This window comes from Larimichthys crocea, chromosome VIII (assembly GCF_000972845.2).
Source record: "Larimichthys crocea isolate SSNF chromosome VIII, L_crocea_2.0, whole genome shotgun sequence".
Classification (NCBI taxonomy): domain Eukaryota; kingdom Metazoa; phylum Chordata; class Actinopteri; family Sciaenidae; genus Larimichthys; species Larimichthys crocea.
The window spans coordinates 15,569,579-15,713,757 of record NC_040018.1 but is presented as its reverse complement, the minus strand read 5'-3'; the positions used below and the strand labels follow the sequence as shown (position 1 = coordinate 15,713,757).

Here is a 144,179-nt window from a genome sequence, read left to right as displayed (position 1 = left end):
TAAACAATATTTCCAGCCAGCCCCTGCAGACCCCCAGCTCAATAACAGTTTGAGGCTGTGAGAGAAGTGAGTGGAGGTGGTTCAGACACCTCGGGGCCTTGGGGGCTGCTCTGGGCTCTCCCTGGAACCACAAACCAGCACAGGTCACACACAAGTTTGTTGCTTTTCGTTTTCTCCACAGCTCAGGGACAAAATGAAGCCTTAACCTCGTAATCTACCCAACGCGTCCCCCGGTAGCACTTCTGGATTTAGAGCTGGGAAATTACACTTCAGGCCTGAGAGGTGAGGAGGGAGAGATGTGATTTTGAGCATAGGCGATGAGAGATGGCAGTTTAGATCACAGAACCACAAGGCAAGGGCAAATTTTTCATCTCTATACTTCTAAACATGATATTCCTTATAGCATCAATAATTGAAGTGAGCAGCTACACGTTCAAATATAGTAGATAAAAACATCTATATTTATTTATATATGATGTTATCTTTGGTGGTTTTGGTTTTAGAGGTAAGAAGGGGTATAATGTGACAGCAGTCTCTCTGCCACCTGTCACTGTGCGGCTTTAGGGGAAACATTCTGTCCTACCTACTCCCCAGAGCCGGCTCAGGACATCCAGCCCACTCTGTCTGCTGCACAATCAGTCCTCTGTTCATGACTCAGGGTGGGTCCTGCTCCTTCCACCCGCATTACTGTGAAAACAACCCAATCTCAAACACACTCTCACTCTGGCATACCCATGTGTAAATACACACATACACACTTCTGGACCCACTTCTAAACCCATTGCCCACCGCGGTGCAGCAAGACCTATGGGAAACCTAACCCCGTTCCTGCCACTTACCATTATACTCCTGCCTGTCTGCTTCATTGAAAACACATGTATGTGTGTGTGTGTCTGTGTGCTTCATGCACAGATGCATGTAAATGTGGGTCTGCCAAGGTAATCCTACTGTAACTTTGGGTGTGACTGTGCATACAGACTTGAAATCCTGACAACATTGGCAGAATCCGCTACTCGTGCTATTTTATGCTCTCACTCCCAGCCTTGATCTTTGCCCAAAACTCAGACATATTAACATGTGCAACCGGTCTGAAGAATGTAACCCTGCCACAGTCTGAATATTTACCCCAGACTGTATTAATGTGGTAATTACACCCACAAGCTCCTCTTACACGTGCATGTCATTACATGAATGTGTCAGGTCAGTCTCATGTCTGAAGTGCTGGAGTCACTTTTACGTACAAGTCATGATGGCAATTGTTTTTTTATGACAGAAAACCAGCTAGCTAGAGCCAGTTGGCTGAAAAGCTGTGACAGTGATATGAAATGGTATACACTTCCTGTCTCCTAAGTGGGCGTCCCCGATCTCCAAAACTGCATTTGGAAGTGTTGTAAATGTCGTGTAGATGGATGGAAACAGATTGTGTTGTACCAGAGATGGTTCAGAAAGTTATTTAAATAGAGATATTCATGTTGCCAGACCTTGCAAGCTTGTGTTGGTGCTGAGACAGACAGGTCTCAAACAAAGTTAATTCTCTCCTGATGTATCTGCCTGAAAAACATCATTTTATTGTCAGAATGTTCAAAAGATATGTGGCTTGCAAAAAATGAGTCAAATATTGACTTCAGTGACTATAGGGCGAAAGAGTCGCTCATCGTCTGTGTTCAAAACTAGCTGTTGCTTCCTAAAGGTACAGGAAATGACTCTTCAGAGAGGCATCTCTTTATTACACACCAACAGTCTTTTAGTAGAAAATGCCAGCAGGTCTAGTTAACCCAAATCGCCACAGCTGTAGTGTTGCCGACCCGCAGCTCACTGGTTTTTCGGTTTAACGAGTTAACTGGCGACTTCCAGGCAAATAGCAATGTAGTGGTGAATGGTATGCCTTCGGCTAATAGTGGCCTTTAAACGGAAACAGCTTCAAAAAACCTTCTTCCTTCATGTTAACACTTTTCATCTCATCACTGTGACACTGTTTTTTCTCACACCAGGTACCAAATGTCATGCAAGTATGTGGCTCTTTCCAGTTATATCCGAATTAAACTGCAAGAGCCATCACGTCAACAGACAGATGAAGAGAGCAATGTTGGGTATATCATGTCTAAAAAGGGTTGTGGAGCAAGTTGTCTACAGAATAGAGAAAACTTCACTGTATAACTATACTCTGAGGTAGCCACATGATTCATCGTCCTACTTGCCAGCAATTTAACACCTCAGCCATGATATATGGCAAAAGGGACAAATCAAATGTGAACCCCCCCGTACTCCCGTTGTATGTGATGACACAAGGGGATCATCTTAATGTATAATGATGAAAATTTCCTGCCACTGTGACAAGGTAAAGTCTTTGCTTCAGCGCAACAGACCCATAAGCCAACATATGGTTCGGTGTATTGCAGCCGACATTGACATATTGCGAGTCACGTTGGAGTGGGGCTCACATCAAGAGGAGGCTCGTCCAAACCACTTACTCTATAGATCATCAGAGACAGAGAGCTCCCCTCAGTCTGTATGCGTTCCTAAAGTGGGCCCATTCAGTCAGAAATGAAAATAGAAAGAAAGCGTACTATGTCTTTGGAGCATTAGTGCATTTATGTGTGTGGTATGAAAGTCATACAGACACAAGGGTGGGCCGATACTTCTTACTTGGACCACACACATCCACACATATATACGTATCTACATGCGTACTAATATCCACACATGCATACATTTTAACACCCAGACAACACAAAATCACAACCACAGGCCAAGAAACACAGGCCTGCACTGTTGCCATATCCCCTTCTAGCGACAGAGAGAGCAAACGAGCCTCAACATTTTCCACGGCTGGGTGAACTAGTTAAACGTTCTCAGAAGTGATGTCTCTTTGATGAGCTGTGGTAAGTGATATAATAATCACACTGCCGTACATTTGCCAGAACACTTGCCCATATTGCCCCGACAGCTCAATGCCCTTAGGGGAGCCTCAGCCAAATAAACAGATCCCATTTCTAAAAGGCAGAGACTGGTAATGAGGAGTCATGCCCAGCCAGATCAGATCAACCGCTTCCCCACTCTCCATCACCACTCTCTCGCTTAAGTGTTCGTCCTGTTAACATTCCTCACTCACAACTGTGTTATCGTTGCTGCTGGAAGCAGGGGTGAAGTTTATACTGCCACCGACCAAGGCCGTCCATCTCTGACGAGAGCACACTGGAAGGCTTTGTGTCACTGGAGTGTTTCAAAAGGAGGGCTAGACCGACAGAAGGGTAGACAGACTGATAGACAGGGAAGTGAATATAGATTGGATAAGCTCTTACTGGCAAACACACACATACACACACACACACATGCACACACACACACACACACACACACACACACACACACACACACACACACTCACAATACCCCAATTGATCATTTCTGGCATCAATGTGTCAGATGCCCCATAACTCACTGTGAGACTACAACCATGAAAGGCAGTGATACACTGGCTTAATTTTAAGACAATAAAGTAGACGGCCAATTTTGTGGAAAAAAAAAATACTCCAACCTGTTTTTTCATTATAGTTTTGTTCGTTACAAGCCATTTTATCGACACCAATTTTGTCCCAACCGACACCACCCATACCTGCTGGAAGCAATATCTACTCTCATTGTCGCCCAAACTGAGAGATGGCTCTTTCTACCCTTTGCTGAGTATATCACACATTTCTACAGGATGTCTGTACAAGGATTACACAATACAATGATTTTGTCAATCTTTCACAGAACAGCTTTATTATCTCAACAGGTTGTATTTGCTTGGCTACAGAGGTGCTTGGTAAACATTACAAAACTATAGGCTAAAACATAGAATAAACAAGAACAGAGATTGCCCAAAAGATACACGCACACACAGTGACTCACAGGTGATTGACCTTTTGAAGACACTCTCATGGTTTAGTGCGCTGCTTGGACACAAGCCGGGGTCTGATCAGCCCCGGCTGGGTCGCCCAGGTGAGAGTGTCTGATGATCTAAGACCCGAAACACCCCATGACCCTGGGTTCATCACTGAGGATGTGTCCAAGCTGCACCAGCAAGGTGTTTGTTATAACAATCATCAAGTCACTTTTTACACTAATTTACTGTAATTTTTGAAAGGAGTACTTAGGCTAATTTTTGTAAGAGGGGTCCAGAAAACCAATTAAATTAACAATAAAACTATCACTTTCCGTGCTTGTGAGAGCTGATCACCACAAAAGACAAGTAGTCAAGACTTTTGTCTCTGCAGACACATAAAAAGCCTGAGAAGCAGGTTAAATGCATTTACATGCATTTTTAAACCCATGTGTGCAGGCTTATTCTTCCCTGCCTTTGTTGCCACAGTATGACATTTCCTACCATGTTATCAACAGTTGAATAGAGGTGAATTGTAGGCAGGAATGTGTACTGCATTATTATATAAGTTACTGGCAGTCACAAACTCACGATACTTTTACACAATCCAAAATATGATAAAAGACATCATTTGTGTAATCACAATGACTTTGTAGTACATCACAAATTAAGTTGTACAGTTTGATACTAAGGGCTAGTCCTGTCCTGCTATAAATTAGTCAAGAATGAAGTGCCACAAATGAGAACAAGTACAGGGGATGAGGATGGAGAAAAAAAACTACGCTAAAATACTTGTGTAGGCCTTTTGTACTAAAAAGAAGGAATACATACTACTATCATCATAGCTTGCTCTATATGGAACTGTGTGCTGGTTCATAGACTCAGAGGTTAAAGTGCGTGCATATGAGATGACCAAATAAATAAATATGACTTGGCCCATCAGTCTCAATATTGACATATCCACAAAATCCTCCACCCCCCTAGCTTTCTCTTTATTTCTCACCATTCTTATTTCCTGCCTGGTAATAAGCACCTGAATACATAAAAGATGTTGCTCAAGTCCTTCCTGTTTATATTAATGTTTTATTTAGTGTTTTGTATTATCATAATCAAAGTTCCAATAAAAATAACAAAGTAGAATAAAATATACATATCAAGTGACAGCCTAGTTCCGTAACCTGTCCCGCGCGGAATCTTGATGTTATGTTAACAAACAAATTAGCATTTAAATGAGTCCTGCATTTTATCCTTCAAGGTTATGTTGTTATGGATATTAAATTAGAGTGTGTGGATTTGCTAGTGTGCGCACTTGTGTTTGTGTGAGTCTGTGAGTGTGTGTGTATGCGCCTGTGTGTGGTCCATAAGCTGCCAACCGACAAGTTCCCCCAGAGAGGTGTTAGAGCAGGTTTGTTTAGGGTTGGTTTGGGAAAGTGGGGTGGAAATGTGCACGTTTCCAGTTGGTGTGTGTGGGGGTTTTGGTATGTACATGCTTGAGGGGAAGCAGTCCAGACTTTTTAGAACTGTAGAAGACTTAATATCCATTTCTCCTGACGGATATCATCATCATAGTTGGAAAAGTTCTTTTGAGATAATGTGCTTAATGTTTCTTTTCTCTACAATGAAATTGGCAGAAAACACACAGGTACAATGCTTTGTCCATGTGCTGCTCTGCTTTGGGTTGTTAAAATTTTGGCCAGGCTCCTAGAGCCGCAGATGAAAGTGTGTGGACTGTTATTACAGAGGTGCTACACAGTGACTGTTTAAACAGCAAACAGTGCTTAGATACACACTGCACCCGCCAGATGGCTCAACTGCCAGTTTATAAAGTAAATTCCAAAATACAGACTTTAAACCAGGTCTACTTTGCTATCACCACTGGGGAAGAATCAAGACTCTATAAAAAAAAACTTGCTATGAGTGATCAAGCTCTGAAACTGACATATCAGCACTTGTTGGGGTTGCAGTTGAAGTCAGGTGCGACAGCTCACTGTCTGATAAAATAACTTTTCACACTGAAACCGTACAGAGGCCCTGCAACAGTGACAATTACCTACAAGCTACAGAACCAGCTAATTAATTACCAATTGCGATTCAGTAAGAGACATAACTATGTTTTAGAAATCTGAAACATTAGGTTGAACTAGCGGCGCACATATTTAAATCTGCAGATGATATTGTGGTCCACACTTAATCTCTAAGGCAAACTAATCTCCCCTTTAATATAGTTGATTCACGAACCTGCTCAAAAACATGTTGTTTTTAATCTACCCCTCGCCGGCTCAGCAGCCATAATAAAATGTGGATTAACTTGTAAGCTGGGTGATATGTGGAGGTTTTTGGCTTTTTTTTTTTCTGATTCTTATGGCAGAGCGTCTCCTTCAGTCGGAACAGTAAATATGTATGCTAATATAGTAGCTCATAAAGTCTTTAAAACACCTCTCCATGATATTACAGGCAGAAAAGCTCACATATTCAAACACACACTCACACACACACACAGTCCAGATGCTCATACACACAAATACACACAGTGATGACTTTGCCTGAAGCAGTTTACATAGTATAAGCATCAAATATATTAAGCCTCTACCTGTTTTTGCATTAACTCATTCAGTCTCTTTCACTCTTTGAGGTAATGTCCAGTCTAAATGCATTTGAAAATTGCTCCAGGTGTTAACAAGGGAGACTTTCCAACCCATTAAATAGGACACTTGTTGAGGCATGCTAGAATAATATTTTCTGACTTTGTTTCCGTATTGATTTTACCCTTAGCTTATAATTAGACAGCTTTACTAAAATATTGCTTATTTTTCTTGAAGAAATACTAAAATTGGTGTTCCAGTTTGGATGGTATTGAGCTGCAGTTTATTCATTATGGTTTCCACAACTTTTTGCCGTGTTTTTGTTTTAACGTTGAGCCTACACCGGCGTCAAAATGAGATTTCAAAAGACATTTTAACATGAAAAGAAATACTCAAGTGCGTCAAATTGGAAGACAGAGAGCAAATATAAATATAAAGAGAGAAATATAAAAAGAGGGATGTGAGATGTATTTAGGATTCTAACAGTCCTAAGATGGCAACTTTCTGTTTACTTGTTGTAAAGTCATATGACTTCTAGGTGAGCTGTGTCATCTGCAAGGTTTGAAAGGTGTGAAAAACATTGTTTTGGTTTGTACAATTAAAAAAAAAAAATCTTTCTAGACCTTGGTGAAAAGATGGACACCCATTAGCAGGAATGTGAACTACCCCGTTTAATCCATAGGTGGGGTCCAGAGATTTGACATATCATGCACAGAGCTCCAATGATTAAGGCCATGTGGGCATGGATACAGTTGGGCCCACTCCTGCCTATTATTAGTGCCCTATCTGAAACTAGAGCTACTCTTCAGATCACCACTTGGACATTCCAAGACACACTGATCCATCACAGAGAACGTCAACCTGGAAGCACTCAGACCCCCAAGCTAACCATTTCCTGAAGCCCTACCTCCACCAATCGCCCAAGTCAGACATTTATTTATTTAGCACCGCTATCCTGTGCAGTTTGGGCCATTGCAAAAACTAATTTGGGAATTTATGGAGCCAGGTTTCAAACGTAAGGTCTATAGTGGAGTGTCTGATATGTTCTTGTGGGTTTGTGACAGGAAATAAAGATTTACAAACGGACTGGAATTTGTTTTAAGACATGCCAGTGTTAGGTGGGGTGTTGTTATTCCAAAGTCAGAAAATTCCACCTCCACCCCAGAAACACATATCCTGTAAGTCCACATTTGCACCACATATCAGAGCGGAGGCTCTGCCTAAAATAGTTTATATCCTCCTATTTGAAAAGATCTTACTAAATACACTTCAACTTAAAAAAAAAAACATACAACAGAAGCGTAGAACAAAAGCATGTATTTTACCTAATAAAATATTAATTCAAGGAAATGAAACCATGACCAATGTCAAGTGACCAGTCTGTTAAAAGTCAGTGTTTTCTGCGGTGAAGGAGGTTCCCATTTTGTCTACCTTCAGTGGATGATGTATGTTATTTGTTCCAGAGCACTTCTCAAACACAACACTACAGAAAGCTGTGGTTTATCGGCTGGTCAGCAGCTGCTCAGACCTTTCTTTCATTACTGAAACGCTCAAGACCTTTGTCAATGTATTGAGAGGAAAAAGGCAAACTGAGGAGAGTGTAGCTTGTTCTCCCTCCCACCCACAGCCCCTTTCGGCTTCCCCCTCCCTCCATCTCATTCTCACTCCCTCTCTCTCTCGTTCTCAAACACACATACACACACACACACGCGCACACACACACACACACACACACACACACACAAAAAGTACAAGGGACTTGAAAGACCTGTTTCAGGTGTTTGAACTCATCATTACCAACTCAAGCCTGGGGATCTGCTCAACCTGACAGCCTTGTTGATAGATTGTAATTGTATGGTCGCAATTGATTGACTGCGCCACACTCAATGTAATATGCATTTGTTGGAGGTTACAGGTAAAGGGGAAGGCAGTAATGACTTCCCTCCTTGTCCTTTGGCAAATGACCCTGTACAAACTCTGACGGACACTTTACCATATTGAAAGGGGAAAGGATACTTTTGCATTTCACTATGGATATTCTGCTTACCAGGCAAAAGAAGGTTCTGGTTTCCCTTTTAATCAAATTTCAATTATTCCAATGGAGGAGAGGAAATGCACTCGTTTTGTGGCGGTCTCTCTGTGTTCTTTAAAATCAGTATTTTCCTCCAGCAGCTCCAGGTAATTAATCATCCATACATGTTTTAAAACATCAGCGACTCTCCTCGCTCCGTTCTCTCAGTCAGTACTTTGCCTCTGTTGTCCCAATGTGTGAGTGATTACCACCAAACTAAATATATTACATATTCCAAAGTGTGAAAAATACACATATGGCGTGGTCTTTGAAACAGTGTTTTATTTGAAGCATAAGCGGAAAAGAAAAAAGGAGGCTGAATGGAGTGTGACTTCCAATGTACAGGTGCAGCTAACGAAGTTGTAGAAAAGGAAAGGGGAAATGTACAGTAGCAGGTTAACATTTTTCACTTTTTTAACAAGCCAAGAGTGAGAGAAAAAATACTTTTTTTTGCCAAAGCTGTGTGCATTAGCCATCAAACTGCTGGCTGGAAAATATCTTGGCTGTATTAAACCAATGATTTTTCATGGTATGGTACTTCTTGGTGGTAGTGGTATTTATTCTGACTTCAAAACAAATGTTAAATCATCATTGTTTTGAACAGGAGCCATTCTGTTTCGATTTTGCACAGGCTTGGCCCACTCACGTGCTCTACATGCTCGCTTGCCCACCCACTCCTTTGGAGCAGAGCACTGAAATTTGGCCAATCAGTATTGAACCAGCAATCCCTCTCAGCTGTATGAAGTCCACCGTACCCTATCCTAGACTATTCTGTTAACAAGTCAAGGTTGGCTCTCTGTATTCTCAGATGGTGCACTAACCCCGCTGCCTTGGTTTCACACTGTTGGTCATTTCCTGCCTGTGATGTTTGCTGCCAGTGTCAGGAAAATGGCACCAAGCTGAAGGTGGAAAATAAAGCGCTCTCTCAATGTTGGACAAACTAATACAGAGTTTCTATATCAGGAATTCAGCAAGATTTATTTCCTCTCTTCTTTTAACCGTTGTACCCACTACATATGATGATTGGGGAATTAGGTTCTTCTCAATATGATAGTCTTTCTCAGGATACAGTGTATATACTGTACCTAAAGGCCTAGACTGGCAGGGACTGACATGCATGTGTAATGTGCTCCTGAGTCCCTCTCCTATTCTGGCAGCAGGAAAATGTAGGCGATGGGGTGATTCGATTAAACTACATTTGCACGTCACAATAAGCAGGTTTCTATCCAAATGTAGCACAAAAAAAAAAGGAAAACGGTGAAGAAAATGAATGTGTGTTTCCATCCACTACTATTATGCAACTATTGAGTTGAGCACTTCAAGATACACAGACAATCACGCCAATTCTCCAGCTGGGTGCCATTAAACCATGGCATGAGAAGAGAGTGCAAAGACATGGCTTAATTAGAAGAGCACCTGTCAAAGCTCAAATAATTTGGAAAAAAAGTTTCCTCATTGGTCAATCTCAGCCAAGTGTACAAAACGTTTTGTGGCATTTCGCCATTTTTCCAAATTTGAATACCAGTGTCTCTGCTAAAGCTGGTAAGCTGGTGAATGCTACCAGAATAAACAGGAATGACTGCAAAATATAACTGCAATGAGAAGTTGATCCATTATTCACTCAAAAATAAAATGATTTGCAACTATTTTGATCATAGTTTGGCAAAAACACAAAATACTTAATGGTTATTCACTTAAATGTGACAATGTGCTGCTTTTTCTGATTTTACATTATACTGTATTGAATATTTATGGGTTACTAGTTTCTGGAGTGCTTGTCAAACAAGACATTTTATCATATCACCATGTGCTCTTCTGTTACTTCAGACAATGTGAAAGAATGTTTTGTGTCCATGTTTGCATGTGTCTGTACTGCCAACAATAACCATGCTTCCAGGCTGCTATGGTTTAAGCTGTGTCTCTAAGAGAGAGTTATATGTTGCACATGTTGCCTGCCAGTAAATAATATAAATAAATAAGTTGCCAACTCATGATAATTTTCCTTGAAAGGACAATAAATAATCTGTCAAAGTTATTAACAACATTTTAGATTGAGAAATGCATTGCTACATCGTGTACATAGCCTCACATAAATACATAGATACATTATACATCACAACATAACCACAAGAAGACATCAGATACAACATCCCATACGCATAGCACCTATACAATGACAGGTGGCTTGTTGAGTGATGATGTGGCAAAGGGGACAAAATGCCTGTCATAGCATCCCTGTTTCCAGGTCAGGGATCTGTATCTGCAACCATACAGCATGACTTATGAGTTCAGAGGGTACCTAGGGTGTGTCTAAAGGCTTTGCTGTTGAGGTCTGATTTTTTTTTTTTTCCTATTGGGTGCAAGAGGGAACAATCAAGGGGAATGCATTAAAGCATATATTTGTAGAGCAGCAGAAGAACGGATATTAATATTAATTAATTATTAATATTTGAAAGCTTCAAATAGACACCATGATCAGTGATCAGCCCCTAAAAGTTGTGTAATTATGGATCTAATACAGCACATTAAACAGATAAACAACTGTCAAATGTATTTATTTGGTGGAAAGAAAAAGAGACAAAAAATATTTTTTGCAATCAATTGGCAGGAATTGAATACAATATTGATTCATCATATGTTTTCATTAGTGTATAAGGTGGGTAGGTGGGTTGTCGTGGGCAGGTCTATACGTGCTGAATGTAACCACTGTGAAACAATCAGGAAATAACTTTTTATTTCTCTGATTAACAGCTTTATCAAGGCCGGTGCTCGCTCACTGTTATTGCTACTCTATGTCTCTCGACCAAAGCTTGCTCTCTGTCTCTGTCTCTCTCTCTAACCATCAGACACAAATCAAATGAAACTTCTTCGTGTCACTATTTTGTGGCATAAATTGCGAGTCAGACTCAGATTTAGAAGCTGGTACATGAAATAAACAAAGTCAGATAACACACACAGGTAGATTATCAGAGTTTAGTCTGTGAATCCACCTGGATAGTCTCTGCTTCAGAGACATTTCAGGCTTGTTATGGAATTTTCTATCCTTAGATTACACGAGGTCACGTGTGGGCCTTGAGGTCCTCTGCAGTATTAGTTGTTTGGCTTTAGTTCGGAACAGTAAGTGCCAGTCTATCTCAACGCCGAAAAGAACTATTGCTGCCTTCCTAGACATAATAGATAGCTGGCCGTTGACGGACCAATCCGCGTAAACAGACATCTGTGTCTCCAGACTAGAATATGTTGACAATAACACCTCCATGAGTAAAAACATTCTCTTTGACTAATTCTGGGCATACAGTATTTGTGGTGTACCGTATTTTCACGACCATAAGGCGCACCGTACGAAAAGGCGCAGTCTCAGTTATGTGTGCCATTACTGTATTTAACACACACATAGGGCGCACCGTACGAAAAGGCGCAGTCTACACACACATATGGCGCACCGCCTTACAACAACACACACACAAGCATACAAGTGTGCGTATTTAAAAATAGAGCGGGAGCAAAACTGAGTTTGATTGTGCTTTATTTAAGTCCTTATTACAAAGTACTAACATTTTTTAAGCACATTACCACAGCACACATTAGCACATTGCCAGTAATCGTCAATAATCAAACCCATCGAAGTCCTCATTCTCCGTTTCTGAGTTAAACAGCTGCGCTAAGTCAAATATGCCAGTTCCACTTTCTTCGCTGTCAGAGTCACTTTCCGTGCCGTGCGGCCCCTCGAAAATGATGCTGGCTTTTGCGAAAGCTCGAACAACAGTGCCAGTAGACACGTTAGTCCACGCATCTACAATCCATCCGCAAACTGTGGCGTAACTTGCCCGGCGCTGCCTGCCACTCTTTGTGAAACTGTGGTCTCCATCGGTCATCCATCGCTCCCACGCCGCTCGCAGCCTTACTTTGAACGGCCGGTTCACACCGATGTCCAGCGGTTGGAGTTCCTTTGTCAGACCTCCCGGAATAACAGCAAGTGCAGCGTTCATTTGTTTCACTTCTTTTTTCACATCGGCTGTGAGATGGGCACGTTGTTCTCAACACAGGTTTAACAACACACATAGGGCGCACTGCACTATAGGGCGCGCCGCACATTTTGAAAAAAATATAAGACGTTTATATGCGCCTTATGGTCGTGAAAATACGGTAATCTTGGGGTTTAAAGTCTATCCACCAGGATGAGTTGGGCAGACTGTGTAACTGACTCAGGCACTTCTGATGAACTTTGAGAGTGTCTCTAATTCTCCTTGGCCAAGCATCAATAAATAATACAGCATTTCATCATCAAGACATCAAAGTGTCCTGAACACTTTCTTCCCTCCTGTACTCACCATTGACCTTTGACTTCAGCAATTTCTCCACAACAAGGCTGTCTGTGGAGGTTTGACCAATCTGAGTGTCTGATTGGCTTGCGGAGCGTGACGTGAGGCTTCGTTTTTGGATCCGGATCATCTTCTCTCCTGCACGCCGGTGTGTTTTTTTGCAGCAACCCCTGCATTGCACTACCATTACTATTGCATACCTGTTTTTCCCAGAGCGCCTGATCCTGTGTGAATCTGCACTAAATCATACACACTGTACCTTTAAAAAATGGTTACTGGTGATGTCATAAACTTTAATTATACAAATTCTTTCTTCAATAAAAAATTTCAAGGAAAGTTAACTGTATCTGAAAATCACCTTCCATTATTTGCTGCTGTATATCAGCAAAAGGTAGAGTCAGTGTTTTAAAAGGGCCATCAGCCTGTTCCTACAGTTGCACACACACTACTAACATTCACCTTTTGTGTGGAATGCATGAAGGTGGACACACAGGTCAGTAAAAGTCATGGGATGAGAGGTTTACACCAGAGGTTACATTAAACCTCTTGAGGGCTCTCCAAAGCTATGTCACTTTCATAGGATAGAAACAGCCTCAACAGCAGATTGTATGACATGCACACACAGGTGCAGACACATGGCTCCCTCTCAGTGATACTCACATACTTTGCACACAAGTTCCTGAGTCTAACAATACCACCATAATTCTTTTGTTTCATCGAGCAAGGTTGTGAAGCAGTGGATCTAAATCAAGCTTCTAAAAGCTGCATATGAGTCTGAGATGTTTCCTGGGTTATCTGACAAAGACAAAGGACATAATGAGAGACAGATCAGTTTCACCTCCATCCACTTCTCCTCCCCCCCTTTGCTAAGTCTTCCCAGCTCTCTGCTCTGCCATTCTGAGATACAGGACCTACACTGAGGTCTATCTTAGTACACAACCGGATCATACCAGGCCAATCTTCCCCCTAGAAATAGAGGAGGGCCGGAAAAAGACTCCCGTTTGCTGACGTCACCTTATCGAGAGCAAGGGACACAGGGGAGAGGTAGCGAGTAGATTACCGGTCTCTAAAAATAAAATTGAAATATGGCTTCTGTTCTGCAACCTCCCTTATTCCACCTCTCTCTCTCGCTCTGTATGATTTTTTGTTGACTGTTCTTCCTCCATGTGCCCCATCTCCATAGCGTGATTCATGCAGAATAGCATAAATAAATGTGTGTTGACTTTATGATAAATTTTAGCAGTTGACCATGATCCTTATTTAATAATATACTTACATACACATATTATATAGGTGTGGCCTGGTTGCACATTATTGTTTTAAACCTCTGCCTCTTGGTCTATTTTACTGGTCTCAGAGGACAGTGGGCATTGAGTACTAATTGGTTCCAGAGCGAACCATAACGCGGACTCCACCAACGACTGTCCGCCTTCATCGTCACAGGACCGTAACGAGTGTTTTGCAAACAACACAGAGGGGCTGATAAGAGGCCAGGTGGGTAATTGATGTGGTTACTAAGTGGCTAATTTGCATTCTTTACGCATATCAAACTAAACAGAGGGAGAGATAGGAGTAAATTAGACAGGGTTGGAGGAAAATTACAGTCATAAATGCTAACATGAACTCAAAATTTTGCCTAAAGTGCCCAGAATTGTTGGAGAAGACTCATTAATAAAATACTTAAGGATTTTGACAGAGTTGAATGTAAGGGCAATATCATTTTTTCCCTGTCAATGGATTGACAAGTTTCACAAGATAAATAAAGTCAGTATTTCTGTTAAGCTTCAAAATTTTCTTCAAGGCAGGATGAGTAGGATTTCCCTAAAAAATTTAATTAAAAAAAATAACAATATATAGCCTCCTACAAAAATAAGAAGTAGAAATCCCTCTCACTCATCACTTACGACCAACTGGAAGTATATGGCACTGTCTGCAGCCCCTTTGTATGCATTTTCTTATTTTGCTGTGTAAGGCTGGGCATCACCCTCTGGGCAGTGGGTGTGTAGCCTTGAGCCAATAGTAGCGTGCAGCGCATGCGGGTGGGACTCTATAAAAGCGCATCATGACCAGGTGCCAGACTGTAAGCACGCATCCAAGAGGAACTCGAGCTGGAGTGCCAATTTTAAATGTTTGGTATACAAACGACAACGGACAAATCAGCTCATTTTCCCTTTAAGCTCAAAATCATTGCTGAGGCTGGGTTTGGTTTCTAAGTCTATTGGCTAAATGTGCATTGTAAAGAACAGCACATTACAGCATATTACACATTGATGCACATTTTTATATAGTGCGTTCTGTGGTTTCAATTGTATAAATTCTTAATTTCAAATGATAACAGGAATTCATAATGTTTCCAGTTATTACTGCTTAGTAAGAAGTCAAAGCAAACCATACTGAAAGCAAAAAACCACATACGTTTAGGGCAGGTTCATTTGTTTGTTGTATTTGGAGATTCTTCCCTATCTTAAGTAAGATAGGGCAAAAATATATTTCTGGAAGATTTCCATAAACTGATGATACAGCACACTGATTTTTTTTGAGAGTTAAATAAAGAATAGTCCATTAATGAGGCAAGATTATTGTTACAAAAGATAACAGCTGGAGTTATTCTCTCCCATGTAAGGACACACGGCAGCTGTGCTACTATCACACGATGCCTGACTGTCTGCTGGTGGAAATGATGAGCTGTTCTACAGTGACAACAGAAGGGATGATAACTGATGACATTTGGGTTAGTTATGGGGTAACTAGATATGATGAAGGCATCACTTAGACTTATTCTTGTAATGCTGTTGTTACAATGCACATTGTATTCATGCTAATTGGCCAAAAATATAGGGTATCAGGTGCTGTGGGAGTATCCTATAAACCTAATTTACAGATGCTATTACTATTATCTCACACAGCTCAGTGTAAACTGTGAACAAGAACAACTCTCTCAGGAATCCTGAAGCCTCTTTCCTGACAGGCGATAGGGGACCAAATTAATGGACTCTGCAAAACACGTGGGTGATTCAACAGGCATTTGGACATGTGGTTGAATGGTTTATGCTTCAAAAAAGTTGTGTGTGCGTGTGAATTTGGCTTGAGGCACTATTAAACATGTCTATTTTTTTTTTTAGGCTATCTTGTTTCACCAAAGACAGCTAAACATGTTGTGACATCCTAATCTATCAAACTCTCTGCTTTCCTGGGGAAATAAAGTTAATTTGTGACTATTTGCAGAATGCACCACAACAGTATGCTATTGATAACCAAGCTGGGTCCCACCTCTTGTTATATGTGCATTCTTTTCAACCTGTTCCCTGGCACAGCTCCGAGCTGTCTTGCTGTCCCTTTGGAGCACATCTGCTGCTTTAATGCTCCACCAGAGTTTATGGAGGTACAGCACAGGCCAGAGCTGCACCTGCAGACCCATCCAAACAAGAGGAACAGCACTTGTATTGTTAAAGAAACTCATGACGTAAATATCTGTTCTGTCTTAACTCTAAAAATCACATAATGTGGCACATAATTTTTACAAGTGGTGTTCAAGCTTAGGTACCGACAGTGGGACGGTACGGCGCTGAGAAGAGGGGTAAAATGGAAAGCGAGAGAAATCTGAACCACGAAAATGTGTCAATAAAAAAGAAGTGAAAAATAGGAGAGAGATAGAGAGGAAGCAGTCTCTTGCTGTCAATTCCTCTTCCAGTATAAAGAATCACTGAGGCCACCTGCACCAGATGCTGGCTAGGATCATTAGGCGGGTGGCTAAAGGAGAGGTGCTTACCCAAAGAGGAGAGCTGTGTACCAAGCCCACCTGCCCAGGGATAAGAATCTCCCTGGGACTCTTAAGCTGAAAGGAAGAGAGTGCTGAGCCTCTCTTAAACAGATGAAGCAAAATAAAACCAAGGCTATTTATCAGTGTAGCAGCCACTCGACTTGTCACTCCTCACCCTGCCTCCTCTCCATTCAGCCATTCATTCACGGCAGCGCTATCAGCCCCCACAAAGCAAATCAGATGCATGAATCAGGACGAGCAGTATGGCTGAAGTAAGCCAAAAATTACTCCTCCAGCTGGCCAAGAGGACAAATTAATATATAGAGGTGGGCACCACTTGAGAGTTGCCATTTGACTTTCACTGTACTTTAGATTATGTGGAGCCACACAAACTTTAAAAGCTATGCCTGGTTGTTGCTGTTTGTAAAGGGTATTCCCACTGTGGCAAACATTTGTCACTGAAGGCCTGACCAAACACTTTAGAACGACCTGGAGACCACACCAATTATCTAATTACTGCTGCTTCCTAAGAAAGTCCCTGGGTTTCACTCAGATCAAATGGACCATCAAACATCACAAATACTATCTCGAAAAACATCATTGTTTGGTCAACTGTAACCACTGGTGGTTCCCCCTGCCTATCCATGTCCATCTTTAAGCCTCATCCTTCCAACAGAGAGGTGATTTCTACGCTCCATTCATCATGTGAGGAGCCAACAGCTAAATCCCTGTCAGAGCTGAAAGAGTGATTCCTGCTGCTCCTGTGTATCACTGACGCCGCTCCCTTGTGGCAGATTTTCCAACACACTCACAAAGTGGGAGACAGATTATTTTCACCAGACTTGCCCTCTCCAGGGGGCAATCTGTCCGTGTTACAGCGGCGTTAGTCACAGGGATAAAGGTACTGTGCTCCACCGTCTGCAGAATTTTCCAAAGTGGTATTAAAGCAAAAGTAATTATGCATGATATGTTAAAGTAAATGAATGATCGCAGTGTGTACATGGAATTGCCTCCCTTCGTCACCGTTACCACTGTATCGTACTGAAAAGAGAAAATGGGGAAAAGTTAGAGACCAGCATAATGGGACATTTTGAAACAGACAAAATTGTCTCATTATGATGCATTATACAGACTCCTCAGAGCTGCAGCCTCAGAGGTTTGGTAATTTTGGACCCACACGTGTATTGTTTAATCAGCATTGTTATCATTACCACTCTTCGTCCTCCACTCCTCTGCAATAAAGTGCTGAAGCAGGTGAATTACACCGTGGAACTTCACGATACTCAAGTGCATCTGTCCATTGTTGCTAGTAGGCTGAATCCAAAGCACTAACCCCTCACTAACCTTTAATGATCAGCTAGAGCCCTTAAAAATAGATGTACCTTGCAATACAAGCTCTTCTGCGCGTGTTTGTTTTTTGAGGCATCATATAATGTGCTCTAATCCTGGCTATTGATACGTCTCCTTGCTTTTGTACAGCCATAATAAGGAACGGCGTCAGTGGTAGGCAAACCATTCAGTGCGATAGCCATGTCTAATGGGGCTATAATGCAGGGTTGAATGGCTCTATCTGCTGGGGAGAGACAGCCCTCTCAGCAGCCCCTCAGGCCATATCCTCAGGTCCATTTCAGAGGAAATTCTCAAGTGTTTCATAATTTCCATTCATAAATGGCTTGTTTTGATCACTGAGCTATAGCATTATGTCTTTTTAGCAGTTAGCTGGCTGTTGGACAAACCCAGATCGTCAGCTTTGTTCATCCTTAAAATGATTCCTGCTTATAATGGAAAACTAGACGGTTATTTTGTAATTTATATTATCTCGTCACTACTACAGTAAACCTAAGAGAGACAGTGATCATGGTAAGAGATAGAAAAACCCCTACTGTAAAACAACGTTGCATCCACAGTGCACTTCAAATCCAAACAGTCTAGATAAACGTGGGAAATGGCTCCTTTATTTCATTTTATTTTATTCCTTTATTCCTGTGCGCTGGTCTCTGAGGAGTGCTGGCATCGATTGCTGATTTAATGAAAGCGTCTGTTCCTCTCCCCCATTCCTCACTCCTCCTCCAGGTCACTCTGCTTAAAATGCCTCCGTTAATCAGATTTCTGTTAAAAGCCGTAAATAGAATCAGAGGTCTGGTGCCAAGACACACTCCCCTTTACTCTAGTCTTCAATTTGCCTCTCCCTTTTCTACGATTTTCTCATCTGGTGTAGTGTTTTCAGTGGCCTTCTCATGTACACGTGCAATGGGCAGCACCTCATAGTCAAACTTTTACAACAAAACTGTGAAATAACAAAAGACAGACACTTCATATGCATCTTCTTCTGTAGCGCAACACACTGCTGGTAATACAAACAATTACTCGATTAATTGACTCGTCATTCATTAGAAAATTAACCGACAACTTTTTTGACAACCTATTAATCAGAAAGTAACCTTTCAAGCTTAAACACTAGACACTGTTCCACGCTCTTAAATGTAAGGATTTGCCTCTTCTGTAGATATCTATGGGCTTTGGATTATTGGTCAAACAAATCAGTCAACTAGATGGCATGCCGATGGCAATGGTCAACAAATGTTGTTGCCCAACTTGAGACTGGTTTCATTCCAATCGTAAGAACTCTGCTCCATTTATTTTAGCACTTAGCACAGACTGCTGAGACTGCCTCCCAGTGCTTCACTACTTCTGGGATGTTATCCCGTTCTCTTCTCATAATACAAGTTCTCAGGTGTCTGATTAGTGGCTAAATATAAGATGGTGGAAGTGTTGGTGCCTTCCTATATATATATATATATATATTCAGCTCATGTTAACACAATCTCTACATGGAGTGGCATTAAAGATCAAATAGATAAAAGATAAAAACAACTTACCTAATGTACATGAAAGATTTAGACTAAAAACACTGTGGTGCCATTTTTTATTTGTTCATCATAGTTTACATGTGGAAATAATCACCAGAGGTCTGTCTTTACTTAAAAAATCTAAAAGAATGGCCTTATGACATGCCCATGTGGAAGAAATGAAAATCTTGTTATTACCACGCAATGTGTGTTTGGCCTGTGGAACTACCATGAAATGAAAAACAAACTGAGAAAGTACAAATAAAATGCCACATTGTCCTAACTAACAGTGAGGTCCTTGATTCTTTAAAATACCTACCTATGAAAGGGGATCAGAGTCCTGGTTGTGGTGGGTCCTGGGGTCTCCTTCACTAATCTGCCTTGCAGATATTTAAAAAGGATAAAACTACATTGAATCACATTGAAAAAATGCTGGTGTACTCTTTGGGTTGAACATTTTTAAGATGTTGCAATGACCATATGACATAGCTGTATAAAATAATGCCTCTTGTTATGTTTACAAGCAGGCAAAGCAACTCAACCTCTACCACTTGCTCCCTGGGGGTCTGTTTAACTCTCAGTGATTGTAAGAGTTTATGTCCATGTTAAGTTCCCCATTTATGAAATGTCTGTCAGCCCAAGGTCCTTAAGGGAATACACACATGTACAGAGTACTGCGTGAAAAAAACAAAACAATGTAATAATAGTTATATTACAAATCTACTGCTATAGATCACTAACAGGATGTACATGCTCAGCACTAAATATTTCCGTATCTGCACTGAACATTTGCAATTGCAAAGGGAGAAGGAGAAAGAGATAAAACAATGCTCATAGCACTATCCTTAGCTCAGCCCCTTCCTCACTGGGGATGCAGCCCAGCTGCTCATCCAGGTGCTTGTCATCTCCCACATGGACTACTGCAACTCCCACCCCGGCGTCTGCCATCAGACCTCTGCAGTTTGTCCAGAATGCTGATGCCCGCCTGGTTTTCAGCATCTCAAAGTTCCCCCACACTATTTTTCTGCACCACTAGCTCCATGTTCTGTACGCATCAGTTTCACAAAATGCATGTCGGTTTACGCCAGCTCTACTATAACGTAACCTTTACCTCCAACCTTATCACCTTACAGCGCATTTTCATCCTGAAGTTACGTTATTGACTTTCGTTTTTAAAGTTAGTTTTAGTTAGATAGTTAATAGTATTTACTCTGCATTCCTGAATAGTGTTTTTAGCATTTTGTGACCATTTTGGTAATTATCCCAGTGTGTCTAAAGGTTAGCCAGTCAGCTAGTCTAGCTGGTTGCTTAGATGGAGAAAAGGACAACGAAGTTTATGAGGATGTCGGTCAGCTCTAAAGAGTTTTGCTCATTCACTCATTGCTCTTCATCCTCCAGGGGGAGCTTTCACTACTATATAAAAATAGTTGGACACAGATTTTGAACCCTTTATCCAGCAATGAGGTCAGAGTTTTTGTGTACGTCAGTACGTCACATCAGGACACTTCAGTAATTACAAAAATGATCAAAAACATTATGTATGAATGAAACGTAAATACTATTAACATGTACAAGGCTAACTGTGAAAAGAGAAGTAGGATGAAAAAGCACTGAGGTCATAAGGTTTGATGTAAAGTTATCATTACGTGCAGTTTGTCACACTGCATTGTGCAGGGAGAGAGTATCAAGTTTAAGACTCTGGTGCTGACCTACAGGCCACTGAAAATAACCACTTCTTCCAACCTCCAAAGCCAAACCATTGCCATGCTCTGACTGTGTAAGACTGGCTGCCCCATCGCCCTCGGTCAAGGCTCCTCTCTGTTCTGGCCCTAAAGTGGTGGAATGAACTCCCCACTGAAATTAGGACAGCAGAGTCACTGCCAATCTTTTGCTGCAGGCTGAAAACCACCTTGGCAGACTGCACCTCAACACCCCACACTGTGACTTCCATTTCACATCTCACTTGTTTATATAAAATGTTTTAAAAAGGCACTTGCTATGTAATTTTTAAATCACACTTTTAGCTATTTATTTTTGATGACATCTCTCCATTTTGAGCCTGAATGCACTTATTGTATAAACGTGTCTGCCAAATGAATGTAATATTGTATAGTCCAAAGCTCATGTCAGAGAAATGGAGGCAAAACAGGCTGAACTTGCATCACCTCCTCAGATGAGAAGGCCAGGCTGCAGACTAACTTTTCCACTTGTAACCAACTTTCTCACTTGGTCACACAAGCACATATTTTTGCAGCACCCTTTTTACCGATACAATTCTGAGGTATCTGTACTTTATACTTCCACTCTGCTACATTTTAGAGAGAAATATTGTACTTTTTACTCCACTAAATGTATTTGGTACTGATAGTTTCTTTTCAGATTCAATAAAACAAAAATTAAGGTAACTCGAGATATAGCCATAGTTTCCATTTTGGTGCTGCATGAGTAGATTAGACATCGACTCGAATTGCAAAGCTTATCCGAATGCAAAGATCTGATTGGCTGAGCATCATGATTTTCAATGTAATTGTTCTGTGAGTTTTCTGGGGTGATAAACCAGTGCCATAAAGCCTGAAAAAGCTTCCAGGCGAAGAGAGATACACTCTGTAAGGTGAGGTTTCTCCTAAATTGGTTAACATACACAACCACATACAATTTAAACTCTCACACACTCACAGTCTGAAGCTCTGAAAGGTCCTCATGGGATTTACCATTATAATATTAGCAAGTTCCCAGCTTTGCCTTTAAAAGTTCAGCGTTGTGTTTTCATCATATGACGCTTAGCTCACTCTAGAACAAATTTTATTTATTTATTTATTTATTTATATTCTAAAATCATAAATCACAATTTGCCTGGGGGTGGCATACAATGTGTACAGTGTGCAACTCTGTCCTCAGACCCTCTATTTGGGAAACGAAAAGCTCCCCAATAACCCTTTTAACAGGTAAAAAAGGAACCTCTCTCCAGGAAAGGACAGACATGAAACAGTTACGTGTACAGAGCAGACACACTAAATCACGCTACATGCCATTTTAAGTTTGTGATACATGCAGATTATAAAATGGATGGAATGTGATAGGTGTGCACACCAATACCATTTATGTGTGGAAATGGTGTATGTTTTTGAGGATACAAATTATTTACATATCTGTAGGTGTTTCGTTGAGTCGCATTTTCAATTAAATGTAATGTGTACATTACGTTTGTGATATGATTTAATTAAGTAGATTATCAAAGAGGAAACACTCCTTGGGCTTACAAATCTTCATGAGTTATTGTATAAGCTAAAGGATTCTTTAAGACGAGACTTTTCTTTCCAGCAGATAAGCAGCACTTAGACTGCCACAAGGGCTAATCATCACATTGTTCCTGATGAATAGCCAGCCAAAATGATTATGCACTCTACAAAAACTCTTAATTAGCAAAATCTCTTCCTCAATCAAGTATCTAAATTACATTTGTACAGTTCAGTGATTACTGACCAAAAGGAGGATTCTTGAGCTGTAAAGAATACGCTGGCCCATAAATGGTCCCATCGAATGGGTGACCACTCACTGAATGAATCATGTCCTAATAATTAAATTGTATGGCATACAGAGAGTGTTAACTTTAGTGGATGCGCATTGAGCGGTTCTGACTTCTCAATAGGCTTTTAAAGAAATTAAGTGATGGGCTTGGACAATAATTTCTCTTTTCTGGGTCATTGATTGTTCTCTTTTTTGGCTCATCCAGGCCCACTTTGCTTCTCTACTTAAGATTTGCATTCAGGGACTCTTGTCTTATCCATATAGCCTCAGACAAGTCAAAGGAGTAGAGAAACATTTGAGGATTTATAGACAAGTTATTCACTCAACCGCTGTAATTGTTTATCAAAAATAATAGATAACTACAGTAAATTAAAATGTATAAATCGATTGGGAGATCAGGATTAATGAATTGGAGATGCTGATCATGAAAACTACTCAGTCACACACACTGCATTTGTTTACTAGCAGATCTTGACTTCTCCAATATAGCACCATGTGTACTAAGGTTCAGACCTTACCGCAGTAGCCTCAACCTGAGGACCATTGCTGCACGTCATCCTGTCTCTCTTCATAAGAGGTAAATAATCAAATGAGAAGGTGTGTCCAAACGTTTGACTGCTACTGTACATACCACAGCATTATGGTGGTTTGTTTGAATTTAAAGGACTTTTTAAGCACTTTGTTAAGGACTATTTCCGAGATTTTTTCACACTGCCTTAACAGCTGTTATAACAAAACCTTCAGTATAAGCCATGTATCTACCAAAAAAACGGGCTTCAGACAGCCCTAAAAATAGGTAGGTTTTTATGGGTACATTCTCCCATTTAGCACACTTTGCTAAACAAACTAAAAAAAGAATATCACAAGTGTAAACTGTCTTCATTATGTTCACCTGCTCACTTAATGACAGTGTTTCTAAGTAATATACATATATAACAACATAAAAGCAGGCACAGTTTTACTGAATGAACATCCGTTACAAGCATTTTATGTCTGAATACATTTACAGTCGCATCAATCAGGTTCACCGTGTTTAAATTCGGGTGATTTCACTCTTAATTTCAATGATATATCCCCTGTCATGAGTAGCACTTATATACTGCTAATGCCTGTGTTTAATCTTCAAAGTGTTAAACTGTTCCAAAGAATTGTCACTAGAAAACAACACTAGAAAGCTTAAAACACAATTGCCACAGGAATATACAAACCCTAATACCCTCTTCATAGAAGAAGGAAACAGAAACAAGCAGCTGTTATATCTAAAATGTTTAATTATGTAACCCAGTCAAAATAGCCTGGATGAATTTGCAGCTACAAGGACATTTGTTTAACACATTGAGACTGTCAAAACAGGAAAATTAGTCATATCACAGAGAGCTTTTTCCTTTTATTATGTGTTCATTTTTCTTTCCTTTTTTGACCTCAGAGGACTAACAATTTGCTGCAATCTGTTAGCATCCAGCTATTAATCTACTGGCTGCTGAACAGCCTGCAGGATTGTTGTGATTTAAGGGCTATAACAGCATCTTCTCTCTCCGTTCAAGCACCTGCATCCCATTTGTTTCAGTTTTTTCTAAGAAGTTTTAAGCAACCTGTCAGAATGTCATAATATTAGGCAATAATCAGTCAATTAGTGTCTCTTTTGCACCTAGCCTCTCTGCCCCTTCCCCTTGCCAGGTCTTTTGAAACTTTTGGAACAACCGTTGCCGCCTTTCTGTGACATTTTTTCGCCATCCAAAGGGGTTTGATATCATGCTTCTTCCTGATCAATAAATAGAACTGTAGGCTAGTGCCATTTATCACCTCCAAAACAGCCTACCTGCCTCCCCTGAAGAGTGATAGATCTCCCATTCAGTCTATAATCTAAAATTACTCATAAAGACTGATTAGGGCCAAATCAGAACCTTCCTCTTCTGAATCCTGTACATATCATCAAAAAAAAGGCTTCCTGGAGTCAAGCAGCCATATGATAGACGAGCATTTCTAAACACGAGGCCAGGGTATTGTGCGTGCCATGAAGCTTATTTTATAGGGTCCATGATAGATGTTGTTTAGAGCGATTTAAGCGGCCCTTATGCTGGTGTCAGCATCTGACCCCTCCGCAGTGATAAAGCTATCAGAAAGAGAGAGTAGAACCACAAGTGAAATATGGAGGGAGGGACACGTGTGCCAGATAAACTCCTGCATACTGGGCACCCACCCAGCTCTGGGAGGGGAAAGCCTTCAGTCTTATCTGCATAAAACTTGAGGAGTGGTGGTTGAGGATGGGAGGGGGGCAACTGCAGAAAGAGTGGTTTCAGTGAAATTGCCTGTGAAGTCCACTAACCGTTCAACTTCCAAAACTTGAATTTAATTCAAAAGCATTTTCCCCAGGAAGAATAAGTGCAAAGCGACTCCTCATTTAATCAATCAGAGGCAAGTTTAAGACATAATTTAGCTAAGTAATATAATTAATTAGCAGCTACACACTGCACAATGCAATAGTAGTAAATGTGTAGCGGCAAAAGACAAGCAATATCACTGGTAACAGATGCTTCTGCTTGTAGATGCCAGAATCAAACCTAGCTCCTCTTGACAAAGTGCTTTACAATCAAAAGGACAGTAAAACACAATGTTATAAAATATGATAGATAACACGATTACAGCTCAGAATAATAAAACAAGACAACAAGATCAAGGTACAATAATTAAAATGGGTCAACTGATAAAAGTTGGACATGGGCTTTAAATAAAAGTGAGTTTTTAAGAAGTGACAAAAAAAAAAAAAAAAAAAAAAAAGAAAGAAACTGACTTTTTATTCTGAGATGTTTTGGCTAAAGCTGAGAGGCCAAGACTGACGGCCCTTTTCGTCAGGTGTGGTATGAAATGGTGCCAAAGCATCAAACGTAAAAAGGAGCTTCACTCAGATGGATCAGATAGTTTGCTGAAAAAGCCAGAGAGCTTTACCTGAGGATCTTGGCTGCACTGTGTTCCATAACATGCAGTTATGGCTGTGCAATATGACGGTATATCATGACAATACAGAACAATATCTATTATTTTATATTATGTCCATCGTTCATTTTGTTGTGTTACAAATCACACTCTTTGGGCAAATCCTTTCCTTGATTTGAACATTGGTTTGATTTTATACGCGGCCACACATCACAGGCCGGCAGCAGGCAGCAGGGGCCTCCCTTCTGCCCCATGGACGTGGTTTGGGTATGAAAAGTCCAACATGGACCACAAAACTGTAATGTTACTTTCTAAATGATGCCGCAGACAGGTGCTCACAACAGGCTCAAACATCACTAACTTATTTTAACACTGGCGCAAGAATCATGTCAAACAGTATGAAGAGTCTTCACATGAGAGCCACAAAAGTATCATTGGGTATTCAAAACAAACCCCACACTCAGACATATCTTCCCAGGCTTTCAGACGTTGCTGCAAATAATGCTGTGAGTGTAAAATGTAATTTAAAAAAATAACCCTTTCCTTGTGATCATCTATTCAAGATAAGATATACTTTATTGTCCCAGAGGGGAATTTGACTCAGGCACTAGTACTAAACACAGCTGCAATCAACGTAAATACAATATGTAGCCCACAAAATGTAATTTTATTAATCTCACAAGTAAAGGATAATCAGGTAGTAATTATCAATAAAAAAAGACACGTTTGAAGAAAGAAAAATGAACCATGTCTAAATCCAAACTGTATTCCAACCAGCTTGAATCGAGTTAAGTGAGGACAGAGAACAAGGAATAGACGGCAGGTAAAGAAGGAAAAGTGCTGGAGCAAAAAATATTCTTCCCAGTAGAGGTTACTCTTTTAGGAAGGTATTACAAACCCAATGGGACATTAACCCCACCCCTCCCCTCGCTCCTCCAAGCTCTATAATACAGACGCTGCCCCAAATGAGTAGTTGGTGTTGTCATGTGAAATTGAGACCTATTGGTTGTAATCAGGAAATGCGACAGGCCTGTCCCCTCTAAGAGCAGGTCACCTCTACTCCCCCGCCCTCTTCCTGTTCTGGTCCGTTCAGCCTTCATGAGCCCCATGTTTTATTCCCCATTTCTGTCCACACACATTGGCCCTGTCATTTTTCACCCCGCTGACTGATTACTGGTTACACCGTTCAGGCAATCTCCACTTACAGCTCCTTGTCTTCCCTGGCTTTATGACATTATTACATGTCTTTATCACCACTATCAATACTCCTGGCCCCATAGTGAGATGTTTCAACACACAGTACAGACGAGGCATAAACATCGGAAGCTTAGCCCACAAATCTTCAACACACACTACATCCCAGTATAGTGTTATTTGGTCAGAGACCTGCAGCAATACAAGTTTAACTTAGTTAATTATCAATTAATCAGCATCATTACACTTCATTTATAAAGTAGTAGTTACTTAGACCTGCTCAGAACTCTGCTCAGCCTGGGATATCATTTTCTTTCTGTCTGGCTGCACAGACTTGACTGTGATAACAGAAGTTCAATAGTTTGACTAACCAAGCATGTGTGAAAATGAAATACAGTTTTAAATCAATGGAAACAAGGCAGTAGTTCCTATATCACCAAGTCTGATAGATTAAACAAGTGGGAGCGTTTAAATTAAGTTACATAAAGGGACAATGGAAAAAGAGGGTGAGACAATATAAAGTAGTATAAAAGAAAACATATCTCTATAAACTGTGCTTAATGGGTATTTTATTAATCCTTACCGTTCACTAACCACCATTATTCTTTTGAGGTCTCACTTTGTTGTCGCTGTACACTCTTCGGGTTAAGACCTTCAATGTTTGAGTCAAACTAGTTAAACCTAACTTTTACTCAGTGACGACAAAGATTTCAGAGCATAACATGGGGATGAAATGTGAGAATGTGATGGGAAAAAAAAGAGTTGAAATTAAAGTAAAATACTCTAAATTAAAAAAACTCAAACACCTTGCAATAAAAAAGGAGTGAAAGGCTGCAAAAGAGAAAGTAAAAGACATTCCCTCTAAAATAAAGATAGTTTTAAGTGGACATTATATTGTCTCAGTTATTTTATTTTTTACAATATAAATCATCACTATTACTGACATGTTTGGAGGATGTTTACAATGTGACATTTGTGGTTGTGGATTGTGGTGGTTGTGGACGAGAGGTGGTCGTCATACAGGTGTATTTTATGAACCCAACTTAGAAATGAAACATTTCTTGTTGTTAAAAATGTTCACTTTTAATATTTCTTTCAATTTAGTAACAATGCTAATGTTCTAATGTGTTGGTTGCTCAAATTAAGTGCTTATTACTGATGCAGCTGTATAAAGCAACCTGAAGTTAATGGTGCATTATTAGTTATTTTAGGTTAAATGGTGAACTGTTTTTTTGTTGTTGTTTTTTAAGTTTCCAGATGTAATTTGAGTTCACCTCAATAACAGGATGAGCATATTTGAGCTTATGCATAAACATCCTCAGTGTCCTGTTTGGGAATGAGAAAGACTCTGTGCACTTAGCATACGTCAGCAAGCAGAATAGTAAATGTGTGTATTAATAATTAAAAATATTAAACGAAGAATGAGAAACACTTATCTATGTTTTACAGTCATTTTTCTCAAATTGAACTCAAAGTACTTGTGTGTGTATTCTCTGTGTGTACCTATGTGTGCATTAGTGGCGGTGATTTGCGTGCAGTCATGCATGCCTGCCTCTGGGTGGGTGTGGGGATGTGTCTGTGTGTGTGTGTGTGTGTGTGTGTGTGTGTGTTTTGCGAACAAGCGCTTGAACACATACAGTAACTTGACTGAAATGGGGAATTTTAACATGAGGAAAGCATAATCTTAGTCTCACAACAGGGCGCCTCAATGTCAGAGGAGCAGTGCACTGGTGGCAATTACTATTGACATCACGCTAATTGTAGCTGAATAATTAATCCTTACTGTTCTGGAGTACAGGGACCTGAAAAGGTGAGCTAGATGTGGCAGAGTTGAACAATGTAGAACGGTGACTAATTGGATTTAGGATAATTGTGTTTATTGGACAATCACAATATTACCTATTCCAGTTTAGGTCATGTTTAAGGAGACACACTAGCCAGGATTAGACTGCTGAATACCAATTAATAACAATTAAGAGTATGAATTCAAATATCTACACACAATGCTCTTGAAGCTAAACAAATATACAGTACACAAGTACTGGATATGCAGCGCTGAATTCATCAAATGAAAACAATGTAGTCTGTATTAAGTGGATGAGCACGGTGAAACTCTCTGATTAAATTTGTAGCACTTGTCTGCCCTCTATTGAACACTATGCTTAAATCTCATTCCTCTCCCATGCATGCAGAACAAAATGGTATGTTTTACCTTGTAAGTTATGATGAATTTAGTGATTTTATAGAGAATAAAATCATGACAATCACAATTATTTAGGCCAAAAAAGACTGTAGAAGTCTGTAATATATTTAATATAAGTTTGTAAAATCCCTTTTCTCATACGGTTGCATAAACTGTGGTGACGACGACACAGAACATCAGGATGCTTTGAGTATGTGTATGTGTATGTGTATGTGAGTAAGTGCCGCCCAACAAGAAAAAGCTGTGTATGAGCAAGTAAACCATGACCTTTGACCTTCCTCAGGGCACAAAAAAATTATTTCAAGACCAAAGATATCAAAACTATTACATTGCATAAAATATAGCTTTTGATCAGGTTATAATTTTGATGTTGTTTAATTTCACTTCAGAATTAAAATAACTAATTTTAAATACAAAATAATCTGTATCTTGTATATCACATATTCCCACTGGACCTCTATGAGAAACTTAAGAGAGATGGTGACATGAAGGGTGACTAGACCTAATAGATAGAAAGAAACACATCCATTTTTATTTAGTATAAAGAGAACACAGTGTAAATGTAGTGTTCTGTTTGAGGAGGTTCTTTTGTGTAGTTAAAAAAAAATGTAATTGTGTTACATTCATAATTATTTTTTTGGCATGCTGCAGAAAAAAGTGGCAGATTCTGATATATTCAGAGGTTTTTTAATTGTGTCTTTCTGTCTGCTTACTGAACACAGGACGTGACAGCAGTGTAATGTGGTTTGAAATGACACATCTCTCATCATTTACCAGGACATCGTGCAACAAAATGTGAAAACGATGTCTGATGTGCGACAGCGGCAACAGGAGGTGATTCATTCTGCTTAACGCAGACATGTGATATAACCCTTGTAATCTATTGTTAATGGTCATGCATTATCTTCTTATCCAAAACAGTATAGCCTATTGATGTTGGTTTCATTATTAATGGAAAGTTGACTCACCAAGCATTTCCTGATGACTCAACATTGTACATACAAGGCTAACTGCGTACGTAAGTGACAAGTACAAATTTGCTTGTTCTTCACCACCAAAGAAACACGAGCAAGACTTAACATTGAAGCAGTGGAGTGAGAATAACCAGACCTTCTTTCAAATGTAACCCAACTGGAAGACTCGTGGGTTCACTCTATAGTAAGACAATGTGGCCATCTAGTGGGCAACACCTCAAAAACCTTCATGACCAGGCCACTTGGCTGCTGTAAATAATTTTCCCCAGCTCACCTGCAGTGAAACTGATTTTCCAATATTTATTCAGTGGTATTTTGTTTTTGAAATTGTTTATAATGTTTGCTTTCCAACTGAATGATGTTAAGTGCCTATATTTTGTACAGAGTTTGTGAAACAAACTTCTGGGCAACAGCAGTCTATTCCTCATTGAGATATCATGTTAATTCAATTTAATTTCTTTTTCATCTTGCTAAGTGATTACTGCATTGGGCTGAATTGCCCTGCAGATGGCCTCATCTGGGAAACGGCAAATTAAATGCTGCAAATGTGCTGATGTTAAAAACTTTAAAATCTAATTACAAAACTCCTGACAGTTATGATATGCGATATGATATCCATTATATATCTCTATGTCTTTGTTACTGAGTGAAGTCTCACATTTAGATGTGTGACTGAGATAACTGGCAATGACTTCCTTTAGCTAAACTGACACACCTATCCATCAAAACTATCTAAATTACATTTAAAAAGATACTAGAAGAGGGTGTAGGACAGGGGTGTCCAAACTCTTTTTAAAGAGGGCCAGATTTGACAATGTGAAGATGCTCGGGGACCAATACTAACATTTAAAAAATGAAAAAATACCAATAAAAGTTAGATTAAAATGTAACAATTTTATTTTCATTGTCACAATTATTATTATTATTATGTTTAATGAAAATGTCACCAAATCTAAGCCAGTCAGACGTGAACAAATCTAAAAAGCAGTTCTGCCTTTCTTTCACATCTGAAGTCAGATAACAAAGAATAAATTGTAAGGAATAAGCTAACCTCATGTTCATTTTAAACATGACTTATTATGAGTAATGCAAAGTCTGGTAACATTTAGGTTTAAAATGTATCATCTTGTTCTTGTCCTCAACAAAATGATTCAGAAAGAAACAACACCAGCAGTTATGTCCTTAGAGATTCAAATGCTTCATTGTTTCAACAAAAAAAAAAGCCAAATCTTCTTCCAGCCATACAGTATCTGACGATCCTAGCAGGCCATAAATAATAAATTATAAAAATGAAGCTTTGGGCCATTTGAAATCTGACCGCGGGCTGTGATTGGCCCCCAGGCCGTACTTTGGACATCCCTGGTGTAGGACTATAATTAAAAATAATAATTTAAAGAAAACAATTTAAGCTCATATAGGGATGGCATATTTTGACATGGATGAAATCAGACCTCTTTCATCAGTAACATCAGCAACAGTAAACTTTTCGCTTTGCACATGACTAAACAAATCAGTGTAATGTTTCCACCAGAGCTTAAATTTTATCTGTGCCACTCACTCCACCAATATTACACAGTAAATTGGGTTTATTACTTCATAATTCTGCAAGAGCAAATGAGCCCCCACAGTATTGTTCAGTGATTTTGTTTTTCGCTTAATAAAAAGGCCCAGGTCTATTTTTGAAGCCTGAATCAACAAAATAAACAGCTCGCTTGCTGTAGCATAAAGTTTAGCCATAGGTGTATCGCAGCATTATTGTTATATCAACAAAAGGACTCTCTTAGCACAACATATTTCACTTTAGAGCCAAGGGCAGAGTAGATCACTTGAATGTATATTCCCTAGTAAGTCCTACACTATCCTATATAGCTACCACTATTAACACTGTAACCTTCTGTAAACAGTGGCAGTGCAGGTAGTATGTCTCAAATAGCAAATTATTGTATGAAAAATATTTCAGATTAGCCTCTATTGATTTAAACAAGGGCTGCGTTACTATCATCAAACCATAAGTTAACATCTAAAAGAGATTCATTTCACTTTTGACAGGATTCAGATTACAGATGTCATGCCTGACATGTTCAAATTAAGAGTCGTTTGTATTTGCGCTCGGATTTTCACTCCTGTATGAATTTGACAAAGCTGTAGCTATGGATGCAGTGATTAACCGATTTCACAATTAAAATGGCACAGTTTTGTAATCGTGAAGGCTCAGCGACGCAGAGTGTTACTGTCAGTTACAATCAACAAAGTGGGAGTGAGTTAAGACTATGGCAAAAAAAAAAAACAGGTAAAGGAGCATTGTATAGTTTATTCAACCTAACGTTTGCAAAAACCCCATGTAATCCCCTCAGGGACATAACACCTGCATAAGAGATTTTTTTTTCTACTTTAATTTTTACTAAAACTGCTGATGTGATTTGATACACCCATAATGATGCGGAATTAATGAATGCATTGTCATTATGTAAGCTGGATTTTCCCTCAGACTACCATCAAAATCTATAATCATTACCTCAGTTTGGAGCAGTATTGGAGGAGTATTATAATCAAGGTTGACATATTAAAGTTCATGATCATATTAAGTGACTTTACACAGAACAGTATTATCAAAACAGTCTTGACAGAGTGCTGATGAATGCAAAATGAGTTAATTCGGTCCTGTCACTGTTGCTGATTGTGTCAGTAAATAGCGCGCAGTGACGGCTTTATTAAAACTTGCAACACAAATACTGTAGCTGAATCAAAAACAGCATACAATATATTTGAATTTATCAACGTCATCATTTGCACACAAAACACACAGTAAGTCTCTTTAATTTGACCAACAGCAAATTTGCACTTCATCCAGCTATCATATTTCAATAATCAGGCAGCATCACAAGCTAACACATTAAAATTATGAAACTATCAGAGCATTCTGGCACATTTCATATTCACTCGGCTTGAAGTTGTAATATATATATATATGCGCATATTCAAAATGTTTTGACAGACCCAACAGAAAACAGTGCCAAGAAGTCACACAAGTTAACGTATCGCTTGTTGTGACATTTTCTCTGGTTGTGTTTAACCTGAATCATACAGTAATTGACACCATAAGTAAGTGGAAGCTTAGGGCACTATCTAGAGGACAAACCGTGGTATAACATGTCAACCTGAACATAGGACGGGATTCATTCATAATAGTGTTTCAGGTGCATTTTCTTTTTCCCGACATGATTTTTAATCTTACATAATAAAACTAAAATGAGAAAATATTTCAAATTAGTTTTGACGTCTAATTAGGTAATAATATAGAACCTGCTGCCCTGTAATCATGTCAGTTCACATTATGCTCTGAGGGTGCATATTCCTAAACAAATTTACAATTACTGTCAATCAAATACCACAAATGACACATGGTGAAGCTGTCTGGACCCCGATAGTCTGAAGCCCTGGATGCAGAACTTGGTCCAGTTTGGCCTGTAGTAATCCAGCTTTGTAGATCATGTGTTAATAGTGTGCTATCTGTCTGGAGAGGATGTTTGTGTAGTATGCAGGGGATGTGTTGATGAGGGCTATTTTTTCTGCATTAGCGGTGAGATTGGGTCTAAATGATACAAAATATATTATTAATAAAGCCAGTATTTCTTTTAAGTTAATTATACGCTTAGATTTTGCTGACCCGCAGCTTTGCCAGACATCAACAGACACTCGCAGATACAAAATACTGCCCTTTCCTGTTTTAAAAGGTGATTAAAGTTTTAATGGTAATGGTGGCTCTGACAGCTATTTAATGCATTTGTTTTTCCTCATTAGGCTATTCTAGTTTCTGATTTACTTTCAGTTATCCTTTACACTCTTTTCTAAAAAAAAATATATACATATTCACACAATTGTATGAATTTCAAAATCAAAGCTCTTTGATTAAAAGTTTTGCCTGGATGTGTGGTTTCAGCAAATAAATAAAGTGTTTTTAGCAACAAAGGGAGTTGAAGCGTGAAAACGTTAATACAATGCACTGCAGCAGTAACACAGATTTAGTCAGTGACTTGAAGATCTCAGGATAAACAACGTGCAGGATTCAAAATGTCACACTCAAAAGCTTGTGTTTCAAAATTAACAAGGTTAAAATTATAAACTAATTCAACAACGGTTAAACAAAGTTTGAAAAATAAATATCTTTGAAAATTGATCTATAAGAGCTTGACACTGCAATTGCACTTTTCAATCTTGCAGCTATGAGGTGGCAGACTGAAGAAAATCTGCTTTCACAAACAACTATAGGTGAAGATGCACACACGAGGAACACACACAAACACATCTCCAGCTTCCCACAACACATAGAACACCAATAGCCAATATAAAATTCACACTGTCTGCCAAAAACACTAAAATCCAATGTCTAGTGTAGAAATAAAAATGAGATAGCTGCAAAGTATAAAGACAAAGCATAATCCAAGCACAGGTAAGACTCAAAACAGGATTTGTAAAATGTAATCAAGCTCCAAGTGACACAGCAACTTCCTCTATGTGCACCAGTGAATCAGTCCAAAGAAATAAATAAAAATGCCCTCCTGTCCATCCAAATCCACCAGACTGCACACTTAACATGATTATTTTGACAGTGGACTGGTAGCACAGCAGACACTTTGTGTCACAGCAGCACACACACACACACACACACACACACACACACACACACAGGCAGATCTGATAACAGTGACAGCTCAGGTCCAGCACGCACAGTAGCAGCATTGATACACCTGTGAGTTTATGACTTGCCAGCATGCAACGTCTCTGTTAGCAAAGTATCAACAACCCAAAACCTTTGCACTGCTCGTTCAACCAGCAACAAACATAAGAAACACCAGCAGTCTTACCTTGACCCAGGTGTGTGCTGTCCTTTTTGGCCTTGGCGCGCCTACGCAGACGTATTTACCTTCATAAGATGATTCAGTTCATGCAGACCACCTGTCCAAACTCAGCTGGGTCAACGTGGCGTGTCCAGCTCCAGAGTCAACAGCAGTTTTCGTCCTTTAAGTTGTCTTCAAAGTCTTCCTCGTGGTTATTGTATCTGTTTTTTTTCATTTGCCTTCACCACATGTTTGATCTGCGTCTCTACGCTCATTACTCAGCAGCGCCACCGTGTGCGCCGTCATTAAACATGTCGCATGATGGACTAGTTTTTTGTTTTGTTTTAGGGGTTTTTATAGCAGGAATCTTTAACAGAACAAGAGCAGTGGTTAATATTCATAATGGAAAGAGTTATTTTAGGTTTCCAGTGTCACATCAGTTTGCATGTTCTCCCAGGATGGGAGCTTGGGATATCTCCATGTACTCCAGCTTCCTCCCACAGTCCAAAGACATGCACTTTATAGGTTAACGGATGACTCTAAATTGCCAGTAGGTGTGAATATGAGTGTGGATGGCTGTTTGTCTCTATGTGCCCTGTGATGAGCTGTACCCCGCCTCTCGCCCTGAACCAGCTAGGATAGGCTCCAGCCCCACCTTGACCCTGTTGAAGATAAGCAGTTACAGATCATGGATGGATGAGACCCTCATCAAAATGCTATTACTTTCACCTGTGCTTTCAGATATGAAAAATGGCTGCCATGAAGATTGATTAAAAAGACTATAAGGCAACAAAAAAACACTGGGCCTTGTGTTATGTACCGATATAATTTTTTAACTAATATTTAGGTTAATTATAGATATACACACAAATGACATTTTCCATTTACTATGTAATGACTTTCACTAGGATGAATGGTTTAATGGTGGCTGGGAGGAGCTATAGTTACTGCATAGTGCCTTACATCATACTCTCAATCACGATAACTATCCATCCATCCATTATCTCTAACTGCTTATCCTTATCAGGGTCACAGTAGGGCTGGAGCCTTTCCCAGCTTACTTGGGGAGAGAGGCAAGGTACACCCTGGACAAGTCGCCAGCTCATCACAGGGCGCATAGAGACAAACAACCATTCACACAACAATTTAGAGCCTTGTCTTCTTCAGTGGACCCTTTTTACAGCAGACATTTTGACTTGTCAAAGCAGGACAAGCACAGGTGTAACTAATAACATTATCCATTCCATTAAGTGTTCCAGTAATGCTGCCTTGCACCAAATCATTTTTCAAAAGATGTCACTGTTGCAGACAAATTTCCAATTCCAGTCTGGAATCCTCGATGTTTTGCTCAGGCTGCGATGCACTCCCCCGATCGATCGTTTACTGTGAGGTGGTCATAAAACTGCGTTCGCAAAATTTTGATAAGTAAATATCACAAATGTACATGTCCAGCTATCCATATTTATGATTTGGTGTTTTCAAGTGTTGTGTTAACCATTTCTACGAGAAGAGCTCTAACTCAGTGACAGGACTGGGTTGTACTGCTGTTTTGACATAGTGGGCACAGTCACAACTGATACCTGGATAAACTTGTTTGCCATCAATATCTATTACAAAGAAAACACTGTAAAACTTTAAAAAAAAATCACAAATGACATTCATTCTGCCCATTATCTCTATGAGCTTATCAGGGTACACCCTGGACACATAACGAGTTATTCACAGGGCTGACAAAGAGACAGAAGATCATTCATGCTTACATTCACACCTATAGGCAGTTTGGGGTCACCAGGGTTTTGTCACGAGGAAACTAAAGAACCCAGAGCAAACACACAGGACCATTGCTTCTTCTGCTTTTGAACCCACAACCTTGTTTTTGTGCTAACTACTGCACAACTGTGCTGACATATATATATATATATATTTAAAGGCCATGCACATCCAAAGTACGTGCACAAAGGTGATTTCACAAGGACTATTATACCTTTATCCATAGGTATGTGTTTTCAGTTGAGAGAATGATTGTGCTGCACTGTCAAATGCTATTTCTTGTGCACTATGGGAAGATATGGCCTTGGGTACGAACAAACTAGGATAATCTGTGTGAGCGAGCATACCAAGAGAGCTTCCTCATCCCCATCAAACTGTAAAATGTTTGCTGTTCAGAACTGTATGAGTGTTATGCTGCTATAGAGGCACAGCTGTATGGCTATGGAGTCTGGCACAATGAATCACTGGACAAGTTCATTCTGCTCTGGTTTATTCTAGACATAGATGTGTTGTTGAGCAGAGAGGGCCAATGTATAGATTTTAATCACATCAGGCTTCTCCTACATCCTGCTCCTCTTCATCCAGCAGCTCGTTCAGATTGACTCTTCACAACACAATTCTGTCAAGCTTTGCATGATAGTTTATAACAACAGCAGTAGATCTGGCACTTGAAATTCATAGTGTTTTTATTAAAGAGATCCAAAACCTCTTCACAAGTGAAGCTATATTAACTGCAGCATCGGATTTCTTTTAACATTTTGTAGACTGACATGATCAGCAAGGTGACATGAAAATGCTGAGCATGCTTGATAGGGACAGGTCTTACTTAAAGGACAAGTGTGTAGGATTTAGTGGCATCTAGTGGCGAAGCTGTAGATTGCAACTAACTGAATACCACTTGCGTCACCATGGAAAGACTAAAAACTCCAAAAAGTCTAAAAGGGCCTCCAGTTTAACCAATATTAGTGAAATAGTTGGTGGTGTGTAATGTAGTGCTCCTCACAGAGGAGGTTACATAGGCCAAGAATAGGTGTAAGGTCCCCAGGGAAAGGGAATAACAAAGGTACCATTCACCCTATTACAAGTCATTATAGCATGAAAATCACTTTGAAGCTATTATTTTATGTTGTTTTGATGTGTCACTGTGACTACAAACAGAAACCAAACCAAAATCTTAGTCCCTTCCCTGCAGCTTGGGAATAGCACAAGTGGATTCACAATATTGTCATGATACAGCATTAAGAAATTGGAATTTAAATAAGACGTCTTCAGACAACTATGCAAATAACAGGTCTGCCAAAACCTGTAAAATCTTTGTTCTATGGCTTTCTTTCTATTTCATATTTGCACTGCATTATGTAACCACACTGTGTATTTTATGTTTGTAAAGCACTCTGTAAGCTGTCAGGTCTGCCTCTAACAAAACCTAGATTATGATAGGGATCACAATCAATCAATTATTAATAGAACTTTGGGCAGTGGATGGAGTAAACACCTGTATTTTCCTTCTGACTTTAAGCCTATATAAATAGCAATATATGTTTAACAGTGGATACATTTATAGAATCTATGTGGACATTTGATACATTTTAGACCCACGATCGAGAAACCTGAGGCTCGGTTGGATGGTTTGACTAGTTTATTAATGGGTTGAGCAGTATGCAGTCTCACAAACAACTGGCTATTGTTTGATGATGGTTTAGCCTTTGGGGTCAATGGCCAATGTTTCGGTGCTTCCACTGTAGCGGATATCTAGAAAATGGATATCCAGGCCAAGACTTCCTCTGCAGTCAAACTAGCAACTTAATACGTGAGAATGTCAAGAAAGACTAATCTCTATCAACAGATATCTCAGATATGATATGAATGTAGATAACTTTAAATAATAAGTCATCAGTAAATCATCATCAGACGATGGCTGATGGGTTTCAAGATTGCATTTCAACCAATGCATTCCACCGCTTTAGGCTCCACATGCACTATTGTAACCACCCCGCACCAACATAACTGGTCAATACCAAGAGTACAAACAGAAATCAAATGAAAATCTTAGCCCCTTGCCTGCAGATATCTCTTTATAGAGATTAAGCAGTATATTATGTATGTACTTTTACAGTTACATATAACTTCATATTGAAACCATGTTCTTTGGTAAGACACAGTAAAAGACATATTTTAGGCATAGTTTCCTGATTACTTAAACTAGTGGAGCTGGATAAGTTGGGATGGCAGCAGGCTCAAATTAAACTCCTTATACAGGCTAGAGTGGTCAGCCAGAGAAGTTTAGTTAAAGCAGATACAATGTACAGTTAAGACTGAGTAAAGTCATAGAGTATCTGCTCTCTGCGTGGGTGAGGGTCAGATTTAATGGCAGCTTAAAGTTAAGTAAGGTCAGGGCAACAGTCTGATACCCACTACAGGGCCTAATGATAGATCAAAACAACATTTAACATAAATATTGGGCTTTGATAGGAATGCTTGCTGAATGTATTGATAAATGACAAAATGTGGTGATGTTAATTTTGTTAAAGTGAAACAGAGGAATGCAATATTTGTGTAATATTTAGCTTATTAAAAAGCTTTCATTTATTTTGCAGTTAAACATTCAATATGTAACATTCAGAAATCCTTGTTAATAATGACACTCTTGACCATTAAATAAACTGAAGTCAGCATCCTGTTGCTAACCCTCATACTCTGTAGGTGCAAGTAAGCATCATCCTGGGCATCGGCCAAAAGGAACTGCAAAGCCAGCCAAGTTACCAGCCAGATCAGCCCCCGGATTGGATAAATTCACAGACTTTATCCACCCAAGACAGTATTTTGTAGCTAGCTAGCAATTAATCTGACTTAGCAAGAAACCTTATCCAGTTTAAACAACAATATTGAAATATATTTTACATGCTTTGTAGTAATGTTAGCTTTGACTTGGTGTTGGATTTTGTGTTGTAGGTGAGGGCCGATTGACTCTTACATATGTCACCTTTTAAAAGGGTAACTACTGCAATCTTTGTCATCTGAATCAAATGCCAATTAACAGATTTGTTCTCACATTGACAAAAACAAAGGAGTTTAAATGGTTGTTGATCAGTGATTAACATAAAGTCAGCTGTTGTGAACAGTTTTGCTTATGGCTGGACTGGATGCTGGATTCCAATATAGTTTTGACTGACAGCAGTCTGAAAGCACTGTAACATTGCATATTGTCTCTCCTATGACCCATTATTCTTGAGAATCATATTCCAAAAAGCAGAGTAAAGATGGTTTCAGTAATTCATTCACACATGCTACATGACCAGTCTTAATAAAATGTCAAGCTTTAAACATCAATATACCATAGCTGTTTATTGAGACTGTCGTATGTTTAAGCTCATACTTAGTGCTGGGTATGCAAGTTGAAAAGGGGAAAAGCCAGGAGCAGTGCTTGGATGAGTTAAAAAGGTAACAATAAGAGGGGAGGAACTGGTGTAGTTCATGTTTCTGAGTGGAAATGTGCAATATTACGCTCTAACTGTGCAGTGATGATAAAATCAACATTACATGCAAACAGCAAAGCAGACACACCCAAGAATGAGCTTTAGGTAACTGGACAGTTTGCACAGAAAACATAGACACTTTTTTACACTACCTGGAGAGAATGGTTTGCAACATGGGAGGTAAACCACAGGACTCCAGATGTCCTCTTCACCAGTTATGGTGGCAAGAGAATTTGAGAAGAGAACATGTGAGAAACAAGCAGCTGTAGCAGTACAAAGCAGCATTACATGACAGCAATGAGCACAGAGCTTGCAATGTGCTCTGTTTGAGGCCTTTAGTGGTGGTAGAGAAATTTAAAGGGAGGATATCAAAACAGAAATATTAGGGTTTATATGCAGTGAGGATGTTCCTTTCTTCAGATAGATCTTCCTTAAGAAGTAAGTTGTAAGCAAGGGACGTGGTTTTCCGTGTTTGTATTCTGCTTAAATGTCTGTTCTGTCACGCTCAGCCTTAACTTCCTGATCAAACCCACACAGCATTCGCTAGTGAATTTCAGTTGCATTTAAGCACCTACATTTTGCCCAATCATACAATAGATTTGTGGGTGTTTTTTTGTTTTTTTTCAAAGAAGAAGAAAAAAAAGTTGTAAGCAAGTGAAATATTCAATCATAAGGAGTACAGTGTACAAGAAGCTGGTCAATTTTGCAAAATTAGTACACACATGGCAACTTGATTCCTGTCTGTATTTATTTTTTATTTATTTATTTTATTTTATTTTATTTTTTACAAATAATTAGGTACTGGACATTCATCTTGTTGGTTGTTAACATATTGGGATATTTCAAAAACTCCTCATCAAATTCAAAACTGGTGAAAAATTAGCAAAGGGCATCAGAATACGTGATAAGTGCCGGGCTGTAGCTATTCATGAGGCACTTCATATTTAGGTATAAAACTGCATAATCAGTAGGTTGTTTTGGTCCATAATTGGATGAGCCCCACCAAAATTTTGTGAATTATTTTGGTAAATTCAAGGGTATGCTGTGGAAAGCAGAGTAGAATACAATATGTGTATGCTGCTGAATGCATTTCCTTTGTCATAAAATATAAGCCAATTTATTTGATATTTAAAATGTGGAATTGAAATGTTTCCTATTGCTGCAGGCTCAAGTGCCATTCTATCCTCCCAAGAAATACAACAGCTGCCAGTTGTCTCAGCAAATAAACAAAATCAATAATTGGTCATGTTCAAGTGCTAAGACCTCTTGTGGGCAAAGTAATTATTATTATTATTATCATAAAGTCCAATTTGACTAGAAATGTCCAGGAAACCCTGCAGACAATCAAATTAAGTATATTGTATACAATGAATTTCATTTGCATCAATTATTTATGAACATTTTCTTTTCAGATACACACTACCTCAAAGTCAAAGTTCTTTTAGTATAATAAACACCATATACCATACCACTTAATACAAGGTGAATGTTCAAAGTTAAAGTATTACGTTGCTTATTACTGTAATTAAATTTCAACATAATTTTAACAAAATAAATGATGTGAAATGACAGACAAGTAGCAATCACACCTGTCACAACAGAAACACTAATGGGAAATAACATATCTCTGAAACTACAGGAAAAGAAAGCATTCATTTCCCTTTTTCACAGATGCACTTTACCAGTGCAGTGCTGCCAACAGTAGATACAGGTGTCAACAAGAATCATACATGGGAAAATGCAGCATTTGGTCTCTATATTGTGAAACATAATCAAGGAAGCTTCTAACCAAAGTGTTCTTTTTTTTAAACACATATTAGTTTTTCCCAGTGAAGATGTCTGTAACTAACTGTCTCCTGATCGACAGATAACTGAAATCTATCCAGAAAACACTTCCTCACAGTGTGGTTTTAGATTGCTTAGAACTGCACAATCTTGCCTTTTGCAAGTATTAAAAAACATTTTTTTTAATGTTGTCAGTCCATTAAGGAAAGTCCTTTGTTCCTTTTTCCTCCCATTCAAGAACATTTCCCTCCTCAGCTTAATAAAACTCAAGTACTCATTTGCTTTCAGAGGAAGACTATGTGAAGTGTGCTGTAACAGATGCATCGCCAGCCACAAGAAATGGTGTCACAGGATCCCAGGAAACCTTTTGACATTCACACACACAGACAGACATTTTGACTTATCGCATTCCCTTGTCTCTGGCCTCTAATCCTATCCTTAACTAAATGTCCACAACCCCAACCTTTTCTTTAAACCTTAAACAAAACCAAACAGTGTTTTCAGCGAGTCTGATTCAGGTAAACTCTGTTATGTGATGTGATCTTTTGATAACACCTTGTGCATTTCAAGCTCCATCATCAGAGAAAGTTGGTAGTTATTTCCAGCATGACAGACAAGGCAAAGTTCTTGTTGGTAATGTTGATATTTTCTAAAACGTGGCATTAGGTTCAGCAACTCCAACAACTTACTTGTGGTAAAAGCCTAATACTCTGAGCAGTATTTCAATTTGCTCTAACCAATCACAATTCACAGAATAAGACAACAGCTGTGATATCAGCATGGCCTGTTCAGTGCTTTCAACAAAATATTAGGTGCTTCATTTTCCGTCAGCATTTGTTGTTAAAGTGATGGTAATTTTCCTAATAAAACAGCATGCTGAGATATTTTTACTTTGTATCACACACACAAGAGGGCAAGTTCTAAATCTAGGGTAGCCTGGAGAACGTGTGATTAGCCTACATAGCCTACATCTTCAGTTAAAATTTAAGTAGGTGGTAGTGACTAAAGGCAAGAATGACTGAAAGAAGGAAAATCAATGAAAACTAAGGATAACTGTTCAAGGCTTTCTACACTTTGTGCATATTTCAGACGATCTTGGCACGAACACATAAATAGTAAGTACTATGATTAAAATGGCACCTCCACCTGGAATTTACATTAAATGTCACAAATGAAGAACGTGTCAGCATTTCAACTTGAGCCCAATCATTTCAAAGTCACAAATATTCATTAAGTTATGATGATATGCTCGTTCGTGTGGTGCCTTCCCATATGCATATTTATCTGTGGAATACAACTGCGGTCATTTTGTGGTGATGAGCAGATTAGTGAGTGTCTTTGTTGTGAATGAGATCTTTTTATTTGATGCAACAGGAGGATTTTAAAATAAAAATCAGATAAATATATTTTTTTAATTGTGTACTTTTATATGCCAGTGCATTGTTTGTTTTACACTTCAACCATGTATATTCAAAATAATGATAATTATGAGGGGGGTAGGCCTGTATATGTGAACATCAATAAGCACAGTTTTGCAGCTTCCAGTAAGTCATTCATTCATTGTAAATAGTTCAAATCCATTTGTTGTGTATGTTTTCTAATGACTCCAAATGAAGGTCACATCAGGTCTTCCCTTGACACTTAAGTGGACAGGTATAGTGGGTCATACATGTGTCTCTGAACACAAGACATCTAGCATATCATCTCCCGTTGAGTAGTTGGATTGCAACAGAGCTCAGGAGGAGCAGGGCGCATGCAGACCATCAGGCTGTGCATTCTTTGCCGGGGACTAATTTTCAGTCCTCCACTTGGGTCTGGGTAAACAGCACCGCCCCGATGGTTGTTTGTTTTAAGTGTGGAGCGATCCATCGCAGAGCGCCGGGCTCGATTGACACTGTCTGCTGATCTGCTACTGCGGATTGCTCAGAATAACAAGGCTGCTCGCTAATTCCAGTCTATCGGAGCTTTCGCCGAAACGCCGAGAGTAGGGTCCAAAAAAAAAAGCCAACAAGGCAGGCAAGAACGCCGCGCCGCCGGAGTCCGCACCCCAGAATGGCTTCAGGAGACCTTTACGAGGTAGGATAGAAACCAGTCCAAGGAAAATGCTCTGTAATATTGACGAATAATGGAATTAGGAAGTAAAGGGGAGGGCGTCGCGTATGTAAAAAAGCGGTGTACTAAGCCCTTTAACAGGCGAAACTAGCCCTTCTCAAGCTTTGCGAAGACAATGTTGGTTAATTTCTGCTTCCACTTTATGTCGCTTCTGATATACTTTAACAGAATTGTTCACGAGTGTTGTATGTAGGCAAGATATCATTTACGGGCTCAACTCCTCAGTCTGTCGCCGAGTTGAAAGTCGTGGTAAAGTGACAGCAGCGCGGAGCGGACGGACATGGTGAATAGCTACAGACGGAGTGATGGTCCTGAAGGTGCGCATACATGCCAAAAGATATTTTGTCATCTTTTTTTTTTTTTACAGCGGTGTGGATGTTTTCTCTGGCTTGTTTTGGCACACACAAGATGATGAGTTTATTTTTTGACGAGCGGTGTAAACAAGTCTGCGTGAGCTTCTTTCATGGTTTCATCTGTGAAATTGTGACTCCCGACAGTGTTGGGCGTAAAAAAATAAAAAATTACAAAAAAAAAAAAGTTGGTGGGTGGGGGGGGACAGGAAGGTCACGTTGCCCTCATGCGCAACATCACTCTGGCACCGGTGCCAGAATTTGCATGAAGCCTGGTTTCTACATCAGTTTTACTGAATCAGGCACTTACTGTCATTAGGCTTTTCAGGACGAGGTGGTGACAGTGGAGAGAGACAAATGTCTGATGACTTCCAGGGACAAACAAATATAGCTTCTTTTTTCTTTTTTCTTTTTTAAAGGTCCATCTGAGAAGAAAGTTGGGTATCCTCTCATGAGTCATGAGTGTTCAAGTAGATAACATTATCTCCACGAACAATGCATGTGTCAAGCAGGATCTGTTCGAACAATATATATACATGAGGAGCAGTTGGTAATTGCCTTTTCAAAGACTTTTTTTACACCCAGTTACCAATATTCTTTTATTATTGCTGTGCCCTAGAAACACATCGTCATTGAGAGCATCCGTGGGCTCCATATTTGCTTACTTTTTCTGTCTATATATTACATAACTGTTTTTCTGCTTGATTAATGACGTTTCTTTCAATTGGGGAAAGCCTCTATGCAGGAAAACCTGTTTCTCTTTATGCTGCGTTCAAGTCATTTTGTTATGTAGCCAAATCACAAGTAACTGAGTGGGGGAAAAAAACGTTCACGTCAGCCCTTGATTTGTAATTCTGAGTGACGATGTATATGTATAATTATTGTGTCAGAAGTAGTAGTAGTGAGTAATATCATACTTTTGTTTTGAAGTTTGACTACTAGACTGAGAATGCTGTTTGTTCCACACAAGGCTGTTGGTTTGATGTGAACTCTGCCTCATGTGGCAGCCTGCACCAACAGGTTACTGGTTTATTGTGATTTATCATATGATGTGTTTTGGCAGGCATGGACCATCCAGAGTCGGTTGAGTCTTTGAGTTGTTTACCTACTAACATGACAACAGCTTTATGGGTGACAGACAAAATAAAGTTATAAAATAAAGAAATTGGTGTCTCCTATTGCTAGAGTTTATGGCAGGTCGTAATTTTCAGGACTCTTTGCATGTTGGAAGTTTGATGGTGATGGAGGAGATTGTCTGTGGTTGGTGTTGTGTTGTCTCAGAATTTGATGCCTCGGACTAGTATGACCGTTTGGGATTAAGTCATAGAGAAGTACTCATATGACTCTAGTAATATGCTCATTACTTTGTTTTTCAGATAAAACAAAATCAAGATGACTCTAAACACATTTATACAGGAAGGGATTCACTCATTTCACATGAATTGGGCCAACCTCAAGAGCTGAGAATAATGAGCCTGAGCCTGAATATCTTTTTTGATGAAGTAGAACATCTTGACATCTCTTTCTAAAAGGACATTGTGAAACTTTGGTTTTTGTTATTGGCCATCTTTCAGTCTGTAGAGATAGAAAATCCATCTTTTGGAAAGGAGATGTTAGGAGTTAAGGAGATGGAGCCCAGGCTAAAAGGCTTTGGTTAGAGCAAGCAGTGACCTCTTGGGCTGCACGAGAATTCAGTACTATTTTGGTACACCGTGAAGTGATAAAGAATAAAATATTTGGCCTGTAATGATCCGTCTGAATTCAATATTCAGTCTGTAAGCACAACAGGTGGTGTTTGGCGCTCTGTTGGGGCAATGAGTTCTGTTGAATAAATATGATGACCTCAGACCATCTGAGAAGTAACATGTGAAAGTACTTTTTTGCTAGATCATGGATAATGGTCAGGCTCTCTGCTGACTTTGTAAAAGTTCAGCAGAAGCACCACAATTGAACGTTAAAAAAAATCCCAATTCAACCTCATAGTTGAGAAAACCACAACAACAACCCATTGCTTTATTTACTAAGCCTGTTCAACACAAGGCCGCACAAATTAGATGAACAAAATTATCTCCAGAGAGCTTAACTTCAGTTTAATAAATGTATGTATTGTAAAAGTGTTCTCATTCTCTTCAGTATTTTTTATTTATTTGTTTAAACCCAACATCTAACTCTATTAGAGGAACTTATCCCAAAGTCAGGGGCAGTGCTAGGATTTTTCTCTGTTAGGGGCCATACTTTACACAGCCGAGCCTAGTGTTATGCAGAGGGGTTTCTACACCAGGAAACAATGTATTATGCATGTGAAAACCACAGAACCTACCTAACAGCAAATCTCATTCTTGTCAAGACAAACAGAGATGGCTGGACAGAGATGGAAAGAGTAAGATGAGATAAACTTTAATTGATCAGTTGGGAAATATTCAGTTGTACTAGAATGTTATACTCAATATATTATTGGTTGTTATCTGGTGATATATGATGGTACACCACTTGGCTACAACTGCATTAAATGTTAATCCAAAAACATGAGCAGAAGACTGAGCCCTTGTGTTCAAACCCAACAATAAATTCCAAAATTTCATTTGTGTGGACAGATTTTGCAGGCTGTGTGGATACTACTGATTATCAGCTACAAATATACAACAGCCCTTTTCTGTATAACCTTACTAGAGTTCACCGGAAATGAGGACAAAACTCAGACAATTAAACACTGATGGCCAACAATAAATAAAAAGAGGGCACCCGAGCAGAGGCAACAAGAAATTACACTACAGAAATTAATGAATTAAATAACTGCCAATTTAACAGCAGAATAAAACGTCACTAAAGCAGACAACACAGAGATCTATGAACAATATAAAGTCACAGCAGCTGTAGCCACGAACACACAAAGGAAAAAGAGCTGCACAGTTTTTACACACTGTGTAACGTGCACACATACAATGCTTCATTGCTAGGCAACACAATGATTGTTGATGTAGTTGTCACCTGTCTGAATGCTGTCCTGTGAGCTTTGTGCAGCGTAAAGTCCACAATTATACTGAAAATGTAATTTCTTTGTTTGACCATTCTCAGTGTATAACCAGTCCTGGCAGCCTCTCTGTGCCACTGCGCACCTCGAAAAGTTTTCAAACATTTTGAGCTGAAAAAGGCTCAGCAGTCCCAACTGTGACAGAAATTGTCAGAAACAGCAAGCATCACACCTCACTGAAGGTAGAAGTTTACAGCTGGAGGATCCATCATGAGCATTTTGGCATTTAGCATTATGCCAAAACCACCTGTTGGCCATGCAACATCTTGGCTGACTTGGCAGAGTGGTGCATTAAATCAGCAATGGTAGTGGCGATTGAGTGGCAGATGCAACCTTTGTACTATTCACAAATGCCTGGCCCCTGGGTGAGACTGTACCTCTCAAACCACCTGCCGCTCACCCTTTGAACCTACACATTGACCGTGTATGTTTTCCAGCGTGCAGCTGAGTGCAGAGTGGACATGGAGCTCTCTGGAGATCTGCCCTTCTCCAGCTGCTGACTCACCAGCAGCTTCTTCTCTGCTGCAGCCACTGATTTATCACCTTTCTTTTACGCCTTTATCACACAGATAACATGACGTTTTTATCTGACTACTTTAAGGATTGGCATAATAAATTTGCACAGACATTCATGTTTCCCAGATGTCGAATCCTAATGAGGTTGGTGATCCCAGTGTTGCCAACTCTTGCTAGGTTTGTTCATTTTGAAGACACCCTTCACCAATACTTAAATGTGAACTCTTGTCTCTTGAAGAGAGTCACTAACATTTCTCAGTGAATGTGCACTCATGTGGCTGCAGCTCTCTGGACTGACTGTGTTCAGCGAGTGGGGGAGAGTTGAGGAGTACGTTCAACAACAATCATCAGCCAGGCACATGAATGAGCTGTGGATGTGTGTTCCTCATGACCAGTCACTGATCTTCATTGTTTGTCCAGGAAACTCTGTCTCCTTTGTCTATTAATCATTTTACTTTAGCATAAATGTTGTCCATCCATCCATTTTCTGTAACTGCTTATCCTCATCAGGGTCGCAGGGGGCTGGAGCATATCTTAGCTGACTTAGGGTGGGAGGAAGGGAGCATAAATGTTGTATTTCATTTAATTATTTATTATACGTTCTATATAATAGCATTCATAAACATTTAAACTACTTTATTTATATTAAGGACTGGTTAAGACCACAACTTAAGGGATATCACTAAATTGCCTGTGCATTGTTTGATTTATTTGTGATCATTACTGTGACCAGATGTAAAGCTTCCTAACTGTGACTTGACTCATTTCTAATTTGAAATTTTTGTTACCGTTAAAGGCTTCCAACCCTCACCCAAAGATCTGATCTTGATCTTGACTTGGTCCTCTTGGTTTTCCTTATATTCTTGTTTTGACTACAACACTGGTCCAAGCTGTACTTTGTTGGCATTGTGCAAATGTGCACTGTGGTTTTCGCTGAAGTCTGTGTTTTTGGCACCTGATTAACCAAGGCTTCGTTTAGACTCTAGGCAAATCAAATTTGTTTTTTAAATCAGATCTTTAACATAGACTGTCTGCACTGTTATTTTCAAGTGACCATATCGGATTTGTGTTTCTAGACATCACCAACCTATCTCCATGGGTTGCTGTACAACATAGGCACCTTTACGCATGGTTTGGTTGACTAAAAAGACACTTGTAAATCCGATTTGAGCATCCAGATCGACCAGACTGAGACATGCATCTGTAGAAATCCAATTGGAACCACATTTCAGACCACCCCCTAATGTGCCTTGGATCGGATTTGCAAAAATCACATTCCATATGCTTTTTTGCGGTCCTGACTTTCTGAAATAAATCTGCCAAAAGAGATTTAGGCTGGAAGTCTAAACAAGGCCCACAAGTGATTCTGCCCTCCAAGATGCGTTCTGAGCTCATAGGCACAGTTCAGCAGTGGGATTTCTCTGAGATCACTAAGCTCAGAAAAGCCATGATAATGTCATAAGGTGTGGCCTGTGGTCTGTCAGAGATGTCAAGATAGGTGCGTAACTTACACCTTGACATCACTTCTGCATGTGGTCATGGTCAGGTATAACTAAGGTCATTACTAACCCTAACCCAAAAATCATGTCAGTACATCACACAACTGTATTGCCATACCAGACAGTCCATTGTATCTTCTTTTAACTACGTCTTGGGTTGGAGGATGCTGAAATAGAATTTGAGCATATGCTATTCTATTCCAGCTCAATCTAAAGCGCGATGTGTTACTAAACCTCTCTGGTCTGTGTAAGCACCTTGGCCCTTCTATCTCCTCCACTTTCCTTCTCTTTTTCTTTGCATGCTCGTATGTAGTTGTGCGACATTGTCTCCCATTCATTTCAGTGACACCCCTACAGCTCACCCATCAAAGGCTGTTTATTCCCGTTAATGTTCTCACAACACCAGAGAAAATGACGAGCAGTTATTACCGCAGTTATTTTTTTCTATCTCTTTTAAAATTTTCCAAACACCCAACCTCCATTTCTGACTCTGTTATGTCTCCTCTGACTTACACTGAAGTGAATGGTAAAGAGACACACAATGCTTGATCTGGTGGAGTCTGATCGATTCAAGCACAGTATATACTGAACTTTTTTCATCTAGGACTGAATTTCTAGTTGATACCATGAGTTAATAGGAGTCTGACTGTACCTATGGCATAGGTTTCCATTTATAGCGCAGTAATAGTGTACAGATGAGTCACTGGCAATTATTTCCCAACTAATGAAGGGGTAAGTCAATACTAAAGAAAACATTGCAATAATAGTGTTGGTCTCAAGGTTTAGAATGGATTTCTGACTCAGGTCTGTGTTGTCATTATTATGTCTTCCTTGTTGTCTATTTCTGGAGCAACCATTGTTCAACAAACTTGTAACTAGGGCTGCAGTTATCAAATATTTTTGTAATCGACTATTCTGTCAAATATTCTATGGATTAATCGAGTAATCACATAAAATTATTATTCCTATCATTTTCGCTTTGCTGCGTTTGCTCATTTTTTTTAGTGTTTTCGGTCCCAGCGTCTGCTATTCTGTACAACACTGTCCACACACGTTACCAAAAGCCCGCTTCCGTCTTCTTCTGCTTTGCAGGAGACGCATAGCCTGTAACGTAAGCACGTTGTGTCACACTAAAAAGAATCCGTGCAAAACGTGAGCTTTAAATTTAATTAAACGAGGCTTCCCCTTGGGATTATTTAAGTATTTCTGATTCTGATTCTTTGAGGCAAAGGAAATTCCTCGATCATTTTTTGTAATCGAGTTACTCAAGGTACTCGAGGAATCATTGCAGCCCTACTTGTAACCATTACTGTATACATTTTCAGTATCTAGCAATGGTAGGAATTGCAGTTCGACTGCATGCATTATTAAGTGTGTAACTACACAACAGAGAATGCATTCAGGAGATGATTCTGTAACCCAACAGACATCACCTTGATTCAGGTAGGAGATGCATGGAAAGATTTCATATTATAGAGACATGTTATGACGATTCATAATATACCATGACCTTCCCCATCACTGTGTCCTAAAACCTGTGGGCGAACCCCAACAGATATTTCTTTGGAGGACACAATGCACACCATATTAGTCCAAAACAAATCAGTAATCATTGGTAGAAATGGTAAAATATTCCTTTGGCAGAGATTGTGGTGATCTTGGACAGCAAAGAAGAGAAGCTTTGATCATAGTATAATTGGGTACTGAAACCAAAGTGTGAACAAAAGAGAGAATAAAAATGATTGAACATTTTATTCCGGCCACTTGAGGTCTGCTCAATGAACAGTAAACAATACATTAACATATTATCACCTTTTATAAATGTGAAGGTATCAGCAAACAGTTGCTTATTTACACATCCCGCACATATGGAGCAACATTAGCATTTATTTGGAGCCATGTTTCTGGCCACCTGATGAGTTCAATATTTACTCTCCTTTTAGTTCCTTTTCAGTATTCACCAACTCATTTGGGAAATACCTGGCTCTACTTAATGCTGCTACGTTGCTAAATGCTCCACTGTGTTGACTAGTTAGTCACTAACTTTGTCTGTCGTGTGGTGCTGGACAGATCGAGGACAGCCAGCCTTTTTGCTGCCTGCTGTGGCTAGAAACAGCTATAAAGAGCGGTGAGACTGAACCAAAACAGTAAAGTTGCTGGCCGTAAAATAAAAATGGGCACTATCAGCCCATTTCATATTACACCTAACCAAACGGGTTTTAATTAAGTCCCCAGGTAAACTGTGAAGTGAAACTAAATGTGAACTACACTATGTATTATGACCCTTTGCATTGTAAAACTATATTGTACATGGTCTTGGTCAAAGTTTATACAGGATGTAGCAACACAAGATGCACTTTCACATTATGGAGTAAAGATCATCATCATCATTTTTTACTTGCCCTGTTCACGGCTACTGGAACTAAATGGTCTTTTACCTGCTGTAAACATTCAAATCCCACTGATATTAATCATTTGGCAGTATATCAAAGCATGATGAATACAGTATATTAAGTTGGAGTTGGTGAATCACACTGTGATACCCATGGTCATTGCATTGAGCTGAATGTCTTTAGGGGTTTTGGGTGTATTGTAGGTTGTTAGTGTAGCCTGGACGTTGTCATTTCACTTAACTGAAATGATGCAATTTTCTGGACTTGTTAGGCTGGTCTGTCTTGTTGGGGTGGGTGGCAGAAGAGTACATCCACACAAAGCTGATTCAGTTTGTAAATGTATCTCTCTTTCTCAATTTCAGCCCCCGTCCACTCTAAAGCACTGTTTGTGTCACCCCAAAATAGAGATGATACATCAGTGGTTATGGGGAAAACTGCTCATTGGGCATCTGGTCTGTGTAGTTAAGAAGACGACCTTTAGTCTAACCTTTTCTGTGATTGTCCAGTTTAAATGTTAGATGAACTTGCTTGTTATCACAACCTGTATTTATGCTGATTTTGTCAGCTGAAGCCTGGGTCCCCTTTGAATAATGTTTCCCTCCCGTTCTGTCCCACTTAACCAGATGTTGACTGTGATTCACATTTTTGTTGTTTGCTGACTGAAGAGAGGGTAAAGAAGAAGGGATTTTTCCATCCAAAATTTGACAGCTGAATGTAGTCTTGCTGTTTGTTCCTCGTGTCAACATTTCTGCTGATGGTTTGTCAGAATGTATACACAGCATGTGATGAACACAGTACCGTATGGTTGGTGTTGGAGGATACTAATACCCCCACTCTCTGCCAGCTCATACTTAAGCATCAAGTGTTTCTAAGCCTCTCCGGTCTGTATACACAAGTTTACCCCACGCTTTCTCTTTCCTTCACTTCTTCTCTATGCACACATCTCGCTGCAATGCTGTTAAGTGTGACATTGTTTTAGACAGACAGTAAGCTACCTAATCGTCTGTTCATTTCTGTGACACCCCTGCAGCTCACCCATCAAAGGCTGTTTACTCCTGTTAATGTGGATAGCACATCTGAGTACATTACGAGCAGTTATTACCACAGCTGCACTAAAGCCTCTGCCAAAAGCTTTCAACCATTTACCAGTCCCAAAGCCGTGCTACTGTACTTCTAATGTCCTGTGAGTATTGCTTAAAATACGCTTACTTAAAGAATTTAAAGCATATGAGAAAAGAAAAGAAAAAGTTTAAGACCAAAAAGCTGCATTAAGTCTTCAGAGTAACTGTAAAAGTGACCAGACGTCCCAGTTTGTCCAGTATTGTCCCAGTTTCAAGCTCCCGAGTTCCAATAGCAACAGGAGTCAAGCTGATACAAGACAGTAAAACACACACACACAGGAAGTGCTGTTTCTAACAGTTAACTGGTATGCTGAAGAGAGAGCTCCAGGAGAACTTCTTCAAAAGTATTCAGCAGTAAGAGATTGCTGTAAACCCAAAAGAGCCTTACATGATGATGCCCAAAGATATTATTGCATGTGTTTTTTTTTTGTTTGTTTGTTTTTTTATAGGACTAGTCACATGTTTGGCAGCATAAATGTACCTCCATGTCAGCCATTGACAAAGAACATTAAATATCCAGCCAAAACCGTAAATGCATAAATGTATGCCTGAGATGTGTCAACAGTGGTGCAGGTGTTGATTCGTACATTTTGAGAATAGGTAATGCAGACAGATTATTTCTAATGAAATGATGCCTGTTTATGACTGATTGATGAAGGGGCCTCTCCTGGTTGCATTGATTGAAATGTGTATTTCATTGACCCCCTTTTTTTTAATTTATTAAATAGCTGAATATCACAGAACCATTTCTAAACTACAACAACTCCATAGTGTCATATAGAATAGCCAGTAAAAAGTCACAGCTCCACTGTAAATGCAGTGAACATGATGCCCTTAATGCCCATAAAAAAAAATAAAAAAAACTGATTGGGTTGCCAGAGTAATGTCGTAGTGGAAATGGTCTGTTGGTAGAATAATGGTTTATCGTTTGGAACTTTAATACATGGGCATAGTGCATGGTAGGTATAGAACATAAAGATGTGCCAATTGCAATTTTCTTGGTGGATTTCTTTTTCCTGACCCACAGATTCCGATTTTCTTTTTATTTCTATTTTTGAGAAAAATTAGTAACAGCATACATAAAATGTAAAATCTAATTCAATTTAATATTCATAGTTAAATATTGACTAAGAAATAACTTATGTTTTTTCCAAAACTGAACCAGGTTACCTGACCTTCTCTCACTTCAAACAAACCTCAAAATAAAAAAATGCTTTAGGTTAGGCTACTGGACAGGAGACTGAAGTTTTTTTTTGTTTGCTTTTTGTAAAATATATATATATATATAAAATAAATAACAGTTCCAGCTCCCCTGTATTGTAGTGTAGTGTTTACTCAGACTAGGATCTGCTCACCTTGCTTTTCCCTTTTCAGATCTCTTTTCCCCACACACATACATACACCTCTGCACTCACACCAGCGTGCCCTGTCCCGCCTCTTCCTGTTCCTCTCTTCCTGTTCCCCTGTGTCGGCTTTGTTGACCTTTCAAAACAGGGTTGTTGTTTTGTTTTTTTAAATCGCCCAAAAAACTCAATGCACACATTGGATTTTTTCACCCACGGTTCTATTTTAACAAGAGCAGATGAGCTGCTTGTAGAAGGGGCTTGTTGTTGTTGTTGGCCAATTCCAGTGACTGAACACGCAATTGGTCCATCTTTAATAATACATAATATACTAACATTTGACCCAATAAATATAACAATATAAATATGAATATAAAAACAGAAATAGAAATTTGGTTGCATAGTTTTACAATAGCATACTGTTTGTCCAGAGTTAACCCTCATGGATATTCTGTTTCTGATCTATTAGGTATCAAATATTGAATCAGTATTCAGCCTTGTTTTGTGTTGTGATACTAAATTTGATATCGGAGGTCAGAATTTTGGCATCATAGAACATTAGCTCACACAAATCAAAATGAACTAGTTCATGTTCATTTCTTCCCTATAACAAGCTGCTCTGAGCTATTCTGTTTCAGTCTTTAGGTCAGATTTTCCTTGAATGCCTTTTTCAGTGGTGTCTGCCTTCATGAAGACACATGCCTGGATGGCTGCAAACCAGTAACTAATCTGATGAACAACAGCTTTTCAACCTTGATCAAAGGCTGCAAATCTCCTCCAATCTAGTCCAGTACAAGTCTGTCTACCTGTTGTTGTGAAACAAGTCTTTACCAAATACTGTGAATATGACTTGGGTGGAAGAACTTTGCAGCTGTTGGGTCATGGTTGTACATTTTGTTAATGATTTCTTGTGATTACATTGTTTTAGTGCATCTGCCTTGCAATCTCCAGCCACATCTGGCCAATTTTCTAGTGAGTGCACTAGTCTTGTTAACAGATGTTTTGAGTTTTCTTTTAAAAGAATCAAATTATCAGTAATTAGAATGGGATACAACTTTTCTCCTGAGAAACTGATCATTACAAACGACATCAGTTGAATTAAGATACCTCATACCAATACAAACTGTATAATGTACAGTAACTAAAACTAAAAAAAACCCAAACAGTGAATTATCATGAAAGTCCTCTCTTTTTAAGGGCCATGTCAGTACTTCAATAGCTAATTGAAGGTGTCTTATCAGCACCTTCTGAATTGCAAATCAAGTTGAATCCAATCATATTGAATTGCAAAGTAGTGATTCACACTCTTGTCTCTCCACAGATTGAAGTGAGACTAGTTAGTGTTTTAGCAAATGATAAAATATGTCACTGCCCTATTTTTGATGCAACAATCAGTCATTCTTTAACTTAAAACACATATTTTGGTGCTGTATACCCTATAATTTGTTTAATTAAAGTAATTTCACTAACTATGCTCACAGAGGAAGACAAGCATGTACTATAATCACTATTTTGTTCCCCTGAGCTATTTTCTTCTGTCTGTTTGTCTGTCTGCATGCTTTAAATTTAGCTAAGAATGTGTGCAGTTTCTGGATACTGTCAATTTATATGCTGGGTTTATTCAGTTATTTTACATGATCAAGTGCCTGTGGATTGTTGTCTCTGCTGGTGTTACATATACTGGCTTTTCTAGTTTTGGTTTGACCTCTAAAAGCTAATGTTTAATGTTTCTGCATGATAGCAGTCACAGCTCATCTCAGCACTGCTCTGGTCTCTTATCTTTCTTCTGCAGGGAATTAGGCCTTATCTTAAACTTGACATGCGTCACAAAATGTACCTTCTTTAAGATTTGACACTGCCTGGCAAAGCCTAAATATATCCAGTATCCAGTATTTCCTATGTACAAGGGGAAAATTTTGGCCCTATGGTACTATCACACTAAAAACGAAAGGGATTCATCCTCTGGGGATCATCAATGTTCACAGCAAATGTCAGTGCTATGGCTGCCCGACCCATGCAGCTGTGTATAGTGCCAGGCCATGTTGTACTCACAAGGGGGCCATGCTCTCCCACAGGGCTCACTTTCGAGCAACAGCTCGGAAGTTATGTAAGAATTAAATAGGACACACATACTGTAATGCATTTCTTTAGACCTGCTGTAATTAAAGGTTTACCTCAGGTGTATTCCCTTCTTTATAGTTTTGTAAGTAGTTTTGTTTAAATGTAATTCCTGACCACATGCTCCAAAACACCTGCACCAATATAAACTCTGAATTATCCCCCAATGGTAAACTGTACTGGACTAGAGCAGACTAGATGCTACATTGTCTCACCTCTCAAGGCACAAGTGGTATTACAAGAAAGTACAAACTGAAGCTAGATGGTTAACTTGTTAACTATATATCTCTAGATCACAGTACATAAACATTTTTGACATGTCATATCTGTTATGTCTTCATATTTTGTTGATAATATTAGTTCATGTTTGAATGTTCATTTTTTGAACGTTTAACTGACCTGCAGGACTATAATTATGCATTAGAGTTTTAAAGATTAAAGCTTCTAGTGTTGCGTTCAGATTTCAAGCAAGAATTTTAAAAGTCACATCCACACACACCTCCATTCACAAGTAGCAACCATCGCTCCATGAAAAAACATAATTAAAGATGTGGCGCTCTGTTTCCTCACCTTCATTGTCCTATTCACAAATGCTGGCTTCGACTGCACGTCAGCCATAAACACTGATCCCAGTCTCCTCCATCATTATGTCTTTGTGTGACTTAATTGTTATTATCCAGATCAAACTGTATCCAAATCAGACTATTTAAGTGATTTTAATTAATTTAATATTTACATAAAATGTATTTTAAACCATTTAAAATACAGTCTAATTACCTGTACTTCTCTGTGCTGCCTTCAGGTGGAGCGGATCGTGGACAAGAGGCGGAATAAGAAGGGTAAGTGGGAGTACCTGATAAGGTGGAAAGGTTACGGAAGTAAGGAGGACACATGGGAGCCGGAGCACCACCTACTGCACTGTGAGGAATTCATTGACCAGTTTAACAGCTTGAGACTGCACTCACACAAACGGCCTAAAGTTCCAAAAAGTCGTCAAGAGCCCCTCATAACCAGCCACCCATCTGCTGCTGAAAACTCTAGAGCTCGGTCTGAGATGCGAAAGAAGAAGAGGACTTGTGGCCCAGCTGTTGGGGTTACAGTAGGAACTGTCCTAGGAATTGGAAGTGGGGCGTCAGGACCCACTCAGAAGCAGAGGAAGGTGGGTGTAGGACCTGGAAAACATGCTTTAGGAATTAGTAAAGCCATGACCTATAAGGCTCCTCCACCAGTGGGGCCTCACTTTATTCCTCCAGTGAGGGTTCCTCATAATGGACTACAAAATGGAGAAATGGAGCCTCTTGTGTACAGGACAGCACCAAGGTCACATAGACTGCCTTTGGACAGAGGGGATGGAGAACTAGGAGATATGGATCCCACTGGACAGCAGTTCACCACTGAGATAGGTAAGAAATGAAAAAAAGGAGCTTAACAGCTGATGCTGGGTTTTTTTTTTTGTCCAGATATTAATGTTGTAATATGATAGTTACAAAAAATGCTAACAATATAGAGATCCAAAGTGAAACCCTAACGCCTAGCTTCTGTTCCAGGAGTAAGAAAACCTTTTGACATTTAATGACATTTGTAATTTGCAAAATAACTCAACCCAGCCTTGAAACTAAACCTTACTCAACACCATGTCTTGTAGTTTACTTCATATGTTTTTAATAAGGATGATGATGAATAAAATAACAGCAATCTGCTATTTAATATTCAATAATTGTATTTTTAGCTGCCTCTCATTGAAGACCACTTTTAGCAGTGAATGCTGAAATAACAGTAGCAAGTAAAGAGGAGTCATGAAGTCAGCAGTCTGACTTATAAATGTATATAAATATATACCTAGTGTTTGCCAACAGAAGCTATGGGTCATACCAGACCATGCAATGCTGTAGCAAACCCCTGAGTGTATTGAGTTCAACTAGGATACGTTTGTTCGCTTAAGAATTCAACTCTGAATAAGGACAATACAATATGTATTTCTTCTTTTAAAAGTTATATAATTCCACTTTAAACTGCACGGCTTGACAGAAGAGGCGGGTCAAGTGTCTGCTGTTAGCTCAGACAGTTTTGTAAGAACAGCATGACAGAGAGAAGTGAATGTTTTCAGCAACTGAGAAAAATAAGTAATAAAAAAAAAAACAGATTTTTAATGTCATAATGTAACACTTCTCAAGCTGATAAATGATGTGCTGACATCACCCATCAAATTCTAGACTTTGGTTTGGCCTTCAAAAATGTTTTTTCTAAAGATCTGTTTTTGGCTAAAAGTCTTTCTACTACAAAGTTGAAGGGGGAAAATTACATTGTGTCGTTTTCATCCAGTGTATTTTTCATATTCAAAATAATATACTTTGCATTATACAACCAATGTGTTTATGATTAAATTGTTTACAAGAGCACAACATTGTTTACAAGAGCATAAAGTTCTTGTAGCCTCTCAAGTTTGTTATCAAGGTGCACCAGATTGATGCAGTTAAAATGTCCAGAATTTTCTTATTGGGGAGCATGACCCTTAATATTTTGGATTAGCCCTGTTGATTTTATTATTTGGGATGTAGTTAAGGGTAAACATACTGTAGGTTGCTATTTCCTGACTTAAACCAAGATGTAAGGGCTGTAAAAATGTAGGAAATTTGTTTTAAATTATAATTTAAAACCTCCCACCAATTATACATATTTCAAGGATGCTCCCCCATTTTAAAACAAAACCAGGCTCCTGTGCCTTTGCTGCTAAATGTTCATAGGAGTAGGTTTTTTGTATTCTCACAAAGCAATTATTGCACTTTGTAAAAATCTCAAAGATTTCTATTTCAAATGCTGCAGTGGAAGTATTATTGAGTATCCTTAGAATATACATAAACCCTAGGAACATGTTTCATTTGTTTTGGAAAACTGATTAAAGAAGTGCTCCGAAAAGGTTTTTTTTTTCACAAATCAGTAACACTGACAAATTGGACAGGGTGTCTTAAATTTGATTATTAAACTTGAATTGTTAATATTGGAGTGGGACATTTTCCATTTAAGAATTAAACTTGTCGATGCTCTCTTGGCCTGATTTCAGTGAAAAAAGAATCAACCTGATCAACACGTTAGAGCTCTCTGATGAATGTATTGGTGTCACTGTTCCTAAATTATCTCAAATCTATCTTTGGCTTGTCTGTACTGCAATTTCTTGTTACTTATTGGTCATCTTCATGCTGGTATATCTGTGATGGCTAATGGACATATAGATGTTTAAGTATAGCTGTAATGGAAATCTAGTAGAGGATGGATGGCTGGATTGATATAAATACTAATACAGATGATTCTGAAAGGTTCCTAACATAACATATATAGACATGATTCGTTTCAGATTACACACCATTATTATTATTTTTATTATATTACCATGATGATTATTTCCTGTTACATGATAGATTGCTTATAAAGATAAATACAATATAAACTCACTTTTATACTGTAGAGACTTGTGCTGATACAGAGCTCTTATAGCTCCTCCTATGGTTCTGCTGATAACACCTTTGTGGGTCACAGTCCAGTGCTGCAGTACTATAGTTAATCATTACATATGTTTGTTTTTTTTTTAAAAAAAGGTCATACTCGCTCGTTAAGCACAATATCCAGATCAGAATTATTAGAAATATTACCATATTTGAATAAAACACATATATATGTATATCATCGGTAGAATTAATATTAAGTTAATATGGAGTTAGACCCTTTAGTTAGACCGGATAGTTTAGGTATAATATGAGGTACTTATCTATAGTCAGTGTGTTGCCTACAGTACATGGTGGTCAGAGCATCCCCACTTTGGAGAAACAGAGAAAGTAGAGCCATGCACTGCTGCATTAAAAAAAAAATCAATATCCGTTTAAGTGTACGCTATTTTAAGAATATTTTTACTGCTTTATCTTGCCATCATAGAACTTCTGTATTCCTGTGCATAAGCCCAACTGCACCATGCACTGTATTACACAGCAGATCATCTGTTTGGGTCAGAAAGTTGCAAGATCAGACAGGAATCAAACTTCGCGTTTCAAAGGATTTTAAAGATTGTGCATGCTCGTGTTTTTCTGGCTCTGCCGTTGTAATGCTGATCTAAACAGCTGATCTTCAAGTCATTAAACATTTCTCTTTTGTACATAATGCATTACAAAACATTACAGATCTTCCTTGTCTTGCGTATGGACAAATCAAAACCTGCAGCAGCATGAAAGAAAGTCTTTGAATAAATTGTGGGAGTGAGGACAGGAGGCTGCAAATGTGATGTCAGTTTTACAACAGTGATTGAGATGCTGGCATTTCTGTGACAATCAGCTAGCTCACGGTAGCACCGGTTGCAAACAGTATCTCTTAATTGGCTAGAAATTTGTAGAGTGTGGTGTTGTTTTGTCTCTGGAACTGTGACAGTGAGACCAAAGCCTCAGCATCATGTCCTACCACCCTCTTGAAGAACTGTTACCGTCAGAAATCCTGCCTGTCCAGGCCGACCTCTGTTTATGGTCTTTCTCTGTTGACCTCAATTGGAGCTGACTCATAACTTAAAAATAACTGTTAATTAAATTTGTATTGCAGAGTCAAACTCCAGATATTCCTGTTTGTTTGAGGAACTAATCTGAATTTATTTAGTCTAAGTGTAATTTGAAAGTCTTTATAGGGATGATATAAATCTTATCATATAAATGTTTTACCAATCACCAGCCTATATAAACCATGACCTGAATCTGGTGTAATAATCCCAGCTTTTTCTTATTTAGTTTGATACTTGTCTTTCTACTGGCGACCAACTCAAAGGTGAACCTCTAGCTGGTTCACCTTCTTCAACACAATTGAAGATCACTCATTGTTAAAAGCACAGACTGAGGATTTCATTGTGTGCTTTTTACACAGTTTCTGTCTCCACTGAAAGCAAGCGTTGAAAAGCTTTTTTAAAAATAACTATTAATAAGACATTTTGTATTGTTTCAAAATAGCATCACATCACTTTCTGTGAGAAAAACAGCGTTTGTGTTCCTGAGTGATGTATGACATATGTTTTATTGTTTCCTTCCACTGATTCACTAGATCCTAGATAAAGGGCTCTTGCAGTGTTTAACTCGTGGTTATTTCTTCATCCATTCAGCCAATGGAAGTGTACGACAGAAACCTTTTTTTTATCAATATAGGTAAATCAGAACAGTGTTTATGCTGCTTTTCTAGCAGCACGTTGCACTGCTCCCATAAGATTCTTTCAGTGAAAAGTAATGTCAAATGTGATTCTGTGTTTTTTGAGGTAGAAATAGTAATGCATTTAAGAAAAGTTCAAATTCTATTAATCCCGTAGTGACAGCTCAGGTGTCATGCAGAGTAATAATATCACGATGACAGAAAAAAAGCCTAATCTTGGCACATTAGTGACATGCCTGCCAGCGGAGTGTCCAGACAAAAGCAAATGTTATGTGGAAAGCAACTAACAAATTCAAAAAATATTTAACAACAGGCAGTCAACACTGTACGTGTACATGTACATATATATTACTCCATTCAACGTTTCTTTTAATGATTTTGTTGTATACAAAAGATCCAGACTTTTGATGTCCTAGTATATGACATGCATACATCTCATGCTGCAATCATAAATGCTAAAAAGAATTGCTCACAGTGCTGTCAGTGCTGGGAGCAGAGGAAGCAGTCATTGCGACGTTCTGGTCCATTTTGCCACATTAGATATGCAAATTTATCGCATACCAAGTCAAATCAAGCTGTATAGTTCTTTATCACAAGCCTGTCCCAAAGAAAAACAAGTCACTTTGCCTCAGAGCGTTTATAAAGTCTCAAGTTTAACCATATTATCTAAATCACTGGTTTAGATAATAATTTCACAGTTTGAAGTGAAAATGAAAACATCTGTCATTTTTAAAGCTTCTTCCTGTCTCAACTTTGATGTGCATGTGCATTCTCATGGTAACAGATGCTTCTTAATGGACACAATTACTGACTGACATCAAAGACTAAGTTTTAAAAAAAGACTAAAGAACTTTACACACAGTTTTAAATGAATATTTCAGGCCATGTTTTTGTCATGGAGGTGTTTTAATTATCAATCTTATCAACAGTTATCTAATATCTTAAGTATTACATTTAAGCTGGATTGACCTGTTTTGTTATCCCTCCTCTGTGTCAGGCTCTCCTCTGGGAAATGGTAAGATGCCTCTACACAGTTCAGTAAAGCGGAAGTTGGCTGATGAGAAAGGCTACGTGTTTGACAAGCGGCTCAGGTACAACGTGCGACAGAACGAGAGCAACTGTCGATTCCGAGACATCGTTGTCAGGAAGGAGGAAGGCTTCACGCACGTGCTGCTCTCCAGCCAAACGACAGACAACAACGCTCTGACACCAGAGGTGAGAACGAGAATATAGACACACTTACAGTACCTATACCTACCTATAGTACACTGCTCTACTGCTTATACATACAAATTACCAGTTTTGGCTGAAGCATAGCAAAGCAGGGGACTAATGCTATAGACTGACTATAGGCTGAGTTACTGAATGAATCATGTAAGACCTAAGTTACCACATTGGTCAGTGAAGTGATGGAACAGGCATGAACATTAGTTACGTACTGTGACGCCAGATTTAATGAGTACAGGTACAGCCTTGTGGGCACCTTGAGCTGAGACCAGACACTTGCCTCCCAACAACAGAGAAGTCAATAACCAGTTAATTCCTCTGCCACGGCGCAATAGCGGATCGCAGTACATCATCTGTGCACAGATTACACAGATAGTACAATACTTTATATTCACCATGAGGGATTGAAACAGGAAAACAACATAAAACCTGCTGCTGTGAGAAGCAGAGATGATGTTTCAGAACTGTAAAAGCAGGAATACGAGTGAAAGCTCTGAGGGAGAGCTCACAGTTAAAGCAACCCAAATAACGATCTGTCTGACAAAACACTCAGTACAGAGTGGAAAAAATGAAAGACTTGCACAGATAGAAAAGATTGAAACAGCAGGGGAAGTTATTAGATGATTATCATTAGAATAAGTTTCTTTCCAATCAAACATTTTGAGTGGATATTTGTTGAGTGGAAATTACAGTTTTTAAAACTGCATTCTAACTTTTTGATTCAAACATTGCTTAACTTTGTCATGTAATCCTAATTAATGCTACACCTTAAGAACTAATATTACTCGGGCCACTGCAGAAAATTGCAGATAAACATCTCCAGGAATTTACATTACATTTACATGGTCCAGTCGTATTTTAGATTTTGAGCTTGTCTTGTTTATTTTCATTTTTGTGTGTCCATTTGTCCCTTTTATAATTTTGTGATTTCTGGTATATATCAATGTTATATCAAGACCTACATTTACTCATGAAACTTTTTCATCTTATCCCAGTTGTTTGGGGAAAATAATTTAGAAAAGTTTCCTCATTAACTGCTGTAGAGATGCCCTAGAGCTGCGCACTAACTCCCGAACTGCTCCAGGGGAGCTTTTGAGGAGACAACTATAGAAAACTGTGGTTTTACTTGACAGCTGCCAGGTGTGAATATGTTTAGCTGCATGAATCTCACACGGGGCATTGCTGAAAAAGAGCATGTAAACTCAGCAAAAAAGGTAAAGGAAATTGCTCTTGGGCTTTGTCCTTAGTACTGACACTGACAGAGTTTCCTTAAAGCTGCCTCCTGCCAAACAAGGTTTCTACAAGTAGAGCAATTAGGGGTACATATAATCCAGCGTTATGCCATCTGTTATTTTTGCAGCAAAACGACAGTTGAACTTGTGAGGAAATTATGCAGGCTAGTTCATAGAGGAGAGCATTATGTAATTATTCTTCAAAAGAACTGGGGACTCTAACAACATGTAGTGCTAAAAACAGAAGGCGAGAAAGTTTGACAACTTTTAACAATATTATTCACATACATCAAAATCCAGATCACGTTTGATGACTTCAAACAACAAAAGATTTTCAGTGAATTATCAGTAGATTGCTAATTTAACATCACACTGAACACATGTAAACAGGATAGTGCTATTTTTAGGAACGCTGTTGATTAGGTCTGATGATGTACCAGCTGAGTCCTCTCTACAGGCATTTTGGGTGCATAATCTATGTCAAGCTGCGTTCACTGGCTTTGACATGTTTCCTCGCAGTCTCCTCAGCAATTTGTCGATCACCTGCTAACTACCATGTCAATCACCCCCCCCCCCCCCCCCCCCCTTTAAAAAATCTTAAGTTAATTTTCTACTCTATAATATTAACAAAGGATCTAAGAGAATGTTTCATGTGCAGGCTTATATTCTGCTTTACATGAGACATTCTCAGTACATATGTTAAAAACAAAACGATAATGAGAGATTAGATGAAAAGTAGCAATGCGGGGTCCATTTGCCACACTGAATGCAGTTTAATGGCTCTCCACTCTGGTGCTGAAGCTTCTTGCATTGTGATGGTCCTCTTGTAGAATTGGCTGCCAGCAGGAAAGTACCAGCCTGTGATTGGTTGCTTCATTCCCACACTCAAATCAACAACAAGCTGCTCCATTTAAATTGCCCCTCGATGTATTCAGTAACTTCCAGTAGATGCTTTCCCCAACTGCGCTTTTGAATCTTAGTCAGGCTGTTCGCTTTTGGATTTTGTACTGACATTTTGTAACCTTCTGTTTAATTTTGTCATGATATAATTCATGAATCATCGTGTTGCTACACCAGCAGTTAGTTTTTAATCCCTCAAAAGGACAAGTGATTCTTGGAATAATTCATAAAAGCTTTTAAAATGTTGATGAATTATAAACACATGATTGGCATGTCTTTGTTGTTACATTTATTTATATTGACCCTGCAGGCAGGCCATGTGTCATTCAGGTGAATATCTTAAAGAAAATTAGAGGCTGTTCACTTGTGAATCATTCTCAATCTTTATCTATTGTAAGTTGACACCTAGAAATATTCAAAACAAATTCCTTAGAGATCCTTTGATATAATAGTGAGGTCACAGATAATGGTATGTACCATAATAATCCACCTCTGGCTCATAAATCTAAGCAAACAGGATTTTCCTCTTTTCAGACTGTAGGATGTGTCTTAGTTCTTCCACAGGGGGTGGTTTTGGCTTTGAAACGGCCTTGTGTCAGGAATGTACTAGAATGGACTAAAACTCTGGGACAGTCTGTACCAAAAATGAGTCTACAGTCAGTCAGTAAAGTGGTAAAATAGTTACAAATGCTAACACATTCATGTACAATCAGACACTTAGTGTTTTTTAATAGATAATCAGAAACTACAATGCAGTCCCATAAAAACCGAGCAAATCAAATGTGTTTCATAGGAAATGAAAACGAGCAGCTTCTCTACAAAATGAAAGCAAATATTTGCAGACAGAAACAACCAGCATCCAAGGTATACAGGCCTACACCTTCTCTATTGTCAATTTGGCACATTAAGTTGCATTTTGCACATTGCAACACTTTTCTCTTTTTCATTTTCTGCACAACTCATTTCTTTTTCATATCCTGTCTCGTTTCTTTTCGCCATTTTTGCTAATTATGTTTAACACAAGTTTCAGACAGAGGAAACCATTCATGAAATGATCAGTTCAATTTGAGTTTGGGTTATATGCCCCTTCAAAATTGAAAGTATTAGTTTGGTCCGGTCTGAAAGACAGCATTCGGCTGAGGGCAACGAGGGCCAGGCTGGTCAATGAACCGTACAGTAACTACTCATATCAGAAACTGAAAAATAAAAACTCTTTGACTACCGGCTGATTAAGCCTGGAATGGTCTGGCAGTTCTGGAGTCTTCCTTAACTTTGTGATGGCTGCTCCTGCCTTGTGTGCATGGAAGCCTGTACTTTGCAGACACTGGTGGCCTAAACTGTGTGTGTGTGTGTGTGTGTGTGTGTGTGTGTGTGTGTGTGTGTGTGTGTGCGTGTGCGTGTGCGTGTGTGTGTATTTTCATGTGTGGCAGTAAGCCCATAAGCTGTGGGCTTATCAAACAGCTCTGATAGCTCCTTCTCTGTCTCTCAGTCTTTGAAGCTACAGGAACAAGAGGGTCTGCGGATGTGCCCACTGAAAGGCTTTCACTGCAAAAATCATTGATAATATCCCCCATACATCTTTCACCCTCTACGCTTGCTTTAATTGAGCAATTAAAAAGTCCCCTGAGCTGTTAACTGGTACTCTTCTGGCCTAACATTAGGCATCTGCAATACATTGTATAGTTGTGTGTAAATACTGTTTGTCTAATTGCCGCACACCTGCCTTTAATAAAGCACTAACAAAAAGTCCCATCAGGCCTGTTTCACAGCAGACATCTTGACGTCATAGTAGGAAAAGTCCATGTGTTAGTAATAATATTAACAATGATATTCATGTGTCCCAATCAGCCGTGACAGTGTGTTAGAATGCACAATACCAGAGCCCCAAATCTGAAGCAGCTAAATAGAATTCAGCCATTTCGTTATTTACATCTGCTGCTTTTTCTACTGTGACCTGAGAAAATGAATTCCGTGAGGTGTACTTACTTATCTTACAAATGGACATAGACTTTGCCTGCAAACATTCCCTACTCACTATGTAATGCATTGTTTTCACTGTCTTATCTAAGTTTAAGTATCTCCATGGCATGTACACTGATTTTTATCAAATATCTCACGAACAGTGTGTTGTCTACACCTGTCAACGAAGATGCAACGATGAGGCAAAAATCTCAGTTTACTGTAAACTAGTGTCTGTTCCATAGGGAGCAGTGAATGAGTGAACAAGGGAGCAGTTTCAAAAAAGCAAGCTCTTTCTCTTTTAGAAATCAAAACTGTTCCTACAAAAACCTCCACAAAACACAAAAGCATATGTTTTTCTTTTGTTTGGTGTTTTTGTGTTTGTTACATCCACCCCTAGAGGTGGTGATTTTGATCTAGAGAGCTCTTTGTTGTGGATACTACTCTCGTTTGTCTACAAATGTCCTCGAGGCCTCTGCTTACTGCACATGAATGTCACTTTGACTGCTCTCTTCTTCCTCTCTGTTTTACAGACTGGAAACAGCATCTGCCCATCTCTGCTTCATGTATCAGAGCAGGATTTTAATTCACCTTGTTAAAATAACATCACCCGTAGCTACACACAGACACACACAGACATACACACACGCCACATCCAGTTAAAACTGGGGACAGATTATGTGCTTGGTGAGACAGAGAATTAAGTTCACTTTGAGGTTGAATGGTTAATATGGGTCAAGGGTGATAATCTGATTTAAATGTAGCAATAGTTGTGCAGAATGACTGCAGACAGTGATGCAGCAATGTGGGTGCTGGGTTTTCCAGACGACTTCTTATCAGGTCGGCTGTCTGACAAAGGCCAAACACTGTTTGCTGATGCTGAATGATGCACTGCTGATATTTACTGACAGAGTGAAATACAGATAGCTATATTGCCCATATGTTGAGGTATTATACTGCCTGAAAACACATTTTAGTTGTATATTAAATAGCAGTCTGCATGCACAACTTTTCTTACAACTTTTATTGGTTTCACTGTACAGGCAGTCGGAAGCTACAGTCAACTTTAAGTCAAATCGGTTGCCGATGGCAGGCAGGTTGTCAAGGAAAAAAGCTGCCTGACAAGTTGTCAAATAAACATCTCACCTGCTGTCTACTGCTGCTCAGAAAGTAACATTTACAATCTAGAAGAAAGTCACCACCAAAATCTCACTTTTTATTTACAGTCGCCCCTTGCTATATCGCGATTCACTTTTCGCGGATTCGATGTTTCGCAGATTTTTTTCAGTGTAATTTTGCATGCTTTTTTTTTTTTTTTTACAGCATACTGTACAGTATGAACGTGCATTGTGTTCTGCATCCTAAATTGGCTAAGGGAGAACCGCACATGTGCACATGTAATGCGTGTAAAAAGGTGTATAAAAGTGTGTGGTTAGGGGTTTTACGGCCTTAAAACATGTATAATAATTGTAAAACTTACTTCGCGGATTTCGTTTATTGCGGGCTATTTTTAGAATGTATCCCCCGAGATAAACGAGGGACCACTGTAATTCAAATAATAAAACCAACATTGTTCAATGATTTGATGGATTCGGCATTTTTACTGAGGAGATGACCTTTGCTAGGGACATTTTTCTTTTGATGTCCCGGTCTAAACTTGAGCCTATTGCCATTTAGTCAGCAGATGACTTAAAATAGTTCTGGATCTAAGAAATGAGCCATTGGAGACCAGTAACCAATGCCATCATAGCCATGTATGTCAACATATTTTTGTTTGTAACTTCATGATAAAGTTTCATAACATTTAGACGTAACCTCCACTATAATCCCATTGTGCTCTGTGAGCTATGCAGTGTGAAATTGCTTATCTAGTGTGAATTGAATGTGGCTTCTATTTGAATGTATTTCTTGATACAATAATTATTCAGTCCAAAACAGAAAGCAAACACAAAGTGCTTACAAAGCGACATAGAAAGAAAGAACATAATAGTTATGTAACTAAATGAGACTAAAAGCCTGCATTGTGATTTACCCTCTAGTATTATTTCATTAATCTGTTTTTGTTAGAAAGATAAATGAAACCGCTGGACATACTAAACTTAAACACTGGCACTACTGGATCCAGTAAAACTGGATCCTGAAAATCTGTGGCCCCTCAAAATAAAATATGTTGATCACATGGTACCAAGTTGCACTAGATGAATAGCAGTATTGTAAGAGCACTTTTTTTCAAAAGCTGTCAGTATTGTAGAAATGGAAAAAGCATTCTTGCATTGCCAGTGTTTGTCATTATTTCTTAGACCTGTCTGGCTGCCAAATCTTTTCCTGCCTTACTCTAAGGATTAAATATTTATATTTTATCCTTTTCCTCAACCTTACTTTGTGCGTCAGGTGAGTTAAGAAAGTAACACACATCTTCTCTTTCGCCTCTTTAGATCATGAAAGAAGTGTGTCGAGCTCTGGGTAACGCAGCTGCTGATGACAGCAAATTATTACTGCTCAGCTCCGTGGGGACTGTCTTCTGCAGTGGCCTGGAGCCGTCGTACCTGATAGGGCGTTTGTCCACTGACCGAAGAAAAGAGAGCAGCCGCATCGCAGATGCCGTACGGTAATGAGAAATCTGTCCACTATAAGAACTGACTCTCTTGTCACTTACCATAAGACTTCACAGTTGGTCCTGATCGTTGTGTGAACCCTTTAGGGACTTTGTGTTGGCGTTCATCCACTTCAAGAAACCCATCGTGGTGGCAATAAATGGACCTGCTCTGGGATTAGGGGCCTCCATCCTGCCCCTGTGTGACGTGGTGTGGGCTAGTGAGAGGGCCTGGTTCCAAACTCCATGTGCAGCTCTCCACCTTACCCCCTCCGGATGTTCCTCTTACACCTTCCCCCAGATTCTTGGTGTAGCTCTGGTGGGTTCACCAATATCAAGGGTTTTGGCTAATTTTACTTGACCTAATTTGATTCATCTGATTACCCTGTAAATTGGATGGCATGATATATTGAAAATAATTTTCTCCACTTTCTGTCCCCGATGACAGGCCAACGAGATGCTGTTCTGTGGAAGAAAACTCACAGCACAAGAAGCATGCAGCCGAGGTCTGGTGTCACAGGTCTTCTGGCCAACCACATTTAACCAAGAAGTGATGCTGCGTGTGAAGGAAATGGCATCATGCAATGCTGTGGTAGGTCCTGGTCTAGACAATCCAGATGGCAAAGCTCTTAATTATAATAATTAATCCTCTCCCTTTTCTGTGTGTTTTTAAAAAGGTTTTAGAAGAATCCAAATGCCTGGTGAGGAGTATCATCATGTCAGTCCTGGAGGAGGTCAATGAGAAAGAGTGTCAGATGTTGAAGCAGCTGTGGTGTTCAACCAAAGGACTAGAGGCACTCTTCAGTTACCTGCACAACAAGTCATATGAGAAGTGATCAAAGGTTTTCTACAGAGGGACAGCCAAACTGAAGGAAAGGTCTCATTGAGAGTCTTTGGAGTTCTGTTTGCTCGCCTGTGTACCAACAGTTCCTTCATGATCATTTTTTGTAAACCACCTTGTATCTGTCCGTGTATACTCAAAGAGCAAAGAGCCAAATGTGCATTTTTTGAATAAACACTGAAGGAGGTTCTTCAGGGAGGTACAGAGTATTTCTGTGCATATGCGAGACCTATGTGTTTGTGAAATCATCAGGATGAATGAAATGTGTGTCTGATAGCACATGATGATTTGACAGTAATATATATTAATATATATTTATTTCAAGTGTTTTAAAAAGAGTTGCTTTCTGTATATGAGATGCATTTTTTCAGGATTTGCTTTGGATACTTATTTTTGAGTTGAAGTGTAAACCAAAGTTTGCATGAGGTCATTGCTCCTTACATGCACATTCCATCCACTCTGTATAGACGAACACTCGTATATGCTCATACATGTCAGTGGGTCAGATTCAGTGACCGTTTTTGAGTTATTATAAAAGATCATGAAAAACTCAACGAAGGTTGTTGGGCTTTTTTCCTTTCACACTGAGTTCATTTTTCATACTGTAAATGTTTTAATTACACAGAACGGACATCTTGTTTTCCACTAACTTCATCATCATTATCATAATTACCGAAAATGGGTATTCGTTAGATGAAACTAAGATTAATGCTCATGTGTTAATGAGACTGTTGTGATGGTGCATAAGTACATGAAATAGCATCCTCATACTGGCAGCATCCATCTGTCTTTGTCTTTTTCACCTGGAATAAAACAGATATGACAAGAGTTTAACTTTTATTCATACAAATAAAATCTAATTGAGGTCAGAATTTTTACAGAAATGGAGAACACTGGAAATTTTATGTGAGTGCTTGCACTAAATACACAAATGTGTCTGTTATTAATCAAGCGGCATTTTGGCTTTAAAAACTTAAGATGATTAAATGAAATGGTGGCACATATCACATGAAGGATTAGTAATGGAGTGTACCCCACTTCGTTTGAGCTACATATAAAAAGTAGCCTTACATGCAGTATTGTGGTGGTTCATATGTATAACTTCCAGTTATCAGTGCAGTTAGTGATTGTATAATATGCGTGATTGTTTAGGTTTTTTTTTTTTTAATTTAAAAACATCAGACAATTCTGTTACTTGACTGGATTTTTTTTGGAGCACACAAAAGAGATAATAATCACAGAGTGACTAATTGTCAGTGATCCATATTGTTGAAATGAAACAGTCGTATAGCTGGAGTCATCCTTGTCCTTACCTGCATGAGATGATTTAGGATTTCAAGAAATTTTATATTGTGACGTGTATTATATTTAGGGATCTATTTTGTTTTACCAAAAAAAAAAGTAGGTCTGTGAAAATTGTTTTGTAAAAAGAAAATATTTGTCGATATTTGCAGTTGTACACATACAGTATAGAATAATATATCGATAAAGTAGACTGTTTTGTGTAACTAATTGCATGTAATATACTGTACATATAAATGTGTTACCTGTCTGAATACCTTGTATTCCAGGGTATGTTTTGTACCAGCATTGTAAGTATTGTTAGAAAATGGTGCAGTTTATTTTTGTATTTATTTGAGGTAACTGTTTGTATGTGCAGTGCCATGTGGTCTCCTTTGCTCTAGAAGCACCCCATCTCTCTTAATCACCCTCTCTAATTTATTCCATAGCAACTATGAATAATAAAATGGGTGAGAAAAGATGATCATTTATACAGATTTCAAAATCTAAATATCTAAACACTGTTGTCACTTGAATGTTTCAGTTGACATTACTGAGCTTGTATTTCAGCTTTGTCGCTTTCAAGCATATAGGACTTAGCTCCGTGAGGTTGCCTGTTGATTTTTTTAGACATCACTTTTATTTGTGTTTATTGCAGTTTGATCACAGGGAATAATTAATGGTTGGTTGAGGCACACTCCCACTCTTGAAAAATAAAACCTTTTGTAGTTGCATCATAGTGCACTTAAATTTAACATTTTATCTTAACTTGTCAGATGTGTGTGTGTGTTTTCATAAGCAGTCTGGTAGGTTTGTGACCAAAAACTCTCGTCAGGCTTAAATAATGAGATAGAAATTGTTGTAAATGTGACTTTTTTTTATTTTTTTTTATTGAAGGGGTACCTACATTTTCTTTGACTGCCTGTTAGAATAATATCCCCAGTCCTTGCTTGGCTTTTGGTCTCTAGACCTGTGTGATGTGGCAACTTACCTCTAATCACTCAGGTCCACAGATTGTAACCACACTGATCTTTCAAGACAGGGATCTTTATATATTTATTCATTTTAATTTGTAAAATATTACCAGTTCTTTTCAGAGTGTCACCTGAGGTAAAACCTGCATTTCTTTACTTTGAATTGTGCGTTTCTCTTTTAGTCATTGGATCCAAATTCCCTCCTGAGCTTGTTTTAGTGTGTGTGTCTGTGTGTGTGATAATAAAATGAATGAAATCAGTTATACCTTTAAAATACTCATATTTGGTTTATTATGTATTGTAAACTGACAGGTTTTCTGTGTTTTGTTTTTTTGGTTCCATGTATGTGTATGCATCATTCATGTTTTAGTTTTTTTTCTCCCCACATTGTTTCAAAGCACACCTTGGGGTGCCTTACAGTTGAAATATCTGTCAAAGATTGATCCATACATTGTGATGGGTAGAGTGAACCGCTTCAAATAAAGACTCAGTACTTTCACAGTATCCTTTTTTGTTTTTACATTTCTCAAACGACTAATTAGGCTTCTGTTCATTTTCAGTCAGCTAACCTCAACTTACCTTAACGCTCAGTGACTCTGAACTTTGATTTGGTTGTAATTATCAAGGAAATATTCACTAAAATCATTTTGTCAACAAGTAAAAAAGCACAACATTGTAAAAATGTTCACAGTCAATGTCTCTTTGATACTGCATTGAACAAAGAATTATTCTGACATGAAGGAAGTGAGCTTCAGTCTGTACTCTGAGCCGTTTGCTGGTCCCATCTTTCAGTACGATTGACTCAGGTGCTTGGCATTTCCTGTGTTGGTTGTGAGGAAGTTAAAAGTAATTTATCATTGATATGCCACAATCCGCTTTTGGTGTTGTATATGGTGAAGAGAATTCAAGTCTAAACATTTACTGACTACTGATTCTGAGCCCTCAAGCACATCTCACAGTATTCACTTAGCAAATAGAGAAGGCTCAGGTGTTGTTTGGTGACCTAAATGGGAACTTGCAGTCACATGACCACAAGGTCATTGACTGAGATTCAATGGACAGCCAAAGAAGGATCAAGGAGGCAAACCCCATCCAACAATCATCTAAAGAGAGACGTAATATGAGTACCAGCTAACGTGTGACCATGGAAGTTTCCTATTTAGGTCACATGATGACACCTTTACCCACTCCAGTTGCTGAATGAAGACCATGAGATGCAGTTGAAAGCTCTAAATAATACATAAATGGACATTTGAGCTTTATATCTTGATGACTGTTTCAGCAGGGATCATTAAAAAGTTAAACTTAAGAACTTTTAATACCTTGTAGAGTTAAATTTAATACATATTTAAATAGAAGCTAAAGCATGAATGTGTGATGGGGAACTAGTCAGGACAATATGGCTTTCTATTTATTAATCTATACAATTTCCTGCTAAAACAGGTGCATGCCAATTAAGAGTCACGAGCTTCCTACCTATTACTGTATATCTAGCAGTAAGAACAGTACTTGCTACTGGTTAATGGACTGAACAGCCCTGCGTGCCTACAGGAGTATGACATCTCCCAACAGCCTGAAAATAGATATAGTAACATTTCATAACTGACAGATGGCAAGAGCAAATATTTGACTTTTGTAAATTATATTTGAGACTACCTTCTACCGTCTCTTTTGAGGAAAAGCATTTCAGTGCTTTAAGGACTTTTCAAGAGCTGCACTGACACTTACTGATACTTGTTGCATTTTAAGAAGGATGGCACACGGTATCAAAGCAAGAACAGATTCTTAATTAAATAAAACACATGAATTCACTAATACATAAATCACAAATCAACATGATTCTTTATTCAAACAGACTTTCAAACAACTTTGTCCAATGGGTGTTTCTGCACAGAGTAGCAGAAAAAACACTTGTCAACCTGTTTTGGGTCTCTGATACCCTGAAATGAACTGCCCAAAATGTTCATGAATGAATCAGGTACCAGAGGATTACTGAGGCATCCTGACAACTAAAATAATAGTTTTATGAAAGGCTTCTTCCACCAGCTACACTAATCTCTTTGACGAAGCTGTAGGTGTGCTGCTAAGAGGAAATAAATGATGATCACCAACAGCAATCTTTAATCTTTAAGAACTAGATGCTGTTTTATTTTTATTTTTTATGTTGACCTAAAGTGTCCTAGTACCACTGCAAGTTTTATTCTGTGCAGATGATCAAAGTCAGTGTCAGACTTATAACCGTTCCTCTGTCTTAACATAAACCTGCAGCAGAGGCCTTTTACACAGTGTCATGATTAATTCAATGTATCAATATCCCAATACTTTTAACTTGCGTTGTGAGCGACAATATTGCACTAAAGTGTCCTTCAGAGCTGCTCCTTGGGTCCTTCTTTCAGTCTCTTTTTCATGTCTCGTGCATGCTGCTGACTGCGGGCCTGATTTTCCTCCCTCTGTTGAATTGTAAGGAAACAAAGAAAACGTTGATGAATGAGAAAAGAAAAAAAATAAATCAAAGGTCAGCAGTCAGAGCTCTTGTTGTGTCTTATTCAAAAAGTGCAAAAAAAAGAAAAAAGACAGACCTCCTTCCTCAGGCATGCACGCATAGCACGGTCCGCTTCATTACACGCGCCTAAGAACCTCATGACGTTGTGCTGATGGGGGACATGAGAATTTATTTTGCTTTCTGTGTATATGAGGCATGCAGCAGAATGAGCATTTGGAGAACAACGTACCTCCTTGTGACACTGCTTCAGATGAGTTATCAGTTCATTACACTCGCTCGTGTGCAGGTGAGGTGACAGGTCGGGATGCATGCTGAGTTAAGGGTTTACTGTACCACTGCAGCAACACTGAGAAGCCACAAACAAGAGGTGCACAGATTGGCATTCACTGTAAGACATTATCATTGTTGGTTTGTGCAGCTAGTCTATTAATCACCCATGTAGTCTATGGAGTGTAAAGAGTCAAAATGCTCATCAGTTTCCCAGAGCACAAAGTAACATTTGTTTTTTTTCTGAATCAATTTTAACAAAGCTCGCTCTCAATGTCATCCCAACCTCTTTCCAGTGGACACTTACCTGCAGACACAGAGGCACAGGGAGAGTGGAGTGTGTACATCACTGTGACAAATGCAACATTATGGCTTTGTAAACTACCTGCACTCACCCTCAATCCTCTGGACCATGTTAACAATCCAGTCCTGACTGGAAGACTCTGGAGTACAGGTCTGAATAGACAATTATGAGGTGTTTGTACATAGGGGACTGTGTTTTGTCATAGGATTGTTAGAGAATAATTCGGTTTGCCCTGAACAGATACACACATATAATGCCTTATTTACAAGTTATTTAATAACACTTGCACGTCCGGCTGCAGGTGACTGTGATACACTCACCAGTGGAGAAGTTTTCATCCAGCAAACCTCGGTCACGTTAGCTACCTGCTAGGCCTCAGCTTACTTTAACTGTTTTTGACACAGCATGCGGTCTCTGAAGCAGCGCTGGAGGTTTCTCCACGTAGAATAACAACGCGGGTTGCAACAAAGTCTTTACAATTTCGGATAAAGTTGCTTGACTTGTGCTGTAACCTCGAAAAAACAGTACGGACCTGCAGTAGGACATGTGCCGGATACGACACTTCGGAAATTGTTTGACAATTGAGTGACAAGGTTCAACAGCGAATCAGCGTTCGCTTTTTTTCTCAGTCCACCAATGGCAAGCGTTCTTCTCGAAAAAAAAAGGCGGGACTCCTTGTAATCAAAGTTTACGGGTGATTCAAGAGTGTTCCCGTAACATACTTCCGTTTTTGTTTTGGCTGACGGCCTCTGTGACAGGTTACCATCAACAGCTTCAGAGTGTTAGTGTCCTCTCTGCGTCTGTATCTTATGCGACGTATTTCAGAGATGATGATGCCGCTGCACCGATCCAGTCCAGTGGACAAAGCGTCCTGTGTGTCCTTTCATGGAGTGCAGTGGGATGTGAAGACAGTTTATTTCTATGAACCCCGGATAAAAAAAAAGAGTAGCAACAGAGAAAGTAAAAGTAATATTTTAAATGCGGCTTGAAAATAGCATGTGCATTTATTTGATCTATTCCCTTGTTACAAATAATAAGATTTTCAACAAAGTATACATCAAACTTACTACTAATGTTATGCCATGTCATGCTGTCATATTATATCCTATATTATATTTCTATATTAATACAGATTAATTAACATTTTATGTACTATTATGTATTTTTGTACTATTATATACTGTATTATCATTCTACATATTATGCTAGACTTGCTGACTCTCCTGCTATTAATCACACTACCATCACTTTTCCTCTTCAATTATCCTTGTATAGTTTCTATTTTTGGTTTTATATATTTTTGTTTCATGTACTTCTTATTATTTATTATTTATTTTTTCACTTTTTATTTTAAGTTTCTGTACTTTTCTGAACGTATTTCTGCCCTTATGCAGCTTGAACTGAATATCCACCTTTTTATCTTTTTATTTCATGTCATGCTGGTATGTGTATATCGTAGGCTTCTACGTCTGTACCGTTTGTGGTATGTTGATATGTGTTGCTGTAACCTTCCCTATCTCTAAGACAAATTTCTCCCTGGTGGAGACAAATAAAGAAACCTAACCTAACCTAAGAACTGAACTGAATCTCCCCTTTGGGGATGAATAAATTCTTATCTAGTAATCTATTCTACTGCAGACCCAGTACTTTTAATTCTTTAAATACATCTTACTTAAAAGATACTTTTACTTCAGTAGGATTTTAAATTAAACAATGTAATGTATTGAATACTTGTAGTACTACCACTCCAACACAACAGGGGGCGCTGCGGTGAGCGCGTGCAGCTTTCTGCTGACAGCTGATTGGTCAATTCGTGTTCTCTTCTTGGCGGCGGTTTGTTTGGAAGTGTTTTTCGGCTGTGCTGCTGCTGCCACGGAGCCAACGTTTGAAAATCAAAGTTAAAAACTATCCCCAAAACTAAAGTAGATATCGATAACTCTCTGAGGAAGAATGGACGACTCTACGAGACGCTTACTGCAGCGGCTCATAAGACGGATACCGGCTCAGATGTTGAAAACAACGTTGGACAAATGGGGCCGTTTGACTGCGGCGCAGAAGCAGTCCATGGATTTTACTGAACCGAAATGTGCGTTCACGGAAAGACTGTTGGACATTTGCGAGGTATGTGGGTCTCTGTCTTACATATAAGCTGGTGTGTGAGTTAAACACACGTTGTAAAAAAACAGATCAGTCGATTTAAAGCACGTTCTTTATCGAGATGCCTGCTGAATGCACCGTGAAATCTGTGTTTGTGCAACACGTTTCAATAGTAAGTGGATTTAGTTAGCCTTGGGGTGTGTTTATCATGTATTTAAACCCTGTTTGTTTACTTTACAGGAAAATGGGTGGACATGGAAACACATCACAGAACTCGAGATGACATGTAAATCAAGTGTTACTAATTGTTTTCTTACTTGGATTCAAGTAACGCCAAGGAAATAATGTTTGTCATGTCGCTTTGGTGTTGTTGTGTCTGTCAGATGTCATCGACAATCCAAACCAGGGAATGTGGTATGCCTTCCAGCTCATGGACCCTGAAGGTTTGTTCAAACTTGGAGGGCTAAAATCTACAGCTACTGATGGGATCAGACCGTTTTTCTTCTTTCACATTTTTCTGGTTGAAAGTATTGTAACTTTAATTAGTCATATAACGTCCTGGAGTATGAATCATCATGTTTTCTTTTTAAAGCAAAACATTTCTAGAAAACTGTATGGTAATGTCACATGTATTCTTTACCTGTGTATGGGATGGAATACATTTTATCTGTGATTTTTATTAATGTATGATTTTCTGTGTTTGCAGATGATGCTCACTCCGTAGAGCTGACACACTTCAAGGAACAATTTAAATCTCACCTCAGTGAGCTTGCGAGACCTGTAAGCCAGATATTCCTCCTCACACACGTCTTACACATGAATCTTACTAATTTTATGGCCGTCTATGTGTGCCTCCAATAAAAGCCTCCATTTCACTTTTCATTCAAGGTGTCCGTCAAAATGAAGAAGCACGCAGATGAAGCCATATGGATTCGGATCGCATGGGGGGACAGCTTCTCTCGACCCAACCACCAAAAACCCACATATGTTGTTCACCATCTTCAGACCCCTTATGTCTTTGTGACCAGCCTAACTTCAAAGCAAAAGCCTCTTTTGTCCCAGGTCAGGAATTAGTCTTATATGTAATCCATGACATTGTTTGTACAGTTGCCAGGTAGCTGCTTTTTCTGTCTTTCCATTCCCCCCCCTAAGAGAGTGATGTACTTTTTCAGGCCTTGGTCCTGTCCACCAGACACCAAGCTATTAAAGACGCCAGCCTCAGTGGACGGAAACTCGGTGCCATTAGGGACCTTCTGATGAGGCAATATCAACAGGTAGGCATATTGTGATTACACCAGAAAAAGCCTGTATCGTCACATTCCCATGTTATCTTTTTTTATCTCTTATCTTTAACCACACCAACCGTACTCTGCATGCCCTGCTTTTCCTACTTTAAACATTTCTGATGAGCATTGGGCATTTATAATTATCTGTCACTAAACTCTGAAAAATGTTCATTTATTGCTCACCCTTTATGCACCTTAATTACACATAACTTTTCCTTTTTGTACGGGAGTAGCAGCTCGATTTATCTGATGACACAAACATCGTCAACTATGCAAAGCTTCACATGTTGCAATCCCCCATGTTTGTCATTAAAGTATTATTGTGTTGAAGATATTACTGTATATCTATAGTTAACGTCAATTATGTTGCAGAACTATTTCCTGGTCCAAGTTTGACTTTTGCATATAAATCTCTTGTATGTGTATGACATGTTTTGATTTAGATAATAAAGCTTAAGTAGAGGTTTGTTGTAATCTTACTAGTTGTCTGACTGGTTAAAAACAGACAGAATTTTGTAAGTCATTACAGAACCGTCACTTGGCGTGGTCAAATAACATCAAGAAAGTATCTTTGACTACTCCAGGTCACAGTGTGTTTGACTTTAAGCTAGGTGTAAACTCATTACAACCCTTTATGTCTAACTGTGAGTAGATGGATTGAATATTGACCTGAAGCATATTGTGGTTATAATGTGCGTTCTTTTAATAAAATAATTTATTTTTGTTTCTAGGTGTTTCCCACCAGTTATCCCAGCCCTCTTGCAGAAAGGAACGAAACTGTCTCAAGTATGTGTTTTTTTGTTTTTTTTTTCAATTCATTTTAACTGACTGAAGGTAGTTAAATATGTTACATATGATTTGTTGTTTAATTAAATGTATTTTAGTGCATTAGGTTTTTATTCATTTGGCTTTGTTTGTGTTTCCAGACCCACAGATAGAAAAAGAACAAGCTAAGTCTGCAGAAAACAGACTTCAGATGGCCTGTGAGGCCTTTGGTGATGGGATGTTACCTCAACTACAGTCTTCAGTTTATAAGGTACCCTGGGGCATTGTTGTGTTTTGGAAATACTAGTCAGTGAATATCAAAATCAAAGAAACATAGGTCATAACTTGCTGTCTAATTCTAGCAGTCCAGATAGTTCAGTCTGACTCTGCTGTAATCATCTCAATTCTGTTTTGTGTTCATCTTTCCTCAGCTGGAGACGAAGTTCAAAGACCACACCAACAAGACCATGACAGAGCGGGAGGAGCCCTTCAGATGTGTTGTCAAGTTTGCAAGCACCAACCTCCTGGAGTCACTCAGACACTGTGCATCGTCAGGTATCAAGATTTTGTTAGCCGCAACCATTAAAGAAACTTTTTGTGTTTTTAGAAGATAATGATATTTACATTGTAACTCAGTAAAACAGTAAACAGCCTTTGAATGTGTCATACAACTGTCAATTCCATAAATGACCACAAGAGGGCATGTACACTCTTTATACATCCATGAAATATCCCTACTGTAATACTCTGACATTACCTATCATGGTCAGTGCGATGTGAGAGTTGTTTTCTAAAAATCTGTTCCTGAACTGTTGATTAATCTAATTTAATGCCTTTTTTTATATATATTTTATAGGAATTGCCTCCACACCAGTCACACCTCTGCTATCATCTATTCCCCTAAAAGGAAGGAATTATTTTATCATCAAAGACAATGGCCCTGGTCCCTCCTCACAAACACGCCAAACACAGAACTGATGGGTGACAGACTCTTAATTTAAAGGACTACCTATGATTTGCTTTTATCATTCTCATTGATTTCCTTGTTAACGTGACTCTTGAAGATTTACGGCTCCTTGGGTTAATATTCCCTTTATGTGCTTCTAGTTGCAAATACTGTTTGCAATAGATAATTGTCATTTTTTTTAATCTTTTGTTGGTGTATAAGTGACCAAATCTTACTGCCCTCAAATGCTTATATATGTCCAAACTGAATATAAAAGTAATTTTTAATATTCTTGACTTTTGTAACTTGTGTCCTTTTCATGTCACTTCTCCCTAGACACCAGTTATCCTTCATCTTTTTTCAGTATTTTTAGCAGCCAAATTCTGACAAAGTTTCAAGTGGTGTGGAGAACTGGGCAGTTTGCATTTAGAGTCCTTGTCCTGTTCTTGTTCTCCTGTCTGTGCACAAACTAAGGATAGGTTCACATTTGTTCAGTCTGCCAGAAAACAATAATCACCTCATGTATGCTGAAAGAGTTATTGTTTCCTCCTCTCCATACTGACAGTGAATAGATCCCTTACTAACACATCTACACTGTAACAGACAGGGTACAAAATACACAGTCTGTCTGTGTCTGTCTTCACTAATATTAATTCCAAAGTCTAGCCAAAGCTAATATGAGCCTCCAGCAGTCAGAGTTAGCCAAATGAAGTGGGTATCTTCCAAAGTTACAGTCTGTGTAGTCTAAAACTCGCTCTTTCCCACGCACTATGGCTCATTCACAGATTATCCTGTAGACCTGTGATACCACCCAAAATCAGAACAAAAACAAAACAGAATTTAATTTCAATTTTCAGTTCAATTATAATATTCATAGCATAGAAGCACTTTGTGATCCTCTCTGTGTTGGCAGAGAGAAAAGGCTGTTATCTGGATGGATGTGATCCTTAATAATTCTCCTAGCCTTATTTTTGCTGTGTCTGGTATAGTTGTCTTTTAAGCAGGGTAAAGTACCTGTTGTACATTTAGCAATACAAACCACACAGTAACTTTAATGGATCCCCTAAATTCATTGTAATGAAGACGTGTGGGACAGTTCATGGTGGTAAAATGATGTCATGGCAACACAGCTTATAAATTACATACATATACTGCAATAACAATATATCTGTGATAGCTTGGCCAATATTTTGGTGAAACTCTCCTAAACTAGAACCCAGATACAACCCCACAATAGTCTGTGTATAGTTCAAACAATTAATCTCTTAAAGGTTCTCTCTGAGATGAAACATGGTGATTACCCAACACTTTATGTTTCAGTAACAAGAAATATAGAGCTTCTTAATACACTTTTCAGATTAAACCATTCACAGTATATGTGATGTCACACGGAGGTTTCTGAAGAGCTGCTTTGAAACTCAAAATCTGGCTCTGGCCAACTGGATTGTCCTGCCGGGCCGAGTGACTCCTGGGTGCTCAAATAAGCTACCTGTAATGGCACCCACCTGTCTGATTTAAAGCAGCCACACTGTTAATTATGCACAACTTTAAGACTTAATATAATTTACATTTATACATTTATATCAGTACAGTCATGAACAAGAAAATTAGCTATAGAGACCAAAACCATTTTTGTACCAGGCTCTAAACATGTTTGTTTCGGCTGTGAAGTTGGACATTTAATATGGTTGCTTATGGATCGAGGAACTGCAGTTTTTGGCACTTCCACATAGGCTTCATTTCAGTTGCCGCTTGTTTAAAACACATGTTGTGTATATGCTACAGCTATACTTTTTAAAAAACACCCTACCCATATACCAGCATTTACAATAATACAGGTACTACTCGGAAAGTTAGAATATCGTATAAAAGTTGTTTTATTCAGGCAATTCAACAGTAAAGGTGAAACCAATACATTGTATACAATAATACAGGTACTATTTGAGACAGCACTCTGAGCAGTCTTCGCCATGATTGTGAATTCTTCTAAATCAAACAAGACACAGACTTTTTAAAGGCTTGGGACCCTTTTGCGGGTGTTTTGGATTACTTACCTGATTAGTGTGTGACACTTTGAGAGTACAATACTGAAGCTTTTCACAGTATTCTAATTTTCTGAGTTTTTGAATTTGAGGTTTTGTGAAGCTGCAAGTCCTAATCAAAGCAAAATCAAAACAAATAGAAGCTTGAAATATCTCACTTTGCATGTAATGAGTCTATAAAATGTTTTGGTTTCACCTTTTTTATGTTGAATTGCCTGAATAAATCAACTTTTACACGATATTCTAATTTTCCGAGTAGTACCTGTAGAATGGAAAATCAATCACAGTAATTTCAACTTTATTTTGAAAAGCGGAAATAGTACAGTTAAACCGGATCTGACGTAGGCTTAGCCGCCCTAGACGTCCTCTTGGTGGAAGGTGGCCAAGCAGCCTTTCAGGCAAATCTGAGGGACGTTATGCCACAGTTCATTCAATGCTGCTGCTGCTGGGGCTCTCTGCGAAACACAGAATGGACTGTCAACACAGAAACATGACTGCCTGTGCCACGGCCAGGGCGACTCACAGAGATAACGCTGCTACAGACAGTCCAACATGCCACGAAGAGTCTCTGTCGCAGTCACGGGAAATAATCAAACCCAGCATCACGGAGCTGACCAAAGAAGTGAGGACCAACATCCTCTGCACCGTGAAAGGATGTGGCAAGATTCTCCCCAACACACCTGCGCTGAACATGCATCTGGTGAAGTCCCACAGAGTAAAGGTGAACCTGCTTTGTTTTCACACACGGCGTGTTTATGCAACTGCGATGCTAACTTGGCTAACTCCGGATCGTGAAAACACTCCGTCATAAAAACAGAAAAAAAAAAAAAAAAAACCGCAAGTCATCCGTAACAACTTGGTCTTAGCTAACACACAACAGTCCCGCTGAGCAATCACGACGTTATAGTGAACGTTTAGTTAAAAGTTCACTTAGTTTTTTTTTTTTTTTTGTGCGAGTAAAGCTCAGTAACATTTATCTAGCAGCTACGAGCTAAGTTATCCGTTTAACTTGGCGAGCTAGCTGCAGTGTAACGAGCTACTTATGTCATCAATTAATGATTCGGATCGCACGTGACGATGAATCCACCTCCAGCTCCAGCCTTCACATCCAGTCTGCTGTTGTTTTGTAGGCAGAGATGTTAGTATCTCATTGTGGCTGCGCTGGTATGTGATAAGCGTCCAATCACCACTATTGATTGATTGTCTGATCCTCACAGTCTCCTACCAAATACTAAACAGTCACCAAAGTGGAGGCGATCAACGCTACTCTACACCCTGGTTCTTATGTCCTTTGCTGAACTGGGCTTTTTTTTTTTTCGTGGGAGGCAGTAACTCCCTGTTTTCCCCCTCCATGAATGAAGTTCTTTGCTGGGAAAAAGGGCTGCCTTTTGTCCTGCAATAGACTAAGCTCTTTGTTTGTAATAGGTGAATGTGAGAATTTAAATGAGCTCTTAGAAGTAGTTTATGTGGCCCGGCTAGAGGAGTTGGTTGTTCTACCGTATACATTTTAAGGTGCAAAGTTGCCTAAGCAGTACTTGCGTGAACACTTTTTTTTAAGGAGCTACAGGGAACTACTGTACTCAAAAACAGACTCCGGTCACTTTGAGAGTAGGAGCAGATTTAAATACTGTGTTTTGATTTGTTGTTTTTTTCTATTGTGCAGCCACACTTGCATCACAGATTGGTGCCCTTAAGGCGAGTCTGCAGCTATGTGAAACTACTGTCAGCAGTGGTAATGATATTCTGGCTGACATGATGAAGTTCTTAGACGTCGGAATAGCTTACTCTCTGCTGCTTGGTCTGCATTATTCATGAGGGCGGACTGCACGAATGAGGCATCATGTAAGACACCATATTATCTGCGTATTCTGCATCCACTTGATCGCTGCTGTAGCTCGACTGCATCATTGCACAGCGGTAATGTATCTGCTGATCACTGCTTTCTACTGGTCATGAAGACTGATGCGTTTCATTCGGACTTGTTTGCTCAGCCCAGTTGAGGCTCCTTTCATAAGTATAATGTGACTTCCTATGCGTCTTCCTATCCATATCACTTACCTTCATCAGCAGTGAGGAGGAGCAGAATTGGACTATTACCCATTGTACAGTTAAAAGGAGGTGGACTGACCCTAGTGGAGCAAAAGACCCTAGTAGTAAAGATGTTGAATCTGGACTTGCTCCTTCTTTTGGCCTACAGCTACTGATGACAAATACTGTCTTGACATGAGTCAGACTTCAGCCTACGACCAGATGATGTAGCTGAAGCCAACTGTCAGAACATTCATTGTTAGCAAATGTCTGTTTATGCTCGGTAAGTCCTTATGTTAGGCCGCAGGGTTTTTGTCAGTTTTAGCTGTTTTGTTCCCTCCAGTGTTACAGCGGATGGAGGTGACCTTGACCACTGGAAGGCTGCCGTATTAATGACTGTTACGGAGCGTGATGATTTTGTTTTCTCTATACAGAGTGCATTCAGTGTTTTCTGTGATAACTAAGATATTCATTAACGTTATACAGTATATACAATGTACTGACAGCTGCTTTAGCGAGTTTGCCTTGGGACTCAAAGAGGAGCAATCTGTTAAATCCCATCGACTGCCAGACTAATTACTTTCTTTTTCTGTTATGTAAAGCAGAGCCTGCTGCAGTAGGCACTGACTAATAATAACACCTTTTAAATATGAGTACTAGTAATATGATACAATACATCTCTGCCTTGTCCTCTGTCTGTGACCCTCAGGATGATATGGTCAATCCCACGGTCAGAAAGGACATGAAGGGCTCTCAGAAGCTTTACTGCTGCCCCATTGAGGGTTGTCCCAGGGGGCCAAACAGACCCTTCTCCCAGTTCTCCCTGGTTAAACAAGTAAGTCTTTTCTCCAAACATCTTTAATCTTATCCATGTGATCAGTGGTATAAAATGATGATACCTCCAAATTTCTTATTAAGTACGAAATATGTTCCAAAAATCTTTTTTTACAGGAATTATGTTGCTGTGAGTTTATCTGTTTATCTATTAATTGACGCTTGTTTGCATGATTCTTTTGCCCACTTGTAATAATAATATACTAGACAAAAAGATCCCTGTCTCAAACTCAAAGTGTAAAGCAGTTGTATGTAATATATTCTTTGATCTGTGTCTTTGTAGCACTTCATGAAGATGCACGCAGAAAAGAAACACAAGTGCTTCAAGTGCAACAATGGCTACAGTACCGAGTGGGACCTAAAGAGGCACATAGAAGACTGTGGGAAGACCTACCACTGTACATGTGGCTGCCCATATGCTAGCAGGGCTGCACTACTCTCACACATCTACAGGACAGGTCACGAGATCCCTACAGAACACAGGCATGTACATGTATAGCCCAGAAGAGGGTTTTTTTATTGAAATGTTTGCTTTATCTTTGCCTAAAGTGAATTTTGATTGCCTTTCTCTGTCTGTTTTGTTTCTTAACAGAATTCCTCCAGTAAAAAAGAGAAAGATGGAGAAACTTTTAAGTGGTTCTGAAAAGGTTAAGGCCAGTGAGGTAACCTGTCACATCCTGTCCACTAGTAAAGAGCTGACCGAGACTGCTCTCCCTTCTGATACAGCTGTTCATATCCCAGACGTGGTGAATCTGAACTCCAACCCCCGCAAGAACCTCCAGAAGTTGCTCTTACCAAAGCCCAAGATGGCTCTTGTAAGTGTTCCTGTGATGCAGCTTGCCCACCTGCCTGTCCTTCTCCCGTCTACAGAAAGTGGGGCTCTGAGGTCTGTAGTGCTTGCAGTGGACAGCCAAGGCTCGGTCAGCACCCTTCATCTCCTGCCACAAGCCACAGGAGCTGTGGTACCCCAGCTTGATGCTAAGAGTTTGGGTTTCAAGGATAGCATGCCTACCTCCCGCTCTAGCTTGGGACCCATTAGCACAGGGGTGCAGGTCAGTCTGGACCCTGAAAGCACAGAAGACTCAGCCAGCAGCCTGGCAGGACCACGGGGAAGAAGCACATCCACCACCATTCAAACGGACAAGTCATACTTGTCAAAAATGCCCACAGGAGTCGGAATTGGGGAGGGAATAGGCTTGTGCTCTGTGGGTGAGTCCTCAGTGTCATCCTGCTCTCAGACGGACATCAGTGTGAGTGCCCAAGTCCTCCTGCCAGTCAGTGTTGAAACCCAGACGTTCTCCTCTCGGGCCAAAGCCACATCCTCTATTGGAGCTCAGACAGACAGCCAGTGCATGAGCCAAATTTCTTGCTCCTCCTCCTCATCTGTGCCCCCATACAAAACTAGGCAGACACAGACATACTTTGCCATGCCACAATCAGAGGAGAAGGCCCAGGATCAGACTATCATGTGCTCTGACCTATTTGGCAGTGTCTCCACCCAGACAGCTCTGGACATGGACGACCCCCTCACCGCTGCAGGAAGTAGTATATATGAGGACTCGAAGTCAGCAGGTGGTATGTGTTTTGGGGTGCAGACAGATGAGCTCAACTCAAACAACATGGCAGACAACCAGACCCAAACAATGACCTTATTCAGTGACCTAGAAAATATTCTGTCCGACAGCATGTCAGGCCACCAAGTGCTCACTGAGGCCTCTGCAGGCTGTGGGTCAGGTCTGGGCTCTGTTCAAGAGCAACACAATGGAATTGACTTTGACTTTGAAGAGTTTCTTAATGCTGTGCACATCCAGACGCAGACAGAGGAGAGTGAGCTGGGAGGACTGGGTGGTGACACACCACTGGAGTCTCTGGACATCCAGACCCAAACAGACTTCCTCCTGATGGATGAACTGGACCAAAGTGAGGGACCAAGTCGAACTCAAGCCAGCGACCTGGAGCTATTTGACACTCAAACTCAGACAGACCTGAATTTCCTGCTGAACGCTGGAAGCCACATGCCCCTGAGCAGCATCCTGCGCCACTCAAGCTTTTCTATGAGCACCGAGTCCTCAGATACAGAAACACAGACTGATCTCCCTTCATTTGCCACTGGTCTTTCTGCTCAGACCCCTGTTTGTCAGGGCGAGCATGCAAGGCTGCTGAACAGCACCGAGACACAGACTGTGACTAGTCAGGCAGAAGGCCTGGGACACCTCTTTCTGACAAGCAACGAAACACAAACTGTCATGGATGACTTCTTGTCAGCAGATCTGGCGTGGAATATGGAGTCCCATTTCAGCTCTGTGGAAACGCAGACATGCGAGGAGCTTTGTGCTCTCTTTCAGCACCCTGAGAAACCCAACAGCTGAAGCCCTCATCATGAAGCTAGCCAAGCTTTTGCAGTACAGCTTTCTCATGTCTGCTTCTCCCCATGAGAGGAATCAGTCTACACTGTCCTCCGGTGGACCACAGTCTTAGCACTAAGAAGTCTGCGAAAATATCTTTGAACATTCCACTGGAGACATCATGTCCAGGTATATATCCTGACAGCTCCGCTGCACTTTATTAGCTCAACGGGCATGAATTATCAATTCCTGTGACAGTTTACATATTTATTTGCACATAAAGTAACATATTGTACGTGTCTTGTCCGAAATTCCAGTTTACTTACTATATCTCAGTGTATAACCACTGTGACTGGTTTTCACTGTTTGGTCTTACTAGCAGTTTAAAACTCAAAGACTCAACTTTAAAACTCAACTTAACATTTTGTTAATGTTAGATCTGAGCTTAAAAGGGATGACATCTTTAGCTGTGCGCGCATCAAGAAAAGGCTTATAAAATTATGAGCCCGTATGACAGCTTTCAGATATGCATACACTGCATGAAACTGATTTCATCTCAGCTTAACAGCAAACAACAACGTGCATTAAGTTTAAGTATGTTCGTAAATGTGCATGAAGCCTTTACTTGGTCAGCAGCACAGAAGCATAAAATATGTATTCTTGGCTTGAGCGTCTGATGTTGCCTTGTCAGGGGCAGCACAACTATAAACACTGAATTATATCCTGCAAGCTTTGCAGCCAGTGGAAAACTTTGAGACCAGTGAGAACCTATAAGCTTTATGTTTTCCAAAATAAAACCCCACAAAGCCTTCAACAATGAACAAGGCATTACTCAACGGCATTAAGAAGGATTTCTGAACATACCGTTACTCATACAATTGTGGCACAAGTAAAAATGAAATGTTTGTCTCGTCGAGTTGTTGCACACTTATTTCTTTTAAATGTAAATTGTGAAGTATGATCTTGTGTAAACAATTTTTTGTGTCCGGGCCTCTATAGCTAAGCAGTCAGTTCTGAGTCAGTAAGCAGACTAGGCTGTCATTATCTTTGACTTATTCATTAGCTGGGTGTAAGTGTATACAGTAGCAGTACTCAGTGCTGAAGTGATCCAGTAATGTTACTGTACAGAAACACGTAGTGGATTAGAACAAGGATTAGCATAGAGTTATTGTACACATTCACTACCTGATTTTGACTGAAAGGAGTCCCGTTCAATATCTTTGGTTAAAATCATCAGATTTTCCACCCTTAACAGTTAGACACCGTATTTTTATTTATTTTTTTCTCTTCTCCAAACAACTAAACGTCATGTTTTGATTATATTTTTCATTATACTGTTGCACTGAGTTACCTCATAAAGCCACAGGCACCACATGCAGACTAAGTTCTAAGTCTGAGGAACCTAGAGCTATCTGCCTGATTATCCGTTTGTTTTGTTACGTTGGTGCCTTAACACAAGTATTTAGCTCAATTCTGTTCCACACAATTTGCTGCTTTCTGATCATTAATATAATTATACTACGATATGTTTTGGAAAATTAACAAACACTGAAAAATTGTCAGAATCCTTTCAGTCTTTGCTTTGCATGTTTAATCCATCCTGTGTTTGTGCTTTCTGTCGCATGAACTATTAGAATGTCCCTAATCGTTCTCCATAGTTTCTATGGAAATATTTCTGTTCTGTCACATGAAAATAATGCTATGCAGCATTTAATTTAAGAGGATTTGTTTGTCGTCAGCTCAATATTTTTATGGAAGGATGGTTAATGCTGTTACAGTTTATAGATGTTTGTAGAAACCGAAGAATGTACAGAACACGACACTGTGCCCAAGGATAACATGCTCTATTTTTTTTGCACCACATCCAAACAGAATAAGGATGATTTCCCTCTGTTGATATAGATTTTGACACTCACATAAAATTTCAGCATTTCTTGTACTGAGTTTAGTACTTCTAGTTTGTGGTTCTTGAATTTAAATAGAGCATAGCGGCTCCCTGCTGATTTAGTGGGACATGCTTTGCTTTAAACAGAACTATATGTAGAAGCCTTGTCAGTCTCAAGTGTCAGTTACAGTGCTTTATTTTCTCTCTGCTGGGAGTGCATGCAGATATTTCTCCCAGCATAAAATATTTGTTTTAGCACAATTTGAGTTTCTGTTGCCTATATGTGTAGATTTAATGGTTGCCTTGATACATGTTGACGCTACACTACAGATGTTCTTAATAAACTGCTGGAAAGTGTATATTGTGTTCCTCGTTACTTGCAGAACAGAAACAAAGAAAAATGGCTCACAAGGTTTCATTTCTGATGCATTTACATCTTGCTAAATATAGACATGCTCATTTCCAGCTTGTGTTCGAAATAGCAACTCTTTTTACAAATTACTTTTAAGTAAGCATTTTATTATACATGCATACTCAAGTGAGACATGTTTTGTATAATTAAACACTGCAGTTCTTTTCACTACAGGACAACAACCTCACTAAGCACACTATTTTTATTTACAGGACAGCCAAACAACAAAGTAAAAAAAAGATCCTCAAAGTTGTCAACAATGACACACATGCTGTGTACATACTGTGCTTAGGCCTCTCGGCTTATTGCTGTACATTACATAACCCAGTTCCCCATTCACAATTTTTTAGGAATCATCTAATGACTGATAAAACTAAAGTTATATACAGTTAAATTTGACAGGGCAGATACAGTAGTTTGGCAACAGTTCTCATAGTGACAGACTACAGTGCAACACAGAGCTGTGGTTGAACTTAGTAGAAAGCACGAGGCAGCCACGCTGCTATGCTTCTTATGAGGTAGTCACACCGTTGCTAGGTAACTAGAACAGCTGAAAATGCACTTGTGGGAATGAAATAAAGGCCTGAATGCCAGATTGAAGTGAATCTGAGAGTTTAAAAACATTGCAAACATCATCAGTCATGATAAATGTTTATTACATAGCTCTCACACAGCTTGACACCACACAGTCTTACTGGGGCGCAGACGGGCCTGTGCACCTGCTGCAGGGCTCGAGTAAAGGTCCTGTGTGATGTTCTTGCCCATTGGGAAGTTAGTGTTGAGTGCTGTGTCACGTTTGGAAGACAGAGGCACTTGATACTTTTTGGGGATAGAAACACTTACAGAAGAAAACAAGTGTGGGTTATGCTGACATGTCAGCTTGGAGGTCAGGCCTGCAGGAGAAGTGGGAAGCTCTGAGTTGGCGACAGTGTCCACTTTTTTTCCTCTCGTACTGCTCATCTTATCGAACATGAAACACTGTTCCTCTATTGTTTCCCCTTCTGGAACCTTCTTGCCACTGACTCTCTGAGGACTCAGGTGTGGTGATTTAATCGGTGGTAAAAAGGTAAAGTTTTTAATAGGAACCACTGAATTACTGGGCCTATGGCTGTGTTTCTGAAGCTTAGTGGGCCTGTTCTGCAAAGGAGTCACTCTTAGGGTCACTTCCTCCTCTATCCTTTCCTCCAGTAAGGCACTTGATGTTTTCTGCAGTGCATCGAGGACGTCTCTCTGCAGAGCTGCCACAGCTGTGTTATTCCAGGATCCTAAATGCTGGTTAAACGCCATGGATTTCTTCACGTTGTTACGCGAGACTCCCATGCGAGACTCGCAGCGATTTTCTGCATTGTTGGTTGAGATGTCTGCATTTGGGATTGTTGGGTCAACAGACAAGAGGGTCTGCTTTTCAAACTCTTTATTCTTTGGTTTCTTGTGTGTTTCTGTCTTCTGAGTCAAAAGTATGCAGCTCAGTGGAGCAACTCTGGCCCAACCTTGGACCTGTTTTAAAATGAAATATGATGTTAAAGCAATCCTTTAAAAAGATTATTTATTATTACACTTATTGTGCCATGGCAAGATTCAAATTAAAGTAAGGTAATAAGACAAAATGTTATATAGATAAGGGTAATATCAACAGGTGGGTATATAATTAATTAGATTAAATAATTTCCCCACTGAATCCAGACTGTGACAGAGGACGCTTGTGCAAAGGTAACATTAAGTAAATCAGACAAAAGCAGGCAGTAAAAAGGTTTGCAGCAAGAAGATCTTACACTTACAGCTTCATCCCAGCCAGAGTAACAATGATCCTCATATGGCTCCAGTTCTTTCAAGAAGTCTTCCTCACTGATGTCCAGAAGGGCTTCAACATGTCTCCTGTCGGCTGTCCTGTCACGCTGCTCCCCAGCTGTGTCCTCCTGTGTTGAAGACTCCCGGTCTGATCCATTCACAGCTGTGTGCTCCTCTTTTTTTAAGGTCGCCATTATGGAGTTAAGGTCAAGCTGGCGACTTTATGATGACATCTAAAAAAAAAATAATAATAATAAAAAGATGCGAGAAAACAAACTACTTTGTTGACTTCTTTGAGTCGAGTCATGCAAACGTTTTAATTTGAAACAAACAAACTCACTAAACGGAAGCAGTGTGAATCTCTGTAGCATGTTTTAAAGGCTTTGTATCCTCCTCCAAAACACCATCCACACAGAGGCTGCTTTTCTCTCCGGTCGACACGGTTTTCCCCAAACACAAGTGTGTGAATGCCTTTAGAGACGAGCTCAACGCCGTCGTCATAGCAACCCGTAGGTTGCACCGGGAGGCCGTGACGTAGAGGAAAGAGGCGGGCTGGATGCGTTACTGCCACGGCTGAGTGATTACTGCTCTATTATGCAATGCACGGTAATCCGGTGATAAACATTCAAATGTAAAATGTAGAATATATATACATTATATAGAATAGAATAGAATAGAATAGAATAGAATAGAATAGAATAGAGATGATGAGACGGAACTGTTGCCATGAATAAGCATATGTTATCGCAGTAAATGCCCCAAATTCAATTAAAATGTGCTTGTGTGTATATTTGTTTTCTATGTGCTATAACGCTGTAATAATGTCATGGTAAAAAAAAAAAAAAAGTGTTAACCGCTTATAACTCGTGAAGGAGGAAGGAAACCATTTTGGTTAAGTGCAACGTTCAGTTCTGCACGTACAGCTCCGCGCGGGTTCACGTCAGCTGTGAGCGGACACTGTATGTTCACCACATGAATATGAAAATGGAGAAGTAGGACGATGGCTGCGAAGAGTTAACAGTGTTTTCTTTTTATTCTTTTTGTATTGAGCAGACAGTTGGATTTGTTCTTTGCATCGTTTAAATAAATTGATCGATTTGCAGGAGCAAACTGCATTTTGCTGGCGCACATCTCCGTTTATTGGCCCAAAGCTGGACAGTGTCACTTCTGACGCAGCCGGACCACCTATCCGAGAGCGGGGTACTGACACCTGACTGCTCCATCTCACACGCCGGTCTTTGCCACTTGGGCTCTGCAGTGCTGGATCTGCTGCGTTTTATGGAAGAGGAGCCTTCGCATACTATCGTGGTCATGCTGCCCCCAAAGAACTGCCTGCCCAGGAACTACAGCTGCATAGCCGGACTGTTCGGAAGTCTGGCAGCGGCGAACCCGAGGCTTGAAGATGGGGAAGATTTGGACAGGATGAACGGTACTTGTGAGCCCATCGAGAGCCCCGTGGTGGATGAGAGACCGCGGGGCAGAGAGGTCTTCCTAAAGCCTCCACAGAGTCCAAATCTGCGTCGGAGGTGCAAGTCGCTGCCCACACCTACCGAGAGAGCAAAGTTAGAGATCTCCCGCAGCAGAAGTCCAACCATTCAGAAAAAGGTCCGCTTCGCCGACTCCCTGGGCCTGGAGCTCATTTCAGTGAAGCACTTCGATGATACGGATGAGCCAGAGGTGCCAGAGCGCATACTGGCAAAACTACCCAAAGGACCCTTCAACCTTAACAGCCTGGAAACTAAATTCCCACGCCCCCCTTCGCAGTCTTTGTTCATGGAGTTGCAGTTCACCAACCCAGGAACTCTACCCGGCTTTGAGCAGAAAGTGAGGGAGGTGAAAGTCATGTTGGAGAGCGTTGAGGCAGACGAATTCAGCCTGTCCGGGTTTGTGCGCGTCTTGAATCTGGCTTTCGAAAAGAGCGTCTTTTTGCGGTATTCTCTAAATAACTGGATAACATTTATGGACAGTTTGGCGTTATATGTTCCGAGCTCCAGCGACGGTGTCACCGATAAGTTCCGCTTCAAGATAGTCATGCCCACCTACCTCGACAGCGGAGGCACTTTGCAGTTTGCAATTAAATACTGTGTCGGCGGGGAAGAGTACTGGGACAATAATAATGGGAACAACTACAAAGTGAGGCGCCACCGGTTCAAGATGTCCCCACCGCGGGAGTGGGAGAATGGATGGATTCACTTTATCTGAGCTCTGCGTAATTTGCGCGTAACTGATCCCCGAGTACCTTAATTGAGACTGTAGCCTGTTAAACATGATTTTTTTTCTGCCATTGTCAACTACACACATGCTGTCCCACAATAATCCAAATATTTGGTTACAGATTAAGTGTACTGTTTGAGCCCCTGATGGGTGCCTGGTGTGGGATGCTGTACGGCTTGGTGCCCTTTGGGAGGGCATGTTCATGTTATGTAATGTAGAAACACGTGCAACGGAAAACGTGCCGGGCAATGCCGGCTTCAGGCATCAGTGCCTCACTGAGATGCTGTGAAATTATTTGGTAGTGTGGGAATGTTTAAGTTAGCAGTTTTGCACGTGTGCAAAAAACGTTGATTTATGGGATGCAGAAAGCAACACGTTTGGCTGATAGTGATGCCAAGCGAATCTATTGTAGCATACTCCTCAAGTGGTCTCCTGCAGGCTGGTGGAGGGGGAAACATACACACGTCATACTGAGATGACAGACTGAAATATGTGGCAGGTTTTTTCATTCAAAAAAATATCAATGTTTAATTTCCCACTGTTGTGAAAGAATGCCTTATTATAATCTATGTGGGACATTGGGCATTGAATTCCGTACAGTATTTTCTTCATTAGGCATGAATGCAAAGCATCAATATGCTTATACTTATACTTAAAATAAGACCCACAGGCACCGATTGAACTAGTTAATGTCCATACACCTCTAGGCTTCCGATCCTTGGACATAAACCTGCCTTTTAGCCATATATTTCAATGCCCATTGTATATTTTGTGCTGCATTAATGTAAAAAAACAGTATTTTGCTATATTCAAAAATCAATAGGGCCTCATCAAAGTCTAAAGACAATGAACTCTAGAAATCAGTTTTCTCTAGGGAACAAATGTCCCAAAATTATAACGGCATCATGCATATTCCATCAAACCATAAAGGCTATGTTTCTAAAGAATGGACTTCAACACTCTCATGCTGTACTGTGACAGAAAGGTTTTTTGTTTCTCAATGAACAGCATGGTTGTTATCAACCCCAAGGAAAAATAAAGTTAGTAACCGTTTGCAAGGTTCAATTTACCTCAGATTACTTCAGGTTGATCATTATAAGACAGATGATATTTTCACAGTAATTCTTTTTTAACAGATAGAGAAAAGTATTATTGTACATTTCGATTTAAAACACAATGTTTAGTCATTTCTTGTGTTCTTAATTACACTGTGAAACTCCTGTTTTTCATAGGGCGGTGTTGTCTGTTGACAGAGTAGCTATTACACTGTGTTTAACCAGTTTCTATCCTCAGTCACCAGTGTGCAAACGTAGTGTTGCTCTTTACACCACACATGACCAAAGTGGTTTGAACCACCTGACATTTCCACCCTTAGATGACAAACTGTTGTCTGATTGCTTCATCTCTGTACCACAAGCCTTGATTGATGTTATATCTGGCCTCTCCACACAGCAGCTAATGTTACATCCATAGGCCTTGTATTAATTCACTGGCGAGTAGTCTTCCAAACCCGCTCCTCTTCTATTTGTGGTCACGTGTTTAGTTATTATACAAACAGATTTGCATGTCACAGGCAAGACTTTACGTAAATCAAATATTCATCAGGTGTTTTTTGTTTGTATAATATTATTAGTGTTTGTTGACATGCAGAAAGTTGAGACTCCAGTTCATAAAGTAGAGAAATAATAGACAGGGGGCTTTTGATTCCAGTGCTCTGACTGTAATCTGAACATTACTTTACCTTTTGTTTACATCATCATGGCCTCAAAGGGAAGCTTTCCATTTAATAGGCCATCAGGTTGGAATGTAGATAAAGACTATTCCTGTAACCACTTAGGTTTTGGAGCAGCTCCACTGTGAATCCATCAGCAATGTTTGTCTCTAAATCTGAACATAGTTTGTGTTGAACTCAGAATAGAACTTTTGCTAAATGGTGAGATGGCCGACACTGAATTGACATTTACTTCTTCTTTTTTTTTGTTTGCTTGTTTTACTACTTTTACCTTCATCATGTTCAGAGCTGCATTTCTGTCACCTGTTTATTTACTTACACTGTGAATTTTAAGGGTCTGGCCATGGCAGAGCTTACTGTGTGTTATATTGTTAACTCTCTGGCATATTGTCTGCTTTGGTCTGTGCAAATCTTGTTCATGCTGTGCAGTACAGAAACTACTTTACTACTGATGTGAATACAGAGAGATGCATCAATACCAATCAGTCACTGCCAAAGCAGATTGCGTTTTTTGACTAGATTTGCTCTGTTTATTCAAGAATGGATTGGGATTGTGTGACACAACTGACCATCTGAATATGAGGCTTTTTCCATCTTCTATTACACACAATTGGTGTTATTGGTGCATCCCTGACATAAAGAAAAGGAAGGGCTTCTGGTCTGTTTAGATTTTCAGCTCAATGTATACGTAACATTTTGCATCAGAACTCAAAGATATATACTGTAGATGTGTATGTATGTATGTGTTACTGCTTCATATTGAATGTCTTCCTATTACTGTTTCTATGTTGTGTGTATTTTGACGCATCTTAAAAGCAGAATTGAGAGATGTGGATGGTAAAAGTTTGTTATCCTGTAAAGTTAGGAGATAAGATGAGCCCAAACTTAATTCCTAAAGCACACTTACTTTTAGATTTAATAATTAAGTCTTTCTTCAAGATCCTCTAAAATAAGGCTGCTAGTTAAATTACCACTAACCGTAATCATTTGTCTCAAAATGATGTTGAATGATATATGAGTGAGACATTGCAGAATTTTCCCTGAAATGTACAACCATGCAAGGGTGCTTCTGAATGCAATGAATATATTGGAAACCCCCTGTGCACAATTATAGGTGGAGACTGCCTTACTGAAAAGGCATGAAGCAAAGCTGGAAGAAAGCAAGTGCTTGTTTGTCAAGAAATGATGTGATTGCAAATGGATGGAAAAATGTGGACTGAAACATGCAGCAAAGGCACGAGATGCACTTTGGCGTTTGATAACTTTTATTATGAGCGACTTATGATTGTAGCAGACGGAATCAAAGCAGGTTTAATGCACTGTGAGTGAGAATAAGGGAAGAGGCAGGGTTGCAAGTTACTATGTATGAAAGCTTCTCCTGTGAATAGCTACTAACCAAGATGTTTTCCATGCTTTCTCCTATTTTACTCCTTATTTCTGTCACTGTGGGAAGCCTAATTCACTTCTGTCTTATTTATAACCATTGTATGGCACTGGATTTTTTTGGGTTTGTAAATTCTATGCAGCCCCCTTTGTGTTGTAACATCTGCAGTCCTATGACTGTGTTAATCTGTACTGTGTCTTTTTTTCTCTTTTTGCAGTGAATGTTATTCATCTTTGCATGACAGCTGTAACATACCTTTATTTTTATGTTTGGTTTTTAATGTAACTTATATTTTGTTAAAACAGTGGTTAATAAAGGCATTTATGATGAAAATAAGATACTCTGGCAGTACTTTAAGATCAAAATCAGACAAATTTACCTCTTTATTTAATCACTCCCTGCGCATTGTGTGAACACTAACACAATCTGTTGTATAATGCATCACATCTTTTAGACTTCACAGTTTTTATCATTATAATATAAAATAGTACTATTGTACTGTGTACTGTGATATATGTATGCAGTGTGTGACTGCAGAGCTGTTCATGTGCGTGTCCCCGATGTGTCGGACCATTAGGTCAGCTGAGAATCTCATTTTCAAAAGGCTGCAGCTGGTTCCCATTCACAAAGCGGCACACTGCAGTGGGATGTCGCCATCACCATTGAAGACATGGCTGCGGACATGTCCTTGAATTGATTACAGCCTGACACCACGCCCCCTTCTATCCATGGAAGGGAGGGGTTGGAGCCTGAAGCAGGAAGAAGTGGAGGAGAGGCGAGTAAAGACACAATAAGCAGAGTATAAAAGAACCCAATAAACCTAATGATAACAGCGTATGTTCAACCTTTGACCAAAGGTTAATGTGGCTATTTAAACTATAGACGTGCAGCTGCTTGTTTAGCTTTACTCTAATCAGCTGAGACTAATATAAAGACCAAACTATTATTTAAAATTCTACCAACCATATTAGATTTAATCATTATAAAACATTCCCCAACCTTGCACATTACATTACATACACGAAGCATGCTCATGTACACAGTATATCCTCATATCTAAGATGCATCTGTTATTAGAGGTATAGTTCTATTTGGATCAGATGCTTTCTGTGCTGTTTATATTATAATATAATGATTAACAAATATGAAAACACAATTGATCTATAATTTCTTTACTTCTAACAATCAAACTAGCTTTCTATCTTAATAGCATGAGTAATTATCATAGAGGAAATAATAAGCCAACTAGCAAGCAATTAAATAAGGCCACAGTCTCTAGAGCCCATCAACATCGCCTCCAACTATTTCATTATAGAAATTAAATGGCTGATAATAGTTCTTCATTGTGCTATGTTCTTGACTGATGGAAAGTAAAGTCTGATACTGGAGGTTCTGTATTTTTAAAGCTGTCAGAACTAACTGAGTGTGCTGCATTTAAAGCTTTGTCTGGAGACGTGCAGTAGGTACATGTTGTACAGGTACATACTGTGTTTGGGGGGGGGGGCTTCTGTGTCAGATTAGGAACATGATCCTGCCTAATCTCTATGTAAACTTGAAGGCAGTGATGATTGAGCAGTGTTGGCCCACAAACAGAGGAAGTTGAGTTCAACTTTGCTTACTTATACTTGTGTTGGAGGCATCTTGACAGTTTGTAGCTGCTCTGCATTCAGCATTTCAGCAACTAGTCAGCATGAATCCATATGGCCAGTCAATTAAAACCTTCTGTGAGATTCCAATTTAATTCTATGATTAGAGCTACTCAGCAGCTTGTTAAAGTAGAAAATCACTTAATTCCCCCGAATCATGATAAAGGGGAAATAGAAATATTAAGACATGCACAGTTTGATTTGACTGCAGTCTTGCCTGGATTTTATTTGACTATTTGTAGGATACATTTGACACATAAACATACACATTACATAAACACAAATCAACCATTTTACAGCAAAATTAACCTTTGGCATGAGTGTGTCTCCAATCACACCATATCAGCAAAGTGCATGTGTTGTATGCTTGTCTGGGTGTGGTGGTGATCAGAAAGCATTATCATGCTGTGTAACAGCTGCTTATATAACTGCTGTGTTCATGCAGTGATGACGTTGTGATTGTTCTCGCCCTCTGGCATCTGGCATTATGAGACTACAACCACAGAGTCATTTCCATCCTACCTGCGTAGCTTCTCTCACTATAAAGTGCGTCCTACGTCTCAAGTAACGTGGCCAAGCCAATGGACTTGAATAGGTTTCATGATTTCAGGTTAAATAATTCATATGAGGCATTCAGGGAAATGCTCTGCCACAAGATTAATCCTGACTCAGCAGCAGCCAGGTCTGGAGTGTAGGGTACAGCCATAACCTCTTCTCTGGTGCTGGACCTGAATAATTAATTGGCTAAATGATCTTGCACAACTTTGGAAAATTCATTCTGTTGTTTTAAAGTTTGTTCTCAGATAGCTAACCATGGTGGCTCCCTTATTCATGTTGCTTTCCCCAAAATCTCTTTTTAAAACTGAAAATTTCTTTTCTCCTTTGCCCACCAACTCCTTTTTTTTCTGACTCATATCATTGTTTTGCTTCACTTTTTGTTTTCAATATACATTTTCTTAATTTTATTAGTTCAGTAGATTCTGGGCCTAGATCTGATGAAGCCAACAGAACCACATCATCTGTAAAAAGCAGAGATCTGAGGCTCCCAAACCGGACATCCTCCTCACCCTGGTGCACTTTAAGATCCCATCCATGAATATCACAAACACAGTCAGACACAAGGGTAAATCTCATATAGATACATTCAAATATGTTCTCACCCTCTTCAAGTTTTAATTTTTATATATTTTATCTCATATAAATTGTGTCTTATTCTGGAATCGATTAAAACTTTTATGAAAGCACATATGAACCCAACCACCAGGGAAAGTTCCAAAAACTTGTATGAAAATCACATGTACATTTATATAGTTTTATAACAGTTCAAAAAGACTTAGACATAATATTAATGAAGGCGGTAGCCCAACATGTAGCAGGAAGTTCAGCAGACTGATGAAATTGCAGATTTAGTTTTGAAACTCTGTTTGTCACCCATACTTGCCTAACCAGATAGCTTCCTCTACATTACTGCTTTGTCACATAAGTTAATTAAATAAACTAACATGCACACACACAAGCACATGTCTGTTGTATCTGTTGGAAGCTTTCCTGGCAGTCACAATGGCCTGACTTATTATAGAGCTCTTAGTGGAAGTTTCCACTATCTGGAAAATGTTTGTTTATGAGAAAGAAAGATGACGTGTTTCCTCACACCATATTTAGACATAGAAACAAAATAAGATAGGCTTCCTTGGAAATACTTTCCAAACGAAAAAACAATAGCCAAGTGCCAAAACTGCTCTAAGTAGATAAACTTGTGTGTGAGTTAAATCACAACTACTTCCAGAGAAACAAAGAATTGACCTATGTTGCTACAACTTAAAAATAAAAAGTGGCAATTTCAACACTGAAATTTGAATTGAATTGTTTCAAAACAATATGAAAAGTGGATGAACTTACAGAGAATTAAAACCTAAATCTTCACCATCCCTGTGTTCCTAGTTCCAACTTATTGTTAGCTAACTGGCTTTATTAACAAGTTTCCTGTTCTGGTTCACTCTCCTCACTCATTATCTCCCTGTTTAGCATCAAATGCCAGATAGACACAGTTGGCTGCTGGTAAACACAGTGGAGCATCTAGCAACTGAAAGGGGAGAGCCTCCCTTTCTCAGGAGTTGGCGGAGACCAAAATAGTGCTAAAAGAGGGTAAATATTGGACTTACATTCAACTCCAATTGAATTTTGATGTTGCTTCATTGTGGCTTGATATGTAAATATCCTACTATTTGCTAACATGTTGAAGAGGATTGTCCATAATGCCATTGTTGCCGACAGTTTATGATGTGAATTGGTACGTCAAGTGAGATTAGTTTGTGCCCTAAAGAGATGTATGTTTAATACTGTTAAAAGCACCTACTAAGGATTAAAATGTTATCATTAATAATTAAATGATAATTAATAATATCTTCACCAAATGCTTGCACAGGTCTAGTGCAGATGTTTAGACTTCAAAAACCAAGTGGGCAGTGGAAGTAGGCAGGCTCCAGATGTTATTTCATATGGAATATGTCTGACATTTTAAAAAAATAAATTGAATGAAAAGTATCCTGAAATGTAGTAGTCTGGTCCATTGTGCATGAGACATGAATCCAAAAAGCTTTACGGGCAGTCCTTTCCACCATCAGTGACTGATTAGTATGCTGCTGGTCTCTTTCCAGACCTCCCAGGTCTACCAGACCTTATGTAATAAAACACCTAAATTGTTTCATATGAGCATAGCTCGAGTCATTGCACCACAGAATATTGCTCTGAATAAAACAACAGGCACAGCATTTCCTCCATCATTTAAAATGCTCCACCCATTCCTTTTCTTTCATTCTCCGCTGTTTTCATTTTCTCTTATTGCTGCACGCAAGTGATTTTATACACAATTCAGTCTCCATCTGCTTTTCATCCCATACATTTGCTGATGCTCTCCAATAAATTAAATGTGTCTTGTTCATTCTTTTCATTGCTCTTCTCTCATTCTCCACGTGTCCTAACTTTTTTCACTGTCCTTCCTTACTCTCTCTGTTCTCTAAGTGCCCTTCTGGACTGTATGTTATTCTAATAATGCAATGAGCAGTCAGGCCACTGCAGACACAGTAAATTTCTTACCCTGGCATCAAGAAAGAAGTCTGGGCCAAAGGCACAGTCATGAATTATCTACTGATCCATCCTTTCATCAGCTCTGCATCATGTCAGTCTGACCTAAGATGGATCAACAGAAAGAATCACGCTGACACACACACACACACACACTAAAGGACCATGTGGCGAGAGGAGATAATCAGTAGAACATTAAGCATCATCAGTTCCCAACTTACAGGTCTGTCACAACATGCTGGGTAACTTATTGAGGACACTGGAAGGATTTACTCTTCAGCCAATGCAAATCACAAATTCAGGTTTGACATATAAGAGTCACCATGGTGGTTGAAGTGTAAAAAGCCCCTGAACCCGCGGTGGTATAGAATTTAGTGAATGTCTACCTCAGATGTTGGAAGTCAGTCAGAGATGGGGGTGCTGAGAAAAAGTCTTGATGTCAAATAAAATTAATTGCTTTTGCATATATAAGTATTTTACAGTGATTAACAAGCAGACAGCAAACATAAACACCAACATACTGTATATCAAAGCAGCCACAGCAACAACACAGGTAGGAACACTCAAGTAATGCATTCAAAATCTACAGATCTACCCTATGATAGATGTATGTACCAGTTCATGTGAGACACCTGTCACTGTTTACTATTAACACAGCTGCACAGCAGTTACAGGTGTAAACAGAGAGAGAGAACAGAGTACTTTTAAACCTCCAAAAATTAGAACAAACTCTGGTTACTAGATATATTTAATTTCTTAGATCTATAATCAAATCACACATCCTGTTGTACTAATGGCCTATATATGTCACTGTACATGACAGTAATTGCTATTACCTTATTTGAGTTGAACTTCCTGGGTCTGGTGACCATGTGCCCTGACACCTTTAGTTACTTTGATTCAGTTGGTCACTCTAAACTCTCTTAGACACTTCAGTGTGTTCATGAGTGATAGATCCGACCTGTCTTTCCTTAATTTAGGATTGGAAACAAGGTTAAAGTATCATAGACAGCATCAATAAATAAAAACAAAGTCAAACACAGTCAAATCTCTATCAAGAATAGTGCACAGAGCAGGTTTAGTAAATCCCAGTAAAAATAAAAGGAGAAAGTTTAACTGATGGATTTTATTATGCCTGATAGGAAGAGTGGCTGCAGCCCCCTCAACACTCCTACTTCCTATGTGATGGTCTACCTGTAAAATAATCAGTGTATGGATATAACACATTGATAGTAATATGACATAAAGTATGTGGACATTTGAATAAGGTAAGTGGGCACAGAAATCAGGTCCAAAACCATAATACAGTAATATGCTGCTGTAGCAACATCCTGGGAAAGCCTTCCACAAAATTCTGGTCTGAGTCTGTCTGCATGAGTTCAAACAAGTGTTTGTGATTGGTCACAGATGTTGAGCGATAAGACCCAGCATTCAATTCATTCCAAAGGTATTGGGTGGGGTTGAGGGCAGGGCTGTGTGTATTGTTTTCACACTAAAACTTAGAAAAAAAAATCTTTATGGGCTCAGCTTTGTGTACAGAAGTATTCACAACATTCACACAGTGGCCACACTCCTTTTACATCATACTTAGTGTGTGTTCAATTCCACAAGCCTCCATATCAAAATCCCCTTTGAAGCCATTCTTTTAAGATTTCCCTCAGCTAGATCTTAGGGACCAAAACCATGAACAACAGTTCCAGAATAAAGGAATATAATCAGGGGTGAAAAGTGATGCTTGGATGCTGAATATAAGAAGAAGAAGATGCTTCTAAGATTTTAAGATGCAGGAAAATATATAAATGGACATGAGCCAAGAGGTCTGGCTGAGATGATGTCATGAATGAAAAAATGATGGAAAGTGAATGAAATGTTGACTGAAATTTTAAAATGTCAGAGTTGGTTGATGAATCAGGCATGACATATTAAAGGTAGTGGTAGTTGTGCCCAAAGCATGCTGGGACAGACTGTACTCCCCTAGGACCTTGTGAGTAAGACCAATTAATTAAATTAGCGATCTGGTTTACATTCCAAAAGCACAAACAGTGTGTGTGTCTTTTTAAATGAATGAATGTTTGAATAAGGCAGTGCCAAAGAGAGAGGGAATAAAGTCAGCATCCAAAGAAGAAAGTCACCCCAATAAACATATACAGGAGACACGGCGACAGACAGGCAGACATCTTTGTCTCCTATTACAGACACACAGGAGAGACACATTGGGCTGATCCTTTCTTAGCACTGTTGAGTCTCTCTCTCCATCCTCACCATTGTCACCCCTGCAGTGGTGTCATGGGCACTTTATTACAGGAAATGACGCCATTGATTCCCAGCTCCACCCTCATTTCCAAACAAAAACCCTGTCTAGTGTTTAGGAGCATGGCCATGCATGTGAGTGATTCAGCAAAACGTGACTGCTGTCAGATCAAATATTTGTTAGTTTGTTAGGGAATGTCTCTGCCCACAGATGGGAGCTGGAAATTCGATGTATCAGGCATGAAGCAGCAGTCATGCATGAACATGAAAACACAGCAAGTTTGTGTGTGTGTACACTCATCTGTATGCCTTTGAGAGCACTGTGTGTATATTTAGGTTGTCCTCTCTCCGTGGGTCTGCCTTATGGTAACCTGAATCATATCATTTTCACCCCGATGGCCACATCTCTCAAGGCCTGTTGCCTTGAGGTACAGAGCAATCACAACAGGTCTCATGAAATAATTATGTTGCTGCACTCTCACACACCTCTGTGTGTGTCTGGCTTTTACCCCAAAGCACTCAGTCCTGTCTCTCAGACTCTCTCCTGCAGACAGTGGCAGGTCACATGGCATGAATGTGTGACTGAACGCACTGTAGCCTTTCTTGTCAGTGAACCTTAGCTCAGTTGATGCCTAGGTGTAATTTATGTGTCTAGTATCAGTGCAGTTCTCTCTGACATCACCTACTAAAGATAAATGTATATGTTTACACTTTATTGTATCGATAATAAACCACCACTCAATCTTTTAATTGATTTAATTTACTTGTTTGTTTTTTTAACTGCAATTTTCCTCCTGAAACAGCTTCATTATTTTCATCCATCCATCCATTTTCCAAAACTGCTTATCCAGCTGGCATTGGGCAAGAGGGCAAGTTGCCTGGACTTTTTTATGGACTGCGTAGATGTGTGCATGTCTACATGTGTTCATTTAAATAGAGAAATTACAAATTTCTCTGTAGTTCATGCTCCATTGTCTTGATGCGTTTTTAAGCACGTGCACCACGTGTAGGAGAAAGCACTTCTGTGTGATGAACCAAACTGAAACACTTCATGCATGTGTGCGCTGAGATTCTGCATGTGGTGACTTTTATTGCTGAGGTTCAGATCTCACTCTCTGCTGCCCTCTTTTGTGCAAACATTTTAAAACAATATTGTGACTTGAAGTATTGCAGAGGATCATCCAGGCTTAGAATTCACCTGCACATCTGTGAGATTGTCTGATGGGAGACAATTCATAATCTTCTCCTGTAAATCCTTGAGTACTGACGACAATAAGTAGTCAATACACACACACACACACACACACACACACGGCACAAATCCTTTTAGAATGTTGTAAATCCTCTGTGAACGTCAGGTTAATGAATGAGACTTTGTTGGTACCCATGAGTCTCATCTGTCCGGATGCTCCACAGGTTAGCAGATTACAGAGAACAAAGCCCAGAATATGATCCTGCTGGCAGCAGAGAGATTGTCCCTTTCTCTGGGGCCCACTTATCAGAAACAGCATCACTGCCTCCATCTGTCTGGAGGACAGCACTCCCTCTCCTCTCTCTCTCTCCCCTCACACTCCATCTCATGTCTACTGTGTGTGTGTCACAATGACCATTATCACAAGCCACAGTCATGCTGTCAGGACTTGGTTCTTGCATATGTTTTGAAATCAATCATTTTTTTTCTTCGTTTGCATGTTTCCATTAAACTACATGCCCACAAATAAACACCAGGTGTGCTAATCTCTCCCCTTGCTCACCCTCTCCCTCATTTGCTTCTTGACTGTTGCCATGGTGACCTACCTTCATTGTAGGTGAGACCCCAATCTTCCCAATCTTGTGTCAGCTGAATATATATGGTTGCAACCGCAGATTGACTGCGCTGATGGGCCACTCTTTTTTTCCAGTTTCAAAAAAACAGTGCAGAGGTTGCGCAAGTGTTGAAGTTGGAAAATCTCGGCCAATTCATCGCAGCGGCTGTCAAACACAACCGACACTTCCGTGCCACGAGGAAGAGGTTTTGGCAGGAGATGAGTGCAGGGCTTACGATTTTGGCGGTGCTGTGTGAGTGTGTGAGAGAGGATAGAGCAGGGCTCTTAAGTGTCCTCCACTCTGTGTTGTTTCAGCTGGGCAGCCTTGGGGACAACAGGGAGAGATCCAGGGGGAAAGATTTCAACAACACACACACGTGAAAGACAGACAGACAGACAGACAGACAGACAGACAGACAGACAGCCTGTTTTCATCCTAATTGATACAGACTTACGATTAATTACTGAATGTTTTAAATGATACGGTGCAATATATCCCTGAATCACTGTCAGACACTTAGAAAGTGTTAAAGACATGATGATCATTCAAAATTGATTGCAAAATGGGTGAAATATGGTTCAATACTGCTGCTACGCTGACATCAGTGTGCTCTGTCTTTATACTGATGTCCTTCAAGCAAAGCTGCATAGTATGTTTGTGTGGACAACAATCCCCAAAGGTCTGCATGTGAGTTATATTGTATTTGGGGCCTGCATATAGTAATGTGCATTTGCACTTATGTTTTGCAGAGGCTGTGACTTGGGATTAATACAGTCTCAGGTCATACAGTAGCAGTAGTCACAACTGGGCTGCCTAGTATTGATGTATTCATTCATTGGAAACATTGTGATGATGAGAGTTTGTTGCATTCCTGTAATTTTACATTTGTACGCTGTCTAGCTGAAATGATATGTTTCCAGCTCCCATTGCAGTTGAGGTTATTTAGTCATTTCAGCAGAACAAAATGGTGTTATTGTTTCACTGTACCATATAATAAACTTTTGAAAGGTTGCACTTTCTTGTCGTGACATATCAATTTACTCAATGTGCAATTTGTATTTGTTGAGGGTAAAAAGAGCTCCATAGCCCTAAAAGATTGATTACAACATAGTGGCAGCTGTGTGATACATATTGATCTACAGTGAGTGACAGCATAGCATTACCCTTTAGATTAGAACAGCTGTAGCGTCTGTGCGTGTGTGTGTGTGTGTGTATGAGCATGTGTTTGTGCAACTGTGTAGACTATTACTTGCAGATAAAGGGTCAAACATCATGCATAAATCTAAAGCACACTGTTAATAAAACTTGATTGAGTGGGTGGGAAAAATCTATTCACATTTTCACACACACACACACACACACACACACACACACACACACACACACACACACACACACACACACAACAAAAAGAGTATAATCCTTTTTGGCATGACCTGTGACTTTTTTGACAGTAGAAGTTTCATAGCAGCTGTGGAGTAAAACTGTTGACTGTGTTTAATAAATATTCTGATAAGAGCTGCCTTCCTTAAAATAGGCTGCAGAAGAGTTGTACCCTAACAACATTATTTGTTTTCTCCAATAATGGCACATTTTCAAATTGCAGTGAAGATTTCATGGAGAAGACGGAGCAATTATTAAAGCTCCTTCTCTTTAGAGCTTACCTGCCTTGTGCAGAAATATAGCTTCATTTTTTGAGATTATTACCTTTATTTTATCCAGTCAGACACACATACATATGCGCACTAATATAAAATTGTACCAAATACATCAGTGATAAGACAATTTCTAAATGTATATTCAACATGTGGGCCACAGTGAATTTAGAGAATAACTTAATACATAGTGTGTAACTGTCTCTATGTGCCCTGTGATGAACTGGCTTCTTGATCTAAGTCAGCTGGGATAGCCCCCCATGACCCCGATGAGGATAAGCTATGACAGAAAACGGATGGTTGGATATACTGTGATAACTGTGATATCTATGGATGAACAGTTGGCAGTTCATCATATCAGCCTCATGATGGCAGCAGAGTGACATGGTTGGATTCTCCTCACAGAGCCGGGGGGAGGTTTAGCAAGGAAATAAATTGTAACCTCATCCTCGGAGCCTTTGAGGAGTCTGGTAAAATTGCTGTATAAAAAAGGGGACTGCATGGCCTTCCTTTACCCCCCCCCCCCCCCCCTTTTCTCTCTGTCTTGAGGGGAGGGATTGTAAGGACTGCTCCCTATTAACAAGAGTCTGTGAGAGAGATGTGTTGAAGCGAGGCCAGCTCAGCTCTCAATCTGAAGAATGTGTTGGCATATACAAGGGGCGCCACTCAAATGGAACTTTAATTCATTTACACAAAAACCAGAACAATCGTAAAAACAGACCTCACTGCCGAGAGCTAACAGCTTAGGTAATAAAGGCTGGAACATAACTTCCTTTAACCTGAGAATTAGCCTTTTTAGAGGGTTTTTCTTTCACTATCTTTTGCACATTGAATGGGAGGATAGCATGTCCTTCCATGAGCGTGTGTGTGTGTGTGTGTGTGTGTGTGTCAGATGGTAGAGGTGGGCTGTGAATGAGCCTTTGATGCTTCCTGCCAAGTTTCCCCTGTGGACAGCAGCTGTTATGATAAACACGCTGTCTAGTAGCAACAGATCCTCCCAAGATGGTTCCCCACACCTCCTCTCCACTCTCCTCTCCTACTTTCCCTCTCTTTTCTCCCAAGGCTGTGTTTAATGGAAGGGAAATGAAAACAATAGCCCTGCCAGTCTGCAGGCCAGCAACCGCTCTGCCAACCTGACAATAAGTCATAGAGACAGAGACTTTGAGAGAAAGACTGCGATGTACCAAACACAGTACAGACAGTGTGTTTTTTTTTAAAGGTGTTTCCACAGGGGGGAGAGTCGGGGAGATTGATTGTGCATGACCATCTATATTATCCATCCAGCCAAAGAACAGAGAGATGAGGCCTTATGGGTGTCTAACATTCTAGATCTGCAGTTGATGGAAATCAACTTTTATCTTTTTACGTGAGCTGCCTTTTATGTGAGCCAACATTTCACCATAGAGGTCACAAACTCAGTGGAAACGATTAAATTTCCATTAGCTGGTCTATTTTTGTGTAGTTTTCCAGTCTAAAATACATATTTCTTTCTGGCTCACTCTGACCTGTGACCACTCTGACACAAAGAGAAATACTGATCTCCAAAAAAGATTTGAGAACGGGGTGCTGTGATTTCGCTCACATCAAACAGGGAAGGTTTTTCTCTCTCCAAAAAAAGTCTTGGAAATTTAGCTTGTAAATGGTAAATGCATTAAATGTCCAGCGTGTCAGATTTAGGGGGGATATGTCAGAAATAAAGGAATATAATATGCATTATTATGTTTTCCTTAATGTATAGTCACCTGAAAATAAGAATAAAGAATGATGTTTTGTTACCTTAGAATGAGTTTTTATATCTACAGAAGTCACGGGTAGTAGTAGTAGCCCAGAACAGACAATCCAAACACTGGGTTTAGATAGGGCCTTTTTTGTGTGTGTTTTGTGGTGGCCTCACACACACAAAATATCTATTATTTTAAATGTATTTCTTTTACAGACCTTTAACAATTAGACACCAATATAATAAAACTTACTATTTTTAAAGAATTTTTTACAGTATCTTCTTAAATTAAGAACACTAATCTGTTTAATAGGGTGGCACGGTGGAGCAGTGGGGAGCAGTGGTTAGCAGTGGTCCCCTCACCGATAGAAGGTTCTGCTTCAAACCCTGGCTGTGGCCTGTCTGTGTGGAGCTTGTATGCTCTCCCTGGGTCTTTGAGGATTCTCTCTGGGTACTCCAGCTTCTTCCTACATCCAAAGACATGCAGGTTAATTTGTCCTTTTTAACTGTTTGTCTCTGTGTGTAATGAATTGGCAACTTGTCCAGAGTGTACCCCACCTCTTGCCCAATGCAAGCTGGAATCAGCTTCAGCCCCCTGCAACCTTGATAAGGATAAGCAAAATGCAACTATGTCAGTAAGTATTTTGCATTCCACATTTAGATGAATTTCACACAATAACGTGCAGTCAAAAAAGCCCTAACCCAACTCTAATCAACTGTTAAAATCACTGTACAAAAATGAAGCAGTGCAAAAGAATTTCAAGTTTCTCCTCCAGAGTTAACGGCTGATGACATGTTCACGCAGTAACGGTACACCCAAACAAGGAACGCAAAGAAATTAGTCAACACTGTCTTTAACTAATTCTCAACCGCCCAGGTTTACTCATCAAAGTGCTGTCAAGTCTTGTAAAATGATGTCATTCAGCTTTTGGTTTCCATGATCTTTGGCTCTCCACAGCCATGCCCACGTTGTTGAGTGATGGTGGAGGAAGGGTTAGTGGACACACACGCGCACACACACATGCACTCACAGACATGCACTGTGGTCACGACAAGCCCAAACCACAGGCACCCATGTGGAACGAGTCAGTGAACAGACCTTTATTCCTGCATTGAGCTGCTCTATGAGTAAACTAATTCACTCAAACTTGTGTGTCAATTCTCTTTACTTACTTATTTAGTTACATGTGTGTTGCCAGCTCTATAATTATTGAGAGCCATTCAATACACTGAACATTATCTTGCTAAGTTGCTTTTGTCTTGTTTGCATGCTGACCCTCTTACCTGGAGGGTTTTGTTTGTCTGCTCTGTGACCTCAGAGTGAACTCTCTCATGTTGGCCTGTTGCCCAGTGAGGGACGTGCAGCCCATTTGGCCCTTCAGTACCTGTCTGACACACTGATTGGGTTACTGAATGTGTGTGTGTGTGTGTGTGTGTGTGTGTGTGTGTGTGTAGGAGTAAACAGGTACTTCCCCATCTATCCTCTGGCACAGCAGACGTGTGCAAAGGTGCACAAAGATCCTTTTACATTTTCCACTCTCCTGGAAGCAAAAGCCTCAGGCGCCCCGCATGTACTTATGTATGCACGCATACATATGTTTGTTACTGTGTGTGTGTGTGTGTGTGTGTGTGTGTGTGTGTTTGAAGAGGAACCTGGAGCATCCAGCTGATTTTTTTCCAGAACAAACACCTTTCGGCGTCAAACTCAATCACTCTATTTGAGTGTATGTGTGCGTTTAAGAATGTATGAGGTGTGATTGGAGTGGTTGATTCAATAAAGACTTATCTTTCCCCTGTGAAGCTATCCTGTGAAGCTAAATGCTTCTTAGTGGGATATCATGTTGCCTGATTACCCCATCTCTCTCTCTCTCTCTCTCTCTCTCTCTCTCTCTCTCTATCCTTCCTCCAATACCCCCAAACGCCCACCCCAATGCACACACATTAAAGCCCCCCTCAGGCATCAGTCAGTGAGCCAATACATCATGGGAAGTTTGTGCTGATGAGAAGAATAGTAAAAAACTCAGGGGTTAGAGAGGGAGAAGAAGGGAAAGGGGAGAAGATTTAGAGCCCTGATCGTGGTGATGGATGAGGGAGAGAATGCTGGTTGATGGCTACTCTCCTCTTTGAAACCCACATGAATGTGAAGTCAAGCAGGAAAAACGTACACATGCGATGGCTGATGTGAGGGGATGTGAGAGGACCTGGAGAAAGAAATCGAGGGTGAAGGGAGAGGTGTGAGTAATCATGGGGGATGTGTGAAATCTAATGCATGTTTGATTTTAAATTAATCCTATCTTGGTTAGTGCCCATATGCGTGAGAACCCCTGGACACTGATAACTCACTATGTTGGTTTTCTGCAGTGAAAATGTCAGACAAAAGGCTGAAGGATTTATGCTGGTCAGAAATCAGACAGGGAGAAACCACAGTACTGTCATGATCTGAGTCCAACAATGGAAGATTGGATAAATGCAGACGCTGGACTGCTTGGAAATTCAACAATGTATGACAGGCTTTACCACAACTAGACTATTACGTTACCAGAGGATGAATATCAGAGAGTTGGAGAGAGAAAATAACTTATTATCCTTTCTATGTGTGCATCTATGTGTGTGCTTTAAATGCTGTGTGAGCGTATGATTATGGGCACTAATGCTAGTAGCAGCAATTGCATCCATATACAAATAAAGAAACCACAGCGTAAACAAACGAAAGAATCTCAGACTTATTGATCACTATTTTCAGCTTAGGACTTCAGGAACATCCTGGAATGGTTGCATCTGACTGGAGGGTAATAAAAGTTGGAGAAAGGGGGCAAAGGGTGTAGAGAGGCAAGAGAGGAGATGGAGCCAAAGGAGTTTAAAGGAGTGGAAAAAGAAGGAGAGAGAGAGAGCAAGGAGAGGTTTCCAATGCAGGGCTGTGTAGCTGGCTGTGTGCTCCTGTTCTGCTAGGCGGCCGTGGCTGGCTAAATAAACAATCCTAATTGGCTGTGGAGCCCCACTAGTCTGGGGTTTCACTCGCTTTCATCCTCGGGAAGTTGCCGGGAAGCTGTGGGAGAGCTGAGGTGAGGCATCATGATAAACACACATGTGCTCAATCACGCGCACACATGAGAGCTCGCAGACATGAATGAACATACAGGGTGAAACTTGATTAAATGCATAGAGCCTGCTTTTAGATTCTGTTCTCTTTCTTTCGTCAGGTAAATGGTGAAAAATGAGAATTGTGTGTGTGTGTGTGTGTGTGTGTGTGTGTGTGTGTGTGTGTGTGTGTGAGCTGCTGTGAGTGGCCTCCCCTGCATGCAGTTCAGCTCAGAGGAGAGTAATGTGGCCACCTGCTCGGCACATCTGGGGATGAGCAATTTAACAAACACACATGCATATACAGAAATAGATGCAGACTCAGACACATGCACAATAACACATATGATTTATACCACAAACTACACACGCAGACAAACACAACAGCAAATTCCTGGATGTGGTGGACCTAGCCAGAGCCTAAATGACTAAGTTACACTAACAGAATTACGACACCGGCGCTGGAACAAATGCAAAACAGCAGACTTTATTCATCATGAACCATTTAAGATTAATCTGCTCAGTTTGGTGAAGGAATTAATGATTTCTTCTTTTAACAACATGAGCACAGTCCAGCTCACAGCACTACTTTTCCAATATGAGAGATATCTAGTGGTGTGAACGAAAGGTCAGCTTGTCTTATCATCCAAACTAAACAATCATGCCCATTTTTACTGGATGATTATATCACAAGAGTACTGTTGTATGAAGGAGTGGGTACAGTCAGGACAAAGTAATTAGTAACATGGATATGTAAAATTGAAAAAAAAAGAAAGAAAGAAAAAAAAAGTGATTGACTCTAATCTCTCTGAAAATGCTTTTATCAACACAAGAAGTGAAGAATGAAAAAGCTTTTATTCTGTTTCTCTGCTGCCACAGCCAACCTCTGACAGACTGCGCTGTCCAATGCATACGGTGTGATCTTTCCTGCAAAGAGTGTCTTAAGAAAAGAACTGAAGACTGTGGTTTCAATGTGATGGAATTGTGTTGTCTGAGAGAAAAAAAGAAGTAGAAAGAGGGCTTCTTTTGCTCTCGATCACAACTCTGGCCCTTAGCCCGGCATGGCTCGGGAGGGGGGAGGTGGAAGCGATTGTCATGGAGGAGAGCAGAAGAATAGTGAAAAGGAGAGGAGGATGGGAGAGGAAAAGAGTTGCTCTCTGGAGATACTAATCACTCGATTTCCCCACTTTAGGTTTATTGTTTTATAGGCAACAAAACAAGAACTTGATGTAATGAGGAAAGTGAGTGGTCAGAAATTTTGAAAGCAATAACATGTCATGTCTGGAATAAATAACATGTTTTGCACACCTGTATTTAGGTGGTGCACCTCAAAGCAGCAACAACAAAGGATTGTATGATTGGATAAGGATCGTTCAGATGAGCAACAGCAACCATGATGTCTTGTTTAAAATAAAAAATAAAAGACTAGCCTCATGAGCTAGTGTGAGGCTGTAATTTGTCTGTGTGGCACTAAATGCATGCTAACATGCTCACAATGACAATGATTCAAATGTATAATGTTTACCCTGTTCACCATCTTGGTTTGGTGTGTTAGCATGCTTAAAACAGCTGACCCTGAATCACATCTCTGTCATGTCACGGCTGTGACGCTGTTTTGGTCCATCCTCCACGTGACTTCAAACCCCTCCGGGAGCGTTTCAGAAGCAGAACGTTTAGCCCGCCAGACTTTATTTACTTGCTCAGATTTGGTCATTTTCCTTGTTTAGGTGCTTCCAAATATGCTTCTACATGTGTAAATATGCTACATTGTTAATTTGTTGTCTATCTTTTGAAAATCGACCGGATTCTCTATGCTGTTTCTGTGTCTGGCTTCCGCCAGCTTGAGCTGCTCTGTGTAAATTGACGCAGGCTGCTCACGGAGTCTGTCAAAAATAGAACAGCCGCGTATTCTCCATGGAGCGGGGGCCTGCTTCTAGGACGCTTCTGAACCAGACCATGGCGGAGCCAGTGGGGTTTGAAACATTGACTAGAAGATCGCGTATTGCTGTGGTGACCGCCGGGCACACGGGCACGTCCTCGCCTGGTGGATTTTGCGGGTAAGTTTTGTAAGCCAAATAGTTGTTAGGACATTTCACTCAAAACCACAATTGTCAACCTCATTACACTAAAAGAAAGAGTCCCATTAGATTCATCATCTTGGAACCATGAATATTTGTAAAACCATCATGCCAGTCCATCCAGTAAACATTGGAACATTTCATTGCATATGTGCAAACTTTCACCTCCAGTGGTGCTAGAATAAAGGGCACACTGTATGTCTGTGTCAAACTTCATGATAACTCATCAAGTAGGTTCGTGGTTGGTTGAGATATTTCAGTCTGGGACATAGTGGTCAGTTGACCAAGTGGCCAACAATGCCATTCCTTAAGCCACTCCGCTAGAAATACAAAGTGAAACTCCAGAATTATAAAGTGATCACTGAGAAAGAAAAAACAACGTATTGTGACATTTACCACATTAAAGAAAAATACAATTACATATGATAGAATCAGCAGATCCTCCATCACGAAATAAAACGTTAAATATCTTTCATCATTACCCGGTTATGAACAGTTTCACAACATCCAGCAAATGAGACACGCGATTGCTTCCTAAGAATCCAAGATATCCTCTGGAAATTTAGAGTTCATAGTGGTTTAATGGTTCTGGCAACGGGCTACAAGCTGTGAATCAAAGGGCTGAATGTAAAGATGGCTCTGACCCAAACGGAGCAGTCCAGCCGGCCTCCATCCTTTCCCATGTCAGAACTTTTTCTCCTCTTCTGACTACTGGCTCGCACTCAGCACTCACACTGCTCCTCGCGTGACCGACACACCCCAGGAATCCAGGCAAGCCATGAGTGGTGTGTGTGTGTGTGTGTGTGTGTGTGTGTGTGTGTGTGTGTGTGTGTGTGTGCGTGCATAGGGAATTAAAGACTCCTTATGGAGGTTATGTGTATGTCAAGCACCTCATGTATCAGACAGCACCTCTGTTCACTGGAACAAAATGAACAAGAGACAAGGTGCTTTTTACTACCTCGTTTGAATACTCTGCTCACAGATGAACACACACACACACACACACACACACACACATACACACACACACTTACATATGATTACACAGGTTAAAGGGCACAACCTGAGAAGAAAATGCTGCCTCTTGACAGCTGTGACTGCATGTGCATAAATGTGTTTGCCAATGGTTCAGAATAAAGCCATTTGCTCCCCTCTGGGGCAGAGGACAAGTGATCTTGCTGCTAATACCAAGAGAATGCACGCACATGCATGAAGTCACACAAAACCACACACACAAAGACATAAAGGTGATAGAGGGAGAAGGAGAGACAGCAAGTGGGAGGTGGGGTGAATACTGAATGCTGAATAGACTGGAAGGTGGGGTTGTAGACAAGGAATAGGATTATTTGATAGGGACAACGATGGGCGGTAATCGTTTTTTCCAGGGACCTCTCCGAAGATGTCATGTCATCAGCATTTCCCTGGCAGTTTGCTCGCAGTGAGAGAGAGAGAGAAGGAAAGAGGGAGTGAAGAGAGGGGAATGAGGGAGAGGCCGAGGGCGAGCTTCTTCCGAAGGTGGCAGGCAGCCAACAACAACAGCCGACTCCAGTAGGTCGGCACAGGAAGGTGGGGGGGTCGGGGGCGGGGGTGTATGAGTGTGTTTGTGTGGATCAGTGTGTGTTTGTCTGTGTGTGTGTATGTGGGGGGTGCTGTTAAAGCCCTTATGTGTGCACCCTGCGGTCCTCAAGCGTTCCCGTTTGTTGTTCCAGAGCCAGAGGGCCTTCGGCTGGGCCGGTCCCATGGGAGTCGTTACACCACATTCCTTTCCCATTATTCCAGGCGTCTCTTTGCAAGCAGCACCATCCCCGGATTTTGGCTGGCCTTTCCTCTTGCCCCTGATGTCCTGTGTTTTCATCCTTTATTTTTTATCATTATTTTTTTGGTTATTAGCTTAGGCGAAAGACGGTGATGAGTCAGAGAACAGGGGGAGGAAGGGGCAGGAGATTGAAGGGCTTCTGTTCCTACAAAGGCTCCTTGAGTGTGTGCATATGTCTGTATGTAGGTTTGAATGTTTGCCATGTCATCCTTTTAAAATAGACATTGACAAAATTCAAACCCCTTGAGTTTCTAGGTTATACAAGGTCAAGTAAAAGCTATCCAGATTTGTATCACTAAAGTTGCTACATGCGCCCTAGAGAAGGACGACAGAGTGAGAGATAGTTTGCTAACATCTGCGACAGAGAACAGGTGTCCCAGGATCTCCAGTTCCATGTTGATCACTCACAGCCCAGCATGGAAACGCCATCAGGGCCTCTTATCACTTGTTCTTCTTTTCCACACATGCTCCCTTTCTGTATCTTTTGTTCTCTCTCATCACGTCCTCTCCACCCCTAAATTTTCTCTTCTTCTTCCCCTGTTGGAGACTCCTTCCGTTGGGTCTCAATGACCTGAGAAGGGAGGAATGTTCATCAGAAGTATGTCAAGACTTTTCAAGGTCTCCACTGGGAGGTACCCGGAGCCTCAGGCCTGGGAAGGGCCTTGTGACTGACTGACTGACTGACTGACAAGTACAGGTGAGAGCGGATTAGGTCAACCTTGTGTCACAGGACACACACACACACAGGCTCCAGTCAGGCTATTCCACTCTGGGAAAGAGGGGATAGGTCAACTACAGCTGATGGGGTTAGCTACAAGGGAAAGAAGGAGCTCTGTAGTACAGTCTTTTAACATCCCTTTTAGGAGCACTGAGACTTGAAATAGAGAGTACACGTAATGAAACTCAGTATGTTTAGATTGAGGATTGGGTCAACTAAGGAGCATAAATGCTTTTCTAAAGAAAACTTGTTATGTTTATGCCTTAAAATTGACCCAATTAGGGGTGACATCTTTCCAACCATGTAGTAAAAATTGCATCTATTTTTGTTGAAGTCTACTAAAGCAGGGAGAATACAGTCCAGAAAAGCAAATGAACTGTGGCCCAGTCGACTCTGTATGAGCTGGACGTGTTGATTTTTCCTTGTTTGGAGGAAACACATTCCTTAGTTGTACCTCTGACCTTGGAGAGAGAGAGAGAAGAGATTCAGCAGAAATAAATGAATAAATAAACAACAAGAAGAAAGACCAGGCTTCTCTCCAGAGGTTGTATTTTCTCTCCCTCTCATCTGTGTGCGACATCCTTCACTGCTGTTGATAAAACTAGATAATGAAACTTGTGTCAGAATTGACAAAGCTCACCCTGGAAAAACTGTAAAATTATTTTGTTTTTCTTTATTTGTGTACAATTTGTAACCTGTTTCTCTACCACCGTGATGATTCTTGGTCAAGAAACTAACTCTTTGGCTCGTTTTACTTCCTGTGTCACCTTTCTGCAATGGCATGTGCACCCTCACTTCCCGCCTGGCAGGATGCAGAGGTGTGGTTGGCAGCTAAGCATGACTGTTATTTCTGTCATCAAAAGGTATCAGCCTCTTATAAACCTTAATAAACACAATAGACACTGAACCTGTAGCAGACACAAAGAATGTTTGTGTTCCTGCTCTCACACCTTTCACATCCTGCTTGCCCAAGACACTCTTTCTTGTTCCTCTTAACATTTCAACATTATTCATTAATTAGTTGTTAGTTAGTTAGTCATGTATTATGTATGACACCTGCTTTCTCAGTCTTTTCTGAGAAAAACTGTCCAGGGCAGACATTTTGACATCTGAAAAACATAGAAACTGAGTAAAAAAGCACTGTTGAAAGATCTAATTTAGAAAATAAAAATGTAGTGGCTTTTCTCAAGTATGACTTTAACAATTCCTGTTTATAAATTACACAATGGGATACTAGTGTTGAGCTGAGCTCTAACCACTGACTCGATGTTCAACTCAGCGGTGACTGCAGCCTCAATCATGTGTAGACCATGTGTTTGAGTGACTGTGGAATACTTTTTGAAACCCTTACTGTAGTCAATAACAATTTCCTGAACATCCTGACCTATTGCACCCAGTCCACATCCATCAGAGTGAGAGTGAGTACAGAAAACAAAAAAAAACTATCAAGCATTTAAATGTCTAGTGTGTACCTTTAAGTTGTGTTGCTACATCATCCACTGTGCCAAAATAGACAGCAGAAGAGCAGCAGAGAAACAAAGAAAGAAAGGGAGAGAAAGATGTCAGAAAAAGGAAGGAAGGCATTGACTAGTAGAAATAGAAGTCACAAAAGAGCTGTCAATCAAGCCTAGTTTATACAAGTCCGCTTAGTCCTGGGGGAGAGGTCTAATCAGGCAAAATGCGAGAAAACATCTGTGTTGCGGTAGGTGTTCTTGAACTTTTTTCAAGAATAAGCTGTGACAGAAACAGCAGGCCAAGCAGTATATATGAGGAGCTGCTTTGTTTAACAGATGGGCCAGAGAAGTTCTTAATGAAGCAGTGGTCAGAGGGCCGCTGTTAAGACATTGTTATTTGGCACTACTGTACCTCAAAACATCAGTTAGATCTGAGAGTTTTGGCCATTAAAGACTAGAACTTATCAAAGATGATGCAGATCAGCTTTGCAAGTTCTATAAAGACTAACCTTGCGTCTGCTTTAAGACTAGTTGCTCCACCTTAATGGGATCATTTACAACATCTTGAAGCTTTATTTACTGTTTCCATTGAGTTGTTTCAGAGAAGATTTTAGGGGTCTGATCAGTCTTAGTTGTGATGGGTTTAATATTGATTCTCCTGATTAATACACAAGACTTTTTGTAAATAATTTCCCCCTGCGTTACTGTGTTAGTAGATGACAATATCTGCATTTTAGATTTAGATGTATTAATACTATTCAGTTTGAACTGCTGTCACTCTACTTGGAAAAAGTAGTTCTTCTTATAAGTATACCTATATTCTCTCTCACTCTTACCGACACGTTCAGTTCCCAGGAGGTCTCTCTGGTGAAGTATGAAGTCCTGTGGTGTAACTGTAAAATAATGCCTCCCAGATGTGCCCTGAAATCACAGACATATACAGAATGCTATAAGTAATGCACTGCACATTCACATATACTGATTATTGACGACAGAGAGGCCAATATATTATATATGGTGAAATCAGGTGTATTTGTGGCCTACTGTATCTGTCACAACCTACAAATATCAAGAACAAACCAGGAACACAGGCTAAACCTCTTAGCACACTGTATCAGTGTGTGTGTGCTCTAGCATGCATATGTTTGAAAGTTTAAATACGTCTTATGCATCACGCAAACTTCAAAAATCAAAAGGCTCCATGACAATTGTCACATGACCTGTATTGGCAGGTGTTATTATTCACCCACTCCCCAGACACACACGGCACAGTGTAGCGTCTATGTCCTCCTCCTGCCCCCTGTCATCACCTCCTTCTGACAAAACTGCTGGAGGCCCTACACAACTCAACAAGGGGATTTTATTCAAATCATTCTCCCACTGCATTCCCTTTCTCCCCTCACTACCCTGACCTCAACACATACACACACACACACACACACACACACACACACACACACACACACACACACACACATATCCCCCTCATCCCATCTCCCTTTCCACTCTCCTCAGCCTAGGGGGGACTGACGAAGCAGAGCAATTTCCCTACAGTGCACGATGAGCAATACAGCAGATTCCTCAGCTCTCATGAGACACACCATTTCAGTCACTCAGAATGTGCACACACAGATCATTACACACACAGGCCGTTCAAGCAATCTGGGAGCGTCTGAACACAGTTACAGAGACGACATCAAAACCTCCACTCTCACATCATCAGCTACAGTTTTTGATCTACGCAAAGCATAAGCTTGTGTGTGTGTTTGTATGCTGCGTTATGTGTGTACTAAATATGTGTATGCATTTGTGTACGTTTTATGTTTGTCCCCAGTGTACCATCAACATCAAGATTCCTGCATGACAGGAAGACTCTAATGACTTATACTGAATAACAGAACATGTGGACCGACTTGACACTGAGGTATAATGAACACTACGTACACTTTTTCATGTGTGACCTCTTGAAATGTCATTCATGTCATCTCTTGGACAGCTTACAAATGTAGGATGGACATGAGTTCTGAGCAGTTCCACCAAAGAGTGATTTTATTTCCCCAATGGACTTCTGAAGGACTTTTAGAAAGAGGTTAAAGTAACCACTATTTCATAAAAACTTGAAGCAAGTCTGAAGAAATGAACAAACTGTTTTCATTTGTATCACTTAATCATCTTGTGAACCCTCATATTTTTACCGACCCCTAGGTTGGGAACCAGTACACCAATAAAGCAAGAAAAAGAGACGTATGAAAACAAAGATGATAGAATACGTTTTTTTTTTCAAGCTCTTCTGCTCAACTGTGATTTGCCTGCATGATCCTCAGTCTGACTGACTGCACAGGGGGATTTCCCACATGATGCAGTACCAAGATTTGACACTACATGGCAGTGTTGTAAATCTATGCTGACAATACATTCAAGTCACTAATGTTTCACTATGCGCTAGGTATAACTTCAAGTGAGGACAGAGTAATTGGGGTATGCACTAGAAAATATATGTATGACTTGCATGCAAAGGGTTATGTTATGTCGCTATGCTGTGCCTCTACTCTCTGTGCTTGTGCTCACTCTCACCCCCTCCAACTTTCTCCTTCTTTCTGTGGGAATTGTCAGTAGAAACAGGTCAGCATCACTCAGGAATGCCCTTTTTTTCTGTGATCTTTCTCAGTTGCCATGCTGAAGAGAGAAAAAAAGACAGATCTTGGGTGGGCAAGGAGTTATAGAGAGGCTCAGCAGTATCATTAAAACCTTTCCTGGACCTCCAGCTTGAAAGGCAGAGGAGGAAGCTTAATTTTTCTTCAGGGTGAAGAGGATAATAGTTGAAGGGGAGGGGAAAAATGAGGGAGTGCAGAGGTAGAAAGGTGGAAGGTAGAAGATGGTCCACAACTCTCAGTGAGTCACTAGACAGTAGACAAGGCCAGGGACAGCAGTGGAACAGTGGAACGGACAGACATAACTGTTTATGTGTGTTATTGTTACATGACACGAGTGTTTGAGGTTTGATTACTGGACTTGCTGTCTCGTCTTTGTCTAAGATACTGGAGTTCAACAATGGGAGGGGGACCATTGTAGGGGTTGTAAATATTGTGTATTTGTGTACATGTGTGTGGAATGAGGAGGATATCCAGTTTGATATAGATAGATAGATAGATAGATAGATAGATAGATAGATAGATAGATAGATAGATAGATAGATAGATAGATAGATAGATAGATAGATAGATAGATTGTCTTTCTGGAAAATATATCTCCCAAGTCACAGTTGTCCTGCAAACTGCAGGATTCCTGCCAACATTTTTTTTTATTTGCTGAATTCATTGTGCTCGGAGCTTTACAGTACCTTTGGCAGAGAAGCATCCTCACAACATGACACTGCCACCACCATGTCTAATGCTGGGGAATGTTTGTTTCTGCAGATGTGCAACATTTGGTTGGTTTAAACGTGGAACATTTAAGGTAGCAAAAAGGTTAGTTTTGGTGTTATAAAACCAGAGAGCCTTCTGGTTAGGGTTGTTTCAGAGTCTCCCACAGTCCAGATGTTATGTAAAGTTTTCTTCAAAAGTGGTTTTCTCTTTTCTACTGTGTCTTCAGGCTGCTACTTGTGAAGCAATGGGAAAACTGTTGTTGTCATCACACTGCACAGTCTCTCCGATCAGCCAGGAAATACATAGCTCCTTCACAGTTGTCAGCGGCTTGGTGACCTTCATTTGTCCCCTTTTCACACTGACGCTCAGTTCAGGACAGCCTGCTCAGATGTACAGCTGGGCCATGGGCTTCCTCTTTTTTATACTTTATACTTTATATTTTTTAAGGTCTTATAGGAATATTCAGAGTTTCATGCTCTTCTATCCTTTCTCTGATTAGTACTTTTCAGTAAATCTTAAAGTGATGTTTTGCTGACAGTTTTTGCTGGGAAACTTACCAAGAAGAGGATGCATACGATTGTATTTAAACTAAGATCACCTGTCACCACTTAAACAAGTCAAAACACAATTGCACAAGTGATGATTTAGGTTTTCAATGGGGGTGAATACTTATGCAATTCATTATTTTGTGCTTCATATGTTTACCTTATTTACATATATTGTTCACGTTAATTAACTGAAGATCTATGCTCCTGGGAATGGAGTTGCCTAAGGCGTGAATATAAAGACATGTTATGAATATGATCTCATGTTGCCCAGACACCTTGTGAAGTGTTAGACATATTGTCTTATTTATCTAAATAAATAAATTATTATAATAATCATAATAATAATAACAATATGTACATGATTACTTTACAAAGAAAAACTTCATGCTTCAAGTGTTTCGGTACTGAATAAACATAATTTATATTTTTTACTTAGTAAAAAAATTTAACAAAATGTCAGAAATCAGCTGGAAGCAGTTTTAAAAATAATAATAATAATAATCATACTGTGGACCATGTGCTGCCCACAGCTCTGAGCATCTGTGGAATTAAATGAATAAAGTATTTATACGGTGTATACCTTCTCACTCAAAGGCAATCGTCCTAACAGGGTCTAATATTGATTGATATGAAGGAGTTTCAAAGTTGTGCTTGCAGATGCTGGGAGTGAGTCTATCAAATACACGCCCCCGTGCATGTTAAACTGTGGATATCCTGTGCATGCTTAATACTTTGACGCACGGGCAGCTACTGCAGGAGTGTGTGCTCATAATCTCTGCAAAATTATTATTAGGGGGTTGTCAGGGGGGGTGGGGGGGGGGTGGAGGTTGCCTTTGGGGTGTCGAAGCGGGACCCATGAATTGGGGATGGCGCTGTGTACAGTGTGAGCGAGTTAGCAGCCAAAGTTTGCAGAGCGCAGGCAGGAAAGTTCGCTGGAGAGGCGACCCGTGATCCAAACTTCTTCTGTCAAATTACCTACGGATTTCCAGTGCAGACATGCGGACTGCAGACTTGTGTGCTGTTTCGTGTGTGTTTTGAGTGAATTCCTCTGCCCTTGAAAGATAACAGTTAACGGTTTGCTGCCTTCGCTGCACGCTGTCGTTTCAATGGACTACCGTCTATCTTATCATTCAGTGAGTAACTCAGACTAAAATTGATTGCATGATTTCCTGACCTGCAGATAAGTGTGGACCATGAGCATGACTTAATGTTGACAGTATGCCATGTAGCCTAGTCTTGGCTGTTTAGAAACAATGAACTCCCCCCGTGACAAGGAACTGGCACCCTTATCTCGGAAACACCGACTCATGGCTGCAGCTATGCCCGGTGAGGACAGCCCATTGCCCGGCAACACTTCCAGGAGTGATCGGAATGGATTAGGGGGGCTGGTTCACTGTTTCATATGTGGAAGCGGAGTTACACCTGGGAAGGAACTGAGGTTACAAGTGACATACCAAAAGGAGAGGGTGCCATTTTTCCCGTTTCTACAAAACCAGGAGCCAGCCCCAGGTGCATGTGAAGTGAGCCCGGATGGACATACGCTGGTGTGCGCCGTGTGCCACTGCTTTCTGACGGAGCAGTGGAACTCCTTCGAGCGGAGCAGGACGCCCATTGAGAAGCGCATGTACTGGTTGAAACGGCCCTACCAGTGTGACTCTCGGCGGGTCCCGCAGGAGTGGAACATCTCTTATGATCTGGAGAGGAGGATCAGTGTCAGCAGCCAGAACTACGACGGGGGCGCAGAATCCGATTTCTCGTCTTTTTCTGAAAACGAGAACATGTCAGATCAGGAGATGGATATAGTCGACAGAGCCGGTGTGGGCAAAGACAAGTGCTTGAGAGCATCTGGCAAATCGCCAAGAGACAGTAGCAGGAAAAACAATGTCATCAGTGTTAAAAACAGCCCGGATTCACAGCGGGCAATCCGCTACCCGGTGGGTGTTTATGGGGCGCAGGGATCGCCAAAAGCAGAGAGCGTTATGCCGGCGAGACGCGGTGCTAAAATTATGAGTAATGTCTGTCAGTCATCAGAATCTCTGGCAAAGTCCCAGGAGAGATTCCCTCAGCGATGCTATGACAGTCCTCTCTCTGACACACCTGTGCAGGACAACGGGGTCATTATGCGCAACAGGCGATGGCTGGAGGAGGGGAATGTCAGACATGCGGATCCTCGTCAGATTCAGCATGTTGCCGACAGCAGCTGTGCTTCATCCAGACATTCATCGCTGCTTTACCGAGGAAGAGGTGAGGGTCACCCCAATACTGCACTGTCATCTGTTGGCACCGCCACTAAATGTACTGTTCCCAGGGAAAATAACTCTGACAACTCTGATGAAGATGAAATTAACATTACAAGTGATGATGATCCAGACACGTATGACAGCAAAACGGGCCCAAGAACCCAGCTCAGATCTGCCAGAGACCACTCAGCAAGAAAGAGTTCCCAGACGCACAACAATGTGGATACCTGTCCAGAGGAAGGTGTTTGCTATATCTGTGGCACCGGGCTCAGACATGATGGTCGTTTTAAAGTCAGTGTTCAGAAACAGGAGAGGGCACAGGGCGAGCCCTTCTTTCCCTTCCTGTGGCTTCACTCCCCTCCCCGGGGTGCGATGCCTATCAGTCCAGCAGGTACAACCCTGGTGTGTGGCAGCTGCCACACCTCCCTCATGCAGCAGTGGCAGAGCTTCCAACTGGCGGATGTGCCTGTCCTCCAGCGCCTGTATGTAGTCCCCCTCAACCAGGGCACCAGTTCTATCCATACTTCCCAGCTAACTCCCCAGGAGGGTAAACCTCCAGAGCCCATGGAGTGCATAAATGGCCACGAAGCCTGTTTCCTTTGTGGTCAGGAGTGTAGAGGAGATATGAGAGTTGCATATGCACAGGCTGGTGTTGGCAAATCCCGTGGTGCAATGTATTTTCCCTTCATCAACATGTTGCCTTGCCCACCTAACGCCCAGGCGGTGAGGAATGGTCGTGTGCACTGCTGCCCGCAGTGCCATTTTATCCTGGAGGAGATATGGGGTGCGTATCGGCTCAGCCTTAGTGAGGACCTCATCACCTCTGTCAGCTCCTTCCTAATCAGGTACCACGCTACCATGGCCATTGAGGGGTCCGGACCAGCCAATTCCCAGACAGGTGGGGTCTCTCGCCCCGGCAGCTCCGTGTCAGTGTGTTACCTGTGTGGAGCTGAGCTGTGTGCAGGTGGAGAGTACCAGCTGCATGTCAACCCACCTGGGCGTTGCGGGGAGAGGGAGCCTTTCTTCCCCTTTCTCACCGTCCACCCTCCCGCACCCCATGCCAAACCGGTCGATGCAACAGGCCTGGTGTCAGCTTGTAACCTCTGTTATCATGACCTACACACCCAGTGGGCCCAACATGAAAGCAAAGGCCTGGGTCCCTCCACCCCTTCTACCTCTAGTTTATCTAGTGCCAACCCACAACCACCCAGCTCCCCTTGGGCCCGCCAGTACAGCTGTGAGGCTTTTGTGTGTTTCTTCTGCAGGCAGGAGCAGCGCAGGCTAGGTAGGCTGTGCGCTGTTACTGTTGCCAGGCTACCTGTGTTCCTCTATGCACCTCGCAGCACACGCACACTCCTGGTGGATGATGGGAGGAGGTTGGTGATTGGCTCATGTGTGGAATGTAAAGCCATGGTGCAGGTGGGACAGAACATGCAGCAGGACAGGGATAAGCTGGGTCACAGAGCCTCAGACGAGGAGAGAAAAGAACCAGAATCGGCCTCGTCACAGTCTAGACATAAGGTAAGACCAAAGCAAACTGCCTGATAAGACACACAGCCAAAAATGTTCTTACTTTATCCTAGTCTCATTAAATTTAATAAATGCATTCATAAGGTTCGTTAAATGATCTGTCGTCTCCTGTCAGCTTTTAATCCCCACCTACACTCCCACAGTGCAGTGCAGACTGTATATGCCCTGATACGACCTCTGAGTCACATGGCAAAGGGCTTATTTTGACATTTTGCATAGTGGAATTGCTGTGGTAAAGAAATGCATCAGGGTAATAATTGTGTATATTCTTGAAACTGCTTATCATGCGTTAAAGTACTGTATTTTACTTTTTTGCAGAAGAATAACTCTCAAACAGTAATGTGTGTGTGTGTGTGTTTGTGTGTGTGTGTGTGTGTCTGGAGCCTGAAAATCTTAGTTAGGGGGGCTTACACAGCTGGGATGAACAATGATGAGACAAACACTTTCATCAAAACTTACTTCTATAAACACCAGAGAAAAACTATGGGAATCTGAAGGCCAAGGCCAGCCTTGTGTTTGCTGTGTGCATGTGTGTGTGAGAGTGTGTTTATTTGAGCAAGCATGACTGAGTATGTCTCACCCGGTGCCGAGCAGTTTGTTTTGATTTGAGCATAGTGACGATCTTAAATTGTGTTTTCAAGGAAGTGAGTTTAATGCATGTTTAATGTATGTCCATAATGTATTTCTTTTCATAATGACAATAATCGTAACATGAATGCAAAAAGTATAGTAGGCCTCTTTTACTTGATGTATAGACCTCATTTCCTCAAAAACATCAGCTATATCACTGTTAACAGTCCCTGAAGATTACATTTATTTAAAGTGGTAAATTTTAGTCTCTATATGTGGAATAATAATCTCAATGTTTTATCATTTGCAAATGAAACCCGACAGAGGAGTATAATGGAAATAGAAAAGTCATACTAACAGAGTGAATTGGTTCTGTCTGTCTCTTTCCATATGTTTGATTCCTTGTGTTCCCAGGTAAGATTACGGGTGAAATACCCATGATGACAGGCAGGGCACTAGAAGGGGACTGCAATAACAAACATGACTCACATTGACTTTTTCTACCTGTTTATATGAAAAACATATGCTCACACAGCATTCCCATGATGTGTGGTGCAATCAATTAAATACCTTTCTGCAATAACATGCATGATTAATGAGATCAAATGATCCCTGATGATGCCACACATGACATTGATCTCCCCTAAAATGAAAAGTAAGGGGACAATGTGACTCCCCCCGTCCCCACACATCTGCCCACATTTAACTAATCTGGCAGTGATGTGTGTTTAAAGAGTTTGCACATTACAGCAATTATGTGGTGTATTTTATCATTTTTCTGTTTTCTGTTCACATTAATGACAAAGTAGTGCATGTTAATGTTGTAATAAGTGATTCTGATGAGTGAAGATGCTTGCATAGGTGGTCCAGATGTGATGGCTCAGGGAACAGTACAAACTACACACTTCCTCTGAAGAGAGATCATTCCGTCAGTATTCACTTTCTTGCCATTTTCTTGCTTTTGTGTCTCCAAAGTTTAGTTTCTTTCAACTCATCTCTCAACAAGAAACATAAAATCCTTTCCCTGCTGTTAAAAAGCTGATCCAGATTCCAGATGATCAATAGCAGAGGATGTAAGTCGGAGGCTGTAGGGCTATATGGCCAACCTGTGCGGAGCAAATGAAGATGGTAATGTGTTGATGAAGAGCTGAGGAGCATTTAGACAGCCAGTTGGCTCTGTGACCAGTTCTCTCATGCAAACAGACACAGACTGTCCGCCCATGACACGTGAAGAACATCTGTGGATGCCATTCACACTCAGCAACGTCAGTATGTTGCACACTCACTCCAGCTGTCTGCAGTTGTCTATCTAATTTTCTCTCTGTCCCTTACAGAAGTGTTTGAGAGTAACATTGCTCTTACTCTTATGATCTCCAGTCTTAAGTCTTTAATATCTGTCTGAGCACTCGCACGTGAGCCAGTCCCAGATGAGCTTATAGTAATCTCCTGATAAGGAATCAACTTTTCTGCCCGCCGAGGTTGGGGCATAAAAGGGTGGGTGGTATGAGCGGGGTGCTGGGGCAGGCATGGTGTTGGGCGATTATTTTGGACAGGGAGCGTTGCAGGTGGCACAGTCAGTTTTGGCCTGAGTGAGCCAATGACCTCATGGCAGAGGGTGCCAGTGTGTGTTTCTGTGGGTAAGTGGAGGAGCGGCGAAAACAGGTGCTTTGTCCTCTAGTGTCACGCTGTATGCTTGAGAGGGTCTGTCATCACTGGGGTTTGGGCTGTCAGGAGGGAGTGCCCATCTGGTTCCCTTTAGCACTGTGTGCGCCTGGTGGAGGGAGATGTATAAAGATAAACTTAGATACAGTATTCTATTCTATTCTATTCTATTCTATTCTATTCTATTATTCAGTGACAGAGCAGGGACCATTACAGTAATTACTTCATGTTTAATGTAATAATCTACATGGACAAATTTAAAACTTTGATCAGGGCTAGACTGAGATCACTCACTCACTGTGGTGTCAGCATTATAGTGCCTGTATGAATGCGTGAATCCTGTCAAGTGTAAAAGGGTGCTTGATGCTCTGCTGTCTGTTTTCCCTAAGATATGAACTAACCCCTGAAATGAGATTTAGCCACAGGACACTCTAGTAGCTGTTAAATGTAACGCACACACACACACAAACCTAAGTGATGGGTAGTTCTCATGTTCTCTCTTCTGCTACCATGTGTTTAATTAGTATGTTGGACCTGACCTTTGACAGGTGTAAGTATAGACCACCAGCTGGTGTCTGGGGAGGGGCTGCTGGTCAGCAGATCTTTCACTTGCACTCTCGGTAAAACAGATGTTGTATGGTCATAGTTGTGTTGTTTTAATCATATTTCTGCAGCGGGATGCCATACTTAGAAGGCTGCCATAATGCATTTTCTCTTCTGAAGTGCCTTTGAACAATACTATGAGGGCCATGTTTATTTAGTTAGCCCTTTCTGCCCAATGTCTGCACGATACAAGATATGTGTGTGTCACCATGTGTCTAAACAGTGAAGTCTGCCTCTTTCCTTCATGGATTTGCAAAAAGGAGAGTAGCTTCCAGATTTTGTCTTTTCAGCACATTATTCTTTCTTTTACTAGGATAAATGATTGCAGCAATTAATACAGTCAAGTTATAGTATAATAAAAGGTGGCTGTGTGGAGGAAGAAGTCTTTAATTAACCTGTATGTTCTAGGTGACTGTGATCTAGGTAATGATTTTCCTAGAAGTTAACAGCAGATGCTTGCTGATGTAACACAAATTCCACGTCTCATCTGTGCATCATGAGCTCGCTTTCACTGACAAAATGTGCCAAGAAGGCATTCTCCGAAACTAATTGTGTAATCATCAGCTAACTTTTTAAATCAGACACAAATAGGACAGGCTGCAAAGTGCGTAAAAGGCAGAACATAACTTAACACTTCTGAGTATTGGGATTGTGCCTGCATTCATGTATTTCCGAGAAAAATGTATTATAGATAATCAAAAATTAATATTTGTCACTCTCATGTAAAAAAGTGACAAATGCGGATACAGAGAAAAGAGAAGAAATGATGCCCCAGTGCTTATGTCCTAAGCAAGCACATGATATCACTGTTACATGATTCTTCCACTGATTGGATACCAGCTCTGCATAACTGTGTTATTATAAGGATTGGGACTGATTGCATGAATCTGATAGATGTGTATAACTGATGCTTATAAATAAACACACAGCCTCTCCATAGGGAACACTGTGTCTTCTGCTTGTACAAGGACATAAGGGACTAAAAAGCAAATAAATCAATCAGTAGTCAAACCATGCAAAGATAAACACCACATAATTGTACATAAATAGAGAGATGCATAATATACAAATATATTGAGCCTGACTTACACACTCATACACACACTCATGTGTATACGGTGTGTGTGTCTGTATCCACACATGGATGTTTACCTTTGTATGGTGGTCTGCTGAGTAACTGTTTCGAGTGGATGATTATTGTTGACCTGACTTTATGTGGCTGAGTTCAATCATTCAGTCACTGAGTGTGTGTGTGTGTGTGTGTGTGTGTGTGTGTTTGTGTGTGTGTGTGTGTGTGTGTGTGTGTGAGTGTGAGTGTGAGTGTGAGAGAGAGAGAGAGAGAGAGAGAGAGAGAGAGAGCATATTGTGTGTTCATGTGTATTTGGCCTCTTAAAAGATCAACTATGTTCTCGCTGCATGGCCCATATCCTGTAAAGGAGGTATTTGCTGTCACAGGAAAAACATGCCGGCGTCTTGACAGTGTCGCCAAGGAAGATTAATAGCGTGGTGAAAGAAGGATTGAGGGCAAAATTACACATCAAATCTAGATGTGTGGTTGAAATACGAGAGAAAGATTATCCCAAGTGAATTATTGGAAGAAGAAGAGAAAAGAGCAGTGGAAGGCTGAGAGAAGGTGAGGGGGTTAATGGGATTTAAATTGCAGCCAGAGGAAAACAGAAGACCTATTTTCATCAATTCATCATAAATGGAAATATTACAGCATGTTGGCCTCAGAGCCTGTTTTAACCCAAAAGGGGATTCTATTAAAATTGTGTTTATTCGAAGCATGTGAGTTGATGAACATATGGTGAGAGCTGTTTTTTATGCGTGCCTATGTCTATGAGTGTGTTTAGTCAAAACCATTCATATAGCTTGTATCCTGTAAAGTTCCTGCAGCTGTGCTTCTCTCTTCTCCCAGCAGTGCAGTCTGACAGATAGCCTTGCGTTTCACAGGGAATCCTTTGGTATTTGAGGGGCTTAATTTCAAAGCTGCTGGAGGTGGGTTTTGATTTAGCGCTCAAAGCTTTAATCACCCTTTTCCCGCTAGGATCCTTCAGTGTTGCATTCTTGTTCATATCTGAATGGAGAGATCTGATCCCGTATAGAGCAGATGAGATGGAGTTCCAGTGTTTTATTCCATGTCTTCCCTTTTACCTATAAACAAGCCTCCTCCAGTACTAGACGAGAGTGACACCCGTGCACGGCATGTTTGCAGGTCCTCTCCCTCATACTCTTTCTAATGTCAAAGGTGGTGTTGAAGCTGTCCATGTCACAGCCTTCAACATCTTGGAATAGATATTATTGGAAGGGAATTCTTTGATCTACCTGCCCCCCTTTCCCCTTTCTCTTCTGGCATACAGCGCCCATGCATGCTCATTATAGACACCATCTTGGAGTCCTATATTGAGTTCTCTTAATACATCCATGACTCTAGGCAGTTCATTCAAATGAAAGTTGCTCACACAGCACATATGCCAAAAAGTTATCTTTCTCACAGCTTCTGTGTTGTGCTGCTTACTGCACATCAGTTTTCCTGCACCTTGAAGTAATGGTAAGCATATAAAAACAGCTTAGATAGGCTTGGGAATGGTTTCATTTGTCTAAAAATTACTCGACCAGCAATAAGTCGAAAGGCTTTCTCAGTTCCTGGTTTGCTTTATATTAGTGTTTGTACCACTCCCAACTTCCAACTTAAATTGCGATGGTGTCACACATAAAAATAACTTTTCTGTGCTCTCTGGGAATTTTTGTAAATATAAATCCATTGCGGTTATTAAAAAATAAATAAATCAGAAGAAAATCATAAGATATAACTTATAATAACTTATGTTGTTTGCAGTAAAAGGTTTCTGTCAACAGTTTTACAGTCTTCTTGGTTTTTGTTGCAGTACCACAGTTGGCCACTGGGACAGGGTGGCATCATATCCAAATAATATGTTGATGTGGGCAAAGGTATAATTAATATGCATATGTGTAATTAGATGGTTGAAATAAAACTATTAATTAAATTATTTTATATTTCAAGCAACAGCAGAAAAAAATCAGCCTGATTTGCTCTGGATTTACCAGAAATATACTTTTATTAACCGCATGTCCTTCCTTTTTCACAGTAGCCATTTTGACATAAAATAGTAGGGTTAACACCAAGCAGCAACTTCCATGGCTGTGAAGTGAAGCGTGCCATGTGGCAGTGCCAAAAACAGCCACTTGAGGCTGGCTACAGAACACATACATTTTTAGATTAGCGAAAAAGGCAGAAGAGGCAGGAGTACTAAAATGGATGCACCCACACCACATTTCCAGATTTCAAGCTTCAAAACAGCTCTTCAGAAACCTATGGGTGACGTCATGCATGCACTGTCCATCCTCTGTACTGTCAGTGGTAAACACAGGTGTTACCAATGATACTAATTAAGGTTCCATTCCATTCGGGTCATACAGAGTCAGGGTGCTGCTGTCCTGCATGTCGGTTCACTGGAAAGACTCTGCTGCACTAAATGGAACAAAACCTTAATTAGTATTACTGGAAACACCTGTGTTAACCCTACTAATTCAGGTAAAAAACAGCTACTGTGAAAAAGGTCTATTCATTAAAAAAAAACAAAAAGAAAAAAACAACCAGCTGCAGAAAAAAGAGAGAGAAAAGGCTGAATTACTGTAAATATGGTGAGTAATCCAACCTCCAACCTTAGCTTTTTTGTGGACATTTTCTGTTGGCATTAATTGCGTAAATATCTGTAAATTTACTTAGTTAGCTCAGTCGGTTAGCTATCTTTTGATATGTGTTTGACACACCTTCAGTTTGTAGACATTTAGACTTGAATCATTCAGAGTTTTAGTCAACTAAATTTTAAATGAAATTAATAGTTTTTATAAAACACTAATTACAATGGTAGCAAACACTCAGTGGTGGTAACTTGGTGGTAACTTGGTTAGCTACCACCAATAGCTAGCTAGGTATTAATTAGGGTCTTGACACTCAGAGAAGTTCGTGTGTTTTCCTTTTTCACATGGCTGGAATCTGCATTTTGATTTTGGTTGATTTTAATGCAGGAAATGAAAAGAGGCAGACAGAGAGCAGTGGTCTAGACGAGACTGAAAACACTGGTGGGTGAGAATTTGTTTTGTAAATTATAATGTAATAGGGAAACTCCAGGAGATGAACTTTTATTGTAATTTAACCCAAAAGACATTGGTTTTCTCCTGTTGGTTGTGTTCATAGGTTGGCAGTCCAAATGTATAAACATATGCCAAACAAAATCATAACAGACATGTTAATCTTAAAATTCCCTGGCGGACGATTGCCGACAGGAAGCAGTACAGGGCCAAAGAGGGAAGGAGAGAGTGATTAAATCAAGCACTGTCAAAGCTTTCCTCACATCTGTGTTGGTACAGAATAGAATGTCATTGAGTGCAAAAAGTGAATGACAGTGTGGTAGCTCACTAAACTGTGAAAGAATAAGCGTGTGGCACTGCTCTTTTTAGGTTTGTTTCTTTGAGCAAAAGAAGCAGGGGGGTGAGAAGGAAGTCAGAGATTTTAAGGTTTGCCTATCTGCAGACCTTCCAAGCTAAGGCATACTGACCTTTTAACCCTGCGAAGCCAAGCAGAGAGGCGATATCGATGCAGGCTCAGCACTCAGGAACAGGGTCAGAGCAAAGGTCATATGTTGGAGGAGCCACGATTCTGGCACACCTGTTTAGCTTTTTGACATCAGTATTATTTGGGCATATTGTCTGCCCTTGTGATCTACGCAGTTTTAAAAAAACAGCTTGTGGATTGACCATACACAAAAGAAATATATAAATCAGCCTTCACCACAGATTTAAGGTTATTATACTGATCACTTGATGCACTTGATTTGCTTGAACGCTTGAAATAAAAAGGAATGTGCACCTTCGTCTTTTTCATTGGCCGCCTTGCTGGAAGATGTAGCGTTTTTGTCCCTCTGTGTTGGCACCCGTGAGTCTCACTCGGAAGAATTAGGAAGTCAGTTTGAATGTGTGTCTTTATTGAAATGTTACAATTTTGTCTGTGTGATTTTTTTTTGTATTGAATTGCTACTTAATACGTACTGAATTGTCCGGGAGAGATGGATACATAAACTTGATCTCTCTCGTTCTCTTGTACTTGTTTGCATTGGTTGTTTCTCTCAGTTTTCATTCAGTGACTCTCAAGACCTTTTTGGTGACTGGACGACACCAGAGGATTAAACTATTACACACCCCTGGTCCTCCCACCCAGGTGCTTTCACTTATTTCTGCTGATTAGACCTTGTCTCAGGAATGTAGGCATGAAACTGCACCTGTCCGACATCTCCACGACTCTCTTGTCAGTTTTGTTGTACCTGTCAGGGCCTGGCAACTTACACATTTGTGATCTCTATTAGTAAAGGGAGATTAGTGCCCTCAGCAACCTCCCAACATACCTTCACCTAGCTCTAACCTGAGAAGATATTGAATCAGCCAAGAATAACTGAAAACACCTGTGAAGCTGTGTGGGGGTCTTAAAGCAGCTGCCAGAGCCTTTACCTCACTTTCTAGCATTCCCACCTGTGACCTCTGGCTCATAGGGGTGTGCGTTGACCATGGCATCATATCATAATATGAAATAATTAATAACATCATCTAAAAAACTGGCACTTTGGCTGAAATTCTCCTCTTAATTTCAATATTGTAGATAGATAGAAGAGTAATGTGCTTTAACTAGGCTTATGGGAGGACAAGAAAAAAAACTTCCATCAGTTGATGTTGTAATAGGCTAATGGATGGTAGGGGTAAATGATTACAGGTGTCTGTCTTTAGCTGTGGATGTCACAGACCTAATTCTATCATTCAGACAAATATGGAACATACATAAAAAATTAGAATAATGTCTCTTTAGTGTCAGTGAAAGAAATATCTTGTATTACATATTGTTAGATGTGCCTGGTCAATCCACTTGAGTGGACAGGTTGACAGAGAGGGCAGTGTCCCACTAAACCCTGAAACCATGGACCCTATTGTGAGCTATTTTCACGGGTGCCCATTTGGCACCAAAAAGTGTGCATGTGATGGGCCAGGCTGGGGCCATTGTCTTCCCTGTCATACAGTTTTTATTGATCCGCTTCTCTCCATTCTTGCTTAATTCTTGTGAAATCTGGGCCCACACTGGTATAGTGTTGCCTAAATCACTGCTTCTACACATTTCTCACTCACATTTACCCTTTGTCACTTCATTTTACAGCCAAAGACAATTAGAGTGTAGGACCAGACTCATATACAGTAAACAAGTACCTGCGCAGTGAAGGAGTGTCCTGGTGACAACATGAATGTAATAATTTCACTCACTACCTCAGGTTTAGGAGATATTTTTAAGCTAGAATTTGTGTTTTCTTCTATACACAGACTTTGTCGGTTATTATTATATCCAGAGAATTCACTCATCCAAACACAGAAATCAAGTTTTTAAAATATGTTTTCCATGAAATGTTGATTTAAAAATTGCCACTAATATGCGCATCAGAAGAACTGACATTATCAGTATTGATACTGTAAAAGTCTCCAGAGAAATCTGAATTTTTGTATTTCACAAGAGAACTTTTGGTGTTTTTGTTGTAACTTTTGTGCAAAATGAGTTTTGCGTGGACATTAGGGGAAATTATGCCTGTGTTAGTCTGCAGAAAATTCTTTGTGTGTATGTGTAACAACCCTTTTTTAACAACAACAACAACAAAAAACTCTCCCAGACTGTCATGTCCTTTTTTGTTAACAGCTAGGCATTTTTAGGTCAGTCCACATGCTAACACCCTGAGGTTTATCATAGACATTTTCTATACTACATCTGCTTTGTAATAAATTCCTCTGTGTTGCCACACTGGAGTCTGGCATGGTGTGGCAAGAAGCCAATGCAGAAGAAGCAGATTCTGTAGTGTAAAGGCTGCTCTGCTGCACTGTCCTGGAGTTTGACTGTGGTAATTATAGAGGACAGAGTGTAATGTAACTATAGCTCAGCTCTCTCTGGCAGCTGCCCTCTGGACATATCACCACAGTCATGTAGAAATGCATACATTCGACATACACACTTAAACTACGTAATCTTTGATCATCATTTACATACAGAACAGCTGCAAGCATGTGTGAATGTGTATTTTTGTGCACGTGTGTCTGCCAGGTGGTTGGGAGCACTGGCAGGTGTTTGCTCTCGTGCTGGCAAATGCAGCTGGATTGTGCCACAGCTGTGTGTGTGCGTGTGTGTATGTGTATGTGTGTGTGTAGGTGTGTATGCGTGTGTGTGTGTGTGTGTGTGTGTGTGTGTGTGTGTGGTTCTGCACCTGGACACAGCTGGAGTGTGTGGCAGCACAGTAGCTAATAGCAACCTATTTCCTTGCCAGACATTTAACATGTAACTTATGCTCTCCGCTGAATTATTCATTGCTATTAAGCGCTACTCATTAGTCTTGCTCTTTTAGACCTCCCAAGTGAAGTTGAAGGTCTGTGTGAATGTGATTCTTCGTTCTTGGGCTCTTCCTCTTCATTTCCCACTTTGTTTTACACATGCATCTTCCTCTTGATCTGCTGGTACTTCTAACGGGGTGAAGAGAGAGGAAGACTTGCTCTCACCCTGCTGTCAAGACAACCGGAAAGCCAAAATAGCCCCCTGTAGTGAACTAAATATACTACACACCCTCTTGCCCCACTCACACAGCACACAAACAACCACTGCCTCCAACCAACCAGCCGCTAGATAACTTCACCCTCTTTCTGTCAGCCAACCAGAGGACACATAATGATTAGCATTGCTGGTGATCTTCAGAGAGCTTATTTTGGCTGAAGAAGGCATTCCCTCCTTGAATTACTCCCTCCTCCCTGTCAGCATCCCCAAGTCCTGCCCGTGACCCCTACACATGCCGTACAGCCACCTGGTCTCCCGCATACTCAGCTTGTCCTGCCAACTTTGGGACAGCTGGGAAGAAGGCGACAGAGAAGGAGTTTTGGACTGAGCCTCCCATGATGCCTCTGGAACAATACAGTTCACAGGCTATACAGTAGCCCTGACACATTTAGTAGTATGTGGTGTCTACACTGTGTGCTGAAAGTAGACTTTACAGGATGAAGTTACCACACAATGCTCAAATACTTTGTGCCAGTAAGCTGGCCACAGTTGTCTCCATGTGTCTACTCTGTATAAATGGCATACTGGAGGTTAACATTTGACCCTTAGTTTTGGGTTTTGATCCAGTTTCCCAGAGCAGTTAGTAATCCACAGCAAACACAAAAATGTTAGAGTCAGAGTGACCTAAATGTTAGCCAGGTGGTTTAGACTTCAACAGCGATGCTCTCAAACCATAAGTGGACACTGACATGAACACACATGCATGAGCACACACAAACACACAGACATAGTCAGGAGTTACAGGGACTTTGTGAATAGTTTCCATGGGTGAGAGTCTCCCACACTGACATGACCATCCTATGAGTCAGAAATAAACCGATACAGTTTCTCCATCTGTGTGACAGATAGATACCACAGATACTTCCCGAAGGCCTGTCATTATTTATTTGTTACTTTTTGCCTGCTATCCCTTTCAAGTGTGCTATTTGCTCTGTTGAAATGTTATTAATATAGATTTCATGTGGCTGTTTACCACTGCTGGTTATGTCTACGACTTACTGAAAGCATACCTCACCTGATCCAAGGCTATGAGGCTAGCAGTGTGCTAACATATGACCTGCCAACTTGGTCAGTGGCATTTCCCACATGGCCAAGAGTTGTGTGCAATGTGGACCAATGTGCTAGTCATGGTTGATGTGCAGAGCACAGCCTCCAGGCCACAGTGAAGTAGCCAGAGCGGTAAGCCACTTGAGTAGATTTAACCTGTCGCAAATGATCTCCAAGCGTCTTGGTGGCAAACTCACTGACCGAATATGACAATAACGTGGTGTTGTAACAAGATTTATTGGCAACAATGGTTTTAGGTCAGAAAGTGTTTTACCATTAAAATTTCAGAGAGAAGACTGAGATGTTAAAATCCAGTGTTTCCTCCTCAAAGAGAGCCCCTGTTATAAAACGCTTCGGTTGTTATGAAAGCCTGCAGAGGAAGAGGGGTTTGAGATGGTTTTTATGTTCTCCTCTTCTACAGGGGGCTATAAAAATAGCACTTGGCTCGAGTTAGGTGTCATAGGTTCATTCTTCTCTCAGCTCTGTCTTCTGTCCATCTCTATCCTTCTTTCTCCCGTCCCCTCATCACCTCAGTCCTCCTCTTTCTTTCTCCACACCCCCTCCTTTTCCCCTCTTTTCCCCTTTTCACCCCCCACCCCCCTTCATCTCTCCCTGTGGTATTAGCGGGGCCACATGTTGCTGGCCTCTCTTGGTGGTGCGAGCCCCATGGCAGGCCCTGGCTCCAGGCTGACGCGTAGCTCGGTGTATGTGTGGATGAGAGGGAGACTGTAATGTGTGCCTGCATGCCTAAGTATGTGTGTGTGTGTGTGTGTGCGTGTGTGTGTGTGTGTGAGGCCACTAACACAGTAACCTGATAGTGGTGCGGCTGAGCAGTACAGAGCGGAGTAGTGCTGTGATTTATCCCGCGGGCCCAGCAGATGGCTGCAACAGGAGTTTGTTTAAGTTTGCTTCAGAGACGGGCAAGCAGCCAGGAGCATAGAGAGGGCCTGCCAGAAAAATGTTCACTGACTCTGGATGCCTAACCACACTACTCCCCCTCTCCTCTCCCTTCTGCCTCCCCCTAACCCCTCACAGCCCCCTCAGTCTAACACACACACACACAGACACACACACACATGCTCTTGCAGACTTTCTGTCGCTACTCTCCTTTTACCCCTCTCTAATTTCTTTCTTTCCTCCCATCTGCTTCACACACATGCTTACATACATATGCACACACACACACACACACACACACACACACACACACACACACACACACACACACACACACTGGTTTGTGCATGCTTCTCTGTTCTGTTGGCAACATCCCTAGTGCAGACATGATCTCACACCTCAGGAGGGGGCATAAAGACTGAGGAGGTGTCCATTCTGTGGGGGTCTCCTGAACACAACCATATGACCAACACTTTGTATATGGAAAAGAGAAGGATCTCTGCAGCAAAAACAATGCAGACGAGCACATGCACAACCATGCACAACTTTGCAATGTGCACATAAAGCAGATGATTTATGAAATAGAGTCCAGTCTGGTTTTGATGTCCGCACATCGCCTTTCCGCTCTTGCTCTGATTCAAGCTCCTGCTCTATGTTTGCAAAAGTGATGACAAGTCCTGTCACATTGCTTCAGGTCAACCAGGGTGATAACTCTTGACCTCCCTCTCCTCACATCAGCCTCGCCTTTTCTACCATATCTTACCACGTCTTTTCCTTTCCTCTCTATATATATTCCTCTTCTAGACAAAGAGCAAATATGTATCATGTCACAATGTCATAATCAGGAAAGGCAACAGACATCAAAGCAGAGAGTGAGACACAGTAAACTGAATGGGCATTTTTTAAGACTGAGTTAGTGTGTGAGGTTGGAAAAAGTTATTTGTCAATATATTGTCTGGAACAGAAATGTGACAGCTGCTTGAACTTGGAATCTGTAGTTTTAATCTAATTTTTCAAACTCACTCGTTTATTTTGTTTACTTTCAGTTTTTACATTTCAGCAACCACAAACTCCAATGCCAAATAGTAAATAAATGAAAAGTCAAGTATTTCCAGTTCCTTCCCTGTGTACTTAGAAGTCTTCTCTATAATCCTCTCTGTCGTCCAATAGCCTAAGAAAAATCATCTGTTTGTATCAAAATGAAAATATCTACAGTAAGTAGTCCAACTAGTGTTTGACCAAGTAGTCCTGCCACCCACCTGCCTTCAACTTTTCATGTCTTACATTTTTGTATGATTGCATTCCTTTTATTTATTTGTATTTTCATTAATACAATCCATATGAGCCCACAAACATTTTAATGCAGGAGCATCTTGTTCATGTGTGCACACTGACAATCATTAAAGATAAAGTTTGAGGCCTATATAAATTTCCAAGTCTGCCTGTTCTCTATATTTTATTCATTCAGGATTCTTAAAGGTTACTGCCGGGTGTGACGAACTTTGGCCAGGGTTAAAAGGTTTTATGCGTGTGTGTATATTTGCGTGTGTTGACTGTGGGCATGTGTCACCGCATGACTAACTCTCAACAACAATACACTCATCCACACACACATGTTCCTTATTCTCCTCTTAATTAATGTGTCATATATTCATACCTCATTATTCTTCTCTGTGGACCTTTTATTTAGATCTTTTTCTCTTTATATCCATCAGATCTCTTTCTCTCGCTGTCAAGTTTATTTAATCACTTACTCACTGTTTCTGCTGAAGTTTCTCTATTTCATTCTCACTCTGCCTCCTAATCTCTGCCCAGTGTCATCAGTGGCCTTTCTAGTTTGGTCGCAGTGATTGGACTGGACAGTAATACTGATAGAAGGTCACTAATGCGCACTGAAGTCATACAGCCACGAAACCCATACAAAAATTTAGGAGGGAGAGGATATCCTCGTGTTTGTATATGTGTGTGTGTGTGTGTGTATATATATATATATATATTATATATATATATATATATATATATATATATGTGTGTGTGTGTGTGTGTGTGTGAGTAATGTATATATGTATGTATGACTAACAGTGGAGGCTGTTAGAGCCATTGTGCTTTGGCACTGATCCTTATTTCCTCTAAAGTAACATAAGTCATTCCTACCGCCTTCAAGTCAGAGTCACACAGCTGAATGTTATCTGTGTTGTGTAAGTCTGTAAGAGTGTAAGGATAAGAGTGGCATGTTTTTGTTCCTGGAGGTATAACTGCTTCCAGAATATTAATCAGCTACAATATGCATTATGGGCATTATGGACTTAAAGCCTTCAACTCTGAAAGATGGCAGTTCATTAGTCATCTTAATACAGTCGTCCTTGTAGTTTTCAATTCAGCCACTGATATTTAAACATACAAGAGTCACTCCAGCTGCAGAATCTAGGTTTGGTTTTAAATTTGGTTAAATTTGGTAAATTTGGTTCTAAATAAGATTTGTCTCCTGGATGAGAAATAAAACGATTCTTTGAGCGTGTTGGTAGCTGATCTGTGACAACACCAGCACATTTTTATTTTAATCAACAAAATAGTACATGCCTCTTATCAATGACACTGTGTGATTGTTAAATTAAGTTTTAATAGTCATCTATCACTTTAAAGAGAACTATAGTATGCCACTTTTTGTGCTGGTTCCTATAGTAACAGGAGCTAACTCAGTTCATTAATTGAAAATGCAACCACAATCAACACTCGTTCTTCCTGTGATGTTTAGGAAGACCTTTCTGTGTGACATCTCCTCTCTGCTCTGTCTTTTTGAAAACCACTTCAAATACAGAGAAGCTACACATCAAACAGAACGGACAAAAATAGGAGACGGCAAAGAATAGAGAGATTTCTTTATGAGGCTTCATATCCGCCTGCAGCTCCGCTCCTTGATAGCCTTGGAGAAGAGGAAGTGAGTGGGTCACAGGTCAGGTAGCTTAGCAGCACACTAATGAATATTTATTTACGCTCAGTTAGCACAAAGTGCTTCTGCCAGACCTTAAGTGTGCTTGTGTCCACTCATTACCGTTCTGTAGTATATGGCCATACATTCAAATTCGGCCAGGATATTAAAAGTATGGAAGCTAAGCCTAACACTAGTCAAATTTAAAAGACCTTTCACATAATGGAGTTCACTTGTAGATCCCATCATGTGAAAGTTTAATTGTATAAGACAGATAAATAAAATACAGTACGCGTGACCACAGTGTCCTCTGTGGGAGTTACTATGGCCCTGATTAAAATGTGTAAAAAAAAATGTGTTGGCACTTTTTATTTCAGTGTTCTATGATATTATATGAACGTGTCCAAGCAACTTAAAATAAGCTCATAGTGTAGATGCTCATTTGAGTATAACCAGTATTTCTTTTCTGAAGGGATTTCCATGGGGTTTTGTAATGCTTTCTGATTTCAGTAGAAATCAAAGGCATTCTTCCAATTTTCAGCACTTACAGCAGCAGTCTTCGCAGTTGGTGAAACACCCTCTAACCAATACATACACATTTTTTAAATCAAAACTGTACCTGCATTAAACCTGATGAAATGAAACCATCTAAACTCCGAGCTCTAATTGTTTTACCAGCCTGATATTGTATCCTTTTAAATATCCATTACGTTGTGCTGTTAAATTTCATGACTAGATCTGTGAGATTCATCAGCGACCCTAGCAGTTTTTTCCATACATGTTTTTTTTTTAACAAAAATAGCCTTGTCTCATCTTTGATCTCCAGTCCAATTTGACTCAAATTCAGCCAACTGCGGATCAATAAATCCGGTGCGACCATCAGCTAAAACATGTGGTTCTGTGTGGATGCTTTGGAGCATTACATTCATAAGATCTTATTACCCGTGTCCTCACTGTCCTGTGTATATGATAACACTGTGTGTTCCGTCCTGGCCAGATGGGGTTTTTGTGAGCCAATCGTTCTCCACCTGTCGGTTTGCCTGAGGAGAGCGGTAAGCAGAGCAATTTCTACAGACCAGAGCCTCAGACAGACTGACGCTGGCCGAGCAGTGATCAGATGCTGTTTGACATCCACTCAATATGGAACATGTGTCCTCAGTGTTGGACTGATAGCAGGCTTTGGACAGGCTCCCACACTGCACAGCTCCACAGGTGTCAGAGTTGTTCAGTTGTTTTGTGATTGTGTTAGAAAGACAGGCAGTGTGGGCTTTTTTTTTTTCATTTGCACACATGTGAGAGCATTTTTGAGCATCTTGATTGTGAGTGTCTGTCAGTGTAGATCAAAGCTGTGTTTCTCTGCTGTATTGCTGTACTGGACTGAGTCAGCGCGCATGGAGGAGTCTGAGCTACTTTTATGGAGTGTTGCTGAGCCGGTCAGTGGCATGAGCCTGCATGGATGGCTGTGGTCCTGTTGGATCTCTATGATAGGCTGTTAAAAATGACCGACAGCCATACTTTACAAGCTGCTATACATCAACCCGTAGCAACTGTGGGAACAGATTTGTATTTGTGTCTGTCTGTGCATATGTGTGTGTGTGTGTGTGTGTGTGTGTGTGTGTGTGTGTGTGTGTGTGTGTGTGTGTGTGTGTGTCTGTGTGACAGAGTCAGTGTAGAGCAGAAACAGGGCCGGCTGTTGAATGATAAGGCCTGCTGACCTTGTGACCTCGAGCTTGCTGTGACAAGGTCATATCAGATTACACCTAGCCAAATGTTCCCTGTCTGCTAGCATTAAAACAGGAAGGTCTAACCTCTGGAACAGAAACCTTTTCTAACCCAGCGATGGCTGATGGTCCAACCTTATGTCCAACGATTAGACAAATGTACAAATACACTCTCATGGGCACACAGTGCAGGGCTGGGAATCAGAGGGTGACTCATTCTTTAACAATATTAAAAGATACCCTAAATAGGCAAAACAATGTTTGCAAAATCACAGATCTATCATATATCCTGTATTTCTTTACTGCATTATGATTCATGTTTTATAGAGGTTTATAGAAAGACACTAGCACTGAACAGAGGCAAAGGCTACATGCCAACTGCCTGCAGGAAATGCAGGAAACACCTTTTGACCATGACATATGGTAGTATAGATTGATAGCACACCAGGCAGGAATAATGAGTTCACTT

At 40.2% G+C, this 144,179-nt stretch overlaps 7 protein-coding genes across 11 annotated transcripts in view; 5 read left to right on the top strand and 2 right to left on the bottom strand.

The window, feature by feature from the left end:
- The first annotated feature begins 43,839 nt into the window (after positions 1-43,839).
- On the top strand, positions 43,840-71,439 carry LOC104927618 (chromodomain Y like 2). Of its 2 annotated transcripts, none has more exons than XM_010741736.3 (7): positions 43,840-44,227; positions 57,437-58,037; positions 62,801-63,018; positions 69,557-69,729; positions 69,823-70,033; positions 70,163-70,306; positions 70,392-71,439. In XM_010741736.3, the coding sequence occupies exons 1-7, from the start codon at positions 44,204-44,206 to the stop codon at positions 70,548-70,550; spliced, it is 1,530 nt and encodes a 509-aa protein (XP_010740038.3). In that variant the 5' UTR covers positions 43,840-44,203; the 3' UTR covers positions 70,551-71,439. The 2 variants fall into 2 exon arrangements, with proteins under 2 accessions (XP_010740038.3, XP_019109820.2); XM_019254275.2 differs by lacking the exon at positions 43,840-44,227 and adding an exon at positions 44,254-44,580.
- A 3,194-nt stretch (positions 71,440-74,633) lies between these two features.
- cmc2 (C-x(9)-C motif containing 2) lies at positions 74,634-76,468 on the bottom strand. The gene is made up of 4 exons (XM_010741726.3): positions 76,205-76,468; positions 75,543-75,659; positions 75,390-75,461; positions 74,634-75,260 (listed from the first exon to the last, which is right to left on the bottom strand). Exons 2-4 carry the CDS (start codon positions 75,621-75,623, stop codon positions 75,177-75,179), a joined length of 237 nt encoding a protein of 78 aa, XP_010740028.1. The 5' UTR covers positions 75,624-75,659; positions 76,205-76,468; the 3' UTR covers positions 74,634-75,176.
- A 1,231-nt stretch (positions 76,469-77,699) lies between these two features.
- Positions 77,700-81,208, top strand: cenpn (centromere protein N). Its single transcript, XM_010741716.3, has 10 exons — positions 77,700-78,005; positions 78,222-78,267; positions 78,365-78,424; positions 78,688-78,761; positions 78,870-79,043; positions 79,154-79,255; positions 79,999-80,053; positions 80,194-80,303; positions 80,464-80,587; positions 80,889-81,208. The coding sequence occupies exons 1-10, from the start codon at positions 77,835-77,837 to the stop codon at positions 81,008-81,010; spliced, it is 1,038 nt and encodes a 345-aa protein (XP_010740018.3). The 5' UTR covers positions 77,700-77,834; the 3' UTR covers positions 81,011-81,208.
- A 2,147-nt stretch (positions 81,209-83,355) lies between these two features.
- atmin (ATM interactor) lies at positions 83,356-90,471 on the top strand. Its single transcript, XM_010741705.3, has 4 exons — positions 83,356-83,741; positions 85,758-85,883; positions 86,166-86,365; positions 86,475-90,471. The coding sequence occupies exons 1-4, from the start codon at positions 83,454-83,456 to the stop codon at positions 88,249-88,251; spliced, it is 2,391 nt and encodes a 796-aa protein (XP_010740007.1). The 5' UTR covers positions 83,356-83,453; the 3' UTR covers positions 88,252-90,471.
- Positions 90,472-91,159: 688 nt separating this feature from the next.
- On the bottom strand, positions 91,160-92,898 carry cviiih16orf46 (chromosome VIII C16orf46 homolog). 2 transcript variants are annotated; one of them, XM_019254298.2, is made up of 3 exons: positions 92,653-92,898; positions 92,297-92,545; positions 91,160-92,021 (listed from the first exon to the last, which is right to left on the bottom strand). In XM_019254298.2, exons 2-3 carry the CDS (start codon positions 92,504-92,506, stop codon positions 91,191-91,193), a joined length of 1,041 nt encoding a protein of 346 aa, XP_019109843.2. In that variant the 5' UTR covers positions 92,507-92,545; positions 92,653-92,898; the 3' UTR covers positions 91,160-91,190. The 2 variants fall into 2 exon arrangements, with proteins under 2 accessions (XP_019109843.2, XP_010739994.3); XM_010741692.3 differs by having other exon boundaries at positions 92,303-92,545; positions 92,653-92,895.
- A 300-nt stretch (positions 92,899-93,198) lies between these two features.
- LOC104927861 (protein phosphatase 1 regulatory subunit 3E) lies at positions 93,199-97,970 on the top strand. The gene has a single exon (XM_019254336.2). It carries the CDS (start codon positions 93,591-93,593, stop codon positions 94,512-94,514), a length of 924 nt encoding a protein of 307 aa, XP_019109881.1. The 5' UTR covers positions 93,199-93,590; the 3' UTR covers positions 94,515-97,970.
- A 25,755-nt stretch (positions 97,971-123,725) lies between these two features.
- The window catches only part of gse1b (Gse1 coiled-coil protein b), a 166,826-nt gene continuing 146,372 nt past the window's right edge, over positions 123,726-144,179 (top strand). The window contains exon 1 of one of the 3 annotated variants that reach the window (XM_019254321.2): positions 123,726-126,621. In XM_019254321.2, coding sequence (XP_019109866.2) covers positions 124,114-126,621 — 2,508 coding nt within the window. In that variant the 5' untranslated portion in view covers positions 123,726-124,113. Of the gene's footprint in view, positions 126,622-133,113; positions 133,132-144,179 lie in introns of those variants that run through there. The other 2 variants (XM_010741674.3, XM_027281866.1) reach the window with 2 other exon arrangements.

What these genes read in the sequence shown, in the direction of transcription:
- cmc2 (XM_010741726.3), bottom strand. Translation starts at nt 75,623, where the DNA reads ATGCATCCCGACCTGTCACCTCACCTGCACACGAGCGAGTGTAATGAA. An exon ending in TGAAGCAGTGTCACAAGGAG is followed by an intron (nt 75,462 to 75,542) that starts GTACGTTGTTCT and finishes GTCCCCCATCAG; the next exon opens with CACAACGTCATGAGGTTCTT. An exon ending in GTGCATGCCTGAGGAAGGAG is followed by an intron (nt 75,261 to 75,389) that starts GTCTGTCTTTTT and finishes ACAATTCAACAG; the next exon opens with AGGGAGGAAAATCAGGCCCG.
- cenpn (XM_010741716.3), top strand. Translation starts at nt 77,835, where the DNA reads ATGGACGACTCTACGAGACGCTTACTGCAGCGGCTCATAAGACGGATA. An exon ending in CACAGAACTCGAGATGACAT is followed by an intron (nt 78,268 to 78,364) that starts GTAAATCAAGTG and finishes TGTGTCTGTCAG; the next exon opens with ATGTCATCGACAATCCAAAC. An exon ending in AAGGAACGAAACTGTCTCAA is followed by an intron (nt 80,054 to 80,193) that starts GTATGTGTTTTT and finishes TTGTGTTTCCAG; the next exon opens with ACCCACAGATAGAAAAAGAA.
- LOC104927618 (XM_010741736.3), top strand. Translation starts at nt 44,204, where the DNA reads ATGGCTTCAGGAGACCTTTACGAG. An exon ending in ACAACGCTCTGACACCAGAG is followed by an intron (nt 63,019 to 69,556) that starts GTGAGAACGAGA and finishes TCGCCTCTTTAG; the next exon opens with ATCATGAAAGAAGTGTGTCG. An exon ending in TGGCATCATGCAATGCTGTG is followed by an intron (nt 70,307 to 70,391) that starts GTAGGTCCTGGT and finishes GTTTTTAAAAAG; the next exon opens with GTTTTAGAAGAATCCAAATG.
- LOC104927861 (XM_019254336.2), top strand. Translation starts at nt 93,591, where the DNA reads ATGGAAGAGGAGCCTTCGCATACTATCGTGGTCATGCTGCCCCCAAAG.
- atmin (XM_010741705.3), top strand. Translation starts at nt 83,454, where the DNA reads ATGCTGCTGCTGCTGGGGCTCTCTGCGAAACACAGAATGGACTGTCAA. An exon ending in TGAAGTCCCACAGAGTAAAG is followed by an intron (nt 83,742 to 85,757) that starts GTGAACCTGCTT and finishes TGTGACCCTCAG; the next exon opens with GATGATATGGTCAATCCCAC. An exon ending in GAGATCCCTACAGAACACAG is followed by an intron (nt 86,366 to 86,474) that starts GCATGTACATGT and finishes GTTTCTTAACAG; the next exon opens with AATTCCTCCAGTAAAAAAGA.
- cviiih16orf46 (XM_019254298.2), bottom strand. Translation starts at nt 92,506, where the DNA reads ATGGCGACCTTAAAAAAAGAGGAGCACACAGCTGTGAATGGATCAGAC. An exon ending in GCTGGGATGAAGCTGTAAGT is followed by an intron (nt 92,022 to 92,296) that starts GTAAGATCTTCT and finishes ATTTTAAAACAG; the next exon opens with GTCCAAGGTTGGGCCAGAGT.